Below are 137,304 nucleotides of genomic sequence, written 5' to 3' on the forward strand. Positions count from 1 at the left end.
TTTCAAACTGGAAAAGCCCAATTCTACCCAGTTTTATCACAGCACAGAAGACTCCCCACAGTGTCCTGCTCCCTCCCCTGCCCTCAGAGCTCACACCCTTCCCGTGGCAAACAAGGAAATGCCAAGAGAATCCAGTGGCACCTGAATTCCTGGAGCTGTCACCTCTGAAAGGGAGAGGCAGAGCCTGAACATTCCCCAGGAACATCCCCAAGCTGCCCCAGGCACTGCCCCAGACCCTGCTGGAAGTCAGGAGGTGACTGGGAAGTGTCCCCAGATGAAACCCTGTCCCGTTAAAGGGTCCCAGTACACTGCACAGTAATCCCCTTCAGGCAGGGAGCAGCCTCAGCCCGTCACTGCCACAACCCCTGACACAAACCCACCCGACACAGCCAAACCCCAAAACCCACCAAGAGCATCCTCACCTCGGATCTTGCTCTCCTGCTCCTCAGTCACTCCACAGACCCTGACACAAACCCACCCCAAGCCATTCCAAGCCCCCTGAGAGCGCTCTCACCTCGGATCTTGCTCTCCTGCTCCTCGGTCACTCCACAAACCCTGACACAAACCCGTCCCAGGCCATTCCAAGCCCCCGAGAGCGCTCTCACCTCGGATCTTGCTCTCCTGCTCCTCGGTCGCTCCCAAAGCCCTGACACAAACCCGTCCCAGGCCATTCCAAGCCCCCGAGAGCGCTCTCACCTCGGATCTTGCTCTCCTGCTCCTCGGCGCTCCTCAGGGCGCGGCTGGCGGGGCTCCCGGGGCGGGCGGTGCCCAGGAGGCTGCGGACGCGGGCAGCCAGGGAGTCTCCGCTGCTGCTGCCGCTGCCCTGCCGGCTGCGGGCAGCCCCGGCCCCGGGCAGGCTGCCCTGCAGGGGCCCCGGGGCGCTGCCCGGCTGCCGGGAGCGCCCAGGCGGCCCCAGGAGGCTCCTGACGCGGGCACTCAGGGAGTCCCCACTGCTGCTGTCCTCGCTGTCCCGTGTCCCTGCTGCCCTCCCAGCCTGGCACCAGGAGCCCTGGGAGCCCCCCAGGCCAGCGGGGGCACTGCCCAGGGGCTCCAGGGCAGGAGGATGGCGCAGCTGCGGGGCTGTGCCAGCGCTCGGGCGGCTGCTGGCACTGCTCAGTGCCAGCTCCCCGCGGGCAGCCAGCTTCCTGACCGTGGTCACGCTGCTGCACCCTTCTGGCTCCGACCTTCCCGTGGATTTCCCTGGCCTCGTTCCCCTGAGCCCTTCCCTGCGCTGGGAACTGACAGCCAGAGGGTGTCCCCATGCCAGCTGGCAGCTGTCGGAACCCAGCGGGTGCATGCCCAGCGCCTGGCCCCGCACACCCCTCGGGGTCACGGCCTCATCCCACGACAGTCTCTTCTGCTGCTCGGGGATCCAGTCCTGGCCTAACCTGGCATCCTTGGAATCCTCCTCCCCCCCGCCCAGCCGCGGGGGAGACTGCCCAGGCTCCCTGCAGGAGGCTGTGGGGCAAGCAGGACGGCTCCAGCTGGCAGTGAGACCCTCTGCCTGTGCCAGCAGCTCCCGGAGCTCCTGCAGGGCCCCAGGTCCCATCAGGGACTCCCCTTCCTGGCCCTGGCTGCTCTCACTTCCCACCCCGGAGCTCAAGGATGTCCTGTCCAATTCCATGTCGCTCCCAAGCCCGGACAAAGCCCCCAGAGCCCATCCCTGCTGGCTGCTGCCCGAGCTCCTGCACTCGGGGTCAGCAAGGGCACCCTGAGCCTTTGTGCCCCCAGGCTGGGGATCCCTGCCCGAGGAGCAGCTGGGCAGGTCCTGCTCTGCCCCAGAACATCCAGGGGACCCCTCTGGGGCAGCCCCCTGCAGCTGGGGGCCTGGCACACTGCCCTCGCTGCCTGGGGTGTCCCCAGAGAGCCCCCGGGGGGACAGCAGCTCCCGGTCCTGCTCCGAGCCAGCCTCGGAGCCCACGGCGAGGGACACGCTCAGAGGGGACACATCCGAGCCAAAGCTGGCCTGGGACATCTCAAAGGCTGGCAGCAATGCACCTGCAAAGGAACAGGACACAAATGAGCATCTGGAGGCTCCAGAACACAGCAAACATCCCTTCCTGTTTGTGTGAGAAGGCACACAAAGTGAGGGAAGAACTCAAATGCTGGAAAATATTTCAGGTGCTGTCCTTAGGATCAGACCTGAATCAAGATTTCCATGAGAACTGTCTCCTGAAAGGAACCTCAGGAGTACTTCAGATAAATGCCAGACAAAATACAAACTTATCAGAGAATTAGAGAGTATCTAGAGTTGGATGAGATCATCCATCCAGCCTCTGGCCCTGCACAATCCCAGCCTGTGCACCTGGGAGCAGTGTCCAAACCCTCCTGGAGCGCTGGCAGGGCTGGGTGTCACAAAAGCACACTAATTTGGGTGATGATGATGATGATGATGACAGGTGGATGGATTTAGCAACAGGTCTGGTCAGTTATAAAAACACTGACAACATTTCATCACACTGAACACACCAAGAAATGGCAGAATGCAAAAGAAACCAAGAATTATTCCTCTCCCAAGAAGAAAAAGTGTGGTGCCAGTCCTTCAGTCTCAAGATACAAACCATTTCCTTCTGAAGGATGCATGGAAAAAGAGAAATAAAGGAATAAAGGCCCTGCAGGGCCTGGCAGCTGCCCCGCAGCCACGCTGCTGAGCAGGAAGCAGCTCTGCAGGGGTGAGAACACCCCAGTGCCAGGAGCAGCCTGAGCCCCAGGGCAGCTCTGCAGGGGTGAGAACACCCCAGTGCCAGGAGCACCCTGAGCCCCAGGGCAGCTCTGCAGGGGTGAGGATGATCCCCAGTGCCAGGAGCCCCAGGGCAGCTCTGCAGGGGTGAGAACACCCCAGTGCCAGGAGCACCCTGAGCCCCAGGGCAGCTCTGCAGGGGTGAGCACACCCCAGTGCCAGGAGCACCCTGAGCCCCAGGGCAGCTCTGCAGGGCTGAGGATGATCCCCAGTGCCAGGAGCACCCTGAGCCCCAGGGCAGCTCTGCAGGGGTGAGAACACCCCAGTGCCAGGAGCACCCTGAGCCCCAGGGCAGCTCTGCAGGGGTGAGAACACCCCAGTGCCAGGAGCACCCTGAGCCCCAGGGCGGCTCTGCAGGGTGAGGATGATCCCCAGGGCCAGGAGCACCCTGAGCCCCAGGGCAGCTCTGCAGGGCTGAGAACACCCCAGTGCCAGGAGCACCCTGAGCCCCAGGGCAGCTCTGCAGGGGTGAGCACACCCCAGTGCCAGGAGCACCCTGAGCCCCAGGGCAGCTCTGCAGGGATGAGGATGATCCCCAGGGCCAGGAGCACCCTGAGCCCCAGGGCAGCTCTGTGGGGTGAGGATGATCCCCAGTGCCAGGAGCCCCAGGGCAGCTCTGCAGGGGTGAGCACACCCCAGTGCCAGGAGCACCCTGAGCCCCAGGGCAGCTCTGCAGGGGTGAGGATGATCCCCAGGGCCAGGAGCACCCTGAGCCCCAGGGCAGCTCTGCAGGGGTGAGAACACCCCAGTGCCAGGAGCACCCTGAGCCCCAGGGCAGCTCTGCAGGGTGAGGATGATCCCCAGGGCCAGGAGCACCCTGAGCCCCAGGGCAGCTCTGCAGGGGTGAGAACACCCCAGGGCCAGGAGCACCCTGAGCCCCAGGGCAGCTCTGCAGGGGTGAGGATGATCCCCAGGGCCAGGAGCACCCTGAGCCCCAGGGGTCTGTGCCCCCCGATGGAGCCCTGGGCGCTGAGGGATTAACCCTTCCTGTGCTGGGAGCCCTGACCCTCAGCAGACACTACATGTGGCCTGGGGCTACAGAGAGAGCTGCCCAAATCTTATGGTAAAAGGCGGCTCATCAGGGTGCAGCTGAAATAAAGGTGTGAAATGTCACAAAGGAGAAAAGTTAGAATTGAAAGTTTTAGTAATGTATAGCAAAGTTTTATATAAAATGTAAAAAATATAGTAAAGCTTTAGCAATATATAGTAATTATAGTATTGTGCAGTATTTAGTATATAGTATTATATTGCATTTAGTCATATATAAAACAAAATAAAAGTTGTAAAACAGTAACTAATCCTTCTTCTTCACCTTCTTCTTCATAAGTTTAAGTACTATTATGTAATTAAATTTAAAAGTCCATATTACAAGACATGAGTAATTAGTTTAAGTAATAACCTAACCCAGTAATTATTACTTAGCTATTAACTAATTATAATTGGTTATCATATATAACAAATATAATTAGTTAAACATATATTATTAGTAATATTAGTTCTATAATAATAGAATACAATAATAATATATTTTAATATATATTAATAATATTATATAATAATAGATAACAATTAAAATTAGTTATTAATAATAAACTAACCCAACAACCATTAGTTAGTTATCAACTAATTATAAATAATTGTAATATATATGACAATTATAATATAATAATATATAACTATATGATTATATAGTCATTTAATATATATGTTATTATACTATATGTTGATATATATGAATACATTATGTATATTGTGTATATTATTATATATAATATCGTATTATATTATAATAATATATAATATATACTATTAATACTATTAGTTGTATTATAATATCATATAAAATAATATAATAGGTAAGAATTATAATTAGCTATTAATAATAACTGAATGAAATAATTATTAGTTAATTAACTAATTATAATTATAATTAGTTATATAATAATGTATAATATATATTATTAATATTAGTTCTATAATAATATAATACAATAATAATATAATATAATACGACGTATTAATAATATTATACAATAATAGATAAGAATTATAATTAGTTCTTAATAATAAAGAAATGCAATAATTATTAGTCAGCTATTAACTAATTATAGTTATACTATATAACAATTATATAGAATAAAAATATATAACATATATTATTAATAATATTAGATACAATATAATGTGATATAATGTAATGCAATATAATGTAATGTAATGCAATGTACTGTAATATAATATAATATAATACCTAACAATAGTAATTAGTTATTAATAATAACCTAGCCCAAGCACAAAGACCCCATGCCCCTCCACCCGGCCATCCCCCCGAGCCCCCATACCCTGAGCCTGGGGGGGCAGCCTGGCCACGGGGGCCGTGTCCATGAGCAGGGGGGGCTGCAGGCTCCTGAGCTGCCAGGGGGAGAACTCCAGCTCCCGGAGGGGCCCGCGGGGCACGAACGGGGCCAGGATGGTGCCGGGGGACTGCTCGATGCCCAGGTTCCGCAGGTACACCTGGGGAAACAGAACAGCCAGAGCTCAGGAACAGCCAGCGCTCAGGAACAGCCAGCGCAGGGCAGGATGGATCAGGAACAGCCAGCGCTCAGGAACAGCCAGCGCTCAGGAACAGCCAGCATGCAGGGCAGGCATGGATCAGGAACAGCCAGCGCTCAGGAACAGCCAGCGCTCAGGAACAGCCAGCATGCAGGGCAGGCATGGATCAGGAACAGCCAGCGCTCAGGAACAGCCAGCGCTCAGGAACAGCCAGCATGCAGGGCAGGCATGGATCAGGAACAGCCAGCGCTCAGGGCAGGATGGATCAGGAACAGTCAGCACAGGGCAGGATGGATCAGGAACAGCCAGCGCTCAGGAACAGCCAGCGCAGGGCAGGATGGATCAGGAACAGCCAGCGCTCAGGAACAGCCAGCGCAGGGCAGGATGGATCAGGAACAGCCAGCACGCAGGGCAGGATGGATCAGGAACAGCCAGCGCTCAGGGCAGGATGGATCAGGAACAGCCAGCGCGCAGGGCAGGATGGATCAGGAACAGCCAGCGCAGGGCAGGATGGATCAGGAACAGCCAGCGCTCAGGGCAGGATGGATCAGGAACAGCCAGCGCAGGGCAGGATGGATCAGGAACAGCCAGCGCGCAGGGCAGGATGGATCAGGAACAGCCAGCACAGGGCAGGATGGATCAGGAACAGCCAGCACTCAGGGCAGGATGGATCAGGAACAGCCAGCGCGCAGGAACAGCCAGCGCTCAGGGCAGGTATGGATCAGGAACAGCCAGCGCTCAGGGCAGGCATGGATCAGGAACAGCCAGCGCTCAGGGCAGGATGGATCAGGAACAGCCAGCGCTCAGGGCAGGATGGATCAGGAACAGCCAGCGCTCAGGAACAGCCAGCGCTCAGGGCAGGTATGGATCAGGAACAGCCAGCGCTCAGGGCAGGCATGGATCAGGAACAGCCAGCGCTCAGGAACAGCCAGCGCTCAGGGCAGGATGGATCAGGAACAGCCAGCGCTCAGGGCAGGATGGATCAGGAACAGCCAGCGCAGGGCAGGATGGATCAGGAACAGCCAGCGCAGGGCAGGATGGATCAGGAACAGCCAGCGCGCAGGGCAGGATGGATCAGGAACAGCCAGCGCTCAGGAACAGCCAGCGCAGGGCAGGATGGATCAGGAACAGCCAGCGCTCAGGAACAGCCAGCGCAGGGCAGGATGGATCAGGAACAGCCAGCGCTCAGGAACAGCCAGCGCAGGGCAGGATGGATCAGGAACAGCCAGCACAGGGCAGGATGGATCAGGAACAGCCAGCGCACAGGAACAGCCAGCACAGGGCAGGATGGATCAGGAACAGCCAGCGCAGGGCAGGATGGATCAGGAACAGCCAGCGCTCAGGGCAGGATGGATCAGGAACAGCCAGCGCTCAGGGCAGGATGGATCAGGAACAGCCAGCGCAGGGCAGGATGGATCAGGAACAGCCAGCGCGCAGGGCAGGATGGATCAGGAACAGCCAGCGCTCAGGAACAGCCAGCGCAGGGCAGGATGGATCAGGAACAGCCAGCACAGGGCAGGATGGATCAGGAACAGCCAGCGCTCAGGGCAGGATGGATCAGGAACAGCCAGCGCTCAGGGCAGGATGGATCAGGAACAGCCAGCGCTCAGGGCAGGATGGATCAGGAACAGCCAGCGCGCAGGAGAGGCGGATGCTGAGCTCTCCCAGCCCTCGCTGGGCACTGCACGAGTAGGCACTGGATTGCTCAGGACAGGCTGAGCTCCAGCCTGGCCTGCTGCAAACTCCATCTCCACACAAACACAAACACACCAAGGTTTGGGTTCAAAACACAAAGCTTTGGGTTCAAAACACCAAGGTTTGGGTTCAAAACACAAAGCTTTGGGTTCAAAACACAAAGCTTTGGGTTCAAAACACCAAGGTTTGGGTTCAAAGCCTTCTCCCTCCCCACTCAGCTGCTGCTCAGGAAACACTGGCAGGCTCAGGAACTCAAGGCAGCAGCATGGGAGCTCCTCATTTTTTAGGACAAGTTTGGTCAGAGCTTCCAGGCAAATAGTTGGGAGCACTTTTGTCAGAGATGGTTTACACACAGACATTATATGCAGGAAAAAAGCCAAAATTTTCCTTGACTTCATCACCTGTAGGGCAAATTAATTTCAACTCACCCACACTATGTCCTAAACTAGCCAGGAAAATGAATAAACTCCCTGACACATCACAGCCAGCTCCATTTCCTAGGATTTTATCACAAACTTCCACATTAACAGCCAGAGAAGTGACCTGATCTCCTCCACCTTCCAGGGATTTATGGGAGCAGCATTCCTCAGAACCAGGCTGGAGAGTGTGTAATTATAGCCAGGAACAGAAGTCATCCCTCTGTCTCATGAATTTCATTTCGAACACCCTCCCTCCAATATTTATATTTGTTTCACCACGGGTTTGCAGAGACAACAGAGTGAAAAGAGCCTCCAGAGCACATTCCCAAAGACCTGGTGATTATGGAGTCATCTTGTGAGAGGAGCAGCCTCTTACTCAGAGATAATTACAGGCTTGTCATTACCATAAATCTGCATCTCATTTGCTCCACCACTGCCAGCTACTGATGCCCTGAAGGTGGCTGCACAGGGCTCTCCCCTGCCTCCAGCCAGGAGAAACCTGGGTCAGCCACACAGGACAGAGAGGAGGGATGAAGAGGCTCTGAAGGTCCTCCATGAGGAACACAGCGAGAATTCAGAACTGAATTCAATTCCTCAGAAACTGGAACAAAGTGAAAAAGCAGAGTGAGAAAATCACAGGAAAAAAAGAAATTTCGTTTCCAAGGAGCGGTGTTGGGTTTGCTGCTCCTGCAGAGCCGGGGGGTTCAGCTCTCCTCACTCAGCACCTGAGCCTGCACCTCGCGTTTGGACAAGGACAGCCTGATCTCTGAGAGAGCCACCAGCTCTCCTTCTCTCTCCTCCTGCTCCCCTGGTGCTGGATTAAGCCCTTTCTGACCCAGAGCTGGGGTAACTGGGAGGTGTTTTCAAAGCTTTTATCCCATTTTCAGTCTCATGTGAAGGGTGAGACAATACAGATGTCATAATTCACACCATCACAATCAAAAGTTAACTATTTCCTAATTCCAACACACTGTAAGTGCTTTTGGCCTATCAGCTTTAGCCACACCGTGCTGTAAATGCCTTAAAGCCAACAGTTCAAAATTACCCCTCGTGGGTGCCACTGCAGTGCACCTTTCAGTTCTGTTTCTCAGAGTACCCAGTCCTATTTGCAAGGCCTCCTTTGGACCTCGTTTCCAGCTCCCTTTCTCTCCCAGCAGGGTCTGTCCATTCCCTGGCGTTTCTAAATCAGCATTGCTTGTCTCAGGATTTGCACACTGTGGGAGCCTCCTGGCAGGCTTGGAGGATTCCCTACAAATCCATTTCCCACACCCTGACACTCACCTACGCCTGGCAAAGACAAGAGGCCTTCCCCATATCCAACCCTGTCTTTGTCCATGTTAAATATTACTAAAAGTTACTTTTCCACCTCTATTTGAGATCAGCTGAACCAGTATCACGGATGAAATCCACTGTAGCACAACCCTGTGTAAAACCAGGGCTTGTAGTGATTAGATCCTCTCCTAAAGGAGCAGTGGGGGGAAATGGAAGAGTGAAAAACAAATGGGAAACTCTGAAAAACACATGGGAAACTGAAAAACAAATGGAAAACTCTGAAAAACAAATGGGAAACTCTGAAAAACAAATGGGAAACTCTGAAAAACAAATGGAAAAAAACATGTAACTGAAAAAAAATTACTAACTCTGGAACCAGAGTTTAGATTAGAACCAAACTTACCGGGATCCTTTCCTCAATATTCAACTCTTCTTTCTTGGGAGTCTCCAGGGCTGCTCCAGGGGGGACGGGGCTGTCCCCTCCTGCACTGGGGCAGGGCCTGGGCACCACCAGGGCCCCCTGAGGCTCCTCAGGACCAACAGGGAAATTCAAACTCTCCAAGGAAACGGCTCCAAAGCTGTCCACGATGTCGTCACCACTGGGAGTACCGAGGCTGAGGGACTGATTTCCCTTCTCCTCAGCTGGGGAGCTCCCATCCTTCTGGAGGAGCTGAGCAGCACTGGACACAAACACATCTGGGGCTGAGCTTCGCCTGGTGGTGCTCTGCACGTCCTCGGCACGAGATCCGGGCACCAGCTTTGGTGGGGTGGAGCTGCCAGAGCTTGGCAGAGCAGGGCTGTGCTCTGTGCCCCTCGCTGCTGGGCTCGCTGCAGGAGGGGCCCTGCTCCTGCTGGAGATGCCCACGGAGCTGTCAGACCGGGACCTGCTCAGAGGGGCGCCCAGCAGCAGCTGAGCGGCGGGGAAATGCACACTCCCCAGAGAGCCCGTGCCCCTGCAGGCAGGAGCAGCACAGCCCTCGGGCTCTGCAAGGCTTTTCTGCCCTGCTGAAGCACAGCCTGCAGCCCGGGGAGGTGCACTGCAGGCTTTCCTGGCAGGAGGAGATCCGCCTGGGGCACGGGAGCTGCTGGCAGCAGGACCCTGCTGGGGCTGGCCCACGTCCCAGGCTCCCACCTTCTCCAGGAAGCCCAGCGAGGGCAAGGACTGCATCCTGCCGGGGCAGGGCCACTCCAGCTTCAGGGACTCCAAACGCCCACGCGCCTCTTCCACAGCACCCTGGGGAGGGGGCTGCTCCCCTGGCCATCCCGGGGCAGGGGATGGCCCTGGGGCTTCTTCACTGCAACACGAAGGAGAGGCCTGAAGGTCCGAAGGGATCACCAGGGCTCCACCAGGTCCTTCTGCCTTCCCAGTCCTCTGGAGGAACACCCCTGGCGTGGACTGGAAGTTGGGATGAGCCAGGTGCAGGGAGAAGGAGCCCTCACCGGCCAGGCTGAAGGAAGGGGAGATCTCTGTGGCTTTGTGTCCCCTCTCTATGGAGCAGTCAGTCAGCTCATCCCTGCTCCCCGCAGGCTCTGGGGAATGTCCAGGGCACGGGGCAGTGTCCTGGGGCTGCCTGGGTGTGCCAGCAGGGACCAGCCCCTCTGTGCCCAGCCTCGCCGCTGGCTGCTCCTGCTGCTGCTCCAGGAGAGCTCCCTGCAGCTCCTCAGGAGCAGCCGTGAGCCCCTGGGAGCCCCTGGGCTGCACCCCAGGCTCCTGCAGCGTTCCTGTGCCCGCCTCAGAAGCTGCTGCACAAAGAGCATCCTGAGCAGCGGAGTCTTTGGCACGGCCTTTCCTCAGGCCATCAGAGAAGTTATCGGACAAGCCGTGCTCAGGCACCTTCCTTCCCTTCTCCAGCTTCTCCAGGGCTCCTGCTCCACTCCCAGCCCCTTTCCCCTTTTCCTGCTGCACGCCCCTTTCACTTTTCTCGGAGAATTTGGTCAGTGCGGTTGTGTAGGAGGAGTTTCCTGAGGAGGAGGAGGAGGATTCCTCCTGCCCTGGGGACTCCTTGTTCCCCTGTGGCAGCTCAGAGCCAGCAGCTGGGCCATCACTGTCCTGGGAGGAGTGACCAGAGCAGCGTCCATCCCTCCCTGCTGTGCTCCAGGGCTGCTGCAGCCCCTCTGCCAGCCCCTCCTCTGGAGCTGGCTGTGCAGGATCCCCCCTGCCCCGGGGGGCTGGTGCCTCCTGCTCAGGGCCACTGTCCCCACTGTCCCCCTGGCTGCCCGGGGGCTCCCCAGGCCGGGGAGCAGCTCCAGGATCCGCCTGTGCCACGGGCTGGGAGGGCTGGCATGGACTGGGAAGGGCTGGGCTCCGCAGGGATGCGCTGCCATGGACCTGGGGAGGCTCGGAACGCTCCAGGGATGCTCCAGAAACATCCGGGATTCCTCTGCAAGAAAAGGGAATTTCTGATCATTTCTTTAACTCCAACATCTCTGGTTTAAATCAGAGGCAAAAGAACTTCAGTGGCAACTGGGGGTTAGCAATATTCACACAAATACCCAAGAATGCATCCCCTAAAGGGGCAAAACCCAAAGGAATGCAAAGAAGTATCAAAAATCGCCTATAAAACAAAGGCTCAAAAATAATATAACAATAATGTCAATTTCTACTTAGTATGGCAATATTGTTCCACCTGTTTAGGACTGAAACCTTTTTTACTGACAGGCTCTTATTAGTTACATAAATAAATAAAATTAGCTAGGTAAAATATGCAGCAAGTACTTACACATATCTCAGCTTGCCTGTGATTCTTTAATATAAATCACCTACTTCAGTTCATGATATCAATTATTTTTTAAAGGATATAAAAGCAGACAGGTCTCAGATAAGCAACAAATTCCTATAAAGTTCTAACACTCATATTGGGGATTGCTTAATTAATAGTTCCTCTATCTTAAACATACTATCAACACCTCATAAATATTATTCCATGCAAGCAGAGCAGCTCGGAATGAAGGTGACAAGGCCTTTTACTGAAACAGCTCTGCCTTTATGCATTTTAACCCCAAATTTGTACTGTAAATTACACATATGGCTCCAGCATTTGTAAACACAACACTGTCCATGTATGTTTTACTCCTGTAAATAAAGAAATCTGGCCTTTGTCCCCAAAATTTCATGAAGTTCATTCCAGAGTCTTAGAAGGCTCCAGAGATGTTGAAGAGGGTGGAGTTCCTCATTTTCCCATTTTCCCTGGGTACCTCAGCATGACAAGCTCAGAGGAGCCTGCTCCTGCTTTTCCCTTGCTCAAACTCTCCTGAAGGCAAACCCAGAGGTGCCTCCTCCCCACAAACCCCAAAGCCCCATTTCTGAGCCCAGGGGAAAGGAGCAGCCCCATCCCACCTCAGGGGGAGGAAATCCATCTGGGATCCCTGCAGGAACGTCTCAGCCAGGGCTGGGCTCAGCAGCAGGGGCAGGCAGGGGGAGAATCTGCTCTCCTGGACATCTGGGAGAGAGAAAACACCAACAGGGCACTGAGAGCTGGCAGCAAGCCTCACCAGTCACAAAGATCCCTGCCCCACAGTCCCAAAGATCCCCAAAAATCCCAACCTCACATCCCCAAATATCCCAGCTGCACAATCCCAAAGATACCAGCCCCACAGTCCCAAAGATCCCAGCTTCACGTCCCCAAAGATTCCCAAAGATCCCAACCTCACAGTCCTAAAGATACCCAAAGATCCCAGCCCCACATCCCCAGTAATCCCAGCCCCACATCCTCAAAGATCCCCAAGGACCCCAGCCCCCCATCCCCAGTGATCCCAGCCCCACATCCCCAAATCCCAGCCCCCCATCCCCAGAGAGCCCAGCCCCCCATCCCCAAAGACCCCCAAGGACCCCAGCCCCCCATCCCCAGAGACTCCAGCTGCAGGGAAGGGGAGCGGATCCCACCCCAGACCCCTGCAGCCTCCCCCCTCCAGGACTACACTCAGCTTTCTCAGCCCATCCCAAACCCAGGTCTCCGGGCACTCAGCCTGGCACTGCCATCCCAAAGTTACCCTAAATCTGCCTCTGTGCCTTGCCCACCCTGCCCAGCCCAGCCAGCACCTCCCTGCTGACTGCCAGGGGGGATCCCACAGGGAGCTGATCCCAGCACCCTTCCCTCTGCAACCCCAGGATCCCACAGGGAACTGATCCCAGCACCCTTCCCTCTGCAACCCCAGGATCCCAGAGGGAACTGATCCCAGCACCTTTCCCTCTGCAACCCCAGGATCCCAAGGAGATTGGATCCCACAGGATCCCACAGGGACTGGATCCCCAGGATCCCACAGGGAACTGATCCCAGCACCTTTCCCTCTGCAACCCCAGGATCCCACAGGGAACTGATCCCAGCACCTTTCCCTCTGCAACCCCAGGATCCCAGAGGGAACTGATCCCAGCACCCTTCCCTCTGCAACCCCAGGATCCCACAGGGAACTGATCCCAGCACCTTTCCCTCTGCAACCCCAGGATCCCAGAGGGAACTGATCCCAGCACCCTTCCCTCTGCAACCCCAGGATCCCACAGGGAACTGATCCCAGCACCTTTCCCTCTGCAACCCCAGGATCCCACAGGGAACTGATCCCAGCACCTTTCCCTCTGCAACCCCAGGATCCCAAGGGGATTGGATCCCACAGGATCCCCCAGGGACTGGATCCCCAGGATCCCACAGGGAACTGATCCCAGCACCTTTCCCTTTACAACCCCAGGATCCCATAGGGAACTGATCCCAGCACCCTTCCCTCTGCAATCCCAGGTTCCACAGGGATTGGATCCCAGCACCTGTCCCTCTGCAACCCCACGATCCCAGAGGGATTGGATCCCCAGGATCCCACAGGGACTGGATCCCACAGGGATATGATCCCACAGGATCCCACAGGGACTGGATCCCCAGGATCCCAGAGGGATTTGATCCCAACACCCTTCCCTTTGCAACCCTAAGATCCCACAGGGATTGGATCTCCAGGATCCCACAGGGATTCGATCCCACAGGGACTGGATCCCACAGGGATATGATCCCACAGGATCCCACAGGGACTGGATCCCCAGGATCCCAGAGGGATTTGATCCCAACACCCTTCCCTTTGCAACCCTAGGATCCCACAGGGATTGGATCTCCAGGATCCCACAGGGATTCGATCCCACAGGGACTGGATCCCACAGGGACTGGATCCCACAGGGATTTGGTCCCACAGGTCCTCCCCTGCTCTGTTTTTCCATAGACTGGTTCCAGCCAAGGCTGTGTGCCGTTGTTTTCCTGAGGGATTCAAGTTCAAGTAACCCTCAAACCCAGCAGACAGCGATGATTGCTGCAGCAATTTTACTTTCTATCCTGCATTTCTTTGCTCTTTGGGGTACTTAGTGCTTTTCTCCAGTTCATTGCTTACATAAACAAATGGAAATTGTTCATACCACGACAATAAAACAACTCTAATATGCATGGAATTATCTGTGGGGTTTAGATATAATTGTATGTTTGGGGGGTTTTCTCCTTTTTTAAACCCTGCTAGTGTCTGAGAAGTGTAAATAACTACAGACGTGTCTGAGGGGTGCAAAACAATACTCCCAGTATGCTAAACAAGCTTTTGTTTTTAAAGGGAAAGAGCTGTTTGTGGTCAAGGGAGTGACTTCCTAACCCAGAAATGCCATTTATTTCATTTAGGCTCATTAGTTTCCAACCACTCAGACAAGCCACACGAAGAGGAGCACAATCACATCAGAAAAATGATCATTGCACACAAAAAACTACACTTTCATTCCATCAGCTCCAGCCCGAGGCTTCTCCACCCACACTGCATCACCTGACCAGGGCAGCCAACCACAAGGCAACTTGCTAATTAATTTTGAATTTAATACTTCCAATTAACTTTTTTAAAATGACTTTAGAACTCTAGGTAGTGAGATGATAATTAGCCAGATGGAATAACCGAATTTACAATACCAAATATGATTAAAATGCTTTTTTGGAAGCTTGGAGAGAGGAAATGAGATGTAGCTCTAAAAACGAGGTGCAAAGAGCTGTTCCTGAGCAGCGGGACAGCAGGAGGAGCTGCAGAGGGCTCAGAGCAGCCCAGACCCAGCAGTCCAGAGCTGGATGGCAAAATGAATTCTGACACACGAGCAAGCGTGAGCAAGGAGAGCAGCAAGGGCAGCACAGAGCGAGCAGAGCCGAGGAGGAACGCAGCTCCAAGGACCCAAAACTCAACCCCCAAACTCAAGGACCCAACTGTGTTTGTGGCACAGCAGCTGCCAGGGCCCTGCTCCACAACAGCAAACCCCAGAGGGGTCAGGGGGGCAGCCCGTGACGGGAACACTGGGACTGGGGCAGAGAGGATTGGAGCAGGGATGGGACTGGGGCACAGAGGGACTGGGGCAGGGATGGCACTGGGGCAGTGAGGGATTGGGGCAGTGAGGGACTGGGGCAGAGAGGGACTGGGGCAGGGATGGGATTGGGGCAGGGATGGCACTGGGGCAGGGATGGCACTGGGGCAGGGATGGGATTGGGGCAGTGAGGATTGGAGCAGGGATGGGACTGGGGCAGGGATGGCACTGGGGCAGAGAGGGACTGGGGCAGGGATGGGACTGGGGCAGGGATGGGACTGGGGCAGGGATGGGACTGGGGCAGGGATGGGACTGGGGCAGGGATGGGATTGGGGCAGTGAGGGATTGGGGCAGTGAGGATTGGAGCAGGGATGGGACTGGGGCAGGGAGGGACTGGGGCAGAGATGGGATTGGGCCAGTGAGGGAATTGGGATTGAGGCAGTGATGGGACTGGGACAGGGATGGGATTGGGGGATTTGGGCAGAGATGGGATCGGGGCAGTGAGGGAATTGGGATTGAGGCAGTGAGGGATCGGGGCAGAGATGGGATTGGGACAGGGATGGGGCTGGGGCAGTGAGGGATTGGGGCAGTGAGGGATCGGGGCAGTGAGGGATCGGGGCAGTGGTGGGACTGGGGCAGTGGTGGGGTTTACCCACTCTGAATCCTGATTTAAACCAGGACCAGGAGCCTGAGCCGATTCCCTGGGATGTCCCTTGCTCCCCTCGAACGCCCAGAGGCAGAGGGGTCTGTTGGGGCTGGCACTGGCAGAGCCTGAGTCACTCCCAGCTCCCAGCAGTCACCCGGGAGCACACAGCACCTCCAGCACATCTGGCCCCTCAGCACGCTCACTCCAGGAATTTGTGACAGTTGCACTTGGGAATTCTGAGCAGATCAATTTGCATACAGAACTGCATTAAGCATGCAAAGCAGTGTTTTTAAGAAACATTAAGCAAGCTGGGATCTGAACTCTCTCAGCTCTGTTAGATGGACTTTTCCCCCTCCCAAATCTTGTTTTCTGTTTAACGTGGCATTAGTGAACAAATAATATTAATTGCAGTTATCAAATCAGCCTTGTCAGCTCCCGTCATGACACACTTCATGTGGCAGAACTGCCACCTTATTTTTAGTCATGCAAGAGAGGAGGAAAACAAGCGCTTCTGGTTTCAGCTTAACTTCTCCACTTTGAATGAAAATGTTATTTTCAAGCTAAACTGAAAAGCAGGAGTGATTAAAGAAAAGATTTTTCCACGCACAAAAAAACTCGGTGTGCTTTGGAAATGAAGAGACAAAGAGGACTAAGGGAGGGAGCAGAAAATAATTGGGAAAGAAAGCCGTCAAAACCAAATGTTGCTAATCTTTTGTGTACATAGATTAATAAAGTAAATGTGCATCTACAGACACACACAGAGCCCATAAATCACAACATTGGGCTGATAAATGAGTGCTTTCAGGCTCTATGATACCAACAAACACCTAAGTGCCACTCCACTTTTGTTTTAAGAAACTCAAAGAGTGAAAAAGTGACTGAGCGTTCTCCAGGAGCAGGAAACTCTCACAGCAGCCTCAGGAGCCCTGCAGGGAACTCCAGAAAGCCCAAATTCCTCCAGAGGAGCTCCAGGGTGAGGCAGCTGTTTGCCAAGCAACAGAAACCGCAGCGCACAGACCCTCAGCACAGGCAGGGAAAGGAGGGCACGTCCGGGATGCCCAGGAGGGACCCTGGGACACATCTGGGATGCCCAGGAGGGATCCTGGGGCACATTGGGGATGCCCAGGAGGGACCCTGGGGCACATTGGGGATGCCCAGGAGGGATCCTGGGGCACATCTGGGATACTCAGGAGGGACCCTGGGGCACATTTGGGATACTCAGGAGGGATCCTGGGGCACATTGGGGATGCCCAGGAGGGACCCTGGGGCACATTGGGGATGCCCAGGAGGGACCCTGGGGCACATCTGAGATACTCAGGATGGACCCTGGGGCACATTGGGGATGCCCAGGAGGGATCCTGGGGCACATTGGGGATGCCCAGGAGGGATCCTGGGGCACATCTGGGATACTCAGGAGGGACCCTGGGGCACATTGGGGATGCCCAGGAGGGACCCTGGGGCACATCTGGATACTCAGGATGGATCCTGGGACACATCTGGGATACTCAGGATGGATCCTGGGGCACATCTGGATACTCAGGAGGGACCCTGGGGCACATTTGGGATACTCAGGATGGATCCTGGGGCACATTTGGGATACTCAGGAGGGACCCTGGGGCACATTGGGGCTGCCCAGGAGGGACCCTGGGGCAATTTGGGATGCTCAGGAGGGACCCTGGGGCACATTGGGGATGCTCAGGAGGGACCCTGGGGCACATTGGGGATGCCCAGGACAGCTCCTGGGGCACATTGGGGATGCCCAGGAGGGCTCAGGTGGCCGTGCCCCGCCAGGGCCAGGCCTGGAGCAGCAGCCTGGGCTGGAAGCAGCAGTGACATCAGTGCTGCTCTCCCTGAGCTCCTGGGGTCAAACCCGGGATTTTTGCTGCTGTCACTCAGAAGGCCAAAAGCCTCCTCAGTGCAGCTCAGCGAGCAGGCAAAGCTGGCCTGGGACTCGTTCTCCCAGCCTGCTGACAAGTCTGAATGCCACAGTCGAGCTGCCATTTGGGGGGATAAAAAAGGAAGGCAAAACAAAAACAAAGCCTGGGCTCTGTCAAGCTGCTCCACAGAGCAGCAGGAGCACTTCAGTACAACTGTCATTGTCACTCCTCCCCTTCTGACACGAAATCCAAGCCCCTTTGAGAGGAGGAGAAGGAGAAATGAGTATTGCAGCTATGGCTTCCTTCCCCCTCAGCTCTCCTGTACCTGGGAATTCAGAGCACACCCAGAGCCTGCAGCCCATCTCTGGAGAGCAGCAGATCAAACAGCACAGAGGCTCCTCACAGCACACTACAGAGCCTCTGCCTGCTCCTTAATGCCAGCTGCACTGCAAACACAAAGCTGGACAAATATCAGGAAGTTTTCCTTGATTAAATGGCTTCCAGCTCTGCAAATAACAACAGTGGGGAAAAGGGCTGTAAAAGAGCTGAAACACAGGAATCCTGCCCAGAGGATGGGCAGGGACAAGGCACGGCCAACCCTCCATGTCCTCCCACTTTCTGAGCTCTGTCCTGAACCTCACTCTCCTACCAAAATGGGATTTATTCACTCTCCACCGACTCCCTGTGATGCACACACAGCTTTCAACCACCACGCTGCCTGCAGACCCAGCTCTGAGGCAGCCCAGGAGTGCTTTCATTCCATGAGGAGAAAAACCCTTCAAGAACATCTCCCAGGTGGCTGCAAACGCCCAGCAGGCAGCAGATCCCTGGTGCTGTGAGTGAACCCAGCCTGTGCTGGGCTCCCTCTCCCCTGGCCCCTCACTACCTGCCCTGGATGGTGCAAAGCAAACCCGTCAGGAGGTGCAAACAGCAACCTTCTGAACCAGGAGGAACCAAAAGCCAGTTTAATCTTTGCAGTAAGTGTCACAGGAGACACCAGGGACAGCCACCAGGGCGACAGCCACAGTGGCAGGGACTGAGCCTCCGAGGGTTTGGGATGAACCAGGATCCACCCAAGATGTCCCTTCTCCTCTTGCAGGCTCCTTCTCCAAGGATGGAGCAAAATCATCTCCAAAACTGATGGAAATGACCAAGAGCGTCCCATTAAAAAAATAAAAGTCAAACTCATCAACCCCTCAGGAGCTGCTGCGAGGAAATCTCCATGGCAATTTTAACTCCATGCCCTTCCAGTGGTGTTTAACTCCCTAACAAACCCAAAAAGCAGCTGCACACAGGCAGGCTGGCACAGCAAACAGCTCAACGTGCACCCAGCTGCAAGCACAGAAGGTTTATTTAAAACACCACAACTAGGTTTCGTGCCTCTCAGTAATTGTGTTTGTACAGGCACCTTCACTGAGCCTCAGGCACACCCTGGCAAGGGGAGCCACCAAGGGAACACCCTCGAGGGCAGGGCACGCCTGGCTCTGCAGAGGGATCTCTGCACCAGAACCCCTGGGCTCACACACTGCATTCTGTGGCTGGGCCTGACCTGGACGCTCTGGCTCCACCTGGAAATGAATGGAAGGAAGCACAAAGGTGGAATGTTAAATGCTGGAGTTTCTCAAGCCTTCTCTGACTGACCTGCTGGGGTGAGAAGGGGCAGTGACCTTGGCCGTGCTAGCCCTGGAAATCTCAGCAGCAGCAACAGAAACTGCACCCAAACCCGAGGGCAGCAATGAGGATTGAAACCATGGAAGGGCTTGGGTGGAGGGGATTTTAGACATTTCACAGATATTTCACAGATATTTCACAGGTATTCCATTCCTGCCCCTGCCAGGGACATCTTGCACTGGCCCTGGACACCGCCAGGGTGGAGGCTGCACTCAGGCTCATGCTGAACTCCACGGGAAAACAAAGCAAAGCTCTGCCTGGCACAAAAGGAACCCGTTCACGTTAGGAGACCCAGGGAAGGCACACAAACCCTGCAGCTCATCTTGAGCGGGGCTTCGGCAACAGAATCCCCCCAAGCACGCTTCCTAAAGCTCACTTCCCACTGGAAGAAGGCCAAATGCAGGCTGGGCCTGAGCGAGCAGTAAAACACCCACTGTGCAGCAATCCCTTTGGACATACCCAGGGGTGAGGCAGGGGCTGCAGCTCCAGAAGCTTCTGCTGAGGGCAGCAGCCCTTCCTCCAGCGTGGGCAGCTCCGACAGCTCCCTCCCGGCACGGCTCAGGCCCAGCTTGGAGTCCCAGGAGCAGCTGCTGCCCAGCTCTGCTGCCAGCCAGAACCACGGCTCCTGGGGGAGGAAACACTGCTCCATCACCACCATCACCATCACCATCATCATCACCATCAACCACCACCATCATCATCATCACCATCACCATCATCACCACCATCATCATCACCATCATCACCACCATCATCATCACCATCAACCACCACCATCATCACCATCACCACCATCATCACCACCATCACCATCATCATCACCATCACCATCATCATCACCATCATCACCACCATCATCATCACCACCACCATCACCACCACTGTGAGACTGAGACAAGCCAGCACTGATTCTGAAGGGGTTCCTACACAAACCCTCAGCCTGGATGTCACCATGAGATCTTCTGAAAAATCCCTCAGAAAAACAATGCCAACAGTAACTGTCTGCTGCTGTGACACGCAGCCAGTGCAGCTCTGATTGGAACGGGCTTTTCTTAATAACCACAGCCAAGGGTGTCAGAGCCCTGAGCAGGCACGAGTTTTTGTAATTCATTCTTCCCCATTCCTTCCTAGCTTTCTAATGTGTGCTTACTCTATTTCTTTTAGTATAGTTTTAGTATAGCATTCATAATATAATATAATATAATATAATATAATATAATATAATATAATATAATATAATATAATATAATATAATATAATATAATATACACCACAGCTCCCATGGACATTCCAGGGACATCCCACAGCTCCCTTGGACACCCCAGTGCTCCTGCACTCCTGGGTTCTGCTGCTGCAGCTCCTCCCTCCAGGCAGGGCAGGGAAGTGCTGGCAGCGGGCTGAAAGGGATCATGTGCTGGTTAAAAACACAGATTACTGCTCTGTACTTCAGTGTGTGCTCAGCTGCCTCATGGACAATGGAATACATGAAATAAATACATGAAATACATAAAATAAATACATGAAATAAATACATGAAATACATGAAATAAATACATGAAATACATAAAATAAATACATGAAATAAATACATGAAATACATGAAATAAATACATGAAATAAATAAAATAAATACATGAAATAAATACAAGAAATAAATACAATAAATACATGAAATAAATACATGAAGTGCTCAGGCCATCCCCAGCAGGAGAGGCTGGGCTCCAGCTCACACCAGGCACTTACACCCCACGCAGATCCCAGAGTGCACTGGAGCAGGCAGGCTCCTTCCCCACTTCAGCCCCCCAAACCCGAGCATCACCGTGTGCCCAGCAGCCAATCCCTTCTGGGGGCACACACTTCCCTTTCCCAAATCCATGTAAATGCCAGTTTTGGTGTGAACCCAAAATTCAGCACCGTGATCAGCTCCTGGAGTTCATCCGTCTGCTTCACAACCAGGGGCTGCTGGGCCTCCCAGCACTACCTTTTAAATTTATCTTTAATGCTTTTTTTAATGTTTCTTTTTAAGGTTTATTTATAAGTAATGTTTATTTTTAACTTATTTTAATGTTTATTTATATTTAATATTTATTTTATTTTAAATTTATTTTAATGTTTATTTATGATTTCATTAAGACAAGATTTTATTTATATTAATGTTTCAAACTATATTTTAAAAGGCATCTTATGCAAATATCTTCAAACCAGCCCAGGCTGAGTTCTCTATTATAATGTAGCAACATCTGCCATACTTTGAGGGCAGGAGGTGGAATGGGATTCCTGCCTGGAAAAGCAGCTGGAACACCTTCTCCCCACCAGGAGTGGGAAATGGATTTTTTTCCCATTCAAGAGAGAGGGGGAAATGTGGGAAATGGATTTGTAGGGAATTCTCCAAGCCTGCCAGGAGGCTCCCACAGTGTGCAAACCCTGAGACAAGCAATGCTGATTTAGAAACGCCAGGGAATGGACAGACCCTGCTGGGAGAGAAATGGAGCTGGAAACGAGGTTCAAAGGAGGCCTTGCAAATAGGACTGGGTACTCTGAGAAACAGAACTGAAAGGTGCACTGCCGTGGCACCCACAAATTGTTTATGGGAGGCTCCAAAATCCCATTTCTCTTTGCCCCCAGAACACACACTGCTTATGGGATGCTCCTAAATCCCATTTCTCTCTGCCCCAGGATGCACACTGTTCATGGGATGCTCCAAAATCCCGTTTCTCTCTGCCCCAGGATGCACACTGTTTATGGGATGCTCCAAAATCCCATTTCTCTGAGCCCCCAGGATGCACACTGTTCATGGGATGCTCCAAAATCCCGTTTCTCTCTGCCCCAGGATGCACACTGTTTATGGGATGCTCCAAAATCCCATTTCTCTGAGCCCCCAGGATGCACACTGTTTATGGGATGCTCCAAAATCCCGTTTCTCTCTGCCCCAGGATGCACACTGTTCATGGGATGCTCCAAAATCCCATTTCTCTCTGTCCCAAGGATGCACACTGCTTATGGGATGCTCCAAAATCCCATTTCTCTCTGCCCCAGGATGCACACTGTTTATGGGATGCTCCAAAATCCCTTTTCTCTTTGCCCCAAGGATGCACACTGCTTATGGGATGCTCCAAAATCCCGTTTCTCTGAGCCCCAGGATGCACACTGCTTAGGGGATGCTCCAAAATCCCCTTTCACACTGTGCTGCACCAGCCCAGCTCCAATCCCTGCTGCAGAGAGCAGCCCTGAGGAGACAATCCGGGTAGGAAACTGCCCCACGGTGGCACTGGCTGCAGCAGGGCACAGCACCAGGCAGCTGCAAGCAGGAGGAAGGATTTACCAAACGAGTGTCATCATCTCTCAGGGCTCCCACATAATTTAAATCAATGAAGGAAATTTAACAACGTTTTTCTTCCTGAAATTCAATACATTACCCCTCTTTATGTATTTAGCAGCAGAAGCTAAGACAGAAATAAAGCTGAACAGCTACAGCCACCCCCACAGCACACAGTGCCATGAGTTGGAGAAGCAGCTCTGAACCCGTGCTGCAGTTCATGGACAGAAATATGAACGTTACTGGGTTTTGAACTACTTTCAACATCCAGGCTAGCTCTCCTTATGTTATCCTGCCCCACAGGCCCCTGAGAACACCCCGCAACAGAACATGGGAGAAGTAAAAACCCAGGGAGAGAAGGGAAAGAGATCTCCCCAGACAACTGATGGCAGCCACCCGATCTGCCAGGACATCAGAAACACCCTGTGGTTTCTGCCAGCCCCTGAGAGCAGCCCCAGCCCAGCCCTGCCAGCCCCACAGGAGCCTCCAGGGCTCCAGGGACTGACCCAGCACTCCTGCTCCAGCCTCACAACCCCTTCTGGGCAGGGATCTTCCCCAATACCCACCCAAAGCTCCCTGGCACTGCCTGGGGCTGCTCCCCCTGCCCTGGTGACTGTCACATGGAGGGACACTCCAACAGGCTCTGCACTGGGGCACGGCTCATGCCCAAACTGAACGTGGCAGCAGTTTCACCTGGGCAAGCTGCTGTGCTGGGCCTCGGGAAGCACAAAAGCAGCTCAGAACTCGCCCAGCTGCTGGTGGAGGTGGGAAGGAATGGTTTGGGTCTGGAGAGCACTGCTGGCACCCCAGTCTGGCTGAGGACGAGGGACAGCTTCAGTGGTTTGGGTAACAGGGCTAAGGACAGCACAGATCAGAGCTGAACGAACCCTGCAGCCTGGCCTCGGTGCAGTGAGAGCCCGGGGCCACTGGGAGTCAGCAGCCACTGCGGCAGGGCAGGGCCAGGGACAAACGGGAGCTCACCTGGAACACCAGGGATCCAGTGGGAACCAGGGACTGATCCACCTGGAAACACCAGGGATCTGCCTGGGAACCAGGGACTGATCCCCCTGGAACACCAGGGATCCACCTGGGAACCAGGGACTGATCCCCCTGGAACACCAGGGACTGATCCCCCTGGAACACCAGGGATCCGCCTGGGAACCAGGGACTGATCCACCTGGAACACCAGGGACTGATCCACCTGGAAACACCAGGGACTGATCCACCTGGGAACCAGGGACTGATCCACCTGGAACCAGGGACTGATCCACCTGGAACCAGGGACTGATCCACCTGGAACACCGGGGATCTGCCTGGGAACCAGGGACTGATCCACCTGGAAACACCAGGGATCCAGCTGGGAACCAGGGACTGATCCACCTGGAACCAGGGACTGATCCACCTGGAACACCGGGGATCTGCCTGGGAACCAGGAACTGATCCATCTGGAACACCGGGGATCTGCCTGGGAACCAGGGACTGATCCACCTGGAAACACCAGGGATCTGCCTGGGAACCAGGAACTGATCCACCTGGAAACACCAGGGACCTGCCTGGGAACCAGGGATCCAGCTGAGAACCAGGGATCTGCCTGGGAACCAGGGATCCAGCTGGAACACCAGGGAAGCAGCTGCTCTGCTGCTGCAGCCTGCAGGTCCCACCCCTGAGCATCTCCAGGACCCTTCCTCTGCTTTCTCCCAGCCCTGTTGTGGCAAGGAAGCACCACTGCCTCCTCCTCCTCCTCCTCCCAGCCCAGCCTCCTGCCCTCTGTGCCCAACCCTGCCTGCCCCAGGGCTCCCCCAGGCTCAGGCCACCCTGCTGGCCTGTCCCTTGTCCTGGCAGCCCCAAACAGGGAGGATCCAGCCGAGGCCAAGGGGGGAATGTTCCCTTCCAGAGAGCCCCAAACAGGAGAGAGGATCCAGCCAAGGCCAAGGGGGGAATGTTCCCTCTAGAGAGCCCCAAACAGGAGAGAGGATCCAGCCAAGGCCAAGGGGGGAATGTTCCCTCTAGAGAGCCCCAAACAGGGAGGATCCAGCCGAGGCCAAGGGGGGAATGTTCCCTCTAGAGAGCCCCAAACAGGGAGGAGCCAGCCGAGGCCAAGGGGGGAATGTTTCCCTCTAGAGAGCCCCAAACAGGAGAGAGGATCCAGCCGAGGCCAAGGGGGGAATGTTCCCTCCAGCTGCCAGGGCTGCTCTCATTAACACAGCCTGGAGCAGAGGGGGCACTGCCACCTCCCCTGAGCTCGGGGCCCTGGGCAGAGCTGAAGTGCCAGGATTTCACCCCTCAGTGAGCAAGGCTCTGCATTTCCCATGGCTGAAGCCCAGGCCTGCTCTGGGGCCGTTCCTCCAGCTGGCCAAGCCCTGTGAATGGCAGCCCTGCAGCCTGGCACTGTCCCCAGCTGCCACCCACCCCCCAGCACATCCCCTGCTCACAGGGTGGCACAGCACAGCACCAGCCATGGACTGGGCCAGAGCGACAGGGCCAGGGGGGTTTGGAGCAGCTGGCCAGGCTGCCCTGCCTGGAAAAGACCCCAGCACCTCCTGTCCTGCAGCGACACAAACATGTCCCACTCACCACCACCTTCCAAAGAGCACTGAGGGGCCTTTTGAGACACCAGCCACCCCGGCAGCCCCAGACACACCTGCTCAGCCCTGTGCACTGGGGTCTGTCCCTGTCCCTGGAGTCTGCCCCTTCCCAGATCTGTCCCTGGGGTCAGTTCCTGTCCAGCTCTGTCCAGTTTATCCCAGCTCTGTCCCTGTCCCTGGGGCCTGTCCAGTTTATCCCAGCTCTGTCCTTGGGGTCTGTCCAGTTTATCCTAGCTCTGTCCTGGGGCCTGTCCAGTTTATCCCAGCTCTGTCCTTGGGGTCTGTCCCTGTCCAGCTCTGTCCAATTTATCCCAGCTCAGTCCCTGGGGTCTGTCCCTGTTCAGCTCTGTCCAGTTTATCCCAGCTCAGTCCCTGGGGTCTGTCCCTGTCCAGCTCTGTCCAGTTTATCCCAGCTCAGTCCCTGGGGCCTTCCAGTTTATCCCAGCTCCCTTTCCTTGCCCCAAGCTCCTCTGCAGGCACACAGGGCAGGGAGGAACAGTCCAAAGCTCTGTAGGGTCACCCCACTCCTGCCCACCTGAAGCTGCATTCCCCTTCCTGTTAACTCTGAACTGATTATTCGGGTTCCATGCAGCAGCTCAGTCGAAGGGGCCTCCAAAGATCAGCTGGCTCAAGCTCCCGTGGGAAGGGAGCCCAAACCCCAAAGAAAAGCACACAGCAGAGCTACCAGTGCTGCAGCACCCACGGCTGATAACCAAGCCCAGGAGCTGCCCTCCACCTTCCTGGCTCACTGCAAATCTCATTAGAGCCAGCCAGGGCAGCTCTGCCACCAGACCTGCATTGCTGTCTGAGCCCCCCGACTGCCTGCTGCCCAAATCCCACCCCCAACAGAACATTGACAGCATTTCTGAGTTACCTCACGGACTGGGGAGCTACCACTGCTTCACACGCTCAGCTCTGGACCACTGGAAAAGCACTGGCTGTGCCCTGATTTTTCACTTATGCTTTATTCAAACCACACTTCCAAGAGCTGCCCTTTGCACCCCACTGCCCCCAGGTTTTAGGAAAATGCTCGTTCCTGTATCTTTCCCACCACTGAAATAAAAGTACCTCTGTCAGCAGGTACCTTGGTTTGCTCCCCTACCCATCTTTACAAAAGAAAAAGCAGAATCTCAAGGAGCTGTGGACATCCTGGCATGCAGCCATCGATTTGCAGCATTTAAGAATGAAAAGCAGAAACCTGATCCTTCTGGGCCTCATATGTCACACTCAAATTTAGCTAAATGTAGAATCAAAAACTTGGGCAGGGCTTAAACCATCCTCAGCATCAGAAATAAACTGAGAGGAAAGGGCCAAAGCTGACAAAGCTAGAAACGGTATACACAGTAGGAAGCCTCCTTCTGTGGGTCACAGAATTCCTCCCCGTTACACTCTGAAGCCCAGAACACCTTTCAGTTACCATAAACTGGGACATTGCTCCCAGCCTCTCCTCAGTGAGCAAAACCTTGAGGGAAGTGTTGAGCAGAAGTTTTTAAAGCCAATTCGACCCCCAGTCCCCCGCAAATCCGCGCTGGCTTGAGCCACAAGGTGTGACAAGACACCCCAGAGGCCAGGACAGGTGAGCAGGGCACAGCAGCACAGGTGACCCCTGGCTGGTGCTGGGCTGGGCACTGCAGCCTGAGACTCCCAAGAGAGGAGGCTCTCTGCAGGGAGCTGAAATCAGCCAGAGTGAACAGAAGGGCACGGCAGAGGTGCCAGGGCAGCAGAGGCTGCTCCGGCCGCACCTGCAGCCCCTGGGAGCAGCAGCTGAGCTGGGCTCAGCTCCAGCTGGGCCTGCCAGGGCTCAGCTGGGGTTGTCAGAGCAGCCAGGGGCAACACAAACAGACAGGGGAGCAACGGGCACAGCAGCACCCAAAGTGCACCAGAGCAACTGGCCTGGGCTGAGCACAGCCAGGCGACACGAGAAAAGGAGGCGCACTCGCTGTCCCACACCACAGCCCGGGGCCCAGGCGGGCACTGCCTGAACAGCGCTCCCGGGATGGCCCTTCTGCTCCGAGGCACAGCAGAACCTGCAGCAGCGCAGGACCCAGCCCTGGCCCTCCTGAGAACAGCCAGGGAAGCTCGTGCTGCTGCTGCAGAGGCTGATGGAAACGGCACCAAGCCTCCACCGAGTGCCACGGCCACCACGGTCAGCCCAGTCATTCCCACGGCTGTTCCCATGCTGCTCCAGCTTTTGTTATTTCTCCTGCTGAGACTGAGCCTGCACCAGCCCGTCCTTCCTCAGGGAATGTTTCTGGAAGTTGCCAAGGCAGCTACCTCAGGTTTCCACGTGGCTGCTGCTCCTCTCTCTGAGCCCCTTCCTGGCTCTGGAGCTGTCACACCTCGGGACTGTCCCTCTGAGCACAGGGGACGGTCACCACCAAGGGCCAGAACCACACAAGGGCCTCCCACCGCTCTCACAGGGTGCCAGCTCAGCAGGACACTGCTTCCTGCACGGCTCTGATGGGACACCACTTCCAGGGTCTCCTCCCAGCCTGCAGCAGGGATCTGAGCACAGCTGAGTGCACAGAGCTGTGGGAGCCCTGCATGGAGAAAAGGAGGCTCCAGGGAGACCTCCAGCACCTCCCTGTACCTAAAGGGGGCTTTTAAAAGAGAACAACTTTTTACACTGGCAGATACTGGAAGGACAAGGGGGAACTGTTTTACATAAAAGGCTGGGAGAATTAGGTGAGATATTTGGAATAAAGCCTTCCCCATCAGGTGGGGATGCCCTGGCACAGCTGTGGCTGCCCCTGCATCCCTGGCAGTGCCCCAGGCCAGGTCAGAGGGGACTTGGAGCAGCCTGGGACAGTGGGAGGTGTCGCTGCCATGGCAGGGGTGGCACTGGCTGGGTTTGAAGGTCCCTTCCAGGCAAACCACGCCGTGACTGCATGGGCGCAGCCCCCGTCCCTGCTGCCCTGCAGGGCAGTGCCTCAGCCAGCTGTCCCCGGGGCAGAGCCAGGCCCGGAGGGACCCGAGCAGCTCATCATTATCAGCCGATAATTGGCACAATTACAGAGCACAGCACACTGCCTTCTCCGGGGAGGGCAGGGGCAGGCCGGAGCCAGCGTGACCCGGCTCCCGGGGAGAGAGCAGGGCACCGGGGGACACCGAGACACCGGGGGACACCGAGGGACACGGAGGGACCAGGCCGGGCTCGGGCGCTGCTGGGAGCCGGGAAGGCGCTCGGGCCAGCCGGGTCCCCCTTTCCGAGGGGGTGAGCCCTTAAGAGCCCTTTCACGGGGCAGGAGGTGACACCGGCCGGCTGTCCCAGCGCCAGCAGGATGGGGACCCAGCGTGAGCGACCCAGCGTGGCGCACGGACACACGGACACGGGGACACACGGGCACAGGGGCTGACACAGTAGGACATCCACAGTGGGACACGCACATACATATACACACGGGGACACACACAGCAGGACACCCACAGTGGGACACGCACATACATATACACACATACACACGGGGACACACGCACACAACCGCTCCGGTCGGTGAGCGGCTGCTCCCGCCCGCCCGACCCCGTGCTCACCTGAGCCCGCTGTTCCTGCTCCTCCTGCTGCTCCTGCAGCGGCTGGCGGTGCTCCATGGCGGCGGGCCGTGTCGGTGTGTCCCGTGTGTCGGTGTGTCCCGTGTGTCGGTGTGTCCCGTGTCCGTGTGTCCCGTGTGTCCCCGGCCCGGGTCCCGCTCTCCGCCGGGGCCGCCCGGTCGCCAGGGACTCGCGCCCGCCCCGCGCGCGCACGCGCCGGGACCGCCCCCTCGCCGCGCCGCCATTGGTCAGCGACGGGGCGGGGCCGGGGCGCGAGCTCCGCCTCCCGCGCGGCGATTGGCGGGCGGGGAGCGGCGGGGCGGGGCTGCGGGAGCGCGCGCGCGCGGGGGTTTTGGCGGGCAGCGGAAGTGCCCGCAGGGAGGGGGGCGGGGCCGGCAGTGGCCGTGAGGGGCCGTGAGGGAGCGCGACGGAGCGTGAGGGAGCGCGGGGCCGGAGCGGGCCGGGCCGGGCCTGCCAGCGACACGGACACCTTCCGCTGCCTGGGGAGCTCCGCCCAGCCCGGCCAGGTCACTGCCAGGGATCCAGGGTTAGCCACCGCCGGTAACGTGTGCCGGGAAAGCTGCCCCGTAATGTCCGGTCTAACAGGATCACACCATCGCTGAGGCTGCAAAAGCCCCTCCGCAACATCCAGTCCCAGCTGTGCCCGATCCCCCCTTGTCACCAGCCCGGAGCTCTGAGTGCCACCTCCCTGGACACCTGCCGGGATGGGCACTCCAAACCTCCCTGGGCAGCCCTGCCAATATCCAGTCACCCCTCCTGTGAATAAAACCTTCCTGGTGCTTGTCCTCTTGTCCTAACTCTGCCCTCTGGCAGCGAACGCCATTCCCTGTGTCCTGTCCCTTGTCCCAGTCCCTCTCCAGCTCTCCCGGAGCCCCTCGCTGATGGATGGACACTGAAATCCCGCTGAAATCCGGCACTTTGAGACAGTCCTGTGTTAGCAGGAGATGAGCTGGGATTGTCCTACCTGGGAATTCCACTCAACTCACTCCCGAGCTCTCCAGCAGGAGTGGGGGGTCTCTGGTGGTGTCAGGAGCCATTCCCCAGCTGGGTTGAAAGGACAGACTCAAAGTTTGGGGAGATGCTCCATAGTCTGGGCAGGTGGAGAAAATGAGATTAACATCCATGGACACCTTTAGATCTGCATGTCAGTCCTGCGTGGCTCCCCGATCCCTGAAATCCTCCTTGGCTCCTGATCCCTGAAATCCTCCATAGCTCCTGATCCCTGAAATCCTCCATGGCTCCCTGATCCATGAAATCTTCCATAGCTCCTGATCCCTGCCATCCTCCATGGCTCCCTGATCCCTGAAATCCTCCATGGCTCCTTGATCCCTGAAATCCTCCATGGCTCCTTGATCCATGAAATCCTCCATGGCTCCCTGATCCATGAAATCCTCCATAGCTCCTGATCCCTGAAATCCTCCATGGCTCCCTGATCCATGAAATCCTCCATGGCTCGTGATCCCTGAAATCCTCCATAGCTCCTGATCCCTGCCATCCTCCATGGCTCCTTGATCCCTGAAATCCTCCATGGCTCCTTGATCCCTGAAATCCTCCATGGCTTCCTGATCCATGAAATCCTCCACTCCTCCTGATCCCTGCCATCCTGCCCGGCTTCCCTCCAGGTGCCCTGAGGAAAGGAGGAGCTGTGCCTTCCCCTGGCACAGCCGCACCCTGATTCAGGGGGCGGTGTCCCACCATGACGAGGGGCTTGGGGCTGGCTGGTTTTTGGGGTCCCTGCCATCCCAAGCCACGCCATGACCCCCTGACTCTGTGATAAGCTCTCCCTGAGGCATTCAGGCATTCACTGGTTAACGCTCCGTGTTTCAGCTGCTGCCAGCAAGGGCAAAGGAGGAATTTCCCGTTAAAAGCAGGATTTTGAGTTATTTCCAGTGGCTTCTGGCTCCCCTGAAGCTGCAGAGCTGGTGCCAGCTGAGGCTCGGGCACGCAGGTTCCCGTGGCAGCCCCTCTGTCCCTGTGTCCCAGTCCTGAGCCCGGTACCAGCAGTGCATCCTGTGCACGCCGATCAGCTCCAGACTGCCAGCTCTGTGCCCAGACAATGAATAACTGCACCCTCCACGAGCAGGGAAGCTGCAGGAGCTGGAAGATAAAGGCACTTCCAGAGCATTTCCTTCTCCCGAGCCCTTCATTCTGCTGGGAGCAGCTCTCTGCCCGGGATCCAGCAGAGCATCTCCCGAAAGGCAGCCTCTGCGCTGGCTCTGCAGGGACTTGGGGGCTGTTTCTCAGCACCAGATACATGTGAATGCTCAAACACAGCGAGGCAAACATTCCTTACAATAATTAAGATGCTGACAAGAAAATGCAGCTCGACACTCAGAGCTGTCTCCTGTTCCACATCCAACGAGGTGTGCTGGGCTCAGCCCGTCCCGGCTCTTGTTCGTGCACATCCCCAAACCAAGCAATGGGAGATGCTGAACGGAGCGGTGCGGGGCACGGCGGGGGAGCCTGCCTGCGGGAGCAGAGGCAGCAGTCCCGCAGCAAATCCCGCTGGAAGAGGCAGCAATTCCACCTTTTCGTTCCCGGCAGCCCGAGGAAAGCGGCTCGGCTCCGGGGCCGGCTCCCCGCGCTGCAGCGGGGCAAGGGGAGCGGCCGAGCGCGGCCGTGGTGCTGAGAACAGCTCCGAACGGCACCTGCGAGGAGCCTGCCGCTGCCTGAAGGGCTCCTCTCGTCACACCAGCCCCAAATTCTGTCACTGCCTTTATTTTTAGCAGAGCAATTCACAGGCAGGGAGGGCAGGGGAGGAGGAAGGGCTGGCTGAGTGTTTATCGCTCGCACATCACACAGGAAGCTGTTCATATTTTTATTAATTGACTAACAATATCCAGAGACTTACTCAGGCTGAGATGGAATCTGCTCAGATCCTTTCCAGTGAAATGTCACTTGAAATGAAAATGGCAGACGAATTTTTAGAAAGGCCATTGCTGGAGGAGATTCTTGGAGAGAGAAGAAACTGCCTTCCCCCAAAACTCTGCCAGCCTCGGGGGCTTTTAAAGGTGACATGTAATATATTAAAATACAGGGATTGATTAATGTGCTAATTGCAGGGGAGAATATAAAATACAATCGTGACTTCAAATACCTTGGAGAAAATGAATGTTTGAACATCAGGCCCTGGCTGGTGCCGGTGACATGTTAATTGCCAAGTTTTCTACGTGAGGATTTCTGTGCTCCAAGGCAGCTGGAAACTCGTCATTACTGGGATCTGATCAACAGGATTCCTCAGCTGCTCTGGAAAACAAATCTCAGCTGCTTTAGTGCCTGTGTATTTCAGTACCAGGTAACTTAGGAACACTTACACCTGACTGAGCTTTTCCCCTGGTTTGTGATTGCAAAAATGGTTCCATGGGAGAGATCCAGGTGGTTTCTACATCCAGCTCCCGTTAAAAGATGGAGACGAGGAGGCAAGTGAGGGCAGATCAAGTGTGTCAGAAGGGTGGGCAGCGGGGAGCCAGCTGGCACAGCAGAGTGACGGGCAGGTGATTCAGCTCGCGAGGGGCACGGGGAGTTCCCAGCGGCAGGAGGAGCTGCGGTGGGAGCGATCAGTGCCAGGGAAGGAGCGCAGTCTGGGGCTGCAGGACATGAAACCAGGAATTAGGAGAGGAGCTGATGACAGGCAGAGCTGCTGAGCAGAGCGCAGGCTCGGGGAGAAAGAGGGAGAAAAAGGAAATGGAAGCATGAATGGGGGATCTGTGCTCGGTGCTGGGAATGGTGGGACACAGGAATGGGGACACAGGAACGGGGACACAGGAATGGGGGGCTGTGCTCGGTGCTGGGAACAGTGGGACACAGGAATGGGGGGCTGTGCTCTGTACTGGGAACGGTGGGACACAGGAATGGGGGGCTGTGCTCCATACTGGGAACAGTGGGACACAGGAATGGGGGGTTGTGCTCCGTACTGGGAACGGTGGGACACAGGAATGGGGATCTGTGCTCCGTACTGGGAACAGTGGGACACAGGAATGGGGGGCTGTGCTCTGTACTGGGAACAGTGGGACACAGGAATGGGGGGCTGTGCTCTGTACTGGGAACAGTGGGACACAGGAATGGGGGGCTGTGCTCTGTACTGGGAACGGTGGGACACAGGAATGGGGGGCTGTGCTCTGTACTGGGAACAGTGGGACACAGGAATGGGGGGCTGTGCTCTGTACTGGGAACGGTGGGACACAGGAATGGGGGGCTGTGCTCCGTACTGGGAACAGTGGGACACAGGAATGGGGGGCTGTGCTCCGTACTGGGAACGGTGGGACACAGGAATGGGGGGCTGTGCTCTGTACTGGGAACGGTGGGACACAGGAATGGGGGGCTGTGCTCTGTACTGGGAACAGTGGGACACAGGAATGGGGGGCTGTGCTCTGTACTGGGAACAGTGGGACACAGGAATGGGGGGCTGTGCTCTGTACTGGGAACAGTGGGACACAGGAATGGGGGGCTGTGCTCTGTACTGGGAACGGTGGGACACAGGAATGGGGGGCTGTGCTCTGTACTGGGAACACTGGGACACAGGAATGGGGGGCTGTGCTCCATACTGGGCACAGTGGGACACTGCAGCACGGGGCACTGGGGCTGGGAGAGCATTCCAGCCAAGCTGGGAGCAGATCCTGCTCCTGGCTGCCTGCAGCAGCACCAGCAAAGTGCCCTGATCGCTGCAATCCAAAGGCTGCAGGGTTTATTGGCTGATTTCAGCTCAATCAGATTGAGGGATAAACGGGATCTGGGCTTAGCTGAGGTTTCTGAGCCGAAAAGAGCAAATCAGGATTAAACCAGGAAAACAGTTTAATGGGATAGACTGATCTGAGGGAGCTGGGCCCAGCAGCCCTCCAGCAAGGCTCACACTGGGGTGTTGAAGGGGCAACGGCAGCTGCCTCGCGGTCCACAGCAGGGGATAGGATCATGGAAAGGTTTGGGGTGGGAAACACCTTAAAAACATCCCAGTGCCACCCCTGCCATGGCAGGGACACCTCCCACTGTCCCAGGCTGCTCCAGCCCCAGTGTCCAGCCTGGCCTGGGCACTGCCAGGGATGCAGGGGCAGCCCCAGCTGCTCTGGGCACCCTGTGCCTGTGCCCCTGTGCCATGGGGAAAGTGACTCAGGAAGGTGCAGCCTGTGAGGGGACACAGCTCCTTCCAGTGAGCCCAGAAGGTGCCCAGGAAAATCCCATGCCTGCTTGAGGTTCTGTGGTAAGATGCCCAAAATTAGGGTAACTAGACCCAGCCCTTGGGAGCCTGGGTCTAGAGAAAGCCTGGGACTCCTTCCTGTGAATGGTGCCTGGGTTGTTTAAAATTTTATTCCATGTGCAGTGATGAAAGCTCTGCATTGGCCAGGGCTGGGCCTGGGGGGAAAACACCCTCCAGGAGGGGACTGGGGATAAACAGGAGCCTAAGAGAGGGAGCAGGAGGGCACATCCCCAGGGAAACTTCACCCTGAGGAGGCTGGGGACAAACAGGAACCCTAAGAGAGGGAGCAGGAGGGCACATCCCCAGGGAAACTTCACCCTGAGGAGGCTGGGGACAAACAGGAACCCTAAGAGAGGGAGCAGGAGGGTACATCCCCCATGAAGCTTCACCCTGAGGGGACTGGGGATGAGAGGGAACATGAGGACACGTCCCCAGTGAAGCTTCACCCTGAGGGCCAGCAGGCTCCGGGTGCAGTCTGGGGTGGGGAAGTGTCAGCTGGGATGGGAGAAGGAGCTCCAGAGCCTCCCTGGGTACTGCTGAGCCCCGATTCCAGACTGAAGGGGAACACTGGAGCTCCTGCAGTGACCCAGCGTGGGCTGGGAGCTGCTCTGAAGCGTCCCCTGGCCTGACATCAGCGCAGCCCCTGCCACTGCCACGGGCACAGCTTCAGGACGGGTGTCTTGACTCACGTCTTATGCAACCCCTCTCCTCCCCAGGAAGTGAGAAGGAACCGATTAAATCTGCCCACACAGCGTCTCTAATGCCTGAGCTGGAAGTGGTGGGAATTATGATGGATATATGGAGCCCTTCCCCAGGTTTTCAGGCAAATCAGGGGAAAGTTCCTTCAAAAAATGTACGGCTAATTATGGATTTTCCAGCTGCGATAATGTTTGAAGGTCTAAGTCTTTAATTAAATCAGAGGTTTACGAGTGAACATTCCTGGTAGGAGTCTGTAGGGAGTAGCCTTTGAATTGGTAAATCAGCTCCTGAATAAACCACTTGTCAAGCTGAAACGCTGCGTTCCCTGAGTTCTGTGCTAAGTTTAAACAAGAAAATAACTGAATTTCATGGAGATGAAAAATGGCAGTGCTGGGAACTGGAGATTTTCTCTCACCCTCAGGTGCAGTGTAGCTCCTGCAGAACATTTTCTGTCTGTGCCACCCCATCAGCTGCTGCTGCTGCTCCAGCAGTGGACTTGTTTGTGCTCCATCAGCCCCTGCTCTCTGTGCTGCCCCAGCTGCCACAGACACATCCACGGCCCCTGGCAGGGTGTGAGGCCCTGGCACAGGGTGCCCAGAGCAGCTGGGGCTGCCCCTGGATCCGGGCAGTGCCCAGGGCCAGGCTGGATGGGGCTTGGAGCACCCTGGGAGGTGTCCCTGCCATGGCAGGCGTGGCCCTGGATGGTGTTTGAAGTCTTTTCCAACCCAAACCATTCCATGGTTCTTTAACTGTACTGGAGCATTTTAGGCACTTCAGAGCCAGATGTGCCAGGACTGCCCATGATCTCACTCTGACCTCCCTGACCCAGCCTGCAGCAGCACCAGGGCTCTGGGCTGGGCCTGGGGAAGCCATGGCATCTGTTTTCTAGCTCTTTTTTACCTATTTTATATCTCTTTTACATCTGGTTTATATCTGTTTTATAACTCATTTATAGCTCTTTTTCTGTGTTTTCTGTTTTCTCTTTTCTGTCTGTTTTCTGTCTCTTTTCTATATCTCTTTTCTATAGCTCTTTTCTATCTGTTTTCTATCTCTTTCCTTGTTTAATGCCTGAAGCACTGGCAAGTGTTCAGTTTCCAGCGTGTTTCCTGGCCAGGCTGCCCGTCACACGTGTGCCATGCCCTGGTGGCACTCAGGCGGTCAGGGGTGCGGAGCACGCTTGGGCTGTGCCTCCTGAGCTCTGGAGCCAGCTGCTCCCCGTGCTCTGACCATCGGGCAGCGTGTCCCTAAGGGCCACACGAGCAGCAGCGTGGGCTCTGTGCTCAGCCATCCCCCCTGTCTCTGGTCCCTCGTCCCTGTGACTCGCCGTCCTTCTCCAGTGTCCCAGCCCAGCCCTGGGAGCTCTGCTCCACGCCCCGAGCACAGGACACGGCTGGCTTGGAGCACGGAGTGATGGAAAGCTGGGCTCCCTGAACAGACTAATCCGAGCCTGGCTGTGTGAGCTCTCCCTGTAATCTGTGGGGGAAAATCAGAGTCTTTTAGGGCATGAGTCAGCTAATCTGTTTTAGTCTCTATTTTGGGAGGAGATGAAGCATGTCCTCAAATTTGCTGTTCTTCTCTGTTGACTTCAAAGGGAGCCCAACGTGACTCGCTGGAATGGAGGTGTCTGTGCAAGGCAAGTCTATCTTTGGGCAGATGGATCTCACAATGAAGGGGAAGGGTGACTTCATCCATCATCTGTGCATTCTTTTGAGGGATCCACTCAGTTTCAAGCTCTGCTGCCTGGCTGAGGCACTGCTCACTCCTCAGGGTCCCTTTCCTTGCTCAGCTTCTTGCCAAGGATAGGATCTCACCTACGACTCCCAAGGATTTATGGACATCTGTGGTGACCCTTCCCTGCCTCTGGAGCTCCCCTGCCTGCCACTCTCCTCCTGATGCAGAGTTTCCTGCTGCTCCCACCCTTGCCTCAAGCACCTCACACTGCCTCCTTGGCTCTCCCTCTCACCCCTGCCCTGCCCCACACCCCATCCCTGACTGGGAATTTCTCCTCACAGCCACACTCAAGTTCTTCTCATGGCCAAAGCCCTCCACCCTGACCCCACCTGACACAGAACCATTCCTGCCACACACTGAGCAGTTCCAGGGCTTGGCAGATCCACCTGCACTGGCTGCTCAGGACTTTGTCCACTGAAGGTCTGAATACCTCCAAGGATGGACAAGCCAAGCCTATCCAGGATTCTTCCAGTGCCCATCCCTTCCAAGAGCTAAGGGATGCTCATTCCAGAGTCCCTTCCAAGAGCTAAGGGATGCTCATTCCAGAGTCCCTTCCAAGAGCTAAGGGATGCTCATTCCAGAATCCCTTCCAAGAGCTAAGGGATGCTCATTCCAGAGTCCCTCAGGAAAGATAAATGGATAGAATGTTAAAAAGTTGGATCTCAGAAACAGTGCTTCATCCTCACCTTCCCTGGGTTAATTCCAGAGGTTACACTGACCTTGAAGTCTTGTCCTTCTCTGGAATCTTCCTTTTTTTCAAGTGCCTCCTTAGGGCAGATGCCTTCAGCGTAGGCTTTGGAGGATTTTCTCTCCCCTCCATGGGCTGGAAGAGAACTGGACCTGCCTCAGCTGCGTGTGCTGGGACCCAGAGCCCCGGCTCAGCCCGGGGTGATGCCAGAGGAAAGGTGGGAATGGTGTCCCTGTGCCCCTGAGGTGAGAGCCCACGTGCAGAGCTGCCCCAGCCCTGGGGCCAGCAGCAGGAGCACGTGGAGCTGCTGGAGAGAGCCCAGAGGAGGCCCCGGAGCTGCTGCAGGGCTGGAGCCCCTCTGCTCTGGAGCCAGGCTGGAGAGCTGGGAATGCTCCCCTGGAGAAGGGAAGGCTCCAGGCAGAGCTCAGAGCCCCTGGCAGGGCCTGCAGGGGCTCCAGGAGAGCTGCAGAGGGACTGGGGACAAGGGACAGAGGGACAGGAGCCAGGGAATGGCTGCCACTGGGAAAGGGGAGATTGGGCTGGGATCTTGGCAAGGAATTGCTGGCTGGGAGGGTGGGCAGGGGCTGGGCTGGAATTCCCAGAGAATCCCTGGATCCCTGGCAGTGTCCCAGGCCAGGTTGGGCACTGGGGCTGCAGCAGCCTGGCATGGTGGCAGGTTGGCAGAGGGCTGGAAGGGTCCTTGGGGTCCCTTGCATCAGCCCTTCCCCGGTTCCCCAGCAGCCCCAGGCTCGGCTCTGCTCCCCCCGTTCCCTCGGAGCTGCTCCAGCCCCTCCTGCCCTTCCCATTCCCTGCTGTGCTGCCGTTCCTGCAGGAGCCCCGGCGAGCAGAGCTGCTGCCTCCCCGTCCCCTCCCTGCTCCATCTGTCCGGCCCCATCTGCTCTGCTCCTCACCCTCTCAGACACACACTGTGCTTTTTGTTCAGGCTCCGAGCAGCCAGAGCTGCAGCCTGGCCTGGCCGGGAGCTAACGGGCACCTTCAGGAGGAAATCCATTCTTTTCCATCATTTGTACCATTTCTACAGAAATAAGAGTTCCTTTCATTGAACCCGCACCACTGGGGGCCTGCATGAGAGAAGAGAAGCCCTGGATTTGTCCAAGTCCTGAGCTCCCCAAATCCTCCCCAGGGTAACGAGTGGCTGCCTCAGTTTTAACCATCTGATCATGCTGAAATTGCTGAAGTTATAATTACAAACCTCCAAAGTAAGAGCAATAACGTGCAACTGGAGCTCATTTTCAGACTTGGCTGAGAAAAGGCTGTAACCAGACTGAGCGATTTTAATTTAGGTAAATTAAGGGTTTAAATTTAGCCTGGTAACTAAAATCCCACAAATCACAAGCCGTCGCCCCGTGTTAATTGCATGAGCATCCTCTCATTATTTCATGCTTTCTGACCAGTCAGAAAATCCTCATCCCGGTATTAGTCATGCCCCGGGTGTCTGGGAACTTGTAATATTTTACATTGTGATTCTTTCTTTCTTTCTTCATGGAAAGGTTTTTTATTGCTTTACTATTAAAGTACAGTACAGGGCTATTTTGGGACAGAGAGCTTTAAAATTAACTGAGTTTTTATACTTTGTAAAAATGAGACCTACTGAGGAACTATTCAATGCTCATTCTTCAATTCAGTACTGAGTACCTGAAGCAGTAAAAGATTTTGCTCTTAATCATATTAATGAACTTGATTATTTTAGGAGCCCAGGCTGCCAAGCAGGTTATCTATTTCAGTCTGCGACTGCATCATGAATTAACAGAGCAATTAAAGCAAACGTGGAGCCAATACCAAGTGTGTGAAGGGTTCCACTGCTGGGGGGGCTGGGCAGGGGGAATGCTGTGACAGCAGCAGAGTTCCAGGAGGGGTTTCAGAGGAAACTTGTCCTGTTTGGTCATTCCCAGTGCAGGAAAGAAGGAAATGGCATTTCCTTGCACAGAAGTTAGAACTGTGAGGTGTTTGCTACATGGACTATTTATTTTATTCCCTTTTGAAGGGGAAATTACTTTTAACTGAAAGACTGAAAGAGGGAAGGTTTAGATGCGATATTGGGAAGAAATTCCTGTTCTGAGGGTGAGGCCCTGGCACAGGTGCCCAGAGCAGCTGGGGCTGCCCCTGGACCCCTGGCAGTGCCCAGGCCAGGCTGGACACTGGGGCTGGAGCATCTGGGACAGTGGGAGTGTCCCTGCCATGGCAGGGTGGCACTGGGTGGGCTCTGAGGTCCCTCCCAACCCAACCCAAACCATTCCATTCCATTATTCCATATTTATGGGACACGTATCCCAGAAATGTTTCACATTTTGGATACAGATTAACTCCAGAGAAATCAAATCATAAAATCAGTATTTATCTCTTTTGGCTGTAGAAGTCCCAGCAGCAGCAGAGTGCTGAGCACTCTGAGGGGAGGAGGGGGGTTTATTATCCAGTTATCCACCAAAGCCTGGGACAAGGAGCAGTTCTGGGATGGGGATAGACACTTCTCCAGGGGCTTTGGCTGTTCAAAAGTCCTGGGGAGTTTGGCTTCACCCCCAAACCAACCTTTAGGGAGCAGCTTCCTCTGCAATTCCCTCAGTGGGAGGCACTGGGAGCTCTTCCTAATGATTGCATCAGGGAATGGCCTGGGTTGGGAGGGACCCCCAGAGCCCCTCCAGTGCCACCCTGCCATGGCAGGGACACTCCTGCTGTCCCAGGCTGCTCCAGCCCCAGTGTCCAGCCTGGCCTGGGACACTGCCCGGGATCCAGGGCAACCCCAGCTGGGAATGCTCGGCGCACCTGTGCCGGGGCCTCACAGCCTCATGGGGAACAATTCCTGCCAACATCCCGCCCAGCCTTGCCCTGTGGCAGTTCACCCTCACAAATTCCACCCCAGCTCCTTGCAGAGCCCCCTGGGCACTGCAGGGCTCTCCTGAGCTCAGAGCAGGGAGCCTGAGCTGTGCTGCTCCTGCCCCCAGGGCAGCACCCCCAGCACCCCTCAGCAGCATTTATGATTCGTTCCAGTGACCCTCCAGCATCTCCAGGAGATAGGAGAGGAAACCATCCTCCTCCAGCACAGCAGTTCCCTGCTGCACTGAAGGAATTCCTGCTGGGGAATGCTCCCATGGCAGGTTTCTCCTCACAGCCCCAGCTCCCCTGGAGCTCTGCCCGAGCCCAGAGGCAGCAGGGCTGGGGGCAGTGATCTCCAGGCCTCAGCCATCATGTTCTGAACCATTCCTGCCCCTCTCACACCTCACCCAGAGTTTTCCACCCCGGCTCTGAGCTGCAGGAAGAGCTCAGTTACTCACCCGTGCCACGGAGAGCTGATGAATGCTCCTGGCACTCGGTGCCGGGCTGCCAACCTCGAGCTGAAGGGTGATAAAAGAAGATGAGAGGAAAGGAAATGTGAGATGATTGATAAAAATATAATTCCGCTGATAATTCCATCTGTCAGACTAATAACTCGCTCGTAATGTTTTTTTAATAATAATAACTCCTGCTTACATAACAGCTCCCATATGTGGCTTTTTAAGTCGTTTGTAAGTATTAATTAAAGCCCAAAGCAGCCGTGAGAGGCAGATGGGAATTCACAGCCCCTCTCCTGTCACCACTCCTGCATTCCACGGGCAGGGAGGTTGGCAGGGCTGGCTGCAGGCCAAATGCAGATTGCTGTCACCAGAGCAGCTCCTGTCCCCTGTCCCTGCTGGGCAGGGAGCAGGAGGGAGGGTCTGGGACCCCCCTGCCTGCACTGCTCCCTGCAGGGACCAGATCCAGCAGGAGGGAAGGAGGGACCAGATCCAGCAGGATTGAGGGTCTGGGATCCCCTGCCAGCACTGTTCCCTGCAGGAACCAGATCCAGCAGGAGGGAGGGTCTGGGATCCCCTCCCAGCACTGCTCCCTGCAGGAACCAGATCCAGCAGTCCCAGGGTGACACTCAGCCCTGGGTACCCTGGGCACAGCTGTGGTCACTGCTGGGATGGTCACAGTCACAGCTGTCCCCACCCTGCTGCCCCATCCTTGTTACCACCATTAGCACCATTATTTTGTCTCTGATGTTGTTATGGGGTCCTGGCCATGGTCTCACAATGAAAAGTTTCCCCTTGGGTTTCAGGGTGCAGAAGCACAACTGCCTGTCCCCTGGCCCACGCTGAAGCAGAGCAGGCACGCAAGGTGGCCAGCTGTCCTGCCAGCACGTGGCTGTCCCTGCTGGGTGGCTCTGGGCTCCCACAGGGGCAGTGGGCTCAGGCAGTGGAGCCTCAGGAGCATCCACAGATCCTGAGCTGGCTAAACTGGGCTCTAGACTGGCTAAACTGGCTCTAGACTGGGTGCTTCCCTTTGCTGGGCTCCTTTTACCCCACCTGAGCAAATCAGGCACGTGTGGGACACAGACACGGAGCCCCTGTGCATCAGCACAGAACTTCATCTCCTGATTTAAAATCGAATTTGTCATTGCCCTGTGCAGGTGCTGCTGCTGAGCCAAATGCCCTCAGGGAGCCCTTCCAGGGAGCCCTTCCAGGGAGCCCTTCCAGGTTCTTTTCAGCTGCAAAGACAAAATGCAGCCCCAGCGGGGAGGGGTCACACACTGATCCACAGCAGCAGCTCCTGGGTTGCTCCCCTAAAGCCAGGCCCAGCTCTGCTCCCCTAAAGCCAGGCCCAGCTCTGCTCCCCTAAAGCCAGGCCCAGCTCTGCTCTCCTAAAGCCAGGCCCCGATCTGCACCCCTAAAGCCAGGCCCAGATTTGCTCTCCTAAAGCCAGGCCCAGCTCTGCTCCCCTAAAGCCAGGCCCTGATCTGCTCCCCTAAAGCCAGGCCCAGCTCTGCTCCCCTAAAGCCAGGCCCAGATTTGCTCCCCTAAAGCCAGGCCCTGATCTGCACCCCTAAAGCCAGGCCCAGCTCTGCACCCCTAAAGCCAGGCCCAGATTTGCTCCCCTAAAGCCAGGCCCAGCTCTGCACCCCTAAAGCCAGGCCCGGCTCTGCACTCCTAAAGCCAGGCCCGGCTCTGCACCCCTAAAGCCAGGCCCAGCTCTGCACCCCTAAAGCCAGGCCCGGCTCTGCACTCCTAAAGCCAGGCCCGGCTCTGCACTCCTAAAGCCAGGCCCAGCTCTGCACCCCTAAAGCCAGGCCCAGCTCCCAGCTCTGTCCATCCCCAGCTCAGCCCGTTCCCTGCTGAGTCACCTTGGCTGTGCTGCCCCAAGCTCTCCGTGCTCTCCCCTGCTCCCTTTGACACAGAAACCAACCTAAAATGGGGGTCGGTTCAAAAAGTGCATTGCATTTCTCCCCTGCCTGCTCCAGTCCCGGGCTGGTGCTTCACACAGCCCTGTCAGAGCTGGCACCGGGACCTGAGACGGGCAATTGTGTCAGGGAGGGCCTTCTGAGTGTGCGGGTGTGAACCAACACCTGGCAGGTGTCAGACCTCCATCCTCGTCCCTGGGCTGCCTCAGGGTCCATCCATCCATCCCTCCATCCATCCCTCCATCCATCCATCCATCCATCCATCCTCATCCTCTGGGCTGCCTCAGGGTCCATCCATCCATCCCTCCATCCATCTATCCATCCATCCATCCATCCCTCCATCCATCCTCTGGGCTGCCTCAGGGTCCATCCATCCATCTATCCATCCATCCATCCATCCTCATCCTCTGGGCTGCCTCAGGGTCCATCCATCCATCCATCCCTCCATCCATCCTCATCCTCTGGGCTGCCTCAGGGTCCATCCATCCATCCATCCCTCCCATCCATCCTCATCCCCTGGGCTGCCTCAGAGTCCGTCCATCTGTCCATCCATCCATCCATCCATCCATCCATCCATCCATCCATCCCTCCATCCATCCTCATCCCCTGGGCTGCCTCAGAGTCCGTCCATCTGTCCATCCATCCATCCATCCATCCATCCATCCATCCATCCCTCCATCCCTCCATCTCTCCATCCATCCTCTGGGCTGCCTCAGGGTCCATCCATCCATCTATCCATCCATCCATCCATCCTCATCCTCTGGGCTGCCTCAGGGTCCATCCATCCATCCTCATCCTCTGGGCTGCCTCAGGGTCCATCCATCCATCCATCCATCCATCCATCCATCCATCCATCCTCATCCTCTGGGCTGCCTAAGAGTCTGTCCATCTGTCCATCCATCCATATCCCCTGGGCTGTCTCAGAGTCCATCCATCCATCCATCCATCCATCCATCCATCCATCCATCCATCCATCCATCCTCATCCCCTGGGCTGCCTCAGAGTCCGTCCATCCATCCATCCATCCATCCATCCATCCATCCATCCCTCCATCCATCCATCCTCATCCCCTGGGCTGCCTCAGGGTCCCTGAGCTGGGTTCCCTTGGACTGCACATCCATCCCTCTGCTGCCCACACTCCACATTTGACAGGAATAAATTCCTGGGAGCCTCGGGCAGCTTCAGCCACGGGGCCACGAAGATGAGGAGGAGTCCGGAGGGAACCCACGTGAGGGATGGCTGAGGGCAGAGGAGACTGAGGGCAGAGCTCAGCGGGGGCAGCTCCCACCTCTGGGACAGGGACAGGGAACAGCTGGAGCTGTTCCAGGCAGGTCAGGCTCGATCTCAGGAAAGATTCTTTCCCCAGAGGTGCTGGCACTGCCCAGGCAATGGGCACAGCCCCGAGGCTGCCAGCGCTCCAGGAGCCTGTGGCCAGCGCTGCCAGGGATGCCCAGGGTGGGATTGTTGGGGGTCTGGGCAGGGCAGGGCTGGCACTGGGTGATCCCTGTGGGTCCCTCCCAGCTGAGGATTTTCTATAATTTCATTACCCAAGTGCTGTGAATGTCCCAAGCATGGGAAGATTTGTGAGAGTCTCTTCATGAGAGCCCTGGGAGGTGTCAGGGCACCCAGCTCAGAGCTGCAGCTCTGCAGGACCTCAGAGCTCCCTGGTCTCCCTGGCACTGCCCCTGCTCACCCCCCTGTCCATCCCCAGCTGCCTGGGCTGACATTCCCATCTCCCAGACAATGCCTTATGCGAGAAGCTGCCCTTTCCACCCCCATCTCCTTCTCAGCCCCTCTTTCCCTCCGTTGCCCTTTCCCTGTTGGGTTCCCATTCCCTGAGGTGCCCACGAAGTGCCAACCCCAACCTGAGCTCTCTGGCAGCGACTGAAGGGGCCGAGCTCTGAGTCACTGCTCCTGGCTCAGCACGGATCCAGCCCCACGTCACTGCTGGGCTCAGTTACAGCAGCAATTGCAGGAGTTGTGTCCCCTCAGGTGGCTTTTCCAGCTGCCATTTCTGGCCGTGGGATCCCCCAGGATGTGCCTGGGGACAATCAGCTCTGCTGGCCTGGGTGCTGTGGGTGCATGGGACCTTTCAGCAATTCTGGCAGCAGGTTTCTGTGCCTTCCCCTGGCTGAGCTGTTTGTCATCCACCCTGCTGGGGCTTTAGAAGCTCCTCTGAAAATCCCTGTGACCTGAACTTGGGGTTTTCTGTAGCAGAACAAAGCCCCGGTCTGGAAGGGCCTGGAATCCCTGAATTGCCTGGGAAGGAGAAGCCCCTGCCTTTTGGGCTCTTCCCTGGTGCAGTGGAGCCGAGCCAAAGGGTGACAATGTCCAAGGGACAGGGCAGGGCAGGCAGGGACCAGGGCAGCTCACACAGCAGACAGGGGACGTGCCCATCAGAGAGTCCCAGCATGGCTGGGTGGGAAGGGACCCTAAATGCCACCCAGTGCCACCCTGCCATGGCAGGGACACCTCCCACTGCCCCAGGCTGCTCCCAATGTCCCACTGCCCCAGGCTGCTCCCAATGTCCAACCTGGCCTTGGGCACTGCCAGGGATGCAGGGGCAGCCCCAGCAAATCTGGGAATTCCAGCCCAGTCCCTGCCCACCCTCCCACAGAACTCAACTCACAGAATCCACAGAATCACAGAGTTCACACAGCTCACAGAATGAGCAGGTTGGCAGAGACCTTCAGGATCATCGAGTCCAGCCCAGCCCCAGCACCCCAACTGCACCCTGGCACCCAGAGCCACACCCAGGCTGTGTTAAACACCCCCAGGGATGGGGACTGCACCACCTCCCCGGGCAGCCACTCCAGAACTTTATCACCCTTCTGGAAAACACTTTTCCCTGCTCTCCAGCCTGTATTTCCCTTGGGGCAGCTCGAGGCTGTGTGCTCTGGCTGTGTCAGGGCCTGCAGACAGAGCCCAGCCCAGCTGAGCACAGGCACCTTTCAGGGAGCTCCAAGGTCCCTCCCAGCCCATTACTCTCCAGTATGGAGCGTGAGCGTTCTGTGATAATGCACAGCACTCACACGGGCTCTGCACTGAGCACAAAAGGCTCTGAACACCACTGGGGAGTCCCAGCCTCAGCTTGGCTCCTCCGGGGAAGGGTAACTCAGCAGCAGCCAGCTCCGTGAGTCAGCTCCTCAGTGTCTGATGGCTCCAGGGCCTGCCTTTCCCTGGGATTCCGTGGAAATGGGAATGTATTTTCCATGACCTTAGCCATGACAAAGGGGAAGTGAAACCTGGCAGTTACCACACGTTCCAGGCTCGGCTCAGGCAGGAGCCTGGCACTTGGAAAGCAGCCCAGCATTTTGTGGAGCACACGGAGAAGCAGCAAACATCATCCATCACCTCATTCCCGAGGGCAGGGAGAGCCGCAATCACCAGGAGAAAGTGCCCAGTCACCCCCTCTGATGTCACTGCTTCAAAGCCTTGCACCACGGGAAGGTCACAGCAGTGCCAGCAAAATGTGACCTCATTTCATCTCCTGCAATACAGGCATGTCTCTTCCCTGGAAATCCTCGAGCTTCCCGTGCTTCCTGGGCTTTACAGCTTCTACTGACAGTGTCTGAAGATGAAGTCTAAAAAAAGGGGGGGAAAAGAAGAAAATGCCATGTGGAGGTTAAAATAGAAAATATTTAAATGTTCTGTACCAGAAGGGGTTGTTTCAGAGCTAAGAGTAAATAGTCATGAGCATATTCAGACCCTGAGGACACGGGGATTATGCCTTGGACAGAGCAGGAAATTCAGGAAATGGGGATTTCCTGAGAAATCAACTTTATTTCTTCCACTGGGAAAAGAAGAAAGGAGCATTTGCACCAGTCAGTCACCGAGGAACCAAAGCTGTGCACAGCAGCAAGTGTCTGTGTGTGGGGGTCAGAGGCAGGGCAGGATCATCCCAGGTGGTCAGGGCTGGATGGATGTTGGACTTCATCCAGTCCAGTTCCAGCCAAGCCCCATCCCCTCTGGGTGGGACGCTTTCACCCCACAGTCCCTCTAAAACACTTCTCCACACTACTGAATTAAATCTCACTGTTCCTCTGCACCAGGGCCTCAGAAAACCTTCCTGGGTTCAGCCCAGAGCAGCTGGGGCTGCCCCTGGAGCCCTGGCAGTGCCCAGGCCAGGCTGGACAGTGGGGCTGGAGCACCTGGCACAGTGAGACGTGTGGGATAGGATGGGATTTAAGGTCCCTTCCAACCCAAACATTCCAGGATTCCCTCCCAAAGCTGTCTCATGGGAGCCTCAGCCAGCAGGGCTGGATAACACGGGGCTCTGGAGCACTCACCTGGATTCCCTCTCCAGAGGTGGCCAGGTGGAGTGAGGATGTCCATCCAGGTCCCTTCCTGGAGTGAGGATGTCCAACCAGGTCCTTTCCCTTCTCCTGGAGTGAGGATGTTCATCCAGGTCCTTTCCTGGAGTGAGGATGTCCAACCAGGTCCTTTCCCTTCTCCTGGAGTGAGGATGTCCATCCAGGTCCTTTCCTGGAGCAAGGATGTCCATCCAGGTCCTTTCCTAGAGTGAGGATGTTCATCCGGGTCCTTTCCTGGAGTGAGGATGTTCCACCTCGTCCTCTCCCTTCTCCTGGAGTGAGGATGTCCATCCAGGTCCTTCTCCTGGAGTGAGGATGTCCATCCAGGTCCTTTCCTAGAGTGAGGATGTCCATCCAGGTCCTTTCCCCTCAGCAGTGAGGATGTTCATCCAGGTCCTTTCCCTTCTGGAGTGAGGATGTCCATCCAGGTCCTTTCCTGGAGTGAGGATGTCCATCCAGGTCCTTTCCCTTTTCCTGGAGTGAGGATGTCCATCCAGGTCCTTTCCTGGAGTGAGGATGTCCAACCAGGTCCTTTCCCTTTTCCTGGAGTGAGGATGTCCATCCAGGTCCTTTCCCCTCAGCAGTGAGGATGTCCAACCAGGTCCTTTCCCTTCTGGAGTGAGGATGTCCAACCAGGTCCTTTCCCTTTTCCTGGAGTGAGGATGTCCATCCAGGTCCTTTCCCTTCTTCTGGAGTGAGGATGTCCATCCAGGTCCTTTCCCCTGGAGGCCAGGGCAGGATCCAGGCGTGAGATTTTCCCAGCAGAGCCCCGGGGTGGCTCCTGCCCTGCGGGAAGGTGACCCCAGCACCCTGGGCAGTCAGCAGCGCTGGAGCTGGCTCCCTGCAGGAAAAGCTGCATTCCAGGGGCCATTCCCAGAGCTCCGGTGGGAGCTGGCTGGGTGCCCAGGACCCCGATCCCCCCCCAGCTCCCAGCCCGTCCTGGTGCTGCAGGGATCTGGGGGATCTCCTCAGGGACGCAGGGGAGCAGAGGGATGGGGCCTGGCCAGGATTCCCTGGATCAGGAGCTGGGATGGAGCCAGAGCGTGGGAGAGACACGAGTCAGGGCTTCCAGAGGATTTCCCAGTTCCAATAAAGCCTCTCTTTGGCACAGAGGGACTGCCTAACCCAGATTCTGGGAATCAGCAGCCAGGGCTGAGGGTGAGCACGGCTCCCAGACCTGAAAGCAGAAAGCATTTCAAAAATGGGAAATAAAATTCTTCTCTTGGTATGCAGACCCAGCAGTCTGGGCAGTGTGTCACCTTTGTGTCACCTGAACACTTTGGGTCCACAGCTCTGAGAGAATCCTCGTTTCTGGGTATTTTCCCTGTCTGTAAGGGAGGGAAATGGCTGTTTTTCACACAGAATCACTGAATTGGTGATTTTTCCCTGGGCAGAGGTTTAAAGGGCCAGCACTAAAAAAGGTGATCAAGCTTCAGAAGTGTCTCCCCTCAGGAACACCACCTATTTATTTTTATTTATCTATTGCCCCAGAATTCCTTGAAGCAGACTCAGCTCCTTCTCCAGTTTATTTTTAGTTGTGAACTGGAGCAGGGAAGGAGAAATCAGCGTGAGCTGAGCCTGCATCTGTCATCCCTGGCTGTCACATCCCCCCAGCCCCGTGTCTGTCCCCTGCCCCGCACCCAGCAGCACCCCAGCGACCACATCCTGCTTTCCTCAGGACAGCAGTGGCACAGGGGAGCCCAGAGAAGGAACTTGACAGCACCAACAGGCTCCAGGAGTGCCCTTAAACCAGCACCAGCCTCTGCTGCCAGGGCTTTCTGCAGAGACGCTCAGCGCTTCCTGCTCATTCTGTTTGTGTTTGGCAGAGGGCAGCGAGGGCCAGGCCCTGCCCTGAGCCTGTGGGGTGACCCAGGAGTCCCCCTGAAACCCTTGGGACCCCAGAGTCCCCCTGGAGCCACCCAGCAGAGCTCTGGGCACAAGCAGGGGGACAGGAGCATTTCCTCTCACTCCCGGAGATTGGATCAGGGCTTGGAGCTCCAGCTCTGCCCAAGAGGAGAGTCCTGGAGGGCACCTGGGGCAAACCTGGAGCTGTGCCATGGCCTGCAGCCCCAGGAGGGGCTGAGGGAGCTGGAGAATCCCTGAGCAAGCTGGGAAGGGGCTGCAGAGTTCCCGAGGGAGCTGGGAAGGGGCTGCAGAGTTCCCGAGGGAGCTGGGAAGGGGCTGCAGAGTTCCCGAGGGAGCTGGGAAGGGGCTGCAGAGTTCCCGAGGGAGCTGGGAAGGGGCTCAGCCTGGAGCAAAGGAGGCTCAGGGGGCCCTTGTGGCTCTGCACAGCTCCTGCCAGGAGGGGACAGCCGGGGGGGTCGGGCTCTGCTCCAGGGAACAGGGACAGGAGCAGAGGGAACGGCCTCAGGGGAGCCTCAGGGTGGGCACAGCAGGAATTTCCCCATGGAAAGGGGGGTCAGGAATTGGGAGTGCCCGGGGCAGGGCTGGAGTCCCCATCCCTGCAGGGATTTCACAGCCCTGTGGATGTGGCCCTTGGGGACACGGGGCAGTGGTGGCCCTGGCAGTGCTGGAGATGGACTCCACAGTCCTGGGGGCTTTTCCAACAGAAACATTCCCAGATTCCAGCCCCAAAGCCTGGAGGGTGCTCAGTGCTCACAGCAATGGGAGCTGGAGCAGCCCAGGGACATCTCCCTGTCCCAGCACCTCAGGGGTAGGATCAGGTCCTGGACCAGGGTCGCTCACTCTGAGTCCAGCTGAGGACAGATCCTCACCTTCCCACCCCATGGGGCTCTGGGGTAAGAAACGCCCTCTGGCATTTGCTCTTTTGGCTGATGCTTTTCCCCTCTGCCAGGCTTGGGCAGCCCGGTGGAGTGAGAGGGGAAATTCTGCTCCTCTCGTGGCTGAGCTGCAGAACAAATTTAATTTGTGTTCATTTACATCCCACACCACAGCTCAGAGGTTTCCTAATTACTCACCAAAGCAGCTCGTTTGAGGAGTTCCATGAGTGTCCCTGCACTCCCAACCCTTGGCATGACTATCAGGGAGTTCTGTTAATGTAATTAATGCTAAAAACCAGCACTGCTCTCATTTCACTCCCGGGTGCTGGAGCTGAGCCGGGATCACGACCCTGCAGCCACAAGCAATCTCTCAGGGCTGCCTGGATGGACCTGCCTTGCTGAGCAGCCTCCGAACCTGGAGCAGGATTGGATGGCACAGAGCTGCCCCGCGAGCCTGATGGGTTTACTGCACAGAGAGCAGAGGTAATAAATCTCCCTGCTGCTCTGATTAATGATTCTGGAGAGCGGCTCTCCACATTCCTGGAAGCTTTCCTGAAAAGGAGCAAAGAGCTGGTCAAGGAAGCAAATAACTCACAAACGAAAAGCTGCTGGATTAATGCATTTCAGAGCAGGGCTGGCCAGGTGTGTGCTCCCTCCTGGTGATCCTGAGGGGGGCCAAGGGCACCACGGGAAACGGGGCTTGGGGAAGCACCCAGGGCTGCAGGGAGCCTGGAACTGACTGCATGGAATTCATCAACTGCATGGAATTCATCAACTGCAACCTCTGCAACACCCCAGAGTTCACTGGCTGCACAAACACAGAATCCCAGAATTGTTTGATTGGAAAAGCCCTTCCAGGTCCATCGAGTCCAGTTCTCCTTCCAGCACTGCCAGGGCCACCACCGCCCCGTGTCCCCAAGGGCCACATCCACAGAGCTGTGGAATCATCTCAGGGATGGAGACACCACTCCTGCCCTGGGCATTTCCAGTGCCTGAGCCCCCTTTCCATGGGGAAATTCCTGCCGTGCCCACCCTGAGGCTCCCCTGAGGCCGTTCCCTCTCCTCCTGTCCCTGTTCCCTGGAGCAGAGCCCGACCCCCCGGCTGTCCCCTCCTGGCAGGAGTTGTGCAGAGCCACAAGGGCCCCCTGAGCCTCCTTTGCTCCAGGCTGAGCCCCTTCCCAGCTCCCTCGGGAACTCTGCAGCCCCTTCCCAGCTCCCTCGGGAACTCTGCAGCCCCTTCCCAGCTCCCTCGGGAACTCTCCATCCCTTCCCAGCTCCCTCAGGAGCTCTCCATCCCTTCCCAGCTCCCTCGGGAGCTCTCCATCCCTTCCCAGCTCCCTCGGGAGCTCTCCATCCCTTCCCAGCTCTGTTCCTGCCCTGGCCACGCTCCAGCCCCTGCAGGGCTCTCCAGAGCTGCCCCAGCGCTGGCGGTGTCCCGGCAGTGCCAGCACAGGGGACAAGGGCACTGCCCTGGCCCTGCTGCCACCCCAGAGCTGGCACTGCCGGGGGCCTCTTGCCCACCTGGGCACACCTGGGCTCGTGTCCAGCCGCTGTCCCAGCAGCCCAGGGCCCTTCCCAGCCCGAGTGCCACACGGGATGCTGTGCCCAGCCGGCAGGAGCGGGCACACCCTGCTCGAGCTCCCTGCTGCTCCCGGTGCAGCCTCAGTTCCCAATAATCCCCGTGGGCACTGGAAACTGGGTGTGGAAACGGGCTGGCTGCCCGGGCAGGGAGGCCAGGGAGGGGACAAAGCCACCCGGGGGCTTTTTCCTGTCCCGGGGTGAGGAAAGGGCTCCTCCCTGTTTGGCCAGCTCAGCCGTGTGCCCTGTCCCTCGCCAGGGGCTGATCCCGATGGCTCCTTGAGGAATGCCGTGATGATTGTGGGGCTGGCGTTTGCACCTCACCCGGGCGTGGCCCTGCACACCTCATTGTCCCCAGCACACCTCATTGTCCCCAACACACCTGTGCCATCCCCACACACCTCATTGTCCCCAGCACACCTCATTGTCCCCAGCACACCTGTGCCATCCTGACATGCCTCCTTATCCCCAACACACCTGGGCCATCCCCGCACACCTCAGTGTCCCCAAAAAATCTCTGCCATCCCCACACACCTCAATGTCCCCAACACACCTGTGCCATCCCCACACACCTCATTGTCCCCAACACACTTCATTGTCCCCAGCACACCTGTGCCATCCCCGCACACCTCATTGTCCCCAAAATACCTATGCTATCCTGACACACCTCATTGCCCCCAGCACACCTGTGCCATCCCCACACACCTCTGCCATCCCCAAAATGCCTGTGCCATCCCAGCACACCTCCTTGTCCCCAGCACAGCTGGGCCATCCCTGCACTTCCCACCTTCTCTTCTGGCAGCCCTGAGGGCCCCCGAGCCCCTGTCTGCCCCTCAATGTCTGCCCACAAAGCCCTGTCCAGCCAGGTCCCTGCCCCTAAAGCCCTGTCCCTAAATCCCTGCCCCTAAATCCCTGCCTGGCCAGGTCCCTGTCCCCAAATCCCTGCCCCTAAAGCCCTGCCCGGCCGGGTCCCTGCCCAGCGGGGCCGAGCAGCAGCAGCCAGGGAGAGCGCTCAGCCCCAGTGATTTGCATCCCCCGTGGGCTTTGGGGTGCCTGCAGCTAATTAGGAGCCTAACGAGGCCCAGGGCTCGTTGGGGAGCTTCAGCTGAAAACTGAAAAATTAAAGTTTAGTGTTTTTTTGCTCCGGGCTTTTTCTAAATAAAGCCGTCCAGTGATTTGGTTTCAAACATGGTTTATTTAAAAATACGCACAATTTGTTTAGAGGTGATTAAAACCAGCGTGAGATAAATGAAGAAAAACCTATTTGGGGCTCAATGAATCATTTCATTCCATCTGAAAGACGTGGAAATGCTTGCAGCCTCCCAGCCGTTCTATCAAGGCACACGGGCTCTTCGGATAAAGGGTGGATTCAGAAAGAAGTTGAGAAAATGGTCCCCTCCAATTTCTGGCTTTGCTGGAGCCAAATCCTGGTTCCTGGGCCTGGGTAATCCTCCCGCCCTGCCTGCTGTGTGCCAAACCACACGAACCCCACTGGGGCTGGGGCAGCAGGGAACAGGAACCCCGCTGCTGCTCGCTCTGTGCTGCCAGGGCTGCCAGGATCAGCTGTGCCTCGCTCGGGGGGCTACTGGGGGGCAGCAGAGGTTGTTCCTGACTGCTGCTGCTTTGAGGAGCAGCGCCGTGCCAGGCTGCTCCGCCGTGCCCGTGCTCAGCGCCGCTGCAGGCAGCTGCCACACTGCAGGGGTTTCACCCCGAAATCAGCGGCTTGGGGTAGAAAGGAGGGATGCAGGAGAAGGAATGGGTGAGCTGGAGGCGCAGGGAGAGCTGTGCTGGCCAGCAGAGCGCCCCGAGGATGTGGAGACGTGCAGCAACCTAAAACCAGGGGGGAGATAACCATCCACCCTGACCTGCCCCTGGCCTGGCTCTGAAATTCCAGCCTGGTGGCCAGTAACTAAAAACAAAGAGCCCCTTTGGCAGGTGTTTCACAGAGCTCACGTGCTCAATCTGCTGAGGCTGCCCGGAAAATCCTCCCTGGAGAAGGATCCCCCTGGAAAATCCTCCCTGGAGAAGAGCTTGGAGCTTCCCTGCCCCTGCCCAGGGCTGGGGACAGCAGGAGGGGCCGTGAGCCCCTGGCAGCTCCCCGGGGTGGCTCCTGCGCCTCTGGAGCATCCTCGGCAGGCACCAGGAGCGGCACCAGGGAGAGCTGGGCCGGTTTCCATGGCAATGCCGAGCTCTGCCTTCTCCTGGAAGTGTTCCTGGCAGGGGAGATGGATGGAGCGGGAGAGGGAGGGCATGGAGATGAGATCCAGAGGGGTGGGTGGGATCTTGGGAAGCAGGAATTCCTGGCTGGGAGGGTGCCCAGAGCAGCTGGGGCTGCCCCTGCGTCCCTGGCAGTGCCCCAGGGCAGGCTGGGCACTGGGAGCAGCCTGGGACAGTGGGAGGCATCCCTGCCCCACTGGATAGGATTTAATGTCCTTTCCCACCCAAACTATGCTGGGATTCTCTGATCCCGTGTCCCTGTGGCCACCCCAGCAGGAATCACTGCTGTCACCTCGTGCCACCCAGCCCCTGGAAATCCGTGGCCAGCTCCCAGAGCTCGGCATGCTCCTTCCCTGCTGCATCCCGAGCCCTGGCAGAGGGAGCTCTGGGCTGGCCGCTGCAGGCTCGGGGCCCTGGGCTTGCCTTTGGTGTGGCTTTGGTGGGGGTGGCACGAAGGAGATGCCTGGGGAGTGGGATGGGAATTCCAGGCTTGGGTGCAGCACCCAAACAGCAGCTGCTGAGCCCCGGGTGCTGCAGGGCCCCTCTGGGTGCCCTCCCCTGCCCCTGCCCCTCGTGCCACGGGGGGAATCAGCAGCACTTCCCTTTAAAATACCTCTAAAATAAAATAAAATTCCCTTAAAACTCCACTGGCTGCACCTGGGCAGGGGCAGAGATTCCAGGGATGCTGTTCCATGAGGGATGGATGTGCTGGGGTGGGGGAGCTGCTGGGGCTTGCTGTCTCTCCCTCAGCCTCCTGGGCCAAAAACCACTGTGGAATTGCAGAAGCACCTTCTGGAATAGTGAGGAGCAGCGGCTCAGAGCCTGCGGGGCTCGTCTGGTCCTGGGAGAAGCCCTGGAAGGGCTCGGTGTCCCAGCAGGGCATTTGCCAGCCCTGCCCAGCGGCACAGAGGGCTCTGGTGCCCAGGAGGAGGGCGCTGAGCAGCCCTGGACCCAGCACACTCCCGTGGCCGGGGGGCTCCTCTCGCCCTGCAGGGGTGGCAACACTGCCAGGAACATGGATTTCTTCACACCTAGGCTTGCATCATCTGCCAGCACAGGAAATGGAGAGGAATCAGTGGGAAAATCCCCTGAGGAGCGCTGAATGTGGGGCATGGGGTGCTCAGAGGCGCCCAGCCGTGCATGTTCAGAGCCTGGGGCGGACACCTGGGGTTTGCACCTTCCCCCAGCTGCCTGAGGGCTCCGGGCACGCAGCCCCGGCTCTGGCTGCCAAAGCAGCAGCGCCGTGACCCCACCCTCAGCCCATCCCTGTGGAAAAATGAATTCCAGTCTCACATCAGCACTGCCCATCGTGCTGTCTTCCAGTGGGAAGAGCTATTCCCAGAGCTCCCCCAGCTCCTCTCTGGCTGCGGCAAGGCAAGGCAGGAGGAAGAGGATGGTTCTGCTCCTTTCCATGGCAGCTTCTCCCTTCAACAGGGCTGGGAGTCCCGGGAGCACCCAAGCCCTGCCAAAACCTGCCGGGCTATGGGGCAGGGCCAGCCAGGCCTCCAGGGATGAAAACCAGGGGGGAAAGCAGCCAGAGGCAGGAACTGAGGCTGGGTTTCTGTGCTGGGAGCGCGGACTGGGGAACTGGGAGGGAAGGAGCCTGCTGTGCCACTGCAGTGGGCTGGTGGCAGCACAAAGGTGACCCTGCAGGGCCAGCAGGAGCTGCAGGGAGCTGGCCAGGAGCTGGCCAGGCAGGAGCTGGAGGTGGCCAGGCAGGAGCTGGAGGTGGCCAGGAGCTGGAGGCAAGCAGGAGCCCAGGGTGAAGAGCTGGACAGGCAGAAGATGGAGGTGGCCAGGAGCTTCAGGCAAGCAGGATCTGGCCAGGCGGGAGCCCAGGGTGAGGATCTGGCCAGCCAGGAGCTGGAGGTGGCTGGGATCTGGCCAGGTGGGATCCCAGGGTGAGGGTCTGGCCAGGCAGAAGATGGAGGTGGCCAGGAGCTTCAGGCGAGCAGGATCTGGCCAGGCGGGAGCCCAGGGTGAGGGTCTGGCCAGGCAGAGCCCAGGGTGAGGAGCTGGCCAGGCAGAGCCCAGGGTGAGGATCTGGCCAGGTGGCAGCCCAGGGTGAGGAGCTGGCCAGGCAGAGCCCAGGGTGGGGATCTGGCCAGGTGGGAGCCCAGGCTGGGCGGGCAGTGCCAGCTGGGTGCAGATGGCCGGACCAGGGCAGCCCCCGGACCATTCAGGGGGGGACTGGAGCCGCCCAAGACCCTCGAAAGCCCCGAGCCCCCCAGCTCCACGTGGGGCACAGCCAGCCCCTGCTCTGGGGCCGTTCTGCTGCCCCAAGGATGCTCCTGGCTCCTGGAGGGAGCCCAAATCCCTCTGCCCGGCTGGCCCCGGGCTGGGAGCTGCCCACGGGCTCCGGGGAGTCCCCAGAGCCGAACAGCCCCGGAAAGGCTCCTGCAGCATCGCCGGGGCCGGGCAAAGACTGAGAACCCCAAAAGCGGGGCAGGACCGAGCCTGCCGCCGGGCAGTGGACACGGGCGGGTTCCCTCCCGCTCCTGTGACGGCAGAATTCCCCCCAGGAAGGCGATCCCGCCTCTCGGCAGCCAGGAGCCCCTTCTGGCTCGGGAGCGCGGTGCCAGCGCCGGCCCCGGGCTTGGCTCGGCCGCGGCCACGCTCCCGGTCCCTCACGTGTGGTGTCACCTGCGAGCACGCTGCTCCTCCCCGAGGGGCACGGCGAGCTGCTCCGCTCCGGCACACGGACACAGAGCAGGAAGAGCTTTTCCATAGAAATCTCCATCCAGACGGGGTTTAAAGGATGGGAGCATTCATCCAGGGGAGCAGGGGGCGTCAGGCAGGAGCTCTGCAGCCACGCCAGCACGGGTTTGTCACCCGCACCATGAGGGCTGGTCTTCTCCCCTGGGAGCTGAGCCGCTGCCGCTATTTCAGGCCCAGCTCTGAGGGAGAGGGGAGGTTTCTGAGAGCTGCCCTGGCCGTGGCTGGGGCAGGGAGGCTCCCGTGGTGCTGTCCCAAAGGAGGGACAGTGTTTTCCATGGCTGGGAGGGAAGGGGAGCTGCCTGTGCTGGCAGCAGAGCTGTCCCGGGGTGTGCACGGCAAAGGCCCAGCCTGGAGATCCTGCACATCCTGCAGGCTGACCCCGACAGGCAGATGGGCACAGGCAAACAGCCCCGAGTGAGAGGGGCCTGGTGGCCCCAGGGATGCAGCCAGGGAGAGGTGGAGACATCCAGGACCCCCAGGCCCATCCCCTGCCTGGATCCAGCACATCCCTCACAGCAGGCTGGGCTTGTCTTCAGCGGCCACAGGAGAACATTTCCAGCCTGCTCGCCATCCTGGTCCCCACGATGTCCTGAAGCTCCGAATTCCAGGGTCACTGAGCACTGCAGGGTGAGGTTTTGCCTTTGATTTACTGAAACCCAGGCTCTAGCCAGTGCCCTGGGCTCCCCTGGTCTCCTGTGAGGGGAATAATGGGATGCCACGGAACATTTCCACACTCTGCTCACTGCCTGCACTTCTCCATCCCCTCCTATTTGCAGCGCGACCCTCAGGGCTCATTCCTGAATGCCCGGGGGGGTTGTTGCCCCCTTGCCCCCGTGCCAGGGCTCTGGGTTTGCAGAGGCTGCCCCCAGTGAGGGGAGGTGCTGCAGACACCAATCCCGGGGATCTGCCCAAGGTGAGGCCGTGACTCATCCTGGAGCCAGGAATAGCTTGGGATCGGGGCCCTTCCCCTGCTGCTGCCAGCTGAGCCTGGCCTGGCACAGCCCCGGGCACGAGCATGGCCCAGCACATCTGGGACATGGCCCTGCACATCTGGGGAGCAGCCCAGCACATCTGGGGAGCAGCCCAGCACATCTGGGGCACAGCCCAGCACATCTGGGGCATGGCCCTGGGCACAGGCACAGCCCAGCACATCTGGGACATGGCTCAGCACATCTGGGGCACAGCCTCAGCACATCTGGGGAACAGCCCAGCACATCTGGGCTGCCAGCAGGGCTGTCAGTGCTTGGAGGCAGGGAAACAAACGGGAATTTCGGGAGGGGCCCCTCCTCTTCTGCAGCCCCTTGCACGCACAGCCCCCTCCTGCACGCCCAGCTCACCCGAGCTGCTGTGTGCTGTGTGAGCAGGGCTTTACACCCCAAATATTTGTCTGAACATCCTTCGCAGCGCGTTTGGGCCCAGCAGCCACAATGCCCAGGGCAAACCTCCCCCTGCCCACCCCAAGCGTGCCGCAGGAGGTGACAATCCCCTGGCCAGAGCGTCCCTGGCTGTCCAGGACCAGCTCCAAATCGATGCTGGAGCTCTCCGAGCAGCGCAGCAGGGCGGGCAGCGCGGCCCAGGCTGGCTCCCCCAGAGCCTTCATCCCCGCAGGGCTGAGGATGCTGGCGGTGGAGGCGCTGCCAGGATCCCTCCCGACCCTGCTGAAAGCTTCCCCTGGAGACGGAGGGGTTTGCAGGCTGGATCTGCCTCCCCCAGCCCCGCTCCGAGGCCTGGGGGGGAGCCGGGGCTGGGGGCTGAGCTGCTCCCGTGCCTGCTCCTCCCGCTCCCGCCCCGCAGCCGCGGCGTGCCGGCACAAAATACCCAAAATCCGGCCGGGAGAGGAGCCCAGGGCAGGGGGAGGCAGAGCAAACCCCGCACCTTGGGCGCTTCGAGAAGGAGCAGGAGCAGCAAAAGGGAAAAAACAGCCCGGGGAGGAGGAGAGCCCGGGGAGATGCGAACCCGGGAGAGGAGCAGCCCACGGCGGGCCGGCAGCCAAGGCTGCGGAGCCGGGCCCGGGGCCGCGGGGATGCCCCGCAGCCTCCCGAGCAGCGGGAGCACAGGCTGCCGTGCGGGCTCGCTCCTGCGCTGCCGGGGCTCGCACACGCGTGTGCACACCCGGGCTCCGCGGCTGCGGGAGGGATGCTGGGCACACGCGGCAGAGATTTGTTAAAAATATCGCGATTATTAGTTAAAAAGGGAGAAGGAAGGGGGAAAAAATGAAAAACAGAGCGAGAGAAAAGGGGGAGGGGAGGAGGGAAGGGGGAGGGAAGGGGCATCGCGTCACGGGAGAGATTTCCTTATTGGGACTCCCTAGCCTACATCCTGAGTCCATGTATGGGCATTTACGTCACGGCAGCCTCACTGGGGACTCCAGAAATGGCTGCGGCGGAAGGTCGGAGCAGCCCCGCTCCCGCTATAAAGGGGGCGGCGGGGAGGGAGCTCCGGCTGTCCGCTCGGGCTGCGCCGCCGCCGGGCCCTGCCTGCCCCCCCCGGCCCCGCCCGGGCCCTGCCCCCGCAGCGCCCCCGCAGCGCCCGGGCCCCCCGCCCCGGCACCCCCCGCACCGCCCCAAGCACCCCAGGGCATCGCCTGCGGGGTCCGCGGCACCTGCCCCGAGCATCCCTGGCACCGGTCCGGGCTCCCCGAGCGTGGCCCGGCTCGTCCCCGAGCATCCCTCGGATCGGGGCGGGCACCCCGAGCGCTCCCGGCTCATCCCGGGCTCGCCCGGAGCACCCCCCGCCTCGCCCCTGAGCACCCAGCGGCTGTCCCTGGGCATTCCCCGGCTCACCCCGGGCGCCTCCCGGCTCTCCCCGAGCATCCCCGGCTCGTCCCAGCCCGACCCCCCCGCTCCGGCCGCGTCTCCAGGGAAGATGCTCAACGTTATGGATTTCTCCTGCCCGGATCCGCTTTACTCCAAGTACGAGGAGAGCTGCGAGATGAAAACCGGAGACCTGCAGGGCTTGGGGCAGCCTGAGCAGCAACTTCTGGCAGAGGCCGATTTCCTTGGAGGTAAGGGCGGGAGGGAGCCGGGCAGGGACGAGGGACCCCGCTGGGAACGATCGCTGCGTCCAGGCAGCGGGAACCTTCCCCTCCTCCGCCCTCAGCCCCGGCCCGGGGGTGCAGCAGTCCCCGCTAGCTCAGGGCGGGGGTCCTGAGGGTCCCGGGGGTGGGGGATGAGTCCCAGGGCTCCCGGCGCGGTTTCAGGGACGGAGACCTCGCAGTGACGCAACAGCTCCCGCTGCTCCCCGCATCCCGCCCCCGGCCCCGCAGCCCTCCAGCCCTCTCACCGCCGAATCCTCTGTTTCCCAGGTGAGCTGCTGGGTGTCCCCGGCAGCGGCGGGGCCGTGGATTACTCCCTGCTGGGCAGCCAGCCCTCCCCTTCCCTCAGCTACACCGGCAGCTTCTTCATCAAGGCGGTACCGGAGCACCCGCAGGACCAGGAATCCCTCTTCAACCTGATGTCGGGCATCCTGGGCATCTCCCCCTTCGCCTCCTCCGAGGGCCACCAGAGGCACCTGGACGCTCTTTACCCCTGTGCCGAGGCGGCTCAGAGCCAGCTGGACCTGTACTCGTCGTGCCAGCCCGAGATGAGCGGCTCCAGCCCGGCCCCGTTCCCGGAGCCGAGCTACGGCGCCTTCCCCGCGGCCGAGGGCGCCCAGCCCCTGCCGGGAAACACCTCGCAGTGCTTCTTCCAGCCCAAGCTCCTGGACAGCAAGCAGGACATCAAGCTGTCCTCCGGCTCTCCGCCCCTGGACAAGTTCAAGGCCACCTGTGCCCAGTGGGAGCCCCTCTCCCAGCAGCACCAGGCCTACTTGCCCGCCGGCTTCCACTCTCCCGAGGGCTTCCCGGCCACCGAGAGCGGCCAGGGGCTGTTCCCCCCGCTGGGCTCCAAGATGGAGAGCGTCTTGTCCGTCAGCTGCCAGCCGGAGCTGGGCAGCCTGGCAGAGGACGCCGCCTGCTTTGGAGCCCATCTGGGCTTCGGCTGCGAGCCAGAGAACTTCCCGGCCCGCGGGGACTTCGCCGACAGCAAGATCCACGCCCTGCCCGCGCCGCTGCTGCCGGACTTCGACGCCTCCTTGGCCCAGCCCGAGGTCCTGCCGGGCCTGATGAGCTCCGCCGAGCTCCTCCACCCTCACCCCTCTCCTTCCGTGCCCCCCGCGGACTTCCTGGGCCACGCCACGGCCCCGTCGCTGCCCTCCCTGCTGCCCCCCAACCCCGCCGCGCCGGCCGAGCCCAAGAAGAAGGCGCGGCGCAGCAAGTGCTCCTCCAAGTGCTTCTGCCCCAAGCCCCACGAGAAGGCGTTCGCCTGCCCGGTGGAGAACTGCGTCCGCAGCTTCGCCCGCTCCGACGAGCTCAACCGGCACCTGCGCATCCACACGGGCCACAAGCCCTTCCAGTGCCGCATCTGCCTGCGCAACTTCAGCCGCAGCGACCACCTGACCACGCACATCCGCACGCACACGGGCGAGAAGCCCTTCTCCTGCGACACCTGCGGCCGCCGCTTCGCCCGCTCCGACGAGAAGAAGCGCCACAGCAAGGTGCACCTCAAGCAGAAGGCGCGCAGCGAGGAGAAGCTCAAGGGCCTGGGCTTCTTCTCCGTGGGGCTCTCCTTCGGGACACTCTGAGCCCGCGGCCTGGGCGCTGCCAGGCGGCGTTCCCGAGGTGCCCCGAGCGTCTCACCGGAGAGCCGGGGTGGGAGCTCGCTCCCGCTGGTCCCGAGGCGGGCGGCGGAGCCGGGCGGGCCCCAGGGCGGCCCGCGGGAGGCGAGGCAGGCGACGCCGCGGGGACGGAGCGCGGCAGCCCCGGGAGCCACCCGAGCCCGGGACTGAGCCACCCTGCAGCTCCCGTTCCGAGGAGGGCGAAGGAGAGCCCGTGTACAGACAGACAGACAGACAGACAGAAATCACCGCCGAGGGGGGTGCGTTGGACACTCGGCGTTGGGAGCGCCCGGCTGTGGTTTCCCGAGGCAGCGCTTCCCAGGATGTTCCTGCCTGGAGATTTTCCGGTCGGGGCTGCGGCTGCTCCCGTCCTTTCTCCCCAGGGAGGGAGAGAGACCCCACTGGGCTCTGGAAACTGGTGCTAACAGGCCCTTGGGAAAGGTGATTTCATTATTATTATTATTATTATTATTATTATTATTATTATTATTATTATTATTATTATTATGTTTGTAAAAAGAAAAGGCCTCTAGCAGGAATATTTCAGATTTGTGTCTATTTTTCTAATTAAAGATTTGAGCTGACCCAAGCCCTCCGAGCTGAGGTTGCTCTTGGCCTTTCCATCCTGTATTTCCGTTGGGTTTTTGACCTCTGCTGCTGCATTTTGGGGAAAAAAAAAAAAAAAAAAAAAAAAAAAAAGTGCTTCCATAATTAGCAGGGAGAAAAAAAATCCATCAGTGCAGACAGCTCCTGAGCATCCCCAAACCCCGGGTGGGGCTCATCCCGGGAGGAGGGTTCCGTCTGGGGCAGGGCAGGGATCCCTGCTCCCTGTGCTCCGGGTGTGTTCCGATGGGGCTGGGTCCTGCAGGAATCTGCCCCTCTCCCGTGGGGCCCCCAAGGCCCAGCCCAGAGCCCCCGTTCCAGGATCCTGGCTCCCAGCGGGGTGGGGATGCCCCACACTTCACCCTCAGGAAATGGGATGAGGTCCCCGTTCCCCATTTCCAGCCTGGCTCAGCCCCAGGCAGGCAGGATGAGAGATCCAGGCTGGAGAGATCCAGGCAGGCAGATGGGGACCCCTGCACGAAGAGGGGTTTATCCCTCCCTTTTGGGATTTCAGGCGGTAGGGGGATGCTGGTTCCCCTCTCCTGGGAAGGGCTGGGGGCTGGATGGCAGAGGAGATGCTGCTGCAGCCAGGAATGTCCCTCCCAGGGAAGAACCTCCCTCTGCCGGTGGTTAAACATCAGTCACAATCACGAAATCCCAAAATCCCGCCCTCCCAGGTTGGGCGCTTGATGGGGCACGCCGAGCTTTGGTCTCGTTAACTGCTCTTTCCTTTTCTGATGGATTTTGTCCCCTCCTGGAGCGGGGGATCTGCCCCCCAGCCATATCATGAAGGAGAGAGGGCCCCTAAACCCTTTGTCAGCGTCTGGGCTGCAGCATTCCGGGGCTAAACACCTGTAATCCCAGAAAATCCAGGGTCCCAGGTGCCCCAGAAAATCCAGGGTCCCAGTAATCCCAGCAGACCCCAGTGTCCCAGGTGTCCCAGGTGTCCCAGGTGCCCAGCAGGACCCAGAGTCCCAGGTGTCCCAGGTGTCCCGGGTAGGATCCAGCGTCCCAGGTGCCCGGCAGAGCTGGAGCTCCCATGGGCTGTGGAGGCCCCGTGGGTTTGGGGTGGGGAGCTGGGCAGGGCGTGGGGGGTTGGTGGCAGCGATGGGATGTGGGAAGGGGCCAGGAGGAAACCTGGCTGAGGGGGAAATCCCGAATTTCCCCTCAGATGTGTCTGTAAAATCTCCCACCCCCATAGCACCCAAGGGTGCTCGTGACCCTCGGGCGACCCCTCCCAGCGTGTGGGAGCCCAGTCCTGAGCCAGGAGCACTCCAAGGGGTGCAGGTGGCCCCGGACACCCGGGAAAGCCTCTTCTGGGGCGACAGCCCAGCTTCCCTGGCCCATGGGGACCCCGGGTTCCTGGGGAAGGGCTGGGCTGGGCCGGCCCCTCTCTGGGGGCGGCAGCTCCCGCGGGCAGCAGAGCCAGCTCTGCCTGCTACATCAGTGGTGGGGAGGCCTGATTAGCACCTCGCAGGAGAGCATCCATCATTGACCCGGGCCTGGAGCTCCGCAGAGGCTCCCTCCAGCCTCGGCCCTCTGCTCCTCGGGCGGGAGCTGCCAGTGAGGTGGGAGGCGTGGGACACACCCCAGAGCCACCCCACAGCCACCCCATGGCCACCCCACAGCACTCCACAGCCACCCCACAGCTACCCCACAGCACCCCAGAGCCACCCCATGGCCGCCCCACAGCCACCCCACAGCACCCCAGAGCCACACCACAGTGCCCTACAACCACCCCACAGCACTCCACAGCTGCCCCATAGCCACCCCACAGCACCCAGAGCTGCTCCACAGCCACCCCACAGCACTCCACAGCTGCCCCATAGCCGCCCCACAGCACCCAGAGCCACCCCAGAGCCACCCCATAGCCTCCCCACAGCCACCCCACATCCATGCCACAGCCACCCCACAGCCACCCCACAGCACCCCAGAGCTGCTCCACAACCTCCCCACAGCCACTCTAGAGCCACCCCACAGCAACCCCACAGCCACCCCATAGCACCCCACAGCACCCCACAGCGTCCTCACAGCAACCCCAGAGCCACCCCATAGCACCCCACAACTGCTCCACAGCACCCCACAGCCTCCTCACAGCTGCTCCACAGCCTCCCCACAGCCTCCCCACATTCTCTGGGGCAGCTGCTCCTGGCTGGGCCGGCCTGGGCACACACACAGGGGGGCAGGGGTGGCACCCTGGGTCCCAGGGCACGGGGACACCCTCCTGCCCCCTGTCAGCAGCATCCTGGGCCCGGCGCTGCCATCCCCCGTGCCCACCCCGTGCCCACCCCAGAAGGGAACACGGCAGTGCCGGCTGCCTTTGGCACGGGCACCAGGCTGAGGGGCTCAGGAACCGGATCGGGATCAAGCCAGGCTTAAAGCAGAGCGCTCAGGGACTGTCTGGGGATGGAGCCAGGGCCCAAAGCTCGGGGTTCAGCCAGGACTGAGGCAGGGATTAACCAGGCCAAGCTGGGACCAGGGCAGGGTACTGGGGACTGGACCAGGAGCAAGGCAGGGATTAAGCCAGGATGATCAGGGACCAGCTCAGGACCCAGCCAGGGACCCAGCCAGGGTGTCAGGGACTGGACCAGGACCAAGGCAGGGACAAAGCCAGGGTGCTCAGGGACACACTCAGGACCAAGGCAGAATGCTCAGGGACTCAACTGGGACCAAGCCAGGGATGAAGCCAGGGTGATCAGGGACTGTCCTGGGACCAAGCCCGAGCCCTGGCACCTGTGTGCCCAGCCCGGGATGGGGCAGGAGCAGCGCAGGTGCCCAGGCTGGCCCCACAAGCAGCACTGCATCCCCGGGAGGATGCTCCGGGGCATCCCGGCTAGGAGCTGCCAGGGGCGCTGGGGACAGGGGCTCCGGGGCCGGGGGCTGCCAGGAGCGCTGGGGACAGGGGCTCCGGGGGCTGCCATGGCAGCCGGGCCCGCCGTGTTCGTGGGGAGGCAGGCAGAGGGAGCTGTGCGGGAGGAACCGGCAGCGAGGCAGCCCCGGCTCCGGCTGCAGGGGAGGAGGCGGCTGCCGGCGCTCGCCCTCCGCCTCCCTCCATCCCTGCATCCTCCCTCCCTCGCTCGCCGAGCTGAGCCCCCAGCGCCCCGGGGAGCCGCCATCCCCAGGGCGCCCAGAACCGCCACCCTCCCAGCACCCCGCCGGGGCCTTCAGCCTCGGCTGCCTTCCTTCCTCCTCCTCCTCCGCCTCCTCCTCCTCCCCCCACCCCGCAGCCACCACCCTCCCTCGCTCCTTCCCCAGGGCCTGCCTGGCATGGAGGTGCTGGCCGCGGGGAGCCGGATGCTTCCCGCGGGCTGCATCCCCGCTGCCCCGCATCCCCGCGCCCGCATCCCCCGTGCCCCGCATCCCCCCGCCCCGGCAGAGCCCTGAGCCGCCCGGAGCCGCCTCCTTTGTGCGGCGGAGCGGCTGTGCGGGGTCCGTCCCCCACCCCGCACCCCCCGGCTCGGGGGTGGCCCGCGGGCGAGCGGGAGAGATGCTGCCCTCGCCGGAGGAGCCCAGCGCGGGAGGTCGGCGGCCAGAAGCAGGTATGGGGCGACAGGGGATGGGATGGAGCGGCGACGGTGCCCTGGGAGGCGGTGGCTCGTCCCCAGGATGCTCCTCACCCAGGGCCCCCGGGAGCAGCGGGACGCGGCGGGGACAAAGCCGCTGCCGCGATGCGAGGACGGACCCGCCGCTCCCTGCTCCAGGGGCCGGGGGGGACAAAAAAAGCACCTGGATTTCCATGCCCGCCTCCCCCGAGCCCTCTGTGCCTCAGCCCCAGCCGTCCTCGCCCACCACGCTGGAGCGCCGGGAAGGATGGGGACCAGCGGGGCGGGCAGCATCCCCCAGCCCGGCATCGCCCTCCACCCTCCAGCCCGGCATCCCCCTCCACCCTCCAGCCCGGCATCGCCCTCCATCCTCCCCGGCATCGCCCTCCATCCTCCCCGGCATCGCCCTCCATCCTCCCCGGCATCGCCCTCCATCCCGGCATCGCCCTCCATCCCGGCATCGCCCTCCACCCGCAGCAGCCGCCGCCACCTCTCCTCTCCATCCCCCTCCGTCTCCAGGCAGCAGGGGAGCTGCCTGCCGGGGATATTTTGGGGGCGGGCGGGCAGAGGAGCGCTGAACAATGCGAAGGGAGGCAGGCTCCATGATGGAAGGCAGGTAGCGGCGCGGGAGCAGCCCGGGGTGCTGCGATCCCCGCGGCCGGCAGCGCTGCCCGGCTCCGGGGGCCCGTGGGTTTTATTAGCGTAGGAGCGGCTCCGCGAGCCATCCCCTCAAATCCCGGCTGTTGCCGTGGAGACGGGAGCGAGGAGAGGTTTTCGGCCGGGGAAGGACCTGCCCAGCGCGAGGAGCGGGCTGCGTGTGCTTCCCGATCCACCCGGGCGATCCTGCCGTGCATTTCGGGCTGAGGCTGCTCGGGTGCCCCGGGAGACGCGGGCAGGGATCCAGGCCCGAGGCACCACGGCACGATTCCCCATCCCCGCGCTGGAAAAGCGCTATCTCATCCCCCCGGCAGCGGCCGAAGTTGCCGGACGTGCTTTGTGCTCGCCGCGGTTCGGGTTCCGGCCGGGCCGGGCCGGTGCTCGCCCGGGTGGGGTTGATGTGGGAGGCTGTGCTTGGTAACGGCCCCAAAACGCAGCCAAGCGGGTCACAAACCCTCCCGGCTCATCCTGGGTTTATTTCTGGCATGGATTTCTCGCCTTTGCTGATTTTTCCCTTAAAACATGGTTTCCCAGCCTCGTGGCCTGGTTGTCCCTCTGAGGGGATGCTGAGCCACCAGGAATGCTGCCCTGGGACCAGCAGGGGTGGATGGAGGTTCCCTGGCAGTTCAGGGCTCACCAGCTGGTGGCTGTGGGATGCAGGAGGGCTCTGAGGGCTTTTAGGGTGGTGGGAAGAGCCCTTTGTGGGATATTGCAGAAGGATGAGCGGGGGATACTCCCACCCACGGGTGCCCTGGGTGTTCTGGGGTAAAGGCATCACGGTTTTCGTGTTTGAATGACAAATGAATGAAAAATGTTGTGCCCTGAGGTGTGTTTGTGGCCCCCGGCCTGGAGGGGACTGTGGCAGCCTCCTGGGGTGGCTCTTCACTGGCTTATCCCAATTCCAGGGGTGGGGTTCCCCCCACTGATGTCGTGGAGGATTTTGTGAGTGGGGGTTGAACCAGGTCCCACAGGGACCCTCACCCACCCAGGCAGGAGAGGCCACCCTGTCCCCTGCATCGGGCAGCCCAGGGATGGATGGGAGCTCTTGGGATGAATCCCATTCCAGCCTTCACGGGCTGATCCGGCCGGAGTGGGTTGGCTTTCTCTTGGAGAAGGGGGATCCCAGGACAGGGATGGTCCTGGCCCTTGGGGACCCCGATGCTGCAGGGGCTCGTTGGGCAAGAGAGCAAAAGGGTCACCCCTGCCACCTCCTGTGACCAGCTCAGGGTGGATGGAGCGAGATTCCTGTGGGTTGTGCACCTTCCTGTGGCTGTGTTCCCCCCAGATGGTTGTGAACCTTCCCGAGGGGTGGGAGACCTTCCCAGCAGGTTTGGATCTTCCCAAGGGTTTGTAGAACCACAGGATCATTCAGGTTGGAAAAGCCCTCTAAGATCGAGTCCAGGAACTTCCCAAGGGCTGTGGAGCTTCCCAAGGGCTGTGGAGCTTCCCAAAAGCTGTGGAGCTTCACAAGAGTTGTGGAACTTCCCAATGGCTCTGGAGCTTCCCAGGGCTCTGCACATTCCCAAGGGTTCTGCACATTCCCAAGGGTTCTGCACATTCCCAGGGCTCTGCACATTCCCAGGGCTCTGCACCTTCTTTGGCCCCATGTGGCCTCCCAAGGGATGCACGTGGGTGGGAGGAACACGGGAGGGTGGGATGGAGGCACAGCAGGCACCCAGAAGAAGCACCAAGGAGAGATTTTTGGGGATCCCCACCCTGGTATCGCTGACCCCCATCTCTTCCAGCGCCCAGCACCGCTCGATGCTGACGCCCCCCAGGACCGCCGGATCCCCCCGTTCCCTCCTGGGCCGTCCCCACGCCATGTCCCAGCGGAGCCGCCGCCCCTCTGCCGGGGGCTCCCCGCGCAGCCCCGCGCGTCCCCGGAGCCTCGGCGCCGCGCCGTGAGCGGGGCCCCATGAGCGGGGGAGCAGAGCTGCGGGATGGCCTCGCTGGACCTGCCGTACCGCTGCCCGCGCTGCGGCGAGCACAAGCGCTTCCGCAGCCTGTCCTCGCTGCGCGCCCACCTGGAGTACAACCACACCTACGAGACCCTCTACGTGCTCTCCAAGACCAACAGCATCTGCGACGCCGCCGTGTTCCCGCTGGCCGCCGACGGCGCCCTGCTGGCCCCGGCCGCCCGCAGGGACTACTTTGAGAGCACCTCCTTCCAGGGCAAGGACCAGCGCTTCTCCTGCGACCTGGTCCCCGCCGACGAGCTGGAGCCGGCGCCGTCGTCGTCGCCGTCGCCCCGCTATGTGCACGAGATCGAGATCCCGCTGAGCGAGATCTTCAGCCGCGGCAAGGCCGTGGCGCCCGCGCCCGTCCCGCCGGCCGCCGTGGACTCGGCCTACGAGGAGGGCCTGGCCCGCCTGAAGATCCGCGCCTTCGAGAAGCTGGAGGTGGACAAGAGGCTGGAGAAGCTGACGGAGGAGGTGGAGCAGAAGATCGCCTCGCAGGTGGGCCGGCTCCAGGTGGAGCTGGACCGCAAGAGCTCGGAGCTGGAGAAGGCCAAGCAGGAGAGCCTGCGGCTGAGCCGGGAGAAGCAGGAGCTGGAGGACCGGGCGTCGGAGCTGTCCCGCCAGGTGGACGTCAGCGTGGAGATGCTGGCGTCCCTCAAGCAGGACCTGGTGCAGAAGGAGCAGGAGCTCACCCGGAAGCAGCAGTGAGTGCTTTGTCCCTGTCCCCGGTGTGGGGTGGGAGGAAAGGGTGCCGGGCTGTGAGTCCTGGAGAACCTGGGGCTGCCCCATCCCTGGAGGGGTTCAAGGCCAGGTTGGAGAGGGTTTGGGGCAGTGGGGAATGGGGGAAGGTTGGGCAGGTTTGGGGCAGTGGGGAATGGGGGAAGGTTGGGCAGGTTTGGGGCAGTGGGGAATGGGGGAAGGTTGGGCAGGTTTGGGGCAGTGGGGAATAGGGGAAGGTTGGGCAGGTTTGGGGCAGTGGGGAATGGTGGAAGGCGTCTCTGCCCATGGTAGGGGTGGGATGAGATGAGCTTTGGGGTCTCTTCCAATCCAAACAATTCCATAAGTCCAGAGGAACCCCATACCACCAAGCCCTCAGGGCCAGGGCCCAGCCCATCAGCATCAGCATCCTCCCTTATCAGGTTCTGCATCTTCTCCCACGCTCTCAGTGTCCACACAGACCTGGGCCCCTCCATGGCTGGGTCATGGCGAGCCAGGCCTTGTCCCAGGGCCACCAGAGCTCCCAGGACATGGCCAGGCTGGGATCACCGAGCCACAGACTGGTTTGGGATGAAGGAACCTTGAATCCCACCTCGTTCCACCCCCTGCCGTGGCCATGCTAAATTCCAGGTTTTTGTCCCAGAGGGAGGGTGGGGCAGCCCGAGCAGTGCCACCTCCATTTGCTGCTCAGCCTGTGGCAGTGCCATCCTCATTTCCACCCCGTGTTCCCCACTCAACACCCCCTGCCCGCCCCAAGTTTCCCTCCAGTCCAGGGTCGTTCTGCCCCTGGGTGCTGTCCATGCAAACCAGACCCTGCTCCTCAGGAGTCTGAGCAAATCTGGGGGGCCAGGTCTGTGAGGAGTTTGAGGGGGACAGGCATGGCTGTGCTGGGCTGGGAGCACCGCGGGGATTCCTGAAGGAATTGCTTTGATTCCCATCATCCTCTGCACATTTGTGAATGACTTTGACTCCAAAATAATGACCTGGCTCAGAAACAGGGCTCCCAGGATGGGGGTGAGGAGCGGGGTGACCCTGGGGCGAGATGAGGACACCTCCAGGTTTGGGGGCTCGGTTGTGAGGGGTTTGGGGGCTGCCTCGGGGGTGTTGTCCAGGGGCACCGTGGGGAGGTGTGGTGAGGGAATTAAGGACACCGGCGTGGATGAGCCTGGAGCAGGGCCTGGAGATGGCTAGACAGGGCAAATAGAGGGTCAAATGTCTCTTGGTGGAACCTGGACAATGTTACCACCTAAAACCCTGGCTTTATGCCCCAAAACTACCTCCTGAACCTCCCATTCCTCAGAGAAACCCTCCTGGCCCTCAACTGTTCCCAAACTCCTCCACCCCAAGGGACAAAATCCCGTGTGAGGCTGCAGGGAGGGCATGGGAAGCGCTGGTGGGGAGACGAGGTTTCCTCCTGGATGTGAGGAGGTCATCAGAAATCATTTTAATCAGCAAAGCCTTTCCTGAAAACACTGTGGGGACATTTCCCAGCCCTGCCAGCTCCTAGACACCATGAAGCTGCTGTCCTCCTGGGAGACCTTTGGCTCCGGGCTCCGTTTCCTCTGCCAGGAGTGTTTTTCCACCCAGTCCATGGGAATGAGAGAGACACGGGTGATAACCATCAGCATCACCTTACAGCTGCTGCCCAGCTCCACATTTGCCTTCCAAATCCCCTGGGGCCCCTTCCAGGATCCGTCCCAGAGCATCCCCAGAGCTCCCAGGCTCTGCCTGCAAGCGGCAGGCTGGGGAGAAATTAATTGATAATTAATTGGTGATTAATTGGTAATTGATAGCCAGCAGTGGGAATTATGTCACCGAGGGCTGCCCCCTCCCTTCCCTTCGTGCTTCTGAGCAGATCACTGTGTCCAGGTGTCCGAGGTCAGCGTGCACCAGCAGGTTTGGTGTCCAGCTGTGCACAGGCAGGGCTCTGGGGGCAGCTGGGTGGGATCAGGTGTCCGAGGTCAGCTGTGTGTGCTTGGCTTTCTGTGCTCAGGTGTGCCTGTCCGAGGTCAGGTGTGCCCCAGACAGGTGTGCAAAGCTGGGTTTGTGCCTCTTCAGGGGCTCCTGGCTGCTGAGGGGAGCTGTGGGCAGCTCTGTGTGCGTGTGCACCACCAGCCGTGCAGGTGGGAGCAGCTGTGCCTGTGCCTGGGGTGTGTTCACGTGGCTGCTCGTGGGGTCATGGGATGGCTGGGTGGGAAGGGACCATAAATCCCACCCAGTGCCACCCTGCCATGGCAGGGACCCCTCCCACTGCCCCAGGCTGCTCCAAGCCCAGTGTCCAACCTGAGCTGGGGCACTGCCAGGGATCCAGGGGCAGCCCCAGCTGCTCTGGGCACCTGTGCCAGGGCCTGCCCACCCTCCTGATGCTGCCTGTCTGTGTGTGTGTCTGTCCGTGTGTGTCTGTCCGTGTGTGCCATGCTGTGTGTGTGTCTGTCCGTGTGTGCCATGCTGTCTGTGTGTCTGTCTGTGTGTGTCTGTCCGTGTGTGCCATGCTGAGTGCTGGGTTTGTGCCGTGTGGGGCGCTCAGGTGTGCAGGACAGGGCTCTGTGTCTGTGTGTGTGTGTGTCTGTCCGTGTGTGCCATGCTGTGTGTCTGTCCGTGTGTGCCTGTCCGTGAGTGCCTGGCTGTGTCTGTGTGTCTGTCTGTGTGTGCCTGTCCATGTGTGTCTGTGTGTCTGTCTGTGTGTGTCTGTCCGTGTGTGCCATGCTGAGTGCTGGGTTTGTGCCGAGTGGGGCGCTCAGGTGTGCATGACAGGGCTCTGTGTGTGTGTGTCTGTCTGTCCGTGTATGTCTGTCCAGGTGTGCCATGCTGAGTGCTGGGTTTGTGCCGAGTGGGGCGCTCAGGTGTGCAGGACAGGGCTCTGTGTGTGTGTGTCTGTCTGTCCGTGTATGTCTGTCCAGGTGTGCCATGCTGAGTGCTGGGTTTGTGCCGTGTGGGGCGCTCAGGTGTGCAGGACAGGGCTCTCTGTGTGTGTGTGTGTGTGTGTACCTGGTGCACACCTGGGTGTTCCTGGAGCACAGCCACGTCCAGGGTGTGGTGGCCGCGTGTCTCTGGGCCGTGTGGCCTCACGGCTGTGTCTGTGCCCGTGCCCCACTGTGCTTCCCTGGATTTTGGGGAGCAGATGAGGACAGTGGGTGCTTGTGCTGGGGTGGGGTGAGCTCGGGTCACCGAGCTGCTGTCACGCGCCCTGCTGCAGGCTTAGAGCTCCCAGCACCTGCTAATTAATGTGTTAATGAGGGAGCTGGGGCCCTGCAACCACCGGGCTGAGCAGGGTTTAAGGGTGCCACTGCCATCCTCCTCCCTCACCCTGTGACACCATCATCATCCTCTCCCCTCTGCTCCATCATGCTCAGGAGCCTGAGTCCAGTCCTGGGGGTGATGGATGAGGTGCTGGAGATGTCACCTCACCCCTAAAACAACAACCCCCTGCACGCTGGGAGCATCCCTTCATCCCTGTCCTGTCCCAGCCCATCCCAGGGACTGCCTAGAACAGCAACACCCCCCTGCATGCTGGGGGCATCCCTTCATCCCTGTCCCGGCCCATCCCAGGGGCTTCCTGGGCTGGCACAGACCCGGACCAGGCTGGGCATGGAACAACCCCGGAGTGCTCGGGTGTGTCCCAGCTGGACACAGGGCTGGTGGCAGTGAGTGGGGACGGGGGGCAGCCCTGGGGTGTCACGGCGGGTCCCTCTGCCAGGGAGGTGCTGCAGATCGACCAGTTCCTGAAGGAGACGGCGGCGCGGGAGGCCAACGCCAAGGTGCGGCTGCAGCACTTCATCGAGGAGCTGCTGGACCGCGCCGACCGCGCCGAGAAGCAGCTGCAGATCATCAGCAGCAGCTGCGGCACCACCCCCAATGGCAGCCTGGGCCGCTGCGGCACCCCGGCCACCAAGGCCATCGCCCGGGCGGGACCTCTGCGGGCACAGGCACGGCACGGCTTCGCGAGCGCGCCCGGGGCTTCGGGGATGCACCCGGGAATTCGGGAATTCATGCTCTGCTTTGGGAATGCACCCGGGGATTCGGGGATGCGTCCAGGGGCTTCGGGAGTGCACCCTCTGCTTTGGGAGTGTGCCTGGGGCTTCGGGAGTGCGCCTGGGGCTTTGGGAGTGCGCCTGGGGCTTCGGGAATTCATGCTCTGCTTTGGGAATGCATCCTGGGGCTTCGGGAGTGCACCCTTTGCTTTGGGAGTGCACCCTTTGCTTTGGGAGTGTAGCAGGGGCTTCAGGAGTGTGCCCGGGGCTTCGGGAATTCGTGCTCTGCTTTGGGAAGGCGCCCGGGGCTTCGGGGATGCATCCAGGGGCTTTGGGAATTCACCCTCTGCCTGGGGAATCCACCCTCTGCTTCAGGAGTGCACCCGGGGTTTGGGGAATGCGCCCTCTGCTTGGGGAATTCACCCGGGGCTTCCACAAGGCAACCCTGGCCTCAGGGATGTGTCCCGGCTCTCCTGTGCCGGGGCCCGAGCGCGGCTCTGCGGGGCCCCGTCTCCTTCCCGCGGGGATGGATAATCCTGGGGTCCCAAAGAGAAGCTGTGTCTCCGTGGGCCGGTGTTCCCGCGGCGCTGGGCGGTGCCGGGGGTGCTGCTCTGCACCCCGCCGGGTGAGGGGTCCCCCGAACGCGGCGGGCACCGGTGGGGAGCGGGGTGCCCTCCCTCGGGTCGTGCCACGCGTGCCCCTCTTGTCCCTGTCCCTGCAGAGAGAGCGGCTGGCGGGGCCGGCGGTGGCCGCGCACGGTCCCTACGGCGGCGTGTCCAACCAGCGCTCGTCCTCCAGCACCGGGTGAGAGCAGCCCTGCCCCTCTGCGACTTTACCGGGTGTTAATGGGGTGTTAGTGCGGTGTTAACGGGATATTAACGGGATATTAACGAGATGTTAACGGGATGTTAGTGCGGTGTTAACAGGATATTAACGGGATATTAACGGGATGTTAACGGGATGTTAGTGCGGTGTTAATGGGATATTAACGGGATGTTAACGGGATATTAACGGGATGTTAACGGGATATTAACGGGATGTTAACGAGATGTTAACGGGATATTAATGGGATGTTAACGGGATATTAACGGGATGTTAACGGGATGTTAATGCGATGTTAACGGGATATTAACGGGATGTTAACGGGATGTTAGTGCGGTGTTAACGGGATGTTAACGGGATGTTAACGGGATATTAACGAGATGTTAATGGGATGTTAACGGGATATTAACGGGATGTTAACGAGATGTTAACGGGATATTAATGGGATGTTAACGGGATATTAATGGGATATTAACAGGATATTAACGGGATATTAATGGGATGTTAACAGGATATTAATGGGCTGTTAATGGGATAGTAACCGGATATTAATGGGATTTTAACTGGATATTAACGGGGTGTTAACGGGATGTTATGGGGATGTTAACAGGATATTAACAGGACATTAATGGGATGTTAACGAGATGTTAACGGGATTTGAATGGGATGTGAACGGGATGTTAACGGGAAGGGGGTGCACACCTGGCAAGCCCTGAGCTGGGACATCCCGGTCCCCAGGGCCTCGAGCCGGGCCAAGGCCGTGTCGCAGAGCTCGGGCTGCTATGACAGCGACAGCGCGGAGCCGTGTCCCACGGACGACGCGGCCGAGGGCCACCTGTTCGCGCCGCGGGAGGCGCGGGGCTCGGGGCTGCGCCGCCAGGCCATCCAGAACTGGCACCGCCGGCCCTACCGCAACAGCACCGAGGGCGAGGAGGGCGACGTGTCTGACGTGGGCTCCCGCACCACCGAGTCGGAGGCCGAGGGCTGGGAGCCCGAGGCGCCGGGATCCGCCGCGTCCCGCCCGCCCGGCAGCTGCCGCCTGACGGGTGAGAGCGCGGCGGGACCTTGGGGCCGGCAGGTGAAGGGTGGGCAGCTGGAAGCCGTGGGACGGGGATGGAGCTTCCCTCACCCGCTGTTCTCCCTGTGCCCCAGTGGCCACCGACGCCGGGTGTCCCACGGGCAGGCCCGAGGGGGCCGGGGGCAAGGTGTGCCGGCTGGAGCGGGGCAGCCCGGGCCACTGCAGCGAGGTCATCAGCCCCGAGATCCTCAAGATGCGGGCGGCTCTCTTCTGCATCTTCACCTACCTGGACACCAAGACCCTGCTGCGCGCAGCCGAGGTGTGCAAGGACTGGAAGTTCGTGGCCCGACACCCGGCCGTGTGGACACGGGTGCTGCTGGAGAACGCCAGGGTCTCCTCCAAGGTACTGGGGAGGGGGTGGCACCGCCTGGGGCACGGCCTTTCTGCCAGAAGGGTAAAGCTGGGTCAGCATCTCCCTGGTGGCCGCGATGGTTGTGCCATTAGTCATGGGGGACACAGGTGGGCACTTGCTCCAGTGCTGGAGGTGTTGCAGGTGAATGCTGGAGGACAGGAGCTCACGCTGGCACAGGTTTTCATGTGCTTTTTGTGGTCACGCCCATGAATTTGTGGTCACGCCCATGACTTTGTGGTCACGCCCATGATTTTGTGGCACATGCTCTGCCACGGCCTCGTGTGCATCTCCACCCATTTCTGCCACGTGTGTGCACAGCCGGGGTGGGTGGTGCGGGACGTGCTGGGGTGTCCCTGGCAGTGACTGCCACCGCTGTGCCCCAGTTCCTGGCCATGCTGTCCCAGTGGTGCACCCAGATGCATTCCCTCACCCTGCAAAACCTGAAGCCGCGCCAGCGGGGCAAGAAGGAGAGCAAGGAGGATTACATGAAGAGCACACGGTGAGTCCCCGTGTCCCTGTGTCCCCTGTCCCCGTGTCCCCCCCCACAGCCGGAGCTGCTGCTCCTCGGGGCTGCTGCTGCAGCTCCCCGAGCCCCAACCACTCCTCTTCCAAATCCACTGTGGGATTTGGGTGTCCTGGAGCCACGGGTGCCCGTGGAACGTGTCCCCCTCCTGGGCTGGTCACAGGGACGGGGAGGGTGAGCAGGGGCTCCCGTGGCTGACGCTGGCTCCCTGCTGGCAGGGGCTGCCTGGAAGCGGGGCTGGAGTCGCTGCTGAAGGCGACGGGCAGCAACCTGCTGATCCTGCGCATCTCGCACTGCCCCAACGTGCTGACCGACCGCTCGCTCTGGCTGGCCAGCTGCTACTGCCGCGCCCTGCAGGCCGTCACCTACCGGTGAGGAGAGCCACCAGCACGGGACGGGGCTGGGGACACCACGGGGACAGGGCTGGGGCCACCCGCAGGCTGTGCTGAGATCACCCTGCTCCCTGGCAGAGCACGGGACAGGGCTGGGGACACCACGGGGACAGGGCTGGGGCCACCCGCAGGCTGTGCTGAGATCACCCTGCTCCCTGGCAGAGCACGGGACAGGGTTGGGGACACCACGGGGACAGGGCTGGGGACACCCACGGGGTGTGCTGGAGTCACCCCCGTTCCCTGGCACAGCACAGGGACAGGGCTGGGGACCTCATGGGGACAGGGCTGGGGACACCCATAGGGTGTGCTGAGAGCACCCCATTCCCTGGCAGAGCACAGCCCACCTGCCCGGGGGCAAAGGACCTGCCTGTCCAGGGCAGCCCCAGTGTCCCCAGTGTCCCCCGTGCCAGCTGTCCCTGCAGCTCCCATCCCTTCCAGGCTGTTCCCATGCAGGGTTTCTCTTCCAGCTCCATTCCCATCACCCCAGTACCGATCTCATCCTGGCTGGATGGGCGGGGGCTTGGCAAGGAGGCACCACTTTGTGGTGGGCAAGGGTGAGGAGGAGGTGCCCAGTGAGGTCCCAGCTGGCTGTCACCCCTGAGGAAGGACTCCAGTGGAGAGAAGAGGCTCAGGGTCCCTCTCTCCTGGGAGGGAGGAACAGCTCTGCCAAGGGAGAGCTAAGATTCAGCTTGGACACCTTGCCCGAGGTCAAGGACACAAGACTCATGATGACCCTGGAGGAGCTCACGGGTCCTGGGGGGCGTCACTGGCCACTCCTTAGTTTTGGCCACCTGTGGAGACAGGACTGGCCTTCCCTCCACCCTCCAGGAGGATGATCCTGGCTCTGCTGCACCTGCAGACAACCACCTCAGCCTTGGGGTCTGTTCCACCTGCTCCTCATGCAGCCAGCACAGAGACTCCTCCAGGTGGGAAAGCACATCCAGCCACTCCCCTGCGACCCCCAGGAGCCCCGAGCTGCTCTGACCCACACCACAGACAGGAGACAGCCCAGAGCTGCCAGGCTGGCCTCCAAGGCTGCTCCTTTGGCTGCTCCCAGGGCAGCAGAGCGAGCCTGAGCTCTCCTGGCTCATCCCGAGCTGTGCCTGTGACTCACGCTCTGATCAACCTGTTGCTCTTGGCACCTGCTCCAGCGCAGATGTGTGAGGCACCCCAGATAACACCCAGCCTTATTTTTAGGCTTGCCTGGAGTTCTGGAGTGGGACGTTTAGACTCGGGAAGCACAGCCTTTGTCCCTGGAAGGCTCCTGGTGTGGTGGCACAGCCTGGGGACTGTTTGGGCTGGTGGCATCAGGGTGTGCTCTCTGGCCCTCTGCCCAAAGCTGGGCTGCACCCCAGCTCACGACACACCCGCACCTGCCCCAGCCCTGCCCAGCTGCCAGGGGGCCCCTCCTGGTACCCCCAAGGACACCAAGGAGGAGCCACAGCCAACCCCGGCAGGGACATTTGGCCAAGAGCCACCCACAGCCACGGTGGCACAACCACAGAGCAGGGACAGGGGCCGCGGAGCAGCCCTGCCCCTGGCGGGGGTGTCCTTCCACCCCTGGCACTGTCCCCATCCCGGCCAGGCAGGTGGCAAGGGACACCAAGGCAGTGTGACCTGCAGGGACAGGGACAGGTTCTGTCCCCTGCAGGGACACACGGCCTGGCAGTCTCAGCCAGTCACTTGTCACCTTGGCATGTGGAAGATGCACCTCCAGAACCTTCCACGTTCAACCTTCCCTTCCTCCCCCCTGCCCCTCTTCACCTCCAGAACCTTCCATGTTCAACCTCCTCTTCCTCCCTCCTGCCCTTCCTGTCCCCCAGCCCCAGCTCCTGCCCCTGCCCCATTCCTGGTGGGAATGCTCCAGCCCTCCTGCTCAGGGTCCTGCTGGGCTGCCTGCTCCAGGGGCAGCTCCTGGGCTGTAAACACTGACCAGACTGGCACCCCTGGGTGCTCCTGGCTGTAAACACTGACCAGACTGGCACCCCTGGGTGCTCCAGGGCTGTAAACACTGACCAGACTGGCACCCCTGGGTGCTGCAGGGCTGTAAACACTGACCAGACTGGCACCCCTGGGTGCTCCAGGGCTGTAAACACTGACCACACTGGGACCCCTGGGTGCTCCTGGGCTATGAATAATGACCAGACTGGGACCCCTGGGTGCTCCAGGCAGCCCCTGGGGGGTGCAGCCCCAGCCCAGGGGTGGCACCGCTGCTGCTGGGGCCATCACGTGTCCCCTGTGTTGTTCCAGGAGCTCCACGGACCCCGTGGGCCACGAGGTGATCTGGGCCCTCGGAGCAGGCTGCAGGGACATCATCTCCCTGCAGGTCGCACCTCTGCATCCCTGGTAAGGCCGGGAGCCACACGGTGGGCTGGGTGGGGAGGGACCCATCCCGGGCCACCCCTGCCGTGGCAGGGACAGCTCCCACTGTCCCGGGCTGCTCCAGCCCTGTCCCTGGAGGGCCTGCATGTCGCTGGGAGGCTGTCACTGCAGCTGCTCTCATTTTGGGAAGGATTTTGGGGAGGTGCTGGTGGAGTCTCATCTCCACCCCACGGTGTCTGGGTGCTCAGGAGCCGATGGCTCACGCAGCAGGACACTCAGCTCTGTGCCTCGGGACAGTCCCGGGCACAGTTCATGGCCGTGTCACCCCCAGGGGATGTCACCCCCAGGGATGTCACCCCGCGTGTCACAGCCTGGTGGCTCCTGTCTGCCCTGGGGAGCAGCCCCTGGCACCCTGAGCCGCAGGCCCAGGCCCTGCTGCTGCTCTTAACCCTGCAAGCAGCAGCGTTCAGGGCCAGATTTGGGTCTCCAAGGCTGGAATCACCGAATCCTGGAATGGTTTGGGTGGGAAGAAACCTTAAACACCATCCAGCGCCACCCCTGCCGCGGCAGGGACACCTCCCACCGTCCCAGGGTGCCCCAAGCCGTTCAGCCTGGCCTGGGACACTCCGGGGACGCAGGGGCAGCCCCAGGCGCTCTGGGCGAGGTTTGGGGTGCCGGGGACACGGAGCTGCCCCGTGCCAGGGCAGCACAGCCCGGCCGGTGCCAGGCGGGGACAGGGTGCCCCCGGGCCGGTGGGGTGGCAGAGCTCCGGATGCAGCCACCCCCAGCAGGACCTGGCGGGGCTGGCGGCCGTGCCACCGCAGCTGCTGTCCCCGCGTCCCCGTGCCACCCCAGCTGTTGTCCCTGTGTCCCCAGCCAGCAGCCGACGCGCTTCAGCAACCGCTGCCTGCAGATGATCGGGCGCTGCTGGCCCCACCTGCGCGCCCTGGGCGTCGGCGGCGCCGGCTGCGGCGTGCAGGGCCTGGCCTCCCTAGGTACGCTCTGGGGACACCCACCCACCCCCTGCCCGACGCCCACCCTCTGCCTGGTGCCCACCCCGTGCCCCATGCCCACCATGTCCCCAGTGCCCACCCTGTCCCCAGACCAGAACTCAGGATCACAGAACGGGTCACTGGGCTTGGGGAGGAGCTCTGGGGCCACCAACTCACCCTGTGCCCAACACCCACCCCCTGCCCAGTGCCCACCCTGTGCCCAACGCCCACCCTGTTGCCCATGCCCACCCTGTCCCCAGCCCAGCAGTCAGGGTCATGGGTCACACAATGGGTCACTGGGCTGGGGAGGAGCTCTGGGGCCACCCACCCACCCTCTGCCCAATGCCCACCCTGTCCCCAGACCAGAACTCAGGATCACAGAACGGGTCACTGGGCTTGGGGAGGATCTCTGGGGCCACCAACTCACCCCGTGCCCAATGCCCACCCTGTGCCCAATGCCCACCCTGTCCCCAGCCCAGCCCTGCATCAGTCATGGGTCACACAATGGGTCACTGGGCTTGGGGAGGATCTCTGGGGCCACCAACTCACCCCGTGCCCGATGCGCACCCTGTGCCCAATGCCCACCCTGTGCCCAATGCCCACCCTGTGCCCAATGCCAACCCCCTGCCCGATGCCCACCCTGTGCCCAGTGCCCACCCTGTCCCCAGTGCCCACCCTATGCCCCATGCCCACCCTGTCCCCAGTGCCCACCCTGTGCCCAGCCCTGCATCAGGGTCGCGAGTCACACAAAGGGTCACTGGGCTTGGGAAGGGTCTCTGGGATTGCCCAGTCCACGCTGTGCCCAATGCCCCCGTGTCACCGTGTCACTGAGTGCCACCTCCAGGCCTTCCCTGGCGCCTCCAGGGGTGGGGACTCCAACCCTCCCCGGGCACCACCTCCCCCCTGCTCTGAAGGGACGCGGACGGGGCCCTTGCCGTGGGCAGGGAGGGGCTCCGGGGGTCTCCGTGCAGAGCCCACCCGCCCCAAGCTCCACGGGCGCTCCCGGCCCCCTGGTGCCACGCAGCCGCTGTCCCCGGCTGTCCTGGCCCCTTCCCCGGGTGCTGAGTGCTGTGTCCCCAGCCCGGAACTGCATGAGGCTGCAGGTGCTGGAGCTGGACCACGTGGCCGAGATCAACCAGGAGGTGGCTGCTGAGGTGTGCCGCGAGGGGCTCAAGGGGCTGGAGATGCTGGTGCTGACGGCCACCCCCGTGACCCCCAAAGCCCTGCTGCACTTCAACAGTGAGTGACGGGGCCAGCGCCGTGGCACCCTCGGGAGCTGCTGGCACTGGGAGCTCCCTGGGGACCCAAATCCCCCACCAGGGATGGGCCAAGGAGAGCCGATCCTGCCGTGGGCCGCAGGGAGGATGGAGGTGCTCCCTATGGCCCCCGGGGAACCAAGGCCTCGATGTTCGTGACACACCTGAGGTGTGTGACACACCTGAGTCACTGGCGGGGCAGGAGGTGCACAGCCCCAGGAGGGCCTGTCGGGGTGCTCGCAGCTCGGGGGACTGTGGTGGGGCGCTGGGAGCCCAGCCCTGGGGATGGCAGAGGCAGGGTGCCAGGTGGGGCAGCCAGGGCCAGCTCGCAGCCCGTGGCCCCCTGCACACACCCTGGCCAGCCCTCCTGACCTTCAGGGAGAGGAGTGCCCGCGGACAGGCAGCCTTGAGGAGCTCGGGGTGGGATCTGGGGTCCCTGCTGGCCGTGGGGAGGCCCCTGGCCACGGGTGAGGAGCTGCAGGTGCTGTGTGTGCCCCCAGGTGTGTGCCGGAACCTCAAGTCCATCGTGGTGCAGGTGGGCATTGTGGACTACTTCAAGGAGCCCCACAGCCCCGAGGCCAGGAAGATGTTTGAGGAGATGGTGAACAAGCTGCAGGTGAAGGAGCCCAGCCCCAGCTCTCAGGGAGTCGCCAGCCCCGGGTCCTTCCCGTGGCAGGGGGCAGAAACATCCCCCCTCTCCCTGCCTTGCCTCTTCCCTCCCCAGGGCAGGGATTTGGGATGATGTTCCCCCTCTCCCTTCCTCACCCCATGTCTTCCCTGGGGCAGGGGTTGGAGCTCCCCCCCTTCCTTCCCTTGCCCTGTGTCCTTCCCATGGCAGGGATTCCTCTGTTCCTGCCTTGCCCCTGTCCCCCCCTGACCCCATGGCAGGATCTGGGGCATTCCCTGTCCCTGTCTCACCCCATGGCAGGATTTGGGGCATTCCCTGTCCCTGTCTCACCCCGTGGCAGGATTTGGGGCATTCCCTGTCCCTGTCTCACCCCATGGCAGGATTTGGGGCATTCCCTGTCCCTGTCTCACCCCATGGCAGGATTTGGGGCATTCCCTGTCCCTGTCTCACCCCATGGCAGGATTTGGGGCATTCCCTGTCCCTGTCTCACCCCGTGGCAGGATTTGGGGCATTCCCTGTCCCTGTCTCACCCCGTGGCAGGATTTGGGGCATTCCCTGTCCCTGTCTCACCCCATGGCAGGATTTGGGGCGTTCCCTGTCCCCCTCCCCACTGTGGCCCTGCTGGCTCCCCCCAGCCCCGCTGTCTGCTGCTCTTGCAGGCCCTGAGGAAAAGGCCCGGCTTCTCCAAGATTTTACACATCAAGGTGGAAGGAGGCTGTTAGCCCTTCAGGGAGCCCAAAGCACATTCCCTGCTCTGCTCAGCCCGGGGGAGCCCTGAGCCCCAAGCCCGAGCGGGGACCCCCGGCTGGGCACCAGGAACCCCAAACCCTCGCCGGCCTTCGGGGCCGCTCTGGGTGACAAGGTGCTACTTAAGGACCATTTTTGGCTGCCCCCAGAGGCAGGGCCGTGCTCTTTGCCAGGAGGGAAGATGGCTCTGCAGCCCGAGGATCCGCGTTTGGGGACGGCTGCTCCGCGGAGCTCTGCTCTGGGGACCCCTCACCCCCGTCCTGGGGCTCTTGGCCGCGCTGGCACTGCAGCCCCGGGGTGATGGACGTGGGGTGGGAAGGGGCTGCTCCTCCCCCGGCATTCCTGCAGGGTTTCTGCTCCTTTTCACTTGGGATCTGCCGGAGGGGATCCAAACCCGGGGAGACGCTGCCGGGAAGCAGCAGGCAGCACAGCACAAGCCCAGGAGCAGAGCTGCCCCTCGGGGCTCTGGGAGCCACAGGACACCAGAGATGGGCGCTCTCCGGAGGGCTCCAGCCTCGCCTGCTCTCCACCAGCCCCTCCTGCCAAGGCAATAAACCATCTCCACATCCTCGCCCAGCAGGACACGCGCTCCCGTCCCCACCGTCCACACCCAGACTCGTCCGGGGTCAGCTGTCCCGTGTGGAGAGAGGGACTGTCACGGGACACCCGTGTCACGGGACACCCGCGTTTGCCTTCCCGAGCAGCCTGAAGGAGAAACCCTGGCCAGATTACCCTGAAATGATCCTGGCAAAAGCACCGACCGACAGCCCCGGCTGACCCTCGTCTGCAGCCACCGTTTTCTCAATCTGATTTTTCTTCTGAGTGTCCTCAGCCGGCAAGGACAGCATCACCCCTGAAATATCCTTTTTCCATGGGAAAAGGCTCTGGAAAGCATCCAGCAGGGTCAGGCACCTCCGTGCTCCACCCTGGGGAGAGGGTACCGGGAGGTGGCCCCGGGACTGGGGACCCCATCAGAGCACTGCCAGCAGTGGGGACAGCCCGGCCGTACCCACAGCCCCGGCCCCGGCCCTTGGACCCCCGGGCTGAGCAGAGAGGAGCCACTGGGACAGCGGATCTGGGGCTTTTCCCTCTTCTCTGGAGCGGCGCTGGAGCTTTTGGTGCCTCCAAAAGCTCCCAGAGCCTGTCCCCTCCCCAGCCCTCCTGGAGCAAGGGGCTCACGTGGAGCGTCCCCCCAGGAGGCAGCGGGCTGCAGATCCAGCACACGCCCCTGACCCATGGCACGAGAGCTGCTGACCTCCGCTGGGGCTGCCACAGAGCCCGTGGGGATCCCCAGAGCAAGGAAAATCACCCCAAATCGCCGAGGCTGGTGGGGCTCTGGGGGCAGCTCCAGACCCTTCCGCCAGCCTCCATCCCACCCGCGCTGTCTGCTCTGAAGCAGGGTGGGCTTCTGTGGCCACAGCCCCGCGGGAGCAGCCCTGCTCCCCCTCCCACGCAGCTTCCCGGGAGAAGGCTGTTCCTGAATGCACAAAACGCGGGAGCCCAAAAACGCCTGCGAGGAGCTCCTGCAGCCCCAGGTGCCACGGGTGAGCTCCCACTGCCTGCCGTGCCCACCGTGGGGCTACCTCCACCCCGGGGAGCCCGGGACGCTCCTGACCCAGGGGCCAGAGGAGCACGGCATGCCCCGACCAGCAAAATCCACCCAGCAGAGCCGCAGCCCCCGGGGGCCGCCCAGCCCCGGGCAGGAGCGTGGCCCAGGGGAGATGGAGGCACCACAGCGCAGGGACTGGCAGAATTCCCTTCAAAACACAAAACAAAACAAAATACCTATTTATTTCTATAAAGAGAAGAAGGAAAAAAAAAAGATTTTAAAGGAAAATTATATACTCAGCATGTTTATACACTCTATGCTTAAAGACTCTGGCGGCCCAGAGTGGTGGCCCAAGCCTGGAGGCGGCTGCTCCGGGTGTGCCTGGAGCCTCTCCCGGCTCCTGGGGAAGGTGAGGACGAGGAGATGGAAAGAGGGAGGAGTGAGGACTCTCAGAGAAGCCTTCTGTGCCAGCAGAAGGGGTCAGCGGCTGCGTGTGGTGGCGTTGGTGACCCTGTGACGAGCCCATGCCCGCGCTGCCCCGGGGCTTTGGACCGGAGGAGCCTCTCCTGGATTCGGAGGAGCCTCTCCTGGATTCGGTGCTTTGGGGCATCCCCAGGACAGATCAAACCCTCCCGTCCCCTCGGGGCATTCCCGGAAAAGCCAGCTCAGCAAAGCCACCTTTTTACAAAAATCCTCTGACGACAGCAGACCGTGAGCGGGTTCAAGGATTGGAAGATGGAAAGTGGGGGTTTCTCCTGTTTTGCTTGGGCTTGAATGGATCCCTTCCTCCTCCTCCCGGCTGGGGATGAAGGCGGCTGGCACAGCGACACGAGTGGTGAGGAGGAGGGCCCTCCTGGTGGCTCCTAATTGCCCAGCTTGTTAACGAGCTCATTAAGGGCTCTGAAATGTCAGGCGGATCCTGCCCCTGCGGCTTCCTCCGCCCCATCCCCGCGGGAGGCTCCGGCCGCGCTGCCCCGGCCCCGGATCCACCTCGGGATCCACTCCTGGATCCAGCCCTGGATCCACCCCTGGAGTGACCCCTGGATCTACCCCTGGATCCACCCCTGGATCCACCCCTGGATCCACCCCTGGATTCACTCCTGGATCCACCCCATGATCCAGCCCTGGATCCATTCCAGGATTCACCCCTGGATCCACCCCGAATTCACCCCTGGATCCACCCCTGGATCCACCCCGGGATCCACCCCTGGATCTACCCCATGATCCAGCCCTGGATCCAGCCCTGGATTCACCCCTGGGTCCAGCCCTGGATCCACGCCTGGAGTGACACCTGGATCCACCCCTGAATCCACCCCTGGATCTACCCCTGGATTCACCCCTGGGTCCAGCCCTGGATCCACACCTGGATCCACACCTGGATCCACCCCTGGATCCACACCTGGATCTACCCCTGGATCCACCCCTGGATTCAGCCCTGGGTCCAGCCCTGGATCCAGCCCTGGATCCACTCCTGGATCTAGCCTGGGATCCACCCCTGGATTCACCCCTGGATCCACCCCGGGATCCACCGGAGCCTCAGCCCCGTTTCCTCTGAAGCAATGGGAACACCCAGAAATGCCCAGTTTCCTGGGAATGCCTTCAAGCCACAGCACGCTGAGCTCAGCCCCGATGGGAAGTGCCAGAGGGGCTCTGCGATGACAATCCCGGTGAAATCCAGGGATCCGGGGAGAGGACTGGGCTCTCAGCCATGGCCAGAGCTGGCAGGGGCTGCATGGACCGTGGCTCTGGGCCTGGCTCCTGCAGGACCTGCTTTGGGGAGATTTATTCCTTTTCCGATGCGTTTTCTCAAAGTTTCCCCGTGGCTGGCATTGCCAGCGTTCCCCTCCTGCTCAGTTTGGGCAGGGATTTCCAGAGGAACATCACCACCAAAGGCAGCTCGGGGCCAAAGCCAGCCCAAACCCCTGGCTCTGTGTCCCCGTGTGGATTCCACTCCCAGCCCCGGGAGCCAGGGATGCTCTGGGGATCGGGGGCCTCCTCCTGCCTTGTCCCCCTGCCTCGGGGCTCCAGGGTGGCAGGGACTGAGGGAAAGGGACCCCAGGCTGGCTCTGCCCCACCAGGATTTTAACCCTCTCTGTCCCTGTTCTTGCCGTGTGTCCTGGTCCCTGCTGCCACCAAGGGCACGGCCATGGCAGGGGCTTGTCTGAATCCCCCAAAAGAGCCTGGATTTAGGGAAAACAGAACAAAAACCAACCAGGAGAAGCGTTGGTAATGGCTCCTGAAGTGGTTAACAGATGTTTTCCTTCAGCCTTTAGGGGAGACCCCAGCCCAGGAGCTGGAGCGTTGCTTCAGCCTCATCTCGGGGTGAGAAACAGCAGGTTGGGCTGGAGCAAAAGCTTTTGGGAACTGGTGCCAAATGAGAAAGTGCTTTAAAAGGGAAAAATCCCAGGGAGCAGGGAGATGCTGGGAAGCAGAGATGGTTTGTTGTGAGGTGGTGATGGACCTTCCCCATCAGTGGGAGGCAAATTAATCCCTGGGGAGGGTGGGAGAGCACCGAGGGAAAGCTGCTGCAGCAGCGAGGAGGGAAAACTGCCCAAAAGCAAGGAAAAAAAAGGGATTTTCTAATGCAGCCTCGGGATTGAGCCCGTGGAGGGCAACGAGGCAGGTTGGGGCCGGGGACAAGTGGGTGCAATGGTGCGGGGCAGTTTTTGGGAAGCGAGGGGGCAATGCACAGTTGCTTTGAGATAATCAGAGGAGATAATCAGTGCAGAGAGCAGAGATATATAAATCAGGAACTGGAATCATTCCCTACAGCCCTGGTTGGCAGCGGTGTACAGCGACCTCCCCTCCCCAGAGCTTCCCGTGGCCTCCCTCCCAAGTTATTTTTTTAACTCTCTATAAATTTAGGTCTATTTTAGTCTTTCTGCAGCGATGTGCCAGTGTCTGGAGAACCAAACATCCCTGTCTGCCCCAGCCCTGGCCCCTGGATGCCCGGGCAGCCCTGGGAGGGCAGGGCTGGGGCAGCAGGGCCAGCTCCGGCCAGCAGCCCCTGGTTTAGCACTTTGGTTGGAACTCTCACCTGTAGACGCACTTTGATGTTGTTGCTTTGAAACTTTGGCAAGTGTAAACAATGTGTATTTAAAGAATTACAGAGAAACGACCCCAGGCAAGCGTGTAAAGAGCTATTTTATGACTCGGTGTTGAATAAAGACTCTGGAGATCGAGCTGGGTTTTCACTCTGCGGGGGGTCACGCCGCACCCAGTGCACTCCAGTGACACCAGTCGCAGTTTGGGGCCTACTGGGAGCGTCCTCCCGCCTCCCTCTGCAGCTCCGGGGGCCCCACTGCTCTGGCATCGCGGGACACGGGGACAAAGGGGGATACAGGGACCCAGCGGGGCAGCACGGGGGGAGCACCGAGGGGGCAGCCCTGGCACAGCATGCCCAGAGCAGCTGGGGCTGCCCCTGGGTTCCCCAGATGCCCAAGGCCAGGCTGGACATCGGGGCTTGGAGCCACCTGGGACAGTGGGAGGTGTCCCTGGATGATCTTTATGGTCCCTTGTAACCCAAACGACCCCATGATGTTGTATTTCTTTCACTGTCTTCCCTCAACACCTGTAACCCACCAGACCCAAGTCTCCTGACGTTCTCCCGGCACCATTTTCCTCTCTGAGTGCCCCCAAACGCCTGGATCCATCCTTGGAGCTGTCACACAGCTGCTGCCTGGGACCTCCTTCCATGAAGCCAAGTGGAAAATGGAAATGCCCCACTGAGCAGAAGCCAATTAAAATGTCACTGAGCAGTGTCAGAGCTCCAAGCACACACAGAGCTGCTCCACCCTAGAAGCACTCCTGGGCTGTCACTGAGCAGTGTCAGAGCTCCAAGCACACGCAGGTGATCCACCCTAGAAGCACTCCTGAGCTGTGTCACTGAGCAGTGTCAGAGCTCCAAGCACACACAGGTGCTCCATCCTAGAAGCACTCCTGGGCTGTCACTGAGCAGTGTCAGAGCTCCAAGCACAGAGCTGCTCCACCCTAGAAGCACTCCTGGGCTGTGTCACTGAGCAATGTCTGAGAGCTCCAAGCACACAAGAGCTGCTCCATCCTAGAAGCACTCCTGGGCTGTGCCTGGAGCCTGCCCTGCTCTTCAGAGCAGCACTTGCAGTGAAACGGGGCCAAAGCCAGCCTGAAAGGCTCCTTTTTAACCCGTCCTGAGGCCCCCCCGTGTGGAATGAAGCAGAGAACAGAGGACAAGCCCAACTGCCACTGAGACAAACTCGTTTTATTGTGCTGGAGCCTGGCTTCAAAGTGCCCAGCAGAACAAAACACGAACCAGTATAAATAGGCCCCAAAGCCCTCCCTGCGCTGGCTCCAGCCCGCAGGAGGGAAAGGTCTGGAGGAGGGAACGCTCCTGGGGAGGGAAGGCTCCTTAGGGAATGCCCAGGCCAGTGAGGCACTGCCAGGCAGGGCAGGGCAGCTCCAGGGCTGTGGCTGCCAGTGCCAGGAGCTGCCTGTGACCGCCCCAGCCCCGGGCTGGCAGCCCGCTGCAGGAGCAGCTGCTGGTCCCAGCGGGATTTGAGGAGAGCTCAGTGGCTGTGGGGCTGTTAGCCCTGGGCAGGGGCAGGAGCAGCCGCTGCTCCCAGCGGGTTTAAGGAGCTCAGGGGCTGTGGGGCTGTCAGCCCTGGGCAGGGGCAGGAGCAGCCGCTGTTCCCAGTGGGTTTAAGGAGCTCAGTGGCTGTGGGGCTGTCAGCCCTGGGCAGGGGCAGGGGCAGGAGTGGCTGCTGTTCCCAGCGGGTTCAAGGAGCTCAGTGGCTGGCAGCCCTGGGCAGGATCAGCCGCTGTTCCCAGTGGGTTTAGGGAGCTCAGTGGCTGTGGGGCTGGGCAGGAGCAGCCGCTGTTCCCAGTGGGTTTTAAGGAGCTCAGTGGCTGGCAGCCCTGGGCAGGAGCAGGGGCAGGATCAGCCGCTGTTCCCAGCGGGTTTTAGGGAGCTCAGTGGTTGTGGGGCCGGGCGCGGGCGCGGCCGCGGGGAGCAGCAGCAGCAGAGGAGGGCTCGGCGCTGGAGCGCGGGTTGCGGATGGTCTCGTCCACGGACACGATCAGGCACGCCGCCTCCGAGGCCGCCGTCAGCGCGTTGATGCGCACCACGGCCGGCTCCCACACGCACGCCGAGAAATTGTCTGCTATGTCCTCGTTGGTCACGTCCACGCCGTACCACATCCCGCCCTGGGGACAGAGGGACAGAGGGACAGGGATCAGTGCCACAGCCTGCTCTGGGGACAGAGGGGACAGGCATCAGTGCCAGATTCCCCGCTGAGGGACAGGGATCAGAGCCACATCCTGCCCTGAGGGACAGAGGGACACAGGGATCAGTGCCACATCCTGCCCTGAGAGGACAAAGGGGACAGGGACTCAGTGTCGCAGGCTGCCCTGAGGGACAGAGGGACACAGGGATCAGTGCCACATCCCACTCTGAGAGGACAGAGGGGACAAAGGGGACAGGGACTGGTCACAGGGCTGGGTGGGACTTGGGAAAAGCCTGGGAGGGAAGGCCAGGCAAAGGTGAAGGGAGAGGCTGGAGCCTCCCTCACATTCTGCTGCGAAGGAAAACACAAGAAATCCAAGCTGAGCACACTTTGCTCCCAGCCACCAGTGCCAGCGGTGCCTGATGAAGAGGAGGCTCCTTCCAGTTCAGCATCACAGCGTCACCGAGGCTGGAAAAGCCCTCCCCCACCATCCAGTCCACGCTGTGCCCCATTCCCACCTTGTCCCCAGCCCTGAGTGCCACCTCCGCTCTTCCCTGGACACCTCCAGGGATGGAGACTCCAAACCTCCTGGGCAGCCCCTGCCATGAAGCTGCAGAAGCCTCTGAGGCCTCCCTGTCCCATTCTGCACCCTCATTTTGGGGCACCCCCCGAGCCCCAGCAGCAGCAGCAGGGTGACACGTGCTGGGGGTGACAGAACCCAAGGGCAACCTCCAAGCCCTGCAGCTGGGATCTCCACAAAACCAGCACTCAGGACCTTCAGCCTGCAGCTCCTGTGCTCAGCCAGCTCCTGCACTCTGCTTCCTCTGACGCTAACACAGCAGCTCCCTCCTGACAAATGATGAGTTTGTGAGGAGCAAATCAGAACCCCCAGCTCAGAAGTCACAGCTGGGATCAAAGGGAACACAGCTCCTTTCCACTGGCAGGCACCTGCGCCAGGCCCACGCTGATGTGAAACCAGCACAGTGTTTCATCAGAGGGGACACGGCTCCAGCATGGGCTTGGCTGAGCTGCACTGGCCCTGACAGCTCCAGGAGGGGACTGGGGAGCAGGAACCTCACACACTGCCTCTGGGACGCCAGCGTGTCTGAGGCTGCAAGGTGTGGCTGGGGGTGTGTATTGTACTGCCACCTGCCAGAGCTGGGGCAGGTACCTGCTGGTCATGGGGCAGTTCTCTTCAGCTCTTCCACAACCAATCCTCCCTCCAGGAGATCTCTGCTGTTCATGGGCCAATAATTATTAATTATCTTCTGTTCATGGGCAGTGAGTGTCCCTGCATGGCTGATAAAATTCCATCATCCCATGGGAGATGCTCTGCCGAGGGGAGGAGCCAAGCATTCCTGCCTGGATATAATCTGAGCCTGGGAACAGCACAGCAGCCTTTGCCACTGCGTTCCCAGAGGAGCAGCTTTCTCCTGCCCTGCATTGCCAGAGGAGCAGCTTTCTCCTGCCCTGCATTCCCAGAGGAGCAGCTTTCTCCTGCCCTGCATTCCCAGAGGAATTCCAGGCCCATCTCCAGCAGCCCTGGAGCTTCAGAGGAAAACTCCCCCCTTGCCCAGGATCCCTGCTGCAGCAGAACCACAGCTGGCACTGCAGGAGGGCTGAGCCACCATGGAATGGCACTGCTGCCACCACCCTGACACACAGGGGGTCAGCTCCTCTCTGACTCTGGCAGGGGTTTGTTTGTACTATTGCATTTGTATTTCTAATTTCCCTAATAAAGAAATGTTGTTCCCATTCCCACGCCCTTGTCTGAGAGCCCCTTAATTTCAAAGTTACAGCAATTCAGAGGGAGGGGGTTTGCATTTTCCCTTTCAGGGGAGGCTCCTGCTTCCCTCAGCAGACCCTGGCTGTCCCTGGCTGTCGCGGGCCGTACCTGGGCGTGCTTGGCGCGCAGCTTGTTGAGGATGTTGGTGGCGTCGAAGCCGGCGTTGTCGCAGAGCTGCCGGGGGATGATCTCCAGGGCCTTGGCGTAGGCGCCGATCAGCAGCTGCTGCTTGCCCGGGATGGTGCGCGAGTAGTCCCGCAGGTACCGCGACAGCTCCATCTCGATGGCGCCGCCGCCCGCCACCACCGAGTCGTTCTGCAGGGACACGCCGCAGCACGGGGGCTCGCTCAGGGCTCTGCAGGCTCATGGCAATGCACAGCCCTGCAGGCACAGCAATGCACAGCCCTGCAGGCGTGGCGATGCACAGCCCATGGCAATGCACAGCCCTGCAGGCACAGCAATGCACAGCCCTGCAGGCACAGCAATGCACTGCCCATGGCAATGCACAGCCCATGGCAATGCACAGCCCTGCAGGCACAGCAATGCACAGCCCATGGCAATGCACAGCCCTGCAGGCACAGCAATTCACAGCCCGTGGCAATGCACAGCCCTGCAGGCACGGTGATGCACCGCCCGTGGCAATGCACAGCCCTGCAGGCACAGCAATGCACAGCCCTGCAGGCACAGCAATGCACAGCCCATGGCAATGCACAGCAATGCACAGCCCATGGCAATGCACAGCCCTGCAGGCACGGCAATGCACAGCCCATGGCAATGCACAGCCCATGGCAATGCCCAGGCACAGCAATGCACAGCCCAGCAATGCCATGCACAGCAATGCACAGCCCATGCATGCACAGCATGGCATGCAATGCAGGCCAGCAATGCCGCCCATGGCAATGCACAGCCCTGCAGGCACAGCAATGCACAGCCCATGGCAATGCACAGCCCATGGCAATGCACAGCCCTGCAGGCACAGCAATGCACAGCCCATGGCAATGCACAGCCCTGCAGGCACAGCAATGCCGTGGCAATGCACAGCCCTGCAGGCACAGCAATGCACAGCCCTGCAGGCACGGCGATGCACCGCCCGTGGCAATGCACAGCCCTGCAGGCACAGCAATGCACAGCCCATGGCAATGCACAGCCCTGCAGGCACAGCAATGCACAGCCCTGCAGGCACAGCAATGCACAGCCCTGCAGGCACAGCAATGCACAGCCCATGGCAATGCACAGCCCTGCAGGCACAGCAATGCACAGCCCTGCAGGCGTGGCGATGCACCGCCCGTGGCAATGCACAGCCCTGCAGGCACAGCAATGCACAGCCCTGCAGGCACAGCAATGCACAGCCCATGGCAATGCACAGCCCTGCAGGCACAGCAATGCACAGCCCTGCAGGCACAGCAATGCACAGCCCATGCAGGCAATGCACAGCCCGTGGCAATGCACAGCCCTGCAGGCACAGCAATGCACAGCCCATGGCAATGCACAGCCCTGCAGGCACAGCAATGCACAGCCCATGGCAATGCACAGCCCTGCAGGCACAGCAATGCACATGGCAATGCACAGCCCATGGCAATGCACAGCCCTGCAGGCACAGCAATGCACAGCCCATGGCAATGCACAGCCCTGCAGGCACAGCAATGCACAGCCCATGGCAATGCACAGCCCATGGCAATGCACAGCAATGCACAGCCCATGGCAATGCACAGCCCATGGCAATGCACAGCCCGTGGCAATGCACAGCCCTGCAGGCACAGCAATGCACAGCCCATGGCAATGCACAGCCCATGGCAATGCACAGCCCGTGGCAAGGCACAGCCCTGCCCCCTCCTAGCAATCCACAGCCCTGGCTGCCCACAGCAATCCACAGCTCTGCCAGCCCGTGGCAATCCACAGCCCTGCCAGCCCCAGCCCTGCCAGCCCGTGGCAATGCACAGCCCTGCCGTGGCAACCCACAGCCCTGGCGCTGCTGTCCCCGGGACTGTCTGCCAGCAGCAGCAGGGACACTCCAAGAACCTCCATTTGCAGCTCCAGCAGCTCAGCCCAGCTGTGCACAGGAGAAAGGGGGGTTTGGGGACACTACACCCGAAGGGAGGGATGGCACCTCACAGCCACCTCGGGCCAGGGAAGCTTCCTCACTCTCATCAAGCGTCCAAAACTAAAGATACAGACAGCAGCACACTGCAGCTCAGTTCTGCTGCTTTTTCAGGAGAGACATCAGGACATTCTTTCTAAAAGCAACAGCTCCAAAAACCCTGACATGCTTCTCCCCAGCCCCCAGGACATGCAGCCTCAGAGCTGCTTTTAACCAGAAGCCCTTCCTACAGCCAGGGAAGGGCTACACGTTTTTGTGTACCTACATGTTTTTGTGTATCCCAGAAACATGCAGAGTTTGGCAGTGCCACCCAGGATCAAACACACATCCAGAGAGGCCCTGGACTTCTCCTGGTGCCCCCAGCCTGCCTCAGAACCACGGGACTATCACGCCCTCAGGCTGGGTACCGAGAGAGGGGCTCTATGGGCATGGACACACATGTGCCATCAATCTGCTGCTCCATCTCCTGAAGATCCACCCAGCACAGCCAGGAGACCGTTCCCTTTAGAGTGGAGGATGGAGCAAGCACGAGGCAGAGCTGCACAGAAGTGCAGGCAGAGCCCAGGCGTGCCTGGAGAGCGGCTGCAAACGCTGCCAGAGCCACGCTGAGCCCGCCAAGGAACCGCACTCGAGCGAATCCACGAGTGTGCTCACTGTCCAGAGCCCTCAGCCAAGGCTGGTGAGTGTGAGGCGACCAGCAGCTCTGGCTGTGCCCGGGCACAGTGCCCTGGCAGGGCAGGGCTCACCTTGATGGCCCTCCTGACGATCATGATGGCGTCGTGCAGGGAGCGCTCCGTCTCCTCCATGAACTGCTCCGCGCCCCCGCGCAGGATGATGGTGCACGTCTTGGCCTTGGGGCAGCCCGTGAAGAAGTTGTACCTGCCAGAGGGAGGGTGGGGCATGCAGAAGCTGCTGCTGGACAGGCAATGTGGGACAGAGCCAGCCCCGCAGCTGTGGCCCCCTGGCAGCCCCAGCGGATCCTGGGCTGAGGAGCAGGGCCAGGGAACACAGAGGGGACGTTCCAGATAATCAGGAAAATCTGTTCTGTTCCTGCTGCCAGGGGCTCACGCTGACCTGGTGCTCCCGGTTTGCACTTGGCAGGAGCACAAAGGGCAGCAGCCAGCCCCAAACAGGACTGGAAGGACCCCAGTGCACTGTCCCCAGCTTCTCCTGCGCTGACAGGGAAGTGACAAGCTGGAACATCACACAAGTGCCACAATCAACCCCAAAACGTGGTGGCTTTCCATTACAAAGGCAGCAGCACTGCTGTGCTTCTTACAAGGCATTGCAGAATAAACACATTTTTTTCAAAGCTTTTACAAGGGGTAGGGTCTCAATGAAATCTTGCTGCTGGCTACAATAAAATATACAATAAAATATATACATTTTGTAACAACCTTGTTTCCATCTCAACAGCTTGAGAGATGTTGACCCTGCCGATGCTTTGACCTCAACTTTTCCACCTGCTGTGAGAGGGCTGGCAGGGTTTGCAGGTTTGCAGCTGGTGTTCTTACCTCTCTCCCCCAATCTGGGTCTCCTCAAAGAGCTCACAGCGGCCCAGCACATCATCGGACAGGGCATTGACACTGGTCTGGATGGATCCCCCACAGGCCTGCAGGAATGGGGACAAACACGGAATTACCACTGCTGACAGCCCACACCCACCTGCCAGCAGGCTCCACTCTCAGCCAGCCCAGCTGCTGAGCTGCTGCAAACCCATCCTGCAGATTCGGGAAAACCCTTCTCCCTCCTTCCCCTCTCATGGGCTCCGGCCAACCCTCACAGCAAAATTAAGTTTATGCAGCTTCGAGGTGCTGCCTCACAGGCTCCAGAGATACACAAAGAAAGCTCAGGGAAAAAACACTCATGATGGGAAAGAGAAGAACTCAGGAAAATAAACCTCTACTGATGCACTGCTCAGATCTTTATCTACAACACCAGGCTGTCAGGGTGTGAGTGCCCACCCCGCCGAGGAACAGCCTGGTCCTTTCAGCCCTTGTGAGGAGCAGCGAGATCACTGAGCAGCTGTTTGGGAATGCCCAGCTGGGGTGTCAGAACTGTCCAAAGGCTTTCCTGCAAGCCAGGGGAACTCACCATCATGGTCCTCTTGAGATCCTCCTCTGGGACACGGCCGGCACAGAACATGTCCCTGTCTGCAAAGTACTGGGTGGCCACGTCCCCAATGGGCAGCTTGGACAGCACCACCTTGGCTCCTGACTTGTGGATTTTGTCCAGTTTGTCGTACAGGATGTTCCACTCTGCATCCACGATGGCCTGGTAATCCTGGCAGGAGGACAGGGGGATGGACACATGTTCCTGTGCCAGGGGATGCTCCACGTGCAGCCCTGGCACAGAGTCACGAGGGCTCTGCACCATGGCACTGCCCAAAAGGCTCCTGCAGGCAGGAACCCTGCTCCAGGGACCTGCCCAAAAGGCTCCTGCAGGCAGGAACCCTGCTCCAGGGCACTGCCCAAAAGGCTCCTGCAGGCAGGAACCCTGCTCCAGGGCACTGTCCAAAAGGCTCCTGCAGGCAGGAACCCTGCTCCAGGGCACTGCCCAAAAGGCTCCTGCAGGCAGGAACCCTGCTCCAGGGCACTGCCCAAAAGGCTCCTTCAACCCCAGCAGCTGCTGCAGCCCTGGGGGCACTGCTGGAGGAGCAGTCCCTGCAAGGCCACGTGTTAGGCCCAAGGCAATGGCCCCAGAGCTGGTGGCTCAGCATAGCTGGGGCACAGTGACAGCTCACCAACGTGTGCTGACCCTGCTGTGCTTCCCAGCCTGCTGGACCCCATTCCCACAGGGCAGCACAGCCCACCAGCTGTTTGCAAAGGTGAAGGATGGGCAGGAGGCAAACTCATTTATCATGGAATGCTTTGGGTGGGAAGGGACCTTTTAAAGGTCATCCAGTGCCACTCTCTGCCTTGGGCAGGGACACCTCCCACTGCCTCTGGCTGCTCCAAGCCCCATCCAACCTAGCCTGGAACACTGCCAGGGATCCAGGGGCAGCCACACCCTGTGCCAGGCCCTGCCCACCCTCCCAGCCAGCAATTCCTTGCCAAGATCCCAGCCCAATCTCCCCTTTCCCAGTGGCAGCCATTCCCTGGCTCCTGTCCCTGCAGGCCTTGTCCCCAGTCCCTCTGCAGCTCTCCTGGAGCCCCTGCAGGCCCTGCCAGGGGCTCTGAGCTCTGCCTGGAGCCTTCCCTTCTCCAGGGGAGCATTCCCAGCTCTCCAGCCCAGCTCCAGCCCTCAGCAGCTCCGGGGTCTCCCATCTCATCCCTGCCCAGGGGATGAGCAGCCCCAGGTGTCCCAGGCAGGAGGCAGCAGGCCAGGCTCCCCTGGGGCTCTTACCTCCACCGTGTTGACTCTGACCTCGGCGTTGTCCTTCTCAGCTTTGAGCTCCAGCTCCACGTTGAGCAGGGCGATTTTGGGGGACTGGTACTTCTTGGGCTGCATCTCAAACCCAGCGTAGGAGAAGGTTTTCTTAAAGGCAACTCCAGCCACCAGCTGTGAGTCCTGGAACACAGGGATTGGCCTCAGGCTCAGCCCCCAAGGCTTTCTGCACAGGGATAATAACAACTCCCCCAGGACACTCCCTGCTGCCAGAGGCCTCATTTACAAAGCCTTCCCTGCATGGTCTCCTTTGGTTAACCCACTTTTAGAGGGAATAAGCAGCAAGGATTTCTTTCAGCTCATAAAAGCAGCTTCCTGGCTACCCCTCAAAACTCCACACCAAGAACTCCTCACACAACCTGAAGATCAAGGAATGGAGCCATCAGTTCTCTCCCTGATCTCTTTCCCATTCCTTCCCTTTGAACTTTTGGATATTTCTCATCCACAGCCCCACCGGGGCTGGTTTCTGCTCTGCTTTGTTTTTCCAAGTTCCATCACCACCTCCTGGATTTTCTGCAGCAGGACAGCCCTGTCCAACAGCACTCCCTGGCATGAGCTCCTCGATTTCCTGGGTGAAGAAATCAGGATCTGAATCGCCCTCTCCCAGGGGCTGTCCCACAGCCAGGATCAATGCCCTACCACATACCCAGGGGCAGTCCCAGACACAACAGGCTCTCCAGCACTGAGGCATAACCACACTTCCCCCCTGCCCTGCCCACCACTAAATCAGCTCCATGGGGCTTGCCTTGCATTCTTCCCAACCCAGTAATCCTACATGCAGCCACAACTTCTGGATGCAGAAGTAACAAAGACTTCCTACAAAAGAAATTAATTATTTGTGGAGATAAATGGAATTTTATCAGTAACAACTTTTGCTGCAGTGAGGTGAAGAGTGCATTTAGCTCAAAACCCAGAAACTCCACCTATGGAAAAGAAACCCTGCTGAGCTTCCTCCTCACAGCAGCAGCTTTGTTCCCCTTTGGGAATTCCCCAACAGGCACTGTCAAGCCAGGCTGCACTTCTGCTAGAGCCAAGGCACCACCAGAGCTGGGAGCCCTGTCTCCCACCCCTCCAGGAAGGCTCCAGCACTTACTTCCAAAGCTCCTCCTTGCACCTTCTTGATCCCGATCATCTTGAGCTGCAGCAAGTCATCCAACATCATCACAGCATCTACAACCATCTTGGAGAAAAACTCCTTGCTCTGGGAGATGAGCTTGGAGCTCAGGGCTGTGGCTGCACATTTCTCCAGAAGACTCCTCTGCTCACTGCAGAAAGGGAAGGAAAAACAAAGGTTTGGTCACCTGCCAGACCTTTTCACAAGCCCCAAACACCGTATGGGGCTTTGTTAATCACGGGTTCAGGCTGGAAACTACCTTTAAGATCATTCAGTCCAGCACTGCCAAGGCCACCACTGCCCCGTGTCCCCAGGTGCCACATCCACAGGACTGTGAAAATCCCTCCAGGGATGGGAACACCACCCTTCCATGGGGAAATTCCTGCTGGTGCCCACCCTGAGGCTCCCCTGAGGCCGTTCCCTCTGCTCCTGTCCCTGTTCCCTGGAGCAGAGCCCGACCCCCCCGGCTGTCCCCTCCTGGCAGGAGCTGTGCAGAGCCACAAGGGCCCCCTGAGCCTCCTTTGCTCCAGGCTGAGCCCCTTCCCAGCTCCCTCGGGAACTCTGCAGCCCCTTCCCAGCTCCCTCGGGAACTCTGCAGCCCCTTCCCAGCTCCCTCGGGAACTCTGCAGCCCTTTCCCAGCTCCCTCGGGAATTCTCCAGACCCTTCCCAGCTCCCTCGGGAATTATCCAGACCCTTCCCAGCTCCATTCCCTGCCCTGGCCATGCTCCAGCCCCTCAGGGTCTGTCTTGTCATGGGGGGCCCAAAATCCTCTCTGACAGAGGCCAAGATCAGCTCCCTCCTGTCCATGGGGAGAACAAGACACAAATCCCAGACTGACAAACCCCAGTCTCCTTTTTAGAGCTCGAGCATCAGCCCAGCACTGAGGCTGATCAGCTTTTATGCACCTGAAATCAGACAAGAGCAGGTGCTTCCCTTCATCCCGAGGCAGGAATATGCTCCTGACACCCTCTAAAGGCAGCACAGTCCCTGAAGCACTAACTCAGGCAGTGAATGTGCAGCAGTGGGTGACACAGAGACACCAGGGAGATGTGGATCCAGCTGCCAGGCTCTGTCCCCCATGGGAACCACTCTATTCCCCACCACAGGACGACATTTTAGTTTTCTCCAGCATTTTTTAAGAATTTGGTTTGGACAACCCATTTTGGTTTATCCAAGATGCAGTTGAAATACTTCTAATTAACTGCAGGCATCAGTAAGGTCAAGCAGGCAGGAGCTTAAAATCCAGGGAGCAAAGGAACTCCAGTATTCTCACCTCAGCTGAAGGGAGCACTGCTGTGAGCTATCTACCTTGGTGTGTGACAGCTAAAAGGGGATCTGATCCTCAGGGGACTGCTGAGATTCAGACTGCCACTGACTGCAGCAAGAGCTCCCAGACTCCACTGCTGCAAAAAGAAATCAGGCCACTTATTTTGGTGGCCAGCTTCCTCCATGAGCACTGGGAGACACTGCCCTACAGCAGCCCTGCAGCCAAGCCGGGGCAGAGCACTGCCCTGCAGGAGCAGGAAATTCCAGGGAAACTGGGAATGACCCCCGTGCGGGGCTGCAGCTCCAGTCCCGCCTGGAGACATCAGCCAGAGCCACAGAATGCAGCAGGATTCCAGGAGCACCCTCACAGCAGTCAGCTGGAGCCCAGAACACAACCAGGTTACCCCCAAGGGGAACTTACTCCTTATCCTCCTTCTTCACGGAGACAGCGATGTCTTTGATCTTGTTCACAGCCTGGCAAAAAGGCAACAGCTGGATTAATGATTTATGCTCCCGAGCTGCTGAGAACCTCCAACCCCTCTCTTTGTGTTTTATCTTTTGTTCTCTGCACCAACGTCACTGAAGTTCCAAGTGTTTAAGTTATTCCACCCCTGCCAGCGCAGTAATTCCAAGCAATACACCAAGATGTGAGGAGTGGGAGGAGGCTCAGAGCTGCTCTGCTGCTTCTGTGTTCAGCAGAGACCCTGGGAATGAAAGGGCTGCTGCGGAGTGAACCTCCAAAAACCAGCCTAATGGGACCACCAGGCTCCAGGAGACACACAGGTTACTGAGAAGCAGCAGAGAATGGGAGGAGCAGGAGAATGGGAAACGAGTTTTTAATTTATTCCTTGGGAAAAAACCCAAAGGAAGTGACAGCACCCCAGAGGTACGGAGGGCTATCAGCAGGCCTGGCACAGAGAGGCAGCAGGAGATGGCTGCTGGCACTCCCCACACCCACTCCCCAGCAGGTTTGCCTGGCAGGGTGTCCCCGTCCCTGTGGGGCATGCCCAGCTGTCCCCAGCAGCCTGTCCCTGCCGTGCCTCACCAGCTGCGTGGCCGTGCGGAAGGCGCGGATGATGATCTGGGGATGGAGCCCCTCCTCCACGTAGGGCTTCACCTGCTTCAGGAACTCAGCGGCCAGCAGGGTCACGGACGTGGTGCCATCACCCACCTGCAGGGACAGGGGACACCGTGTCACCCCACGCCGTGCCACCCCCACGCCGTGCCACCCCCGAGAGCAGCAGCAAAACCACTCCAGAGCCTCCAGGGAAAGCAGAGCTCAGCATTTTCTCTGCTCACTGATCTGTGGCTGAATTCCTCAGGGATTCAGAGTGGCCCGGGTGGGAAGGGACCTCAAAGCCCAGCCAGTGCCACCCTCTGCCTTGGGCAGGGACACCTTCTGCCATCCCAGATTGCTCCAAGCCACATTCAACCTGGCCTTGGGCACTGCCAGGGATCCAGGGGCAGCCCCAGCTGCTCTGGGAATTCCAGCCCAGCCCCTGCCCACCCTCCCAGCCAGCAATTCCTTGCCAAGATCCCAGCCCAATCTCCCCTTTCCCAGTGGCAGCCATTCCCTGCCTCCTGTCCCTCTGTCCCTTGTCCCCAGTCCCTCTGCAGCTCTCCTGGAGCCCCTGCAGGCCCTGCCAGGGGCTCTGAGCTCTGCCTGGAGCCTTCCCTTCTCCAGGGGAGCATTCCCAGCTCTCCAGCCTGGCTCCAGGGCAGGCAGAATAAACCCAGCACCCCGAGAGCAACTGCCACAGCTAGCCCGGGGCCCAGGGCAGCACTGGCACTCAGCTGTTCCACCCCAGGCCCAGCCAGGCTCCCCTCCCACCTCGGCATCTTGGGATTTGGCGATGTCCACCAGGGTCTTGGCGGCAGGGTGGACAACGTCCAGCAGCTTCAGGATGGTGGCCCCGTCGTTGGAGATGGTGGCTTTGCCTGGGGTTCGTGGAGAAAAGGAAGTTAAAGGCAGCTTTACACCAGCAGGGCACAGCCCTATCTCTGGGGGCTCTCAGGAGACCTTGGCAGGCTCCTCTGCTCCACCAGAACTGAGTCCTGTCAGCCCATCTGTGGAGCAGGGTCAGTGAAGTCAGTCTGAGAGCAGAACAGCTTTCCACACCAACAAAGGTTTGGAATTCATTTCCCTCTTCTCAAAGGCCTCCCCAGAAAGATAAAACCATATTCTAGTCTGAGGCTCTCATGAAGAAAGATCCTAGAAATCATATCAGTTATCCTAAGAGAAATTCAAATCAAATTATCCTTTTGAACATGAATATATTGCAGTTCCTACTTGTAAAAGCTATTTAAAGGCTATACTAAGCCTCTTCACAGTAACAAAAATAAATTATTATTATTATTATTATTATTATTATTATTATTATTATTATTATTGTTATTATTATTATTGTTATTATTATTATTATTACTTCATACCAGTCTTTTCAGAATGATGGCAAAGCTCATCTCTTAAATCACACTCCAAAAAAAAAAGATTAAAAATCAACCCAGGAACACCCACTGACCTCACACTCAGCCACAACTGCTGAGCAACTCCACAGGTGTCGTGAGCCTCGTTTAAAAGTAGAGATGACCAAAAATACCTCAAGAGAGGTTCAAGCCTCTCTGCTTCTCCTGTCTGGCACAGATTTACACTGGATGCATCCAACCGATGCCTCAGGTTTGGCTTTTCTATGTGTCAGATCCTGTGCTGCTTTAGTGTGTGGGGCTGGGCTCACAGCAGGGGATGCTGAGCTCTGCACAGAGCAGGGACACAAAACAATTCCTGCTCCAGCTGGGGACGAGGACAAATGACCCAAACCTCAGCCCAGGAGCACAAACAGCGTGGGCTGGAGAGAGGAAAACAAGCAGGGTGGGAGTGCCTGGGCTAAAGCTGAACGGGACAATGAACTGCAAGGTGCAAATGGAGCAGAGCTGAGCCAAGGGAGAGACCCCGGCAGCGCTCGTGCATTTTGGGACCATTTGGGTTCATCTTGGGTTCATTTTGGGACCATTTTGGGCCATCTTGGGTGCATTTTGGGACCATTCTGGTCCATCTTGGGTGCATTTTGGGACCATTTTGGTCCATCTTGGGTTCATTTTGGGACCATTTTGGTCCATCTTGGGTTCATTTTGGGACCATTCTGGTCCCTCTTGGGTGCATTTTGGGACCATTCTGGTCCATCTTGGGTGCATTTTGGGACCATTTTGGTCCATCTTGGGTTCATTTTGGTCCATCTTGGGCTCATTTTGGGACCATTCTGGTTCATCTTGGGACCATTTTGGGACCATTTTGGTTCTTCTTGGGTTCATTTTGGGACCATTGTGGTCCATCTTGGGTTCATTTTGGGACCATTTTGGTTCATCTTGGGTGCAGCCCTGGCTGGGCTCTTGTGCTGCCCAAGGTGGATCCATGGAGGAGATCCTTTAATAAATCCCTGCTTTATTCTTTGGCTCTGCCAGCCTCTGCTCTGGGGCAGCCTGCACAAGGCCCCACATCCTCCCTGACTCTGCATCTCCCTGAGGAGCAATCAGGGAATCCTCAGGCTGGACTGGCAATCCTCCTGCCTCCTACAGGGGACACCCAGGTGCTGTGGGGACACCGAGAGTGACAGTCTAACCCTGCTGTGAGAGCCGAGCCTGGCAGGGGCTGGGGCTGCTGAGTGCCCCGATGGCCCAGCTGGCTTGAGCTGCCCCGCAGCACTGACGCCGTACCCCGGTCATCCACGATGAGCTTGTCCATGCCGCGCGGGCCCAGCGTGGTGCGCACGGCCTCGGCGATCACCTGGCACGCGTTGATGTTGCTGACCAGCTGCGGGATGCCCTGCGAGGTGTCCGTGCCCTCCTTCAGCAGGATCACCGGTGTTGGCTGCAGGCGGGAGCACGGCACAGCTGTTACCCAACAGTGACAACCCACAGCCCAGGACACACCAGGCTGCAGGCACGAGACCAAAACCACAGCCTCCTCGAAATTCCTCTGCCCCACGCCACCCAGCTGCTTCCCACTGCTCCCACAGCGCTGGGAATTCACAACTGCTCCGCCACAGGGCCAGGGACACACAGGAACTGTCCCAAAAACAACGGGGGTTCAGATAAACCACTGATAAACCACTCGGATAAACCAGTGAGGTTCTGATCTGATGCTGGCCTGGAGGAGACACAGCGTGCAGGAATTGCTGAGGAACCAAACAAACCTGGCTGGTGGGAGCACCAGAGCAGCTGGGGCTGTCCCTGGATCCCTGGAGTGCCCCAGGCCAGGCTGGACACTGGGGCTGGAGCAGCCTGGGACAGTGGGAGTGTCCCTGCCATGGCAGGGGTGGCACTGGGTGGGATTTAAGGTCCCTTCCAACCGAAACGATCCCGTGAGTGCTGCAACCACCTCAGAGGCAAAGCCCAAACTCTGCCCAAATGTGGGATGCACTGGCTGGGAACAGCTGGCAGCAGGCACAGAGCAGCACTGAACTGTGCTTGGTGCACCGAGGGGGCACAGGCACGAGAAAAGGAGCTACTGCAGAGGGCTCGGTGATGGGCACAAAGGACATCCCCGGGCTCTGGAGCATCCCTCCTATGAGGAGCTGGGCCTGCTGAGGCTGCACAAGGGAAGGCTGAGGGGGATCCCGTCAATCCATACAAATCTCTCCGAGGCGGTGCCATGAGCTTGGTACCAGACTCTTTCTGGTGATGCCCAGTAACAGGACGTAAATTAAAACACGAGAAATTCCACCTCAACGTGAGGAAGAACTTCTTTCCATGGAGGGTGACAGAGCCCTGGGACAGCTGCACAGGGAGGGCCTGGAGTGTCCCCCCGGAGCCATCCCAAAGCCCCCTGGAGACATTCCTGTGTCACCTGCTCCAGGTGATCCTGCCCGGGCAGGGGGCTGAACTGAGCGATCTCCAGCCCTGGCTATTCTGTGATCCCTGCAACCCGGAGGGATTCTGCGGAATAAAACGTCCAGCTTTCCCCCACCCCCAGCGGAGCGGCAATCCCGAGGGAAAAGGAGCCGTCTGTCCCCGGGGAAACCAGGCTGGACACACCTCCCGCATCCCCGCGGGGCTCGGCGCCGGAGGGACGCGGAGCCGGGCCGGGCGGAGGCTGGGGGGCGGGCTGGGGCCGGGGCTGCCCGCTGCCGAGCCCCGCAGCCAGCGCAGCCCGGCTCCGGCGGGCGCGGCCGCGGCACAGCCCGGCCACCGCCAGGCCTGCGCGCCGCGGCGGCTCCATCCGCGCCGCCCGGCCCGCCGCCACCCGGCCGCGGCCGCTCCCCGAGGGCCGGCGGGAGCCCCGCGGGGCGGGCGGGGCGGCGGGACGCAGGGACGGCGGCGGATGGCGGCGGATGGCGGCGGATGGCGCGGCGCACTCACCATCATCGCGGCGGCTGCTCGCTCCCGGCCCCCACAATGCACCGCGCACGCCCAGAACCTTCCCGGGGGCGGGCCGGGGGCGTGGAGCACTATTTGGCAGGGAGGGACGAGCGCGCGCAGCGTGGGGAAACGCAACAGATCACTATTTGGCAGCGAACGCCGCGGCGACGGCGAGCCGCCCGCGCCGGCCCACGCGTGATTGATGGCGGCGCAGACCAATGGAAAGGAACGCGGTGAGCCCGTCCGCCAATGCGGAGCGCGGGGCGGGCCGGCGGGCGGGGCGCGGCGCAGCCATGCTGCTCTGGCTCTGGCTCTGGCTGTGCGTCTGCTGCGGGCCGGCCCGCGGTGAGTGAGGGACGGGGGAGGCTCGGAGCGGGGACAGCGGCCGCCACCGGGACCTCGCGCCGCCCACACACCCCAGGCAGCCCGCGCCGGCCGCCTCCCCGCTCGGCGCGCCGCCATCCCGGCGTATTTCCCCTCCCGGCAGCTCGGCCCCGCTGCGGTTCGTCTGCTGTGTCTGTATCCCGGTGCAATTCTCTGTATCCCGGTGTATTTCGCTCCTGTGTCTGTATCCCGGTGTATTTCCCCTCCCGTGTTTCTCTCCCGGTGTATTTCCCCTCCCGTGTCTGTATCCCGGTGTATTTCCCGTGCCGTGTCCGTATCCCGGTGTATTTCTCTGTATCCCGGTGTATTTCCCTCCGGTGTCCTCCTCCCGGTGTATTTCCCCTCCTCTGTCCGTATCCCGGTGTATTTCTCTGTATCCCGGTGTCTTTCCCGTGCCGTGTCCGTATCCCGGTGTATTTCCCCTCCTGTGTCCGTATCCCGGTGTATTTCTCTGTATCCCGGTGTATTTTCCTCCCGTGTCTCTCTCCCGGTGTATTTCCCCTCCCGGCAGCCCGGCCCCGTTGCGGTTCATCTCCGGTACCCGTATCGGGGTGCGGGGGCATTTCCCCTCGCTGCTCCCCCACCTAATTGCGTTTCTCCTCCTACATCCCGATCCGGGTGCGTTTCCCCTCCTGCGCCCCCATCCGGATGCATTTCCTTTTCTGCACTTCCTTTCCTGCATCCCAGCGCGGGTGCATTTCCCCTCCTGCATCCCCATCCTGGTGCAGTTCCCTCTGTGCAGCTGGATGCGTGTGCATTTCCTCACCCAGCACCCCAATCCAGCAGCATTTCCTCTCGCTGGGGTCTGAGCCCCTCGGACTTCCCCTGTGATCCAGGCACGTTTCCCATCACTGCATTTCCTGCTGCATCCTAACCCGAGGGCATTTCCCCTCCCGTTTGTGATCCTGCTGCGTTTCCCCTGTGCTCCCCTCGCTCTGGGTGCCTGTCACCCCTCTCCCCTCCATGGTCCAGCAGCATTTCCCCTTTCCCCTTAGCACCCCAGTCCCGGTGCTTTTCTCGCCCCCATCCCCTCTCAGCCCCTGGAACTGCCCCATCTGCCCTTGGAACACCCCAAAACCTTTGGGGCATTTTAGGTCCTGAGCCAGGATTTGGCATTGCTGGGGGGCTGTTCTCTTCCCCATGGCTCAGGAGTGCTAAGTGGGACCTTTCCCCTTTTCTCAGGGGTTTTGCCTTTAGTTTCCCCTGCCTCAGCCCTGTCCTTTCCCTCCCAGGATTACGCATCCATGAGTATTTGTACTTCCAAGTGCTGAGCCCCGGAGACATCCGCTACATCTTCACTGCCACCCCAGCCAAGGATTTCGGCGGCGTGTTTGTAAGTATTCAAAACTCAGTTTGCCACTTTGGCTCCCTCCATCCCAACGCTGCTCCTTGCTGGCACTCCGTGGTTTGGGGTTTTGATTGGAATGGAGCTCCTTGCTCTCCCACGAGCATCCCTGGCCTCAGCAGGATTCCAGAGGCGGGGATTGGCTCCGGGGCTGGCGTCCCTGAATGTGGGAGCCCAAAATCTCCCGCAGAGGGATGAGCAGGGCTGGGGAGGGGGAGCAGCTCCACGCCCGGCTCACCCTGCCTGTCTCCTCGGAGAACACAAGGTACGAGCAGATCCACCTGGTGCCGGCGGATCCTCCGGAGGCCTGCGGAGAGCTGAACAATGGCGTCTTCATCCAGGACCAGATCGCCTTGGTGGAGAGGGGGTAGGTCTGGCATGGTGGCAGCTGCCGGGGGACCCTGCTGGGCAGGAGGGGAGCGCTGCCACATCTCCCCATCACCTCCGGATTCATCCCGGGGCTTTCCCCACACAGATAAACCAGGAAAATGCGAGGGTGTTCCTACCCCGGAGAATTGCATCTTGTGTTTTTTAGCCTGTGGCGAGGTAGAAAAGACGCTGCCTGGGATTAGATTGAAAGAGAGTAGGTTTAGATTAGACAGTGGCAAAGAAACTCTTCTCTGTGAGTGGTGAGGCCCTGGCGCAGGCTGCCCAAAGAAATCCTGGATGCCTCATATCCCTGGAGGGGATATGCTCCAAGGCCAGGTTGGACACTGGGGCTTGGAGCAGCCTGGGACGGTGGAAGGTGTCCCTGCCATGGCAGGGGTGGCATTGGATGGTGTTTAAGGTTTCTTCCAAGCCAAACCATTTCAAGATTTTATTTCATTTTTTTAGGAGTGGAGTGTAGGTGGCTTGTACCTAAAATCAGACTCAGAGGAGCGGGGTTTGGAGGAGGTGTGGAATCAGGGAGCCGATCCCTAGTTTGGGTGTCTCCAGGCCAGCTGTGGCAGGTGCAGGCTCTGGAGCTACCCGTGGCCACCCCGGGTTGGTGACAGCGTGGTCCCTCTGTGGCACAGGGGCTGCTCGTTCCTGTCCAAGACACGAGTGATCCAGGAGCACGGCGGGCGGGCCGTCATCATCGCCGACAACGCCTACGACAACGACAGCTTCTACATCGAGATGATCCAGGACAGCTCGCGGCGCACGGCCGACATCCCCGCGCTCTTCCTGCTGGGCAGGGACGGGTACGTGCCCGGGTGCTTCCCGGGGTGGCACGGCTCCAAGAGCCCAGTGACAGCCCCGTCCCTCACAGCAGGGAGGTGCAGTTCTGTAATTTAGGGTGCTAAAGGGAAAGGGGAAATGCTGCTGGACCATGGAGGGGAGAGGGTGACAGGCACCCAGAGCGAGGGGAGCACAGGGGAAACGCAGCAGGATCACAAACGGGAGGGGAAATGCACTTGGGTTAGGATGCAGCAGGAAATGCAGTGGAGCTGGGGCGCAGTGATGGGAAATGTGCCTGGATCACAGGGGAAGTCCGAGGGGCTCAGACCCCAGCGAGAGGAAATGCTGGAATTTAATAATTATTCGAGTTGGGTTCAGTCCTGGTTAACGGGCAGAGTTGGAGCTGGGCTGTGGCTTGTGCTCGGCTCTGGCTGCACTCTCCCAGCCCTGGCAGCTTGGGAACAGCTGTCACCCCTCCATCCCCCCAGGTACATGATCAGGCGCTCCCTGGAGCAGCACGGGCTCCCCTGGGCCGTCATCTCCATTCCTGTCAACGTCACCAGCATTCCCACCTACGAGATGATGCAGCCCCCCTGGACCTTCTGGTAGCAGCAGGAGGCTGTGGCGGATCTAGGACTTCCTGGTGCATTCCAGGATCCTGCCCTAAGGACCAGGTTTGAGGAAAGGATCCCAACATGCTCCAGAGATCCCGCTGGACTCGGCCACAGGGAGATCTTTCTGCTGGCACCGGTGCGTGGCCACGGGCAAACACCAATGCCACGGGGAGCCTTGAGCCTGGCACCGAGCTGTGGCTGTGTGGGAGGGAGGTGAGGGCCCAGAGCAGGCCAGCACTTCCCTGGAAACATCTGACCTTGTGCTGCTGATTTGGAGGGATGCAGGACTGGCAGGGATGGGGGAGAGCGATACAGGCTTGGTCTGTGCCAGCAGGGCTCACCCGATGTCTGTATATTTTTGTCTGAGCTAATGAAGTCTGAGTTAAGTTTTAGAGGAAGGAAAGTTTCTCTTTTATTTCCAGCAGTCAGCAGATGAAGGGATAAATCTCATCCTCAAATTTTTTCCTAGTAAAATTCTCCAAGTGCCTCCTGCAGCTGGGGCAGGGCTCAGTCAGAGCCTCATGGGACAGCACAGCCTCCAGCAGGGGTGGCTGGTCAGGAATCCAGAGCCCACGCTTGCACAGGTGCCTGTTCCCCCAGCCCCGTGTCCCCACAGCCCCAGCCCCTGGCTCGCAGCCCTCTCTGCCCTCAGCACCCAGCAATGCAAAGCACAGGGCCCCAGCTGTCACCAGTCTCGGTTTATTAGGAACACTGAAGGGGGTGTGGCCCAGGACGGCTGGGGACAAGCAGCAGGAGGCAGGGCTGGCGGTGATGGCAGTGTCGCAGGTGTGCCACCCTCGGTCCCACAATCCAGCTGCCACGGCAGCAGGAACGCAGCTCCCCAAAATCCACGGAGGATGGAAATGACCCCGCTGCATCCCCAGTGCGTGGCCTGTCACTTGGAGCCATTGTCCCTCCAGCCACGTGGTCTGCACACAGGGACACTGCTGCATGGTGGCCTTGAGGGTGGCGCATGGCACGGGTGACAAGGGGACATCCAGGGGGCCGCTCTGCGCTGGCACATCTCCATGTGGGAGCACTGGGTGCAGGGAAGCACCCAGCACGTGCTGCAGCCCCAGGCACATCCTTGTCCCACGGGCGGCTGAAGGGAGGGACAGCTCCCTCCCTACAAAACCCAAAATGTCTTCTGGGTTTGGGATGACACCCAGGCCGTGCCAGCTCCCGGCCATTCTCCATCCCCACACGCTCCTGCAGCCCGGGGCTCTGTGTCTCGGGAAGGATGGGCCCAGCTGGGAAGGAGGTGTCTGCAGGGCCAGCTCTGCTCTCTCTGCTGGACTCGAGCTCTGGGCCACCCTGCAAGGCATCCCCTGCGAGATCCTGCTGCCCCCCACGGCTGGCCAAGGCATGGGATGGAGGATATATACGGGCCCCAGCTCCACAGGGTGTAGATAGTGCTAATATAGACATTAAATAGTACCCTCGTGCACAGACACACGGACACACACACACGCATTCCCCTTGTCCCTGCAGCTGGGAAGGACAAGCTCCTCCACATCCACAGCCTGCACAGACACGGCGGAGCCAGCTCCCCGGTGACCAGCGTGGTGTCCCAGGGGCTGGCTGGATGCCACTCTCCTCCAGCCTCCCCTGCAAGCACCAGCCAGCCCCACCGGGAACTGGGATGTGCTGGAGGGCCACCGGCTCACGGCTTGTCCCCGCAGGGAGGACAGGGACAGCCTGACACACACACACACACGCACAGGGACAACACGGGCAGGCGGGAGCAGGGCCTGCCTCCGGCTCCCGGCTGCCCCGCTCCGGCACCTCGGCACGCGGCGCCCACCCGACCCCACGACACAACCCTGCTCCGAATTAAAGCTGCTGCCTCTTGGAGGAGCCTCCTCCAGGCCCTTCCCTTCCCGTCCCATCCCTTCTTCCCTCTCCTCCGGCCCGGGGCCAGGATCACACATCAGTCATCTCATCCTCCAGCTCGGCATCGTCCGTCTCTCCTTCACCCTCCTCCTCTTCGTCCGACGTCACGTCGGCGTCGTCGGCTTGCGCGAGGCACTTGGGACACGAGCAGGTGAACAAGTAGTTCTCCCTGGCAGGTGGGCAGGCAGGAGACAGAGGGATGGTGTGGACACTGCTACACTCCCACACTGCTGCTGGGCAGGGGTGGGGAAGAGAACAGCCGGGAAGGGGCTAAATGTGTCACACCCAGAGGAGTTTGGGGGCTCCATCCCGCTGGCTCGGGGTAAAGGCACCCCAGGTGGAGAGGGGGATTTCTCAGCCCCACAGGGGTGATGGGACAGGGGGACAGTGACCCCCAGCAGGAACCCCTACCCTTGAGGGACAGAGAAGGAAAAGGAAGGGTCTGCAGGTGTAAGCCTGCAGAGAGAGGGGGGAAGCCAAATCCTACAACACATTACAAGGGGCTCGAAGCACCAGAAGCACCACGTGCTGCACACACCCCCTGCCACGAGCCCACCGAGGGTCACAGCAGCCACACCCCAAGGCACACACAGCCCCGGGGTGGGGATGCTGCCCTGATGGACTGTTCAGGGTGTCAAGGGTGTGAGGTCCCCCCAGGTGGCTCCAGGCAGCCCCTACCTGAGTATCTTGTTGCGGCTGTGTCTGCTCCGCTCCCTCTGACAGCAGTCTAAGTAACTGATGCAGATCTCCTGGCAGCAAACAGAAATGGGCTGGGCTCAGAATCCTCCCCATGACCCCAAAGCAGCAGGATTTGCCCCAGTCCCTCTCAGAATCAGGCAGAAACAGGGGGTCTGGCAGCCCCTACACGGGATGGCGATTGAATTCCTCTGCCAAGGTGATGCAGGACACAGGAGGTTTTGGGGCTGGGGTCCATGGAGGATGTAGGGGACACGGGGATGATGCCAAGGTGTGATGTCACCTCAGGTCCACCCAGGCCCTGCTGTCTCACCTCTCCGGCTTCGATGTCCTCCAGAGCAGTGAGATGCAGGAGGAAGTTGTTTTCTGGGAAGGATGTCTCAGCATTGGGGATGCAGCTGTGGTTACCTACAGGCAATACAATCTCTGCTAAATGCCTCAGTGGCTCCTGGAACCACAGCACACCTGAGTGCACCCCAGGCAGGACTGGCCACTCCACAGCTGGGCAAAGAGCCAGGGAACACAGAGCAGTACCCATCCCATCCACCATCCCATCCCACGGATGGCAAGCACAGACCCCTTTCTCCAGAGGAAGAGGTGAGCCAGCCTAGCACGGGACATTTCCCTCCCCAGTACTGGTTTTCCTGCCCGTCCTTGTGTTACTCACAGCAGCTCTGCAGCACGTAGAGCCCCGATCCCTCGCAGTTGAGGAACTCTCCCGACTCTGCAGCACAGAGAGAGGGGTCACAGCTCTGCATGCTCCATTCCAGCTCTTCACACACGAGCACCAAGGAACGTCCATCGGCACGAACAGCCACAGCCAGCACGGCGCAGGGATGTCCCAAGAGCCTTTCCCTCGACGAAGACTGGCATCCCGAGGCTGCCTGCCCTGCCCCTGCACCCCCAGAGCCTCACCCTTCTCAATGTCCTTGTAGAGCTGGTCGATGAAGGCGTCCAGCTCCTCCCGCTGCAGCACGGGCAGCTCCAGCGCGTCGCCCGCGTGCACCCACTGGCTCAGGGAGCTGGGGGAACAGGGGACATGCCACAGTGCCACGGTGCCCGGGGAGCAGGGGGACACTGCCACAGTGCCACAGTGGGTCATGGAGCAGGGGGACACTGCCACAGTGCCTGGGGAACAGGGGACATGTCACAGTGCCACGGTGCCCAGGGAGCAGGGGGACACTGCCACAGTGCCACAGTGCCTGGGGAGCAGGGGGACACTGCCACAGTGCCTGGGGAGCAGGGGGACACTGCCACAGTGCCACAGTGGGTCATGGAGCAGGGGGACACTGCCACAGTGCCTGGGGAACAGGGGACATGTCACAGTGCCACGGTGCCCGGGGAGCAGGGGACACTGCCACAGTGCCACGGTGCCCGGGGAGCAGGGGACACTGCCACAGTGCCACAGTGCCACAGGGAACAGGGGGACACTGCCACAGTGCCTGGGGAGCAGGGGGACACTGCCACAGTGCCACAGTCATGGAGCAGGGGGACACTGCCACAGTGCCACAGTGAGTCATGGAGCACGGGGACACTGCCACAGTGCCACAGTGGGTCATGGAGCAGGGGGACACTGCCACAGTGCCTGGGGAACAGGGGACATGTCACAGTGCCACAGTGCCTGGGGAGCAGGGGGACCCTGTCACAGTGCCTGGGGAGCAGGGAGACACTGTCACAGTGCCACAGTGCTTGGGGAGCAGGGGGACACTGCCACAGTGCCACAGTGCTTGGGGAGCAGTGGGACACTGTCACAGTCCCATAGTGCTTGGGGAGCAGGGGGACACTGTCACAGTGCCACATTGCTTGGGGAGCAAGGGGACACTGCCACAGTGCCACAGTGCCCGGGGAGCAGGGGGACACTGTGACAGTGCCACAGTGCTGTCAGAAACAGCAGGACATTTCTACAGTCCCACAGTGCTCTCAGCACACAGTGGGACCTCGCAGAGAGATCCAAGGTGGCTCTGAGCAGCCAAGGTCTGGCAGAGGGATGTGAAAGGGTTGGACACAGCCAAGATGAAGATTTTTAAGTGTGCCTCTCTCTCCCCATCTCTCAAACCCAGCCATTGACACTCCGCCTCTCCACTGCCTGCCAGGAGCAGCCACAAAGCCCCAGTACCTGGTTCCTATGCCTTGGCCGTTGGTCCCGACGAGGGCAAAGAGGGATCGAAAGCCTTCTGGAGTGAACCACTGCAGAAGGGACAGACAAAGCAACTGAGGCCAGGCACCTGCAGGAGCACCTCGCTCTGCAATGCTTGGAACGCCACAGGGAGCTGTGGGGGGTGCAAGGAACCAGGGGAAGCCCTGGCCAGCTAGGGGAAGCCCCTAGCTGGGCTATCTGGGAGGCAGATCCACTCACCCTGCTGAGATATTCATCATAAAGGGCTTCGGTGAAGAGCAGGCGCAGCAGCTCCAGCTGGCCCTGGCGGGACACAGAGCGTGGTCAGGGTGGGGGTGCTGTGGGTGCCAGCCCCGGGCTGAGGCCGAGCCCAGCACAGGCCAGAGGCTCCAGAGGGACTCGGGCTCCCCGGCCTGCCCTGCATGGCTGGAGGCTGCTGCCCTCACAGCCGTGAAATCCACCCCTTTTAGCAGCAAAAGCCACCCACTCAGCAGCTAAATATCACAGTGTCCCAGCCCACAGCAGGAACGTCTCCCCCACAGGAAGGAGCAGCACATCCCATGAAAGCATCACAAGGCCAAAACCCTCTGAGCAACCACTTCCTCACTGTCAGGGCCCTCCCTTTCAGCCTGGAGTTTCCAGGGCTTCCTAACCCTGCTGTAATGAGGCTTTTGCATCTGTGGGCTCACAGACACAGGAAGGAGAAGGAAGGCTCGAGGATTGAGGAGCTGCTGGGTCTTACCTTAAATTTGTCCCCCAGCAGCTTGTGCACAATCTCCTCCTCTTCATTTGCCGTCTTGTTGCAGAACTGGGAGAAGGCCTTGATCCACCACTCCTTGTCTTTAGCCTGACAAAAGAGTCAAGCAGAGGCAGTGCACCAACGCCGCTTTCCTCCCCAGCCCGGAGAGAGGGAGGATTGTCAGAATAAATGCTGAGAAAGCCAGGCCAAGGAATCAGAGCCTTGGCAATAGCATCCACAGTGGGGTAACAAACCACCCGCCCTACCTGCTTGATGGTGGCGACCATCCTGGCCATCAGCATGATGCTGGAGGTCTCTGGGGGGTAATGCATGTTTCTGTGGGATTCAAATGGAGAAGGGATGAGCAGATCAGGGCTGGCACGGGAATGAAAAGCTGGAGGGAGGCAGAGGCAGCTGCCATATGTGTGGACAGGCCTGCTCTGATCCAGCACACCCAAGTGCTCAGTGCAGCATCGCTCTGTGGGGGTCCAGTGGAGAGAAACCTGCACCCACCTTCCTGTTCCACCCACACCAACAATCCCCCTCCATCCTGCTCACTCTGCTGGGGCTTGGGACACGATTTGGGTCAGGGATGTTGCTTATCCCCTCTGAAACCATTATTTCTAAAAGCAGGGACAGAAATGGGCCCATGGGATGCTACAAGGAGGATCTCCCAGAGGCTGGAGATCTGCAGGAGCACCCTGAAACCGCAGCAGTGAGGGATGTGTGCAGCTCAGCGCTTTGTGGCTCTTCAGTGGGAGAAAGATAAGGAGTGCTCAGCTGCGTGTCCAAACCCTTGGGCTGCCAACATCACAACACCCAACCAGGAGAAAGAGCCGGGCAGTGTCCCACGGCCACCCCACCCTCCAGCCACCTTGTGCAGGGAGGCACAGCAAGGAGCCAGCCCAGGAGAGCCACCTCCCTTGCCCGTGGAGCCACAGGCAGGTCAGGCCCTACCTCCACGCCTCCTGCAGCTTGTTGAGGGGGTGCGTGGGGTCGTCCCGGGACGGGCCGAGGCAGAGGACCTGGTGGTACTGCTCCAGAGCTGCCTGCCTGCATTCTGCACTGCAGTACGTCACCTAGAGCGAGGGGACAGCGCTGGCACTGAGGCAGCAGGAAAAGGGGCTCCCAGATCCAGCTGAGCCAGCTGTGCTCCCTCCCTGACCAGCAGAGCCCCGGCTCTTTGGCCGTGGCAGGGAAAGGCAGACAGCACAAGAGCCTGGATGCATGGGAAGGACTCAAGGATCCCAAGGAGAGCACGGTGCCTCCTGAGAGTCCCGTACCTGGCAGCGGGGACACTGCTGGTGCAGGTCCTTCCGGATGCTGCACTGCTCAGGGTGAGGCAGCACCAGGGAGCTCTTCCCCAGCAGGCGCTGGGCGTTCTCCTCGGCCGTCTCCAGAGCCCGCAGGCAGTGATCACAGGCTGTGGGGAGACAGGAGGGGAGCGTGGGTGGGTGGAGGGATGGAGGGATGGGTGGATGATGGATGGATGGATGGATGGATGGATGGATGGATGGATGGATGCATGCATGCATGAAAGGATGGGAGGATGGATGGATGAGTGGATGGATGGATGGATGCCACAGGAAAGCCTTTGGAAAGCAAAGGGACCAGAACCCAGGGCAAGGCAACACAACTGGTACCAACACCAGAGAGGAACAAGGGGATGGGGACTGGAGCAACCCGGGCTAGGGCAAGGTGTCCCTACCCACGCTAGGGGTGGAATATGATCTTTAAGGCCCCTTCCAACCCAACCCATTCCAAGATTTTATGGTGGCACCTGGCACATTCCTCCAGAGCTGACGGAAGTCACCATCCCTCAGATGACACCTGAACTTGTCAACAGTTTAGTGCAAAGGCAGTAACGGCAGCAGGGCCACCTTTACAGGGCTAAGACAAACCCAAACCCTTCCCTCGGTACCTCTGCGGGCCCGCGGTCACCCCAGTGGGACAGGCGACAGCGATGGGGACATGCCACCAGCGCCAGCCGCTCACCTCGGTAGTTGTACAGAGCATTCCAGAGGAACTGGGATGACACCACCGGCCTCTCCACGAAGACTGTTTCCCCTTTGCGGATGTTTCTGGTGGCGAACAAGCCCTTTCCCTGCCGAGGGACAGCCGCGGCTCAGGGACGCGCCCGAAGCCGAGTCATCCCCGGGAGCTGAGGGAATCCCTCCGTGCCCTCCATCCCTGCGGGCTTCCACTCCCTGCGCCCCCGGGCTGGGCGGCAAGGGAGGGACCCTCACGGAGGGGACACCGCGGGCTGCTCACCTTGGCGCTGCTGATGAACCGCGCCTCCGCCGCAGCCCCGGCGTGTGGCCCCGCCGCGGCCGCCATCTTCGGGCGGCGACTTCCCCGCCCTGACCCGCCGGGCAGCGCCTCTTCCTCTTCCTCCTCCTCCTCCTCCTCTTCCTCCTCCTCCTCCTCCGCCCCCTGCGCCCCTCAGGGCTCCGCGCTCGCCATCGCCCCCCTCAGCCGCGGGGCGCGGGGCCGGCGGCCATCTTGGCCCCCCTTGCACAGCCCCCGGCCAGCGTCTGAAAACAGCGCCAAAACACCCCGAAACACCGCCAAAACACCCCAAAACGGGGCCGGGGCGCTGCCGCTGCCACCCCAGATCGCACAGGAGTTTGCTGCCTCTCCCCAGTCAGTTGTTATTATTTAATGGTAGAGGAATAGCCGTCACAGCCCTGTCGGGCACAAGTTCCCCCCTCACCTTGAGGTCTCCCCTCGGGGAGAGAGGAGGCATCGCCCACTGCCCTGCGCACCCCAAACTAGAGCGACTTCCCCCAAAAACGCCTTCAAAACACGCTACTGTGGCCGCTCTGCCCTCGCTGCCTCCTGCTTGGGGGTCTGCAAAGCCTTAAAGTCCCCGGAAACGCGGGTTTGATTGTATTTACTATTCACAGCGCCGCGGCGCAGCCCCGCTCCTCGCGGGCCAGGCGGCGGGAGCAGGGCTGGGAGCTCGGGACGATTCTGTGTTCGAGGCTTTGGGCAGTGCTTCGGTGTCACTAGATGTCACTGTCGGCTCGTGGCGGGGACACCACACCGGGTATCAAGGCAGGAGCTGCCGCCTCCATCCCCCGGCCAGCAGCTGGAGCATGGCCTCAGGCCTGGCCGCTGACCCTCGGCGTGGCCGCAGGGCTGGCCACTGCTCCGGCCAGCTGGCATGGGGACAAGGGACAAACAGGCTGCCAGGGCCACGTCCCCCGGCCGTGCTGTGGGATCCAGGGCCGGTGGAGCCAGCAGGCTGTGCTCCATCACACTGTGCCCATGGCAGGGACCACAAGGACAAGGCACAGGTGGGGCAATGCTGCTGCCACTCAGCATTACATCCTCAGCGATTCATGGGATATTTATGTGGGAAAAGCCCTCTAAGACTAATGAGTCCAATGTTCCCTGGCGCTGCCAAGGCCACACCTGAGCCTTGTCCCCAAGTGCCACATCCACACGGCTTTTAAACCCCTCCAGAGATGGGATTTCCACCACTGCAGCTGTGCCAGGGCTGCACAGCCCTTCCTGTGAATTAATTTTCCCCAATACCCAATATAAACTTCCCCTGTCACAACCTGAGGCCATTTCCTCAAGAAATTTCTCCATGGAAAGGGGTGGAATGGGCATTGGCAGGGGCTGCCCAGGGTGGTTTGGAGTTCCTGTGCCCTGAGATGTCCAAGGAAGGCCTGGACAGGGCACTCAGAGCTCTGGGCTGGGGACAAGGGGGGATCGGGCACGGCTGGTGACCTTGGAGAGATTTTCCAGCCTCAGTGATCCTGGGATTCCTCTCCTGTCCCTGTTCCCTGGAGCAGAGCCCGACCCCCCCGGCTGTCCCCTCCTGGCAGGAGCTGTGCAGAGCCACAAGGGCCCCCTGAGCCTCCTTTGCTCCAGGCTGAGCCCCTTCCCAGCTCCCTCGGGAACTCTGCAGCCCCTTCCCAGCTCCCTCGGGAACTCTGCAGCCCCTTCCCAGCTCCTTCAGGAACTCTCCATCCCTTCCCAGCTCCCTCGGGAACTCTACAGCCCCTTCCCAGCTCCATTCCCTGCCCTGGCCATGCTCCAGCCCCTCAGGCTGGCAGAGCAGGAGCTGCAGAGGTTTGGCCACATCCACCTGCAGACACAGGTTCTTGTTCTCCAGGAGCCTGAGCACCCCATACTCACCTGGCATGACTGCTCTTCCTGAAAATGTAGTTTTGTCTCGGCAGGAACCAGCCCAGAGATAGTAACTCCCTTCATCTACTTTGATATGGGGTCATCAATCAATTGAAAAAAAGGAGCTTTTGCATATATTTTGTCCAAAATAGTTTATTAAGAAAAAACCCCTCAAACCCTTTTTGAGAAAGATGAAAATATATTTTTGGTTTGTTTTGTTGGTTTGTTTTGTTTTTTGGTTTGTTTGTTTTTTTTTTTACTAATTTCAATTGAAAACTATAGTGAGTACTTGGAAATTTTTCCATCTGTTTTTCGTTTTTACACTCATTCCATCTCTCTTTTTAAAATTAACTCAATTTTTATCAAGAGACAAAGCAAATAAATAAGTAACACGTATCAAGGCAAAAAAAAAAAAAGAAAGGTATTTCTATAAATAACAATATAAGAGTAAAGTGATATACAGTGTTCTAGGTCAGAAAGAGACGGGACAAATTATCCTGAGCTGATGGGCCGTGGTGGCTGCTGCCCTGGGCAGCGTAGGAAGGCAAGGTGACAGCCTGAGCCCTTAGTCCTGGTCCCCCAAAGCCCTCCCTACCCCCAAAAATCCAGCTGTTAACCGCATCAGGCTGCTCCAGATGTGCTGGGAGCGCTGCAGGTGCTGTGTCCCAGGGCACCTGTGTGGATAATGAGGAGAGAACAGAGCAGCTGCCTGCGTCTGGGCCGCAGTGGCACATCTGGCCGCGGGGCAGGGGGCTGTCTGCTGCAGCAGCTGAGCTGTTGGAGCTGGTTTTTACTGCAGCCTCCAGCCCTGCACCTCGGCCAGCCCGGGGTTGGCTCCCCGCAGCAGCACACACACACACACACCCTGGGCAAGGACAGCAGTGCCAGACACACACACTGCCAGGGGCCGGACCCGGCTCTGGGGAGCCATGGAAAAGGCACAGACACAGCAAGGCACACACAGGAGGAGGCACTTTGCTCCAGGGCAGGGGCAGACCCTGCTCCTCGCATCCAGGAGTCTGAGTGTGGCAGCAAAAGGCTTCCGTGTTTGGGGTATTCTGGTTGTGATTGATCCGAATGTCAAACATGGGAGTCAGGTGAGAGGAAGAAACGATCAGGGAGATTCTCCTCGTTCCTCCGTGGAGCACACAGCCACACATAACATGAGTGACCCTGGTTTGAAATGCTCCTGTGCTCAGAGCCATCAGAGACAGCATCCCATCGCCTGCCCAGCATCAGACACTCTGTCACCCCAACACCAAAATCACCTTCTGATTGTCACCCCCACACCAGAGAAACCAGCAGATTGTCACCCCCACACCAGAGAAACCAGCAGGTTGTCACCCCAACGTCAGAATCACCCTCTGATTGTCACCCCAGTATCAGTCATGGTGATTCCCATCCCAGCACCAGAGACATCCTGATTGTCACCCCAGCCTCTCTGCTGGAAACTGCTTGTGTGTCCTGGTGCTTCATGAGCAAACAGGAGATCACCTGCCATCAAGTGATGAAGCCCCAGGAATTACAGCGCTTGGCTACCAAACAGCAGCCAAAGAAATTCGGGGGGTTCCTTCCAGCCAGCTGCAGTTTAGTCCTGTGCTCCGGCTCTCAGATCAGTCTCACTTGGACCAAAGCAGCCCAGACATGTCCCCAGGCAGCAAAAGCCAGCCCAGCCTCCTGGGCTCTTCAAAGCTCCACGTCCACGGGGTCCTCCTCGTGGTCCTTGCTGTCGGTGGAGTCGGCGCTTGCAGGCTGGATCACCCCGAACTGCGACAGCTTTGCCGCCTTCTGCTCCATGCTCTGCTTCCTCCACTTGATCCTCCGGTTCTGGAACCAGACTTTCACCTGGATGGGAAGTGGCACAACAGCTTAATCCAATCCTTTTCCAATCCACGTGCTTCCGAGGTGGATTACCCAAAAAGCAGAGTTCCTTAAATGGGGACGTGCATTATTCCCTCAGGGAAGAGTGAGCGAGAGCAGGAGGAGGTGAGCAGGAGGGGATCAGGGGACAGCAGCTGCACTGAGAAGGCTCTGGCCAGGGGAGTGAAGGAGGCAGCTCCCTGAGGTGCCCCTGAACCCATCGCCAGGACTGCAGTTGCCACAGGGCATGATGAGACCCCCGATAATTACCCCTTGTCCCCCAGAATTAGTTTTGCTCTCCCTTTTTCCCAGCTGCATTTAGATCCCACCTGGCTCCTTCTTTCCACACTAAACAAGCAGTTCACTGTGGGAGGAGCAGGAACTCACAGGGCAGAGCAGGGAAATAATTATATCCAGGGTCATAACAGGACACTTGAAACAGTCTCCAGAGGATCGTGACAATGCAGACACAGCAACCAACCCAGCTCGAACTCTAAAGCACAGCAGGCTGTGCTCCTGAATGCTTTCTGTTCCACTTCATGGATTCAGAAATCTTATCCAGAAACCATCCAAACTCGAGGCACATCTCTTCAACGTCACCCGGCAGCAGGGTGTCCCACGGGTCACTTTGCACCGTGTCCTCCTCCCACCAGGCTTCCCAGTGGGACCGTGAGCACAGAGCAGCCCCAGGATCAGTTCCAGAGCTCGGCTGCCCCATCCCTTACCTGGGTCTCTGTGAGATGCAGAGTTGCAGCCAGGTCCACCCTCTCCGTGCCCACCATGTACTGCTGCTTGAGGAACTCCTGCTCCAGCCGCTCCAGCTGCTCTGGTTTGAAGACCGTGCGCACTCTCTTCATCTTGCAGGGCCCCCCCGACCGCCAAGGCCCCGCGGGACCCAGCGGGGTGGTCCCCACGCAGTGAGACAACTCCAGACCTGCGAGAAAGCAGCAAAAATTGAAGGGGTCTGCACTAAAGGAGCCGGGAGAAAGAAGCACCAAACCCGGCAGGGATGTCCCTGCCCTGTCCCTTCCCAGATAATCTCATCCAGGCTCCTTTTCCCATGAAAAGCTGGAGCAGAAGAACTTTTGAGGGCCTGTTCTGTGGTTTTACCCTCAGGGTCCACTGAGGACAGTCCTGGACATGTGGCCAGACCCAAAGAAATCAGCACCCAGTGAGGTGGGCAGGATTTGACCTTTGCCTGCACGAGACCTTTGTAACAGGATAATAAATTGCATGGAGAGCTGCAGAACACCAATCCCACCTGTTTCCAGAACCCCCGACACACAAATGTTCAAAGTTTGGGGGAGCTGACCCCAGACTGGCCCCAGGTTTTCCCCTTCCCTTGGCACACGGGCTCAGTGTCCAGCATCCAGCTCTCACAGGACCACATCCTGCAGCTCTGCTCCCCGTGCAGCTCCCAGGGGTGCTGATGATTTAGCAGGACTAACCAGTGTATCTGGGCTGTCTGCTCTCCAGCTGTGGCCTGAGGATAACCGTAATTAGCATAAATTAACATACAATCCAACACCAGCACTGCCACTGGCACCTGGCTGAGAGCAGGTCTGCCCTTCCCCAAGCCCTCATCCTCCCTGATCCAGCTGATGTCCCTGCAGCTCCTTGGAAATCCTGAAAATCCCTTCCCAGCCCAAGAGCTCTGTGATTCCAGGCCCGGGTGATTGCACTGGGGAGCTCCTCCAGGGCTCCCAGCACAGCCTGAAGGGTTTAGGAGCCCCAGGAGCCATGGAGGGCCAGCTCTGACGGCACCACGGCTTCTCCAGCAGCAGATTCACTTTACGTAACCCACTGATTAATTACAACCAGGGATTCTCCCTGTGGAAAGCACCGGCAGGATCAGGCCGTTAATGGTTCCCATCTCTGCTGCTCCTAAATATTGTGGCAAGGCAGGTTTCTGTAGCTTTAATGGAAATACTGCAATAACGATCCCCATTCACACCCGCTACTTGTCTCTCCTTTAATGACTGATCTTGTCACGTTCTCCAGGCACAAACCTGCACCTTGACCTACTTATTTTCATTAATTGGGTGCAAGTTCTGCGTGTGTTTAAGGATTTGTGGGACGGAGACCTGACAGCTTAACAGGCGTAATTGCACTTTAAATTATTTTCATCATGAAAATCTTTTCACCCATCACTTTTTGTTTCTATTTTAACGCTAGAATAATAGCAAGTGTAATTTCCAACATGAAACGCTGAGTGGAAATCGCTCTGCAAATTGTTAAACTGTGTTTTCATACCTGGATGTTTGATACAGTACAAAGATTAACACAGTTCTGCAGATGCTGTCTCGTGAAATAAATAATATATTAAATAGTTGTGCTAAGTACTTAATAAAAGATCAGCAAATTCTTTTGGTGTCTGAATGTTGTAGCATCAGGGTCAAATCTGGAGTTCCTTATACACAGGGAATATGGGCCTGACTGCAGGTGGTGCCTGGACAACAGCAAGATCACTCTCTGAATGCTTAAAAGGAATAGTTAATTTCAAGGCAAATACTGTGAATAGAGATGTTTTGTTAAGGTCACTTGGTCGTTGTCCTTATAAAGTTCCAGTGAAAATCGATCCTGACAGATCAGGCAGAATCACCCATCACCACGGCGCAAATTCTACCCACAGAGCAACAAAAACATTTTCCTTAGATGCTTCTGCACTAAAAATATGCAGTTGTGAGAGCCAAGTGCTGCAAAACACTTGGCAGTTTCAGTTCTGTGAGTGAAAAATCGCAGGGAAAGCGAAATTAGAGAGGGATGAGGGCAAATTTGGGAGAAGAGGGACACACACAGCAGCAGAGGTGAAGAAATTAATTTTGGGAGCGAGGCTTTGGGAAATTACAGCAGGTTTTTGATTAAAACTCTGGCCTTCCTGATATATGAAAGGAGAAATAAATGCCAGCGTGTGTAAAGTCACCCGTAAAATCTCATGGAACCACCGACTGCTTTGGGTTGGAAAGCTCCTTAAAGATCATCCGGCTCCCACCTCCAACTCCTTCCACCAGCCCAGGCACTGCAATACTGGTTTTAGCTCTGTCCCTTTACTATTAAATCCATTCCAAGTTCCTGGCTCCATCTCAAATGCAAACTGAGTTTGGATATTCTGCACCAGGTTCCGCACTGGGGACTGAATCATGGATCAGTAAAATCCTGCAGCATCTCCAGGAATCAACCACAGGCTCTTTATCAAACTGTTCAGAGACACCACGTGTGTTAGAAACTGCCTCGCAAAGTAAAAAAAAAAATGAACAAATAAACAAAAAAACCGCACAGAAACCGCTCATTTTTGGTCTCGCTACCGGTCACCTACAGAGAGAGGAAAAAACTCCAAGGAAAGTTTTCCCTCTGCCTCTTCCCTGTCCCGCAGCCGCAGCGCAAAGCTCGGGGCTGCTCCGGAGGCTGCAGGGTTGAGAGCACAGCGGCAGCGGGGACCCAAGTGCTCTGGGGTGACCCCGGGCCCGTTATTTTCCCGCTCGGGTGCCGGCCGAGCGCCCTCCGCACCCCGTCCCGCATCCCGTCCCGCATCCCGTCCCGCATCCCGTGCATCCCATCCCGGTGCGCGGCATCCCCGCTCCCGCTCCCGCGCGGCCGGACCCCGCTCACCTGCGCCGGGCCAGGGCCAGGGCCAGCCCCACGCTGCGGCTCCGGGCAGCGGCCCCAGCCCCGCTGCAGCCGCCGGGGCCGGCCCGGCTGCGGGTCCCGCCGGGGGCCAGCGCGGGGCGGGCGGCCCGGGGCTCGCGGGGGCGGCGGGGCCGCGGCGCGGCGGCTCCCGGGCCAGCAGCGCTTCGATGTGGAACGGGGTCTTGGCGGGCGGCGGCCCGGGCCGGGGGCACGCCGGGCTCTGCAGCATGGCCGGGCCGGTGCGGCCGCCGCCGTCCCGGCCGCTTATATGGAGGGCGGGGGCCGGGGACTGCCGGGCTCCTATGCAAAGCGGCGGCGGGGGGGCGGCGGGGGCTGCACACACCCCGCTGGCCGCCTGCAACACCCCTACCGACACCCCTGCTTCCCCACCAACACCCCTACCGACACCCCTACCGACACCCCTGCTTCCCTACCAACACCCCTGCTTCCCTACCGACACCCCTGCTTCCCTATCGACACCCCTGCTTCCCTACCGACACCCCTGCTTCCCTACCGACACCCCACTGACACCCCTGCTTCCCTACCAATGCCTCACTGACCCCCCTGCTTCCCTACCAACAGCCCTGCTTCCCTACCAACACCCCACTGACACCCCTGCTTCCCTACCAACACCCCACTGACACCCCTGCTTCCCTTCCAATGCCTCACTGACCCCCCTGCTTCCCTGTCGACATCCACAAAGACACCCCAGTTTCCACGCAGACACCTCTTCCTGCCCCCCACCCTCCCATGGAAACCCTCCTTACACTCCAGCTCCTCCATGGACACCCCTCCTTCCAGCACCCCATGGAGAGCCCTGCTTCCACAGTGACAGCCCCACGGATCCCCTGTTCCACGGACAGCCCCACGGTCACCCCGCATTCCATGGCAGCACTCCCACAGACACTGCTCCTTCCGCCCTGGCACCCCATGACACCCCTCTTTCCATGCTGTCACCTCCAGTGTCACCTGGCCTGCATCTTCCCCTACATTGACCTGCGCTCTTTGCCCACAGACCAGCACTCCCTTCTTCCCCAAGGATGCCCCATGGATAAGGGTTCCTTCCTAATGGACCCCTACACCAACAACAACTCCTTCCTCAGACATCCAGAACAGCACCTAAACCCCTTCCCGATGGACACCTCACACCAGCACCAGTCCCTTCCCCAGGGACACCCACAGGGACACAAACAACCCCTCAGTCCCATTCCCAAACAATCCCTCGGACCCATTCCCAAACAACCCCTCAGGCCCACTCCCAAACAACCCCTCCGACCCATTCCTAAACAATTCCTCAGTCCCACTCCCAAACAATTCCTCAGTCCCATTCCCAAACAATCCCTCAGACCCATTCCCAAACAACCCCTCAGTTCCATTCCCAAACAACCCCTCAGACCCACTCCCAAACAACCCCTCTGTCCCATTCCCAAACAATCCCTCAAACCCATTCCCAAACAACCCCTCAGTCCCATTCCCAAACAATCCCTCAGACCCATTCCCAAACAATCCCTCAGTCCCATTCCCAAACAATCCCTCAGACCCATTCCCAAACAACCCCTCAGTCCCAAACAACCCTTCAGTCCCATTCCCAAACAACCCCTCGGTCCCATTCCCAAACTCCCCCTGAGATGCCCAGGCCTCGCAGGAGCCCCCACACCATCTGCTGGCCACACTCCTCAGGGCACAGCCTATGGAGCCAGGCTGTGCCAGCACATTGTGCCCCCGTGCCAAGGGAAATGTGCCTGTACCTGCTCAGGTGTGTGGGAATATCTGGGATACGGGACAAGCACCTCAGGAGCTCGCCCAGGATCCGAGGTGACCGTGCCCTGGGAATGGAACCGGTGTCGTCCCTGTGTGACACCCTCGGAGCTGGGCACAGCCTCGTGGGCTGATGGGGAGCTGTGGATGGCACAGACACCTCTCCCAGCTGGGATTCCTGCTCAAATCCCACCAAATTCTCACTGGAAATTCACTCTGGTGTGTACAAACACAGAGAAACCCCGGAGTCTCCAGGTTAATAAACACAGAGCAAAAATCCCCTGTGGTTTAATAACCTGGCATTAACCACCCCTGCATGCACGGGCTCACGGGCCAGTAAATCCTGCCTTCACCAGGGATTCATGCCATTTAAAGTTGCTTTTCCCTGCACAATGCACAGAAATAATGACAAACATCTCTGTATTTCTGAGCATTTCAAAGCAGAGGGGAATACACAGGCAGGATTATCCTGCTCATGAGGAAGCACCCTGGTGATGGCTACAGGATCCTCAGGGAGGAGGATGCCCACAGGAGACAAAAGAGTCCCTGAAGTTTGCCTTTAAAACACGTTTTTTTCCTGCCTTTTAGCATCCTGTCTTGCCCAGCAGCTTCCAAATAAGTGAATAAATACAGCTGCTGCTTTATTGCTCCTTATCCAAACAGGCAGCTCTGATCCCGCTGCCGTGGAGCCACGGCCTTAATTGGAATCACACGTTCAAAGCTGGGCGAGTGCTGGAGCCTCTCCCAAAAAAAGTCACCTTGGGAAAGAAAAACATCCTCGGAGATTCACAGCTCCTGGCTTTGCTGGCACGGAGGATGTGTGGGATTGAGCACAGGTGTCATTAGATGAGGTTTAGGGTTATTAAAAGGTTATTAAATCAATTCATGATTTTTGCTCTTTGTAATAAGTCCTGGCTGTGATTCCCAGGGAAGGCAACGTCCGAGCCGCTGCAGTTCTCAAAGGATCTGTGTTGGGGTTGTTGGGGTGGGTGACCTGCAGGCAGGGCAGGGACACTGGTGAATCCCCCTGGCAGGATGGGTGGACAGACAGATGGACTGGGAGCTGCTGGGATGGACAGGGAGCTGCTGGGATGGACAGGGAGCCTCTGGAAAGGACAGGGAGCTGCAGGGATGGACAGGGAGCTGCAGGGATGGACAGGGAACCTCTGGGATGGACAGGGAGCTGCAGGATGGACAGGGAGACTGGGATGGACAGGGAGCTGCTGGGATGGACAGGGAGCTGCAGGATGGACAGGGAGACTGGGATGGACAGGGAGCTGCTGGGATGGACAGGGAGCTGCAGGGATGGACAGGGAGCTGCAGGATGGACAGGGAGCTGCAGGATGGACAGGGAGACTGGGATGGACAGGGAGCTGCTGGGATGGACAGGGAGGCACTGGGATGGACAGAAAACCACAGGAATGGACAGGGAGCTGCTGGGATGCACAGGGAGCTGCAGGGATGGACAGGGAGCTGCTGGGATGGACAGAAAACCACAGGAATAGACAGGGAACTGCTGGGATGGACAGGGAGCTGCTGGGATGCACAGGGAGCTGCTGGGATGGACAGAGAGGCAGTGGGATGGACAGGGAGCTGCAGGATGGACAGGGAACCTCTGGGATGGACAGGGAGCTGCAGGATGGACAGGGAACCTCTGGGATGGACAGGGAGCTGCAGGATGGACAGGGAGCTGCTGGGATGGACAGAGAGGCAGTGGGATGGACAGGGAACCTCTGGGATGGACAGGGAGCTGCAGGGATGGACAGGGAACCTCTGGGATGGACAGGGAGCTGCAGGATGGACAGGGAGACTGGGATGGACAGAGAGGCGCTGGGATGGACAGGGAGCTGCTGGGATGGACAGGGAGCTGCAGGATGGACAGGGAGCTGCAGGGATGGACAGGGAGCCGCAGGGATGGACCGAGGGATCCACCAGCAGCCAAAGCCCAGCTGACTTTTCCCTTCACTCCTGGTGCTGGGCCGCAGCCGCTGCCTAATGACACGTCCTGTTTCCCATTAGTGCTGTGTGCTCAGCTAATGCATTTTGCTGGGAAAGCTGGAAATTTTCACCCGCTGGTAATGACTTGGGAAATGTAGCACCCAGCAGCCAGGCAGGGCAGGGGGCTCTGGCCGGGACCCCCCACCTCCCCTGCCCACACCAGCTCCAAGCGCCGGCCCCAGACCCTCCAGAGAGGGGACATGAAAGGACGGGATCTGATCCTCTTTGGTTTTCTGGTGCTGGTTATTTTATTTATTTTATTTTATTCACTTTATTCTATTCATTATATTTTATTCCTGTTTTGTTTTTCAAGAGTGTAGAAAATAAAAGGGGAAGGGGGGGAAATCTCTCAGGGGGAGTTTCTTGGAGAAGGGGTAAAAAAAAATCCCAACAACAAAACAACAACCCAAAAAGCCCCCCAAAAAGCCCCCAGCCCTTTGTAAACATCCCCCCTGAGCAAAGGGAAGGAGGTGAAAAGCATTTCCTGATAACTCCATTAAAGAATGAGGCTGCATTAACATTCCAAGTCCCTCGACAAGAGATGAAAGTGGGGAACTCAGTTCAGCCTCTCCTGCTCCAGATGTTATTATGGGCTCCCTGAAAGGTTTTTTTATTTCTTTTTTTGCAAAGAGACAAAGATGTTGCCTACTTCAAACGGGGCTAATTGATGCTAATGACTATCAGATAGAGGGGGGGCCCTTTTTCCCCCTGCCAAGGGGAAAGAGAGAGCGCATTTTACAATCCCCCCATAGAAAACGCCCCACTCTTCAATCCAGGTTGGTGCTTTAGGGATTTTTGTTCCTCCCTGGCTGCTGCTTTCTCTCCTCCTCCTCATTCCCCCCCTCCCCGCTTCATCTTTTCTGTCCCCCTTCTTCTGGGCACCCCGCAGCTCTCACTTGTTTGCCCATGAGAAATTTCACACCTCGCCTCTGGCCGGTGGGGAGAGCCCGGCTCCATTTCCATCCCTCTCGCAGCCGCAAACCCATCCCAGCGGGGCGAGAGGGGCGGCGGAAATTCCCCCAAACCCGCAGCAAGCACACGCGAAAACGTGACGGGGATTTGGTGCATCTGTAATCCGAGGCGTGAGCGCTCCTGGCAGCGGGAAACACCGCGGGAGCGATCCATCGGGAGCATCCCTGCGGTCAGGGCAGGATGGATCCAAGGCCCCCAGGATCCCCGCGGTCAGGGCAGGATGGATCCCAGGCTCCCAGGATCCCTGTGGTCAGGGGAGGATGGATCCCAGGATCCCAGTGCTCCTGCAGTCAGGGCAGGATGGATCCCAGGCTCCCAGGATCCCTGCGGCCAGGGCAGGATGGATCCCAGGCTCCCAGGATCCCTGTGGTCAGGGGAGGATGGATCCCAGGATCCCAGTGCTCCTGCAGTCAGGGCAGGATGGATCCCAGGCTCCCAGGATCCCTGCGGTCAGGGCAGGATGGATCCCAGGCTCCCAGGTGCTCAGGGGAGGATGGATCCCAGGATCCCTGTGGTCAGGGCAGGATGGATCCCAGTGCTCCTGCAGCCAGGGCAGGATGGACCCCAGTGCTCCTGCAGTCAGGGGAGGAGGGATCCCAGGATCCCTGCACTCAGGGGAGGATGGATCCCAGGCCCCCAGTACTCCTGCAATGAGGACAGGATGGATCCCAGTGCTCCTGCAGTCAGGGCAGGATGGATCCCAGGATCCCTGTGGTCAGGGCAGGATGGATCCCAGGCTCCCAGTCAGGACAGGATGGATCCCAGTGCTCCTGCAGTCAGGGGAGGATGGATCCCAGGATCCCTGCAGTCAGGATGGATCCCTGCAGTCAGGATGGATCCTAGGTTCCCATGCTACTGAGCCAGGCAGGTGCTCCTGCTCGTTGGAATAAATGGCACAGCTCTGCCAACCTGAGGGGGCTGAAATCCTGAGCTCGCGTCTTTTAATGAAAATGGCCTTAAAAATGGGATTCTAAGCACCAGGTTTTGGCCTCACATCAGATTTTTGCCGGGGTTTCTCCTGTGCTAATCCAAAGTGCCAGTAAATGATAATCCATGAACCAGCAATGGGAAATTAGGAATGTTCTCAGCCCCACGGCTCCTTGAGCCAGTGATTTGCCCCTTTCCAAACCAGATCCCACCGAATCCTCTAGGAGAGGGGAATGGGGATCCTTCTTTGCAGTGGGAAGAGGAGCATGGGTTTCATCTGAGGAGGATGATGGATGTGTTCCTATTCCTCCAGGATAGCACCTAGAAAAGGTCAATTCCTCTGGCACACCAACAGCTGTGGGTGCTCTGTGCACCGGGAGCACCTGGAGGTGGGTGCCAAGGAGCCCCCCTTCCTCTGCTCTGCTCTGTGCCCCTCCTCTCTCAGGGAGCTGCAGGAGCCCCCCTGCCTCAGCTCTGTCCCTCTCCTGTGACAGGGAGCCAAGGAGTCCCCCCCCTGCCTCTGCTCTGTCCCCCTCCTGTGACAAGGAGCCAAGGGAGCCCCCCTGCCTCAGCTCTGTCCCCCTCCTGTGACAGGGAGCCAAGGAGCCCCCCTGCCTCAGCTCTGTCACCCTCAGGCAGGCCCCGGGGAGCTGCAGGGAGCTGGAGTTGTCTCCTCCTGGTAAATCCTGTCTCTGCCTTTGCAGGAGGATCCAGGTCTCCTTCTGGATCCTCAGCACCTCACAGGGTCCCACCAACAGCCCCGGACTGGGCGAGGACGGGAGCAAGGGGAGCCTGGGTTCCAGTGACAAGGGCAAGGCCACCCCCCAAGGACTCTGCCCGAGCCAGGGGTCAGCGGAGCATGGGAGGGACAGGACAATCTGGGGACATGCCAGTTTCACAGAAGAACGTCATCCCAAACGCTGGTCTGGAGAGGAGTCCCTGCCGGTTCTCTCCATCCTTGTCCCCTCGTTTTGTCTCCTCCCTGTCAAACCTCCCCAGGCTGACTCAGCATGTCCCAGCCCGGGCTGGACGGGGTTTGGGACAGCCTGGGACAGTGGCGCGTGTCCCTGCCCATGGCAGGGGGTGGAACGGGATGCTCCCCAAGGTCCCCCCAGTTCGTGATTCTGTGTTCATGCACTGGAAATTCCCCGTGCGTTCCCAAGGGCCTGGCTTTGTGCTCGGGGGAGGCAGGGGACAGCAGCCCCCCGAGCCCAGCCCGGCCCAGACAGGCAATACACACCCGGGCCGCCCCTCAGACACCGCTGCCCCGCTCCATTGTCAGGTTAATTTGGGATAATGGCCTGCAAAGCACCTCAGCCCCATCCAGGCTCATTAGCACTTGATAATATCGAGCATCCTGAGGAATTAGGGCTTTCCCCCTCCTCCCCAGCCGGGGCTGATTCATCGGCCAGGCACCCGGGCATGTCCGGGCAGGAGCCGCGGGCAGCCCCCGGAGCCGGGGGGGCAGCACCGCACTGTGCCCCAGCCTTGCCCCGGCGAGACAGCCCCGGTGCCGCGGGCTCCGCGATGCACATCTGGCCCCGTGTCCCGGCCAGATGTGGAGCGAGGGAGCGGGGTGAACGGCGCCCCCGCCCTCGCCCGGCGGCTCCCCGGGGTCCCTTCCCAAAACCGCGTGCCTGGAGAGCGTGAGCTGGGCCCTGCTCGGGCTGCAGGACCTTCGAAAGTCCCTTCCAAGCCTAGGGTTCCGCGATTGCGCGGGGCTACATCCAGCGGAGCCTGGGAGAACCCCAGAAATCAGCGAACACCCGAGACCCCGCGCTCCTTCCGCACGCACGGCCCCGGAGCCCCCGCTCACAGGGAGGGGCGGCAATTCCAGGTGCCGAGAGCATCCCAAACCTGCGCATTTACAATTAATTGGGAATTATAAACAAACCAAGCGCTGAGGCAGGCTGGGCCGGGCCCGAGTGCGCCATCAGCCCGCTGCTCCCTTCAATTATCTTTTTTTTCCCACATTGTTCTCTCCTAATGAGGAGACTAATGACCAAAGGATGGTTCATAAGTGGTTCCCAGACTCTCCTTGCCCAGGGCAAACACCGTCCACAATAGGATCACAAATTGTAGGGAGAAGCCCCGGCTGATCACATCAGAAACGGTGCAGGGATTTATCTCTCGGCCTTAACAATAACAGTATGTTCTTAATCGCCGCTCCAAAGGGACAACTGGCGGGGGATCTGCCCGGCCTCATCATTAAAAGCTGGCAGCATCTTTGCTAGCGCTGCCCCTTTGTTCATCTTTCATTATTGCAACGCTCCGGCCCCGTTAATTCCTCTCCATCTTATTAAATCAATAGAGCTGGAGGGGGAGGGTGGGCAGCGCCGAGGCTCGGGTCCGGCCCGGCGCTCCGCGGGGCGCGGGCTGCGAGCGGGGTCACACCCGGCCCGGCCCCCGTGCCCCGGGGCTGTGCCCGCCCCGCTCCCGCCGCGGGGAAACTGAGGCACGGGGGCTCCACAGCCGAAACCAACCCCAGGAGGAGGTTTTGGCAGGGTCGGGAGGCCAAAGCTGCCCGCCGGTCGCGCACCTTCGTCAGGATCCCCGTATCCATCCCACAGCATCGGCGCTCGCTTATTTAACGATTTAATCCGTTTTTACAATCAAATCAAACAGATTCTATGCAAAGACGGTGCCAAGGTCACCCAAATTCATTCCACAGCAGCAGACATCACTTGATTAAATGATTTATTCAGCTTTAATAAAATCGCACCAGGCAGGGGAGCTCTGCTGCCGGCTTCCCCCCAGAAATCCTGGCTCATCCATGCTGGGATGGCAGTGCCACAGGGACAAGGGGGCTATTTTTTTTTTGCCACAAACCGTTTGCAAAGAGGGAGGTGGTGAAATTTCCTCTCTTTTTTTCCTTTTTTTTTTGTTTTTATTTGTTTTGTTTTGTTTGTTTGTTTGTTTGGGTTTTTTTGGTTTTTAATTTTTTTTTATTCTTCCCTCTTTTCACAGCAGCTCATTTCACCAGAGCTGGTCTAAAGCCAGGATGTTTAAACCCGAAGATTTTGGTCCCTGCAATGCTCAGTCCATAAAGGGGAGTCCTCCATTTGCCGGTTCCCCTGCTGCATTTCCGGGCAGGTCGCTCCAATTCGTCCTTATTTCCATGTATCCAGGAGAGTCTAATTTAAAACGTGATGCCTTTGCTCGCTGTGCGGGGCAGCTGGGGGTAAATTCGTCCAGACGGTCTGGAAAATGGGGGATGCAGCGGGGTTTCCTCCCGCCGCTCATGATGTCTTTTTCATTTCCCCACTGAAAGCGGGCAGAGCCGCCCGGCAGCCTCGGGAAGCTCATTTGATGTTTCGCTCGGGAATTAGCGGCGCGGGAGAAGCAGGGGAAATGCTCCCTGACCATTTAACAAGATTACACGAGGGATGGAGCCGGGACACGCACGGCTCGGGCTTTGCCTGGAGCCTCCGCCCGCGGCTCCCGGTCCCTGCCGGCCCCAGCCCGGCTCGGGACGCGCTGATCCCATCGAGGGACCCCCTCCAAGGGCGGAACGGCGCTCCCCGCCCGGCTCGGGACGCGCTGATCCCATCGAGGGACCCCCTCCAAGGGCGGAACGGCGCTCCCCGCCCGGCTCGGGACGCGCCAGGAGCCTGCAGAGCAGCCGGGGCACAGGACGGGGGTGCGGGGGTCCCGCCGCTCCGAGCGCCCCGCGAGCACCGAGCGCGCCGGGAGCCCCGCGGGAGCATCCCGGCAGGAAGGGGGGCACCCCGGGAGCCTGAGCGCCCCGCTCCGCCTGGTCATCCCTCGGTACCCCTCCCGCCCGGCCCCATCCCGTTCGGCCAGCCGGCGTGTGCGCATCTCCCGCGGCGACTCGCGTTCACGGCAATCGCACCCCCCTCCATCCGCCCCGCGTCTGAAACATTTGCTGACGTCTTGCAATTTAAAACTGCCGCACAAATATTGCCAATTTTTAGATTTCATCATTCTATAATAAAATCCAGCTCATTCCAAAATTCAGACTTGCACTCTGTATTGACAACAAGCTCGAATTTCCTGTATTATTTTAGGTTACAAGAAATTACAGAATTGCTTCTGCCCGGGAAACTCCTCTCCCTGGTCAGGAAATCCCTGCCTGTCCCACGAGCCTCCCGCTTATCTCCGGGGCTGGGAGGAGATTTGTCGGGAAGGGCTCAGCGCTGCATCTCTGGCAGATAACCTTTATCCCCTTAATAAAGCTGCTTAATTCTCACTTCCTCTTAATGATCTGTCACTGAAAGCCACCTCGGGTTTTGCGGACAGGTGAAAAACCAGCGTCTATCTGAGGGCCACGGATGGGGAAGAGACTGGCAGGGTCTCTGGGATGTGGGGGCATTTGGGTAAGGACACGCAGCTCTCATTCTTTCTTTATTCTTCCTCTTTATACGCAGGTTTCCTGGGGGATGAGAGGACCGAGGCTCTGCCCCGAGTGGATCGATGCAGCCCGAGGCCTTCCCAAGCATCGCTCCCTTATTTTCCACGGTGCCAAATCAGTGCCCAGACCTGATCCCAATCCGCGGGCCCCAGGGGAGCTGCCAGGAGCGAGATTGCGGAGGAAGGAACCTGCGTTCCTACCCCTGCCCAGGCTGGCAGGACAGAAAATGACCGGGGTGAACCCAGCTTTTCTGCCGGCCATCAACCCCATCCCAGAACCGGGGGCAGACCTGGGGCTTGGCTCTCCTCACCCGCTGCTTTGTCCCCACAGTCCCTTCCCCAGCCCCAGGAACCTGCGAACGGGTCAATCGCTGGCCGGGAGGAGGACAAGGCCCGGCATTCCCCGTGACTCAGCTGTCCCGAGGGCACAGAGCCCTCCCGAGCCCTCGGGGGTTATCACCCCCCATGACAAAAACCTCCCGCTCGCATCCCGAGGGGCCTGAGGAATGTGATTTAATCCGTCTCATACACAAGTACATTTTAAAAACCCGACCGAGCCCAGCGGTTTTAATTAAATCATTCCCGGCTCGGACATTCCCCGCAGCGGGGGCCGAGCCGGGCAGACCCCGCGGGAGCATCCCCGGAGCGGGGTCGGGTTCCCCGCTGCTCCCGGGAGGAGCCCGGTGCTGAGCCCCGCCGGCTCCCGGGGGATTAAAGGTGTCCCGAGAACAACGGCGCGGCCGCAATCAGCTCAGCCCCCGGCCGGGCGGGGTGGAAGCAGCCCCGTGAGCCCTCTTGTCTCGGGGCTGATTGCGGTGAGCCCCCGGCATGCGAGATTAGCCTGAAACTCGCGCCCAGCCCGGCTCCCGGCAGACACGTGAAGACATTAGCACAGTTTGGGCTCTTTCAGATGTGCCGGCTAATCCCTGCCGCAGCCGGGACAAAGGGCGGCTTCCGTCACGGCGTCCCCTCCTCTTGCGCTGTCCCTGTCCCCTTGCGCTGTCCCCTTCTCGCATTGTCCCCCTTGCCCTGCATCGCCCCCCTCGCACACTCCCCCTCGCCTTGCACTGTCCCTTCTCCAGCAGCATCCCCGTTCCCAGGCGTCATTCCCCCTCCCCGTGCCCCACCCGCTTCTGCTGATACTGTCCTGTCTCCCTGCGCCATCCCCTCTCCCCACACCATCCCCTTTTCCCCTCACCATCCCCTCTCTCTGCACCATCCCTTTTCCCCGCATCATCCCCTTTTCCCTGCACCATCCCCTCTCCCCACACCATCCCCTTTTCCCCACACCATCCCCTTTCCCCCCTGCACCATCCCCTCTCTCTGCATCATCCCCTTTTCCCCCTGCATCATCCCCTCGCCCCACATCATCCCCTTTTCCCCGCATCATCCCCTCTCCCTGCACCATCCCTTTTCCCCGCACCATCCCCTTTTCCCTGCACCATCCCCTCTCCTCACATCATCCCCTCTCCCCACACAATCCCCTCTCCCTGCACTGGCCCCTTCTCTTTGCAGCATCCCCTGGCCTGTCCCCCCTGCCCTTGCCCCTCGTTTCACAGCTGCCCCAATGAATCCTGCACCTGAGGCTCCTGCTCCCCCAGCTCCAAACCCAGACACGGACAAAGCCGGGCTCCAGGAGCTGGCAGTGCCCAGCTGAGCGCCCCATGTCCCCCCGCTGCTCCTCTCTGGGACACCCCAGGTGCCCGCTCGCTTGCACCCTTCAAGGAGCTGCCCAGCCTCCCGTGGATCCCACCTTTGGATCACGCCCCGCTCAGTGTCCTTCCCAAAGCTGCTGGATTTGGAACCTCCACCTCTGCCTAAGCAGAGCCAAGCAATGAAAATCAAAGCCTGGCTCATCCTTGCCCAGCCGAGATGCCACCCCAGGGGCTCCGGTCACAGAGCTCCCTCCAGCTCTGTCCCCAGGGGCATTTCCCTGCTGTCCTGGCTCTAAATCCCTGGAGAGGAAGGAGCTCTAAATCCCTGGAGAGGAGGATTCATGAGCGGTGGGCAGAGCAGGGTGTTGTGGTGAACGGATCCTCCCCAGGATTCAGGGTGAGCTGAGGCTGCCGAGGCTCCCGCTGCCCCAGCTCAGCTCCCAGGAAGAGGCCCTGCAGGACGGGGGTTATCCCTGCACAGACGAGCCCAAGAGTCGCATAAATAATTTATTTCACCCCAAAGCCCGGGGGTGCCCTGTGTGTGCTGTATGTGTGAGATATTGCCAGCTGTGATACACCTACAACACACCCAGAGCCCGCGGAGGCTCAGCAGCTCTTTGTCACCGTCTGGGCAGGGGCTGTCCCTGAGCCCGGGGACGTGTCCTCCTGGCTGTCCCCTGGCTCTGCTGGGCTGTCCCTGTCCTCCTCGTGGTGGCTCTGCGAGTCTGGGCTCCTCTGTGCGGTGCCAAACCCATTCTGGCCACTCTGGCTTGTGGCTGTTCCAGGCTTTGTTTCCTCCACTCGATCCTCCGGTTTTGGGAGCAGACTTTCACCCCAAGGTCACAGAATCACAGAATTGGTGAGTCTGGAAAGGTCACCGAGTGCAGCCATTAACCCACAGCACCACCTTCACCACTGAACCTGTCCCCAGGTGCCACCCGCGTGTCTTTGAGCACTTCCCAGGATGGAGATTGCACCAGCTCCCCCTTGGGAAAGGGCCGAGCTCGGCTCTCCAGCCTGGCTGCTCCACGGGCCCTGGGCTCAGGCGTGTCCAGTCTGTCCCTGCCGAGATGGACGACTGTCCCTGCATCCCAGAGCTGCACCTGCTGCCGCTGGAGCCAGCCTGAAGAGGGACACCAGCTCCTGGCTCTGGGACAGCCACGCCGTGCCTCAGTTTCCCCACCGGCAATCCACCACCCTTTTAACTGAAACTGTGCAATCAGCACCCAGGGCTCCGTGCCAGGCTGAGGGACACGTCCCAGCTCCCTGAGGGACACTTCCCAGTGTCCCAGCTCCCTGAGGGACATGTCCCAGTGTCCCAGCTCCCCTGAGGGACACATCCCAGTGTCCCAGCCCCCTGAGGGACAGTCCCACTCCCTGGGACAGCTCCCGGAGCTGCCGGTGGCAGCAGGAGGGGCAGAAGGTGGCGGGAGGTGAGCAGGCAGCGCTGCCCCAGCCGGCACTGCTGCCGAGCGAGCAGACTCCTGCTCCAGCCGTGCCAGAGGCTCGCTGCTGAGGATGGCCCGGGCTGGCTCTGCTGTGCCAGGCTGCTGAGGATGGCCCGGGCTGGCTCTGCTGTGCCAGGCTGCTGAGGATGGCCCGGGCTGGCTCTGCTCTGCCAGGCTGCTGAGGATGGCCCGGGCTGGCTCTGCTCTGCCAGGCTGCTGAGGATGGCCCGGGCTGGCTCTGCTGTGCCAGGCTGCTGAGGATGGCCCGGGCTGGCTCTGCCAGGCTGCTGAGGATGGCCCGGGCTGGCTCTGCCGTGCCAGGCTGCTGAGGATGGCCCGGGCTGGCTCTGCCGTGCCAGGCTGCTGAGGATGGCCCGGGCTGGCTCTGCCAGGCTGCTGAGGATGGCCCGGGCTGGCTCTGCTGTGCCAGGCTTGGCTTGGAGCAGGGGGAAGCAGCGCTTGGAGATCGGGAAGCCTGGAGTGACACAGGGTGGAGGAGAGCCCGTGGAGGGGTCCCCTCGAGAGTGTTCTGGGGTCCCTCGTTCCTGGGGAGGCAGAAGGAATCTTCCTGTTTGGAGGTGTCCCCTTTAAAGGGGTTTTTTTCAAGAGGGCCCCGCATTTCCCGAGGGTCTCCTGGACACCGGTCCCTCGTGGAGAACATCCCTTTGAGGGAATTTAGAGGTGGAAGGAGCTCCCCCACGCTTGGAGATGTCCCTTTTGGGGGTGTCCCGAGCGAGACGGGCATGGACTCTCCTGGAAGAGACCGTCCCCTTGGAGAGGTGACAGGTCCCCATCTGCGGATGGCCCCACGGGAGAGGCGGGCTCAGGCCCCATCTGGAGACATTCCCGTGGGACAGGCGGGCAGGACCCCCCTGGAAGAGCTCCCCCTGAGAGGGGTCCCTGGGAGGGGCAGGCCAGGGTCCCCCCTTGAGGGTGGAAGGAGGTCCCCACGTGGGGGGATCCCGCTGGATGGAGAGGGGGCTGGGGATCCCCCGGAAGAGATCCCCGTGAGTGATGGGACCCCCTGTGTGGAGAGGGGCCCCCCTTGGAGGGGGTCTCCGTTTGGGGGTGCCCCTGGGGAGGAAGGTCCCCCTGGCGGGGTGTCCCCCGGCAGAGGAGGGTGCGGGTCCCGCTGGGGAGAGGGGGTGTCCCCTGTGGGGGCAGGGAGGGGTCCCCATTGCGGGGTGTCCCCGGGAGAGGCGGCTGCGGGTCCCCGAGGGAGAGGAACCCCCATCCTCGGGGCGGGCGGGGGTCCCATGGCAGGAGGAACCCCCTCGGGGCGGGCCGGGGTGCCCTGGCGGGGTGTCCCGGAGCAGCGGCGGGTCCCGGAACGGTTCGGGAGCGGTACCGGCGGCCCCGGGCCCGGGACGGTGGGGCCGTGGGGCAGCGCCGCCGCCCCTTTATGGCGCCCGGGGCACCGGGCCCGCGGCATCGCCCCCGCGGCATCGCCCCCGCCGCGCCCGGCACCCGCTGCTGTCCCCTCCTTGTCCCTCTGCCCGCCGGGGGATGTCCCCTGGCCGTGCCCCCTCCTGTCCCCCAGCCCTCAGTGGGGATGTCCCACCGCGGGGTCCCCCAGGTCTCGGCGGCAATGTCCCCCCCATGTCCCCCTGCCCTCACCCCCCATGGGAAGATACCCCCCCTGCCCCCTGTCCCCATTTGAGATGCTGTCCCCCGTCCCCCGCCCTTGCCTGGCTGTCCCCCCGTGCTCCCCTGCCCCCCCGTGGGGATGTCCCCCATGTCCCCCCACCCCTGGGGCAGACACCCCCCCGGGTCCCCCCACAGGGTGACCTTGGCCCCGAATCACCCGGTGGGACCACAGAGGAACCCAGCGTCACCCCACGGCCACCAAATTCCCGGGGCAGAGACTTGGGGTCCCCCTCGGTCCGTCCCCAGCCCGCCCCCCCCCGCGCAGCTGGTTTTGGGGGTCACCAGCGAGGGGAGGGCACAGCGGCGGGGGGCTCTGCCTGCGCCCCCCAGCTCGGCTGATGGGATTCAGGTGCTCATTAGGGGCTGGGATTCTTAAAAACCCCGCAGCTCGTCCTAACGAGCTGGGAAAAGTCACACCTCGGCGGGGGCGGCCCGGCCAGCGCCTCCCCGGGGCTCGGGGCTGTACCGGCGAGCGAACGGGGCACGGGGGAGCCCCGCAGCCCCCGCACCTGCCCGGCCCGCCCGGGGACAGCCCCAGCCTGCTCCGGGCTGGGAACCCCCCGAGCTCATCGGGGGCCGTGCCCTGCCCGGGGCACCCTCTGCCCTGGCACCCCGGCATGGACACGGCCACGGCACCCCAAACCCGCCGCGCTGGGCACCCCCGGCCGGGAGCTGCAGGTGGGGGCTGCCCAGGGGGGGCTGTACTCCAAAAAATCCATAAAATCCCTAAAATCCCGCGGTGGGCTCCGCGTTCCCCAGAGCAGCACAGGGACCACTCACCCTGACACTGCGCGGGGACAGCACAGACCCTGGGAGGGGGCACAGGTGGAAGGGGCAGGTGAGTGTCACTGAGCCCTGGTGGGGCAGGTTTGGTGTCACTGAGCCCTGACAGGGCAGGTTTGGTGTCCCTGAGCCCTGGTGGGGCAGGTTTGGTGTCCCTGAGCCCTGGTGGGACAGGTTTGGTGTCACTGAGCCCTGGTGGGGCAGGTTTGGTGTCCCTGAGCCCTGGTGGGGCAGGTTTGGTGTCCCTGAGCCCTGACAGGACAGGTTTGGTGTCACCGAGCCCTGGTGGGGCAGGTTTGGTGTCACCGAGCCCTGGTGACAGCCTCAGCCTCGGGAAGATAAAAAGCCCGGAGGCCCTCGGTGGGCTCGGCTGTGTTTGCACAGGAGGTGCTTTCCCTTTTTTTATTCCCTTTTCCTCTCTCCTGTTTGACGGAGCTCAGCAAACACCCCTGGAGCCCCCACACAGCTGGGTGGCACCGGGACGGGGGTGCTCAGTGTCC

The 137,304-nt window shown here is 59.6% G+C and overlaps 7 protein-coding genes across 9 annotated transcripts in view; 3 read left to right on the forward strand and 4 right to left on the reverse strand.

Moving 5' to 3' along the window:
- ALMS1 (ALMS1 centrosome and basal body associated protein) overlaps nucleotides 1-19,822 on the reverse strand; it is a 50,791-nt gene extending 30,969 nt beyond the window's left edge. For both annotated transcript variants that reach the window (XM_038136194.1, XM_038136193.1), the window contains exons 1-5: nucleotides 19,625-19,822; nucleotides 12,017-12,119; nucleotides 9,083-11,060; nucleotides 5,083-5,254; nucleotides 697-1,998 (exon numbers count right to left, since the gene is read on the reverse strand). In XM_038136194.1, coding sequence (XP_037992122.1) covers nucleotides 697-1,998; nucleotides 5,083-5,254; nucleotides 9,083-11,060; nucleotides 12,017-12,119; nucleotides 19,625-19,814 — 3,745 coding nt within the window. In that variant the 5' untranslated portion in view covers nucleotides 19,815-19,822. The remainder of the gene's footprint in view (nucleotides 1-696; nucleotides 1,999-5,082; nucleotides 5,255-9,082; nucleotides 11,061-12,016; nucleotides 12,120-19,624) is intronic.
- A 37,715-nt stretch (nucleotides 19,823-57,537) lies between these two features.
- Nucleotides 57,538-60,997, forward strand: EGR4 (early growth response 4). The gene is made up of 2 exons (XM_038135659.1): nucleotides 57,538-58,707; nucleotides 59,008-60,997. The coding sequence occupies exons 1-2, from the start codon at nucleotides 58,035-58,037 to the stop codon at nucleotides 60,321-60,323; spliced, it is 1,989 nt and encodes a 662-aa protein (XP_037991587.1). The 5' UTR covers nucleotides 57,538-58,034; the 3' UTR covers nucleotides 60,324-60,997.
- A 3,042-nt stretch (nucleotides 60,998-64,039) lies between these two features.
- Nucleotides 64,040-85,645, forward strand: FBXO41 (F-box protein 41). Its single transcript, XM_038136444.1, has 13 exons — nucleotides 64,040-64,498; nucleotides 66,904-67,820; nucleotides 71,531-71,759; nucleotides 72,526-72,608; nucleotides 73,365-73,672; nucleotides 73,779-74,047; nucleotides 74,440-74,555; nucleotides 74,798-74,950; nucleotides 77,222-77,317; nucleotides 78,170-78,288; nucleotides 79,366-79,524; nucleotides 80,042-80,157; nucleotides 80,829-85,645. The coding sequence occupies exons 2-13, from the start codon at nucleotides 67,099-67,101 to the stop codon at nucleotides 80,889-80,891; spliced, it is 2,433 nt and encodes an 810-aa protein (XP_037992372.1). The 5' UTR covers nucleotides 64,040-64,498; nucleotides 66,904-67,098; the 3' UTR covers nucleotides 80,892-85,645.
- Nucleotides 85,646-87,002: 1,357 nt separating this feature from the next.
- CCT7 (chaperonin containing TCP1 subunit 7) lies at nucleotides 87,003-102,819 on the reverse strand. Of its 2 annotated transcripts, XM_038136093.1 has the most exons (13): nucleotides 102,671-102,819; nucleotides 101,027-101,180; nucleotides 99,147-99,253; nucleotides 98,361-98,486; nucleotides 97,737-97,789; nucleotides 96,028-96,199; nucleotides 94,893-95,057; nucleotides 93,642-93,830; nucleotides 93,062-93,159; nucleotides 92,294-92,426; nucleotides 89,558-89,764; nucleotides 87,398-87,643; nucleotides 87,003-87,066 (listed from the first exon to the last, which is right to left on the reverse strand). In XM_038136093.1, exons 1-12 carry the CDS (start codon nucleotides 102,674-102,676, stop codon nucleotides 87,410-87,412), a joined length of 1,644 nt encoding a protein of 547 aa, XP_037992021.1. In that variant the 5' UTR covers nucleotides 102,677-102,819; the 3' UTR covers nucleotides 87,003-87,066; nucleotides 87,398-87,409. The 2 variants fall into 2 exon arrangements, with proteins under 2 accessions (XP_037992021.1, XP_037992020.1); XM_038136092.1 differs by lacking the exon at nucleotides 87,003-87,066 and having other exon boundaries at nucleotides 87,237-87,643.
- Nucleotides 102,820-102,873: 54 nt separating this feature from the next.
- PRADC1 (protease associated domain containing 1) lies at nucleotides 102,874-106,569 on the forward strand. Its single transcript, XM_038136095.1, has 5 exons — nucleotides 102,874-103,015; nucleotides 104,287-104,387; nucleotides 104,657-104,766; nucleotides 105,416-105,583; nucleotides 106,049-106,569. The coding sequence occupies exons 1-5, from the start codon at nucleotides 102,889-102,891 to the stop codon at nucleotides 106,167-106,169; spliced, it is 627 nt and encodes a 208-aa protein (XP_037992023.1). The 5' UTR covers nucleotides 102,874-102,888; the 3' UTR covers nucleotides 106,170-106,569.
- Nucleotides 106,570-108,058: 1,489 nt separating this feature from the next.
- On the reverse strand, nucleotides 108,059-114,035 carry SMYD5 (SMYD family member 5). Its single transcript, XM_038136094.1, has 13 exons — nucleotides 113,890-114,035; nucleotides 113,614-113,722; nucleotides 112,902-113,041; nucleotides 112,576-112,697; nucleotides 111,885-111,954; nucleotides 111,622-111,726; nucleotides 111,120-111,182; nucleotides 110,880-110,950; nucleotides 109,679-109,785; nucleotides 109,431-109,487; nucleotides 109,077-109,171; nucleotides 108,746-108,816; nucleotides 108,059-108,236 (listed from the first exon to the last, which is right to left on the reverse strand). Exons 1-13 carry the CDS (start codon nucleotides 113,953-113,955, stop codon nucleotides 108,098-108,100), a joined length of 1,215 nt encoding a protein of 404 aa, XP_037992022.1. The 5' UTR covers nucleotides 113,956-114,035; the 3' UTR covers nucleotides 108,059-108,097.
- Nucleotides 114,036-117,444: 3,409 nt separating this feature from the next.
- On the reverse strand, nucleotides 117,445-121,474 carry NOTO (notochord homeobox). Its single transcript, XM_038135526.1, has 3 exons — nucleotides 121,228-121,474; nucleotides 118,344-118,552; nucleotides 117,445-117,603 (listed from the first exon to the last, which is right to left on the reverse strand). The coding sequence occupies exons 1-3, from the start codon at nucleotides 121,472-121,474 to the stop codon at nucleotides 117,445-117,447; spliced, it is 615 nt and encodes a 204-aa protein (XP_037991454.1).
- Between the last annotated feature and the right edge of the window lie 15,830 nt (nucleotides 121,475-137,304).

The sequence above is a fragment of the Motacilla alba genome, chromosome 4, assembly GCF_015832195.1.
Source record: "Motacilla alba alba isolate MOTALB_02 chromosome 4, Motacilla_alba_V1.0_pri, whole genome shotgun sequence".
Lineage (NCBI taxonomy): Eukaryota > Metazoa > Chordata > Aves > Passeriformes > Motacillidae > Motacilla > Motacilla alba.

Coding starts and splice junctions, on each gene's coding strand:
- EGR4 (XM_038135659.1), top strand. CDS start 58,035: ATGGGCATTTACGTCACGGCAGCCTCACTGGGGACTCCAGAAATGGCT. Junction 58,708..59,007: donor AGAGGCCGATTTCCTTGGAG/GTAAGGGCGGGA, acceptor TCTGTTTCCCAG/GTGAGCTGCTGGGTGTCCCC.
- FBXO41 (XM_038136444.1), top strand. CDS start 67,099: ATGGCCTCGCTGGACCTGCCGTACCGCTGCCCGCGCTGCGGCGAGCAC. Junction 71,760..72,525: donor CGGGACCTCTGCGGGCACAG/GCACGGCACGGC, acceptor CTGTCCCTGCAG/AGAGAGCGGCTGGCGGGGCC. Junction 74,556..74,797: donor GATTACATGAAGAGCACACG/GTGAGTCCCCGT, acceptor CCCTGCTGGCAG/GGGCTGCCTGGAAGCGGGGC.
- CCT7 (XM_038136093.1), bottom strand. Junction 89,765..92,293: donor TCGTCAGGAGGGCCATCAAG/GTGAGCCCTGCC, acceptor GTGTCCCTGCAG/AACGACTCGGTGGTGGCGGG. Junction 87,644..89,557: donor TGCGCGCCAAGCACGCCCAG/GTACGGCCCGCG, acceptor CTCTGTCCCCAG/GGCGGGATGTGGTACGGCGT.
- PRADC1 (XM_038136095.1), top strand. CDS start 102,889: ATGGAAAGGAACGCGGTGAGCCCGTCCGCCAATGCGGAGCGCGGGGCG. Junction 104,767..105,415: donor ATCGCCTTGGTGGAGAGGGG/GTAGGTCTGGCA, acceptor TCTGTGGCACAG/GGGCTGCTCGTTCCTGTCCA. Junction 105,584..106,048: donor TTCCTGCTGGGCAGGGACGG/GTACGTGCCCGG, acceptor CCATCCCCCCAG/GTACATGATCAGGCGCTCCC.
- SMYD5 (XM_038136094.1), bottom strand. CDS start 113,955: ATGGCGGCCGCGGCGGGGCCACACGCCGGGGCTGCGGCGGAGGCGCGG. Junction 113,042..113,613: donor TGCTCTGTACAACTACCGAG/GTGAGCGGCTGG, acceptor GTCTCCCCACAG/CCTGTGATCACTGCCTGCGG. Junction 108,817..109,076: donor AGGACATCGAAGCCGGAGAG/GTGAGACAGCAG, acceptor GTTTGCTGCCAG/GAGATCTGCATCAGTTACTT.
- NOTO (XM_038135526.1), bottom strand. CDS start 121,474: ATGCTGCAGAGCCCGGCGTGCCCCCGGCCCGGGCCGCCGCCCGCCAAG. Junction 118,553..121,227: donor CTGGCCCTGGCCCGGCGCAG/GTGAGCGGGGTC, acceptor GCTTTCTCGCAG/GTCTGGAGTTGTCTCACTGC. Junction 117,604..118,343: donor TGCATCTCACAGAGACCCAG/GTAAGGGATGGG, acceptor CTTCCCATCCAG/GTGAAAGTCTGGTTCCAGAA.